General features: G+C 37.5%; 4 protein-coding genes and 2 pseudogenes across 15 annotated transcripts in view; 2 read left to right on the top strand and 4 right to left on the bottom strand.

Annotated features, from left to right (window-relative positions):
* nod1 (nucleotide-binding oligomerization domain containing 1) overlaps window positions 1-7,890 on the top strand; it is a 16,864-nt gene extending 8,974 nt beyond the window's left edge. For both annotated transcript variants that reach the window (XM_088084984.1, XM_088084985.1), the window contains 5 exons: window positions 3,245-3,328; window positions 3,417-3,500; window positions 3,589-3,672; window positions 3,783-3,866; window positions 4,855-7,890. In XM_088084984.1, the coding sequence (XP_087941110.1) occupies window positions 3,245-3,328; window positions 3,417-3,500; window positions 3,589-3,672; window positions 3,783-3,866; window positions 4,855-4,927 (409 nt within the window). In that variant the 3' untranslated portion in view covers window positions 4,928-7,890. The remainder of the gene's footprint in view (window positions 1-3,244; window positions 3,329-3,416; window positions 3,501-3,588; window positions 3,673-3,782; window positions 3,867-4,854) is intronic.
* Window positions 7,891-40,636: 32,746 nt separating this feature from the next.
* LOC121946276 (stonustoxin subunit beta-like) lies at window positions 40,637-46,181 on the bottom strand (annotated as a pseudogene). The gene is made up of 3 exons (XR_015778078.1): window positions 44,311-46,181; window positions 42,574-42,620; window positions 40,637-42,434 (listed from the first exon to the last, which is right to left on the bottom strand). The product of XR_015778078.1 is annotated as a stonustoxin subunit beta-like (transcript).
* Window positions 46,182-46,363: 182 nt separating this feature from the next.
* On the bottom strand, window positions 46,364-49,866 carry LOC148188188 (protein NLRC3-like; annotated as a pseudogene). Its single transcript, XR_015778046.1, has 3 exons — window positions 49,734-49,866; window positions 47,053-48,818; window positions 46,364-46,959 (listed from the first exon to the last, which is right to left on the bottom strand). The product of XR_015778046.1 is annotated as a protein NLRC3-like (transcript).
* A 9,801-nt stretch (window positions 49,867-59,667) lies between these two features.
* mrap2a (melanocortin 2 receptor accessory protein 2a) lies at window positions 59,668-67,395 on the top strand. The gene is made up of 3 exons (XM_088084894.1): window positions 59,668-59,902; window positions 61,848-61,947; window positions 65,739-67,395. The coding sequence occupies exons 1-3, from the start codon at window positions 59,692-59,694 to the stop codon at window positions 66,082-66,084; spliced, it is 657 nt and encodes a 218-aa protein (XP_087941020.1). The 5' UTR covers window positions 59,668-59,691; the 3' UTR covers window positions 66,085-67,395.
* Window positions 67,396-68,022: 627 nt separating this feature from the next.
* Window positions 68,023-100,500, bottom strand: cep162 (centrosomal protein 162). 9 transcript variants are annotated; one of them, XM_088084976.1, is made up of 31 exons: window positions 100,385-100,500; window positions 98,982-99,083; window positions 96,882-97,011; window positions 93,340-93,399; window positions 91,816-92,100; window positions 89,856-89,999; window positions 88,746-88,923; window positions 87,939-88,015; window positions 87,789-87,859; window positions 87,357-87,387; window positions 86,877-86,951; window positions 85,848-86,051; window positions 85,542-85,623; window positions 84,557-84,830; window positions 83,873-84,104; window positions 82,243-82,409; window positions 80,952-81,086; window positions 80,002-80,133; window positions 79,316-79,428; window positions 79,012-79,111; window positions 78,792-78,918; window positions 76,002-76,165; window positions 74,602-74,706; window positions 73,840-74,076; window positions 72,892-73,086; window positions 72,388-72,706; window positions 71,635-71,767; window positions 70,986-71,127; window positions 70,801-70,899; window positions 69,970-70,104; window positions 68,023-68,843 (listed from the first exon to the last, which is right to left on the bottom strand). In XM_088084976.1, exons 2-31 carry the CDS (start codon window positions 99,039-99,041, stop codon window positions 68,631-68,633), a joined length of 4,419 nt encoding a protein of 1,472 aa, XP_087941102.1. In that variant the 5' UTR covers window positions 99,042-99,083; window positions 100,385-100,500; the 3' UTR covers window positions 68,023-68,630. The 9 variants fall into 9 exon arrangements, with proteins under 9 accessions (XP_087941102.1, XP_087941105.1, XP_087941104.1 ...); XM_088084979.1 differs by having other exon boundaries at window positions 82,243-82,406; XM_088084978.1 differs by having other exon boundaries at window positions 93,340-93,396.
* An 18,684-nt stretch (window positions 100,501-119,184) lies between these two features.
* LOC121946270 (uncharacterized) lies at window positions 119,185-120,697 on the bottom strand. The gene is made up of 2 exons (XM_042490771.2): window positions 120,538-120,697; window positions 119,185-120,019 (listed from the first exon to the last, which is right to left on the bottom strand). Exon 2 carries the CDS (start codon window positions 120,006-120,008, stop codon window positions 119,475-119,477), a length of 534 nt encoding a protein of 177 aa, XP_042346705.1. The 5' UTR covers window positions 120,009-120,019; window positions 120,538-120,697; the 3' UTR covers window positions 119,185-119,474.
* Between the last annotated feature and the right edge of the window lie 23,482 nt (window positions 120,698-144,179).

The following is a 144,179-nucleotide window of genomic DNA, read 5'->3' as shown; positions in this document are numbered from 1 at the left end:
TCCCTCCCTCTTTTTTCTTTTTCGATTGCCAAAGGATGAACCAGGAGTTTAATATATACTGATACTTATGTTTCCTACTGTCCGAATGTCTCTCTAGCTGAATGAGTCGGGACTTGCTAATTGGGGAGTTGTCCACTGGCTAGTTTGTTTTAGTTTCATTTTATTTGGACTTTGGCGAGAATGCGGCCACATTTTAGGGCCCCACCACTGACACGACGTGGGATTTTCCTTTACAAGGGCTTTGACTTTACAAACACCCACCTCTACCTTGGAAACAACCATTCTTTGCTGTTTTGGTAATGCTCTACTAAAAACTGTTCTTTTTTTATCATTGTTCTGTGTTTGTTCTCTGGGAGAGATACTCTTAATGTACATGTCTGATGCCACCAGTGATATAGGAGGAGATTTGATTTGTGTCAATCAATATATAAAGTTATGAACAGGCAGGTACTTAACGTCATTTCATTCAGTGTGAAAGGGATTTCAAACCCAGTTAAGCGAAGTCAAATACTGTCAAAGATGAAAGGGAAAATGCTTAGATTTTATTCCTGCAAGAGACACACCTCACTCCATCAGAACATAAAAAACTTAAGAGAATGGGATTTTCAAGGGCATATTATTCATCCTATAAACCAGGCCGTAGGAGAGGTGTAGCAATTTTAATAACCCAAAACTTTACTGCTACATCATTGCATAGAAAAAATTAATGTTCTAATTACAGAACTGGGCATATTAGATCTCTGGAGAGACTTTTACCCATCAGGTCGGGATTATACTTTTTACTTATGTCCCCATGACACTTATTCAAGAATAGATTATTTTTTTTGTCGTTTTATTTTGTGGGATCGCTTTAAAATCCAGAGATGTGATATTGGAAATATTAATTTATCTAACCATGCGCCTCTCTCTTGCACTGTATATATTAATGACAACCTGGGTAGAACATTGTGGAGACTAAATACAAGTATTCTCAACAACCCACGTTTTAAGACTCAATTGAAAAGGGAAATTAAAACATTTTTAGAAGAGAATGATAAGAAAGAGATTGATTCAGCTATAGTATGGGATACCCTGAAAGGGGTTATCAGGGGGAAAATTATATTGTATTGTGCCCATCAAAAAACGGATAAACAATCAAGACTAACAGACCTTAACAAAGATTTAAAAGATCTTGAGTCACAGCATAAAATGGAACAAAAACCAGATCTACTGACAAAAATGAAGAAAATTAGGAATGAAATAAATATGTTATATTCACAAGAAACTGAGAAAAATATTATATTTACAAAGCAGAAATACTACAAATCAGGCTCAAAATTAATAAAACTTTTAGCCAGAAAGCTGCAAAAACAAAAGGCGGAAAACACAATATACAAAATAAGTGACCCAGAATCTAAAACTACAAAGTGTAAACAAGATGAAATACAAAGAATATTTAAAAAGTACTACAAGCTTTTGTATACGCAACCCCACTTAGATGGGGAGCAACAAATAAATGAGTTCCTTACTACTCTCAACTTACCTGTCTTATCTGAGGACAAAAATCAAACATTAACAGCAGTAATAACTGAGGCAGAGATAAAAAGTGCCATCTCCAGATTGAAAGTGAATAAATCACCTGGCCCAGACGGCTTTTCTACTGAGTGGTATAAGGTTTTTCAATTTGAGTTAATACCAACCCTACTTCAGGCTTGCAATACAACCTTAAATGATGCTAAATGCCCCCATCATGGAGTGAGGCAGTGATCTCAGTTATCCCTAAAGAGGGAAAAGACAAATTAGAATGCAGATTGCACAGGCCAGTTTCAGTGCTGAATGTTGACTACAAACGTCATATATAAGATGACATATATAGATGGAACCCCATTTCCGTCCTTGGTCTTAGCCACAGAATTCACTCTGTAAAAATAACCGTCCTTCCACAACATCTCTTTATTTCAAGCACTTCCTGTAGATGTTCCCTCAAAACAATTTAATGAATTGAATAAAATATTTTCTAGATTTACTTGGCAGGAAAAAAACACCGGGTGAAGGAAGGAGGAATGGCCCTCCCTCATTTTAGGAATTATTCATATGTAGCCCAGATTTAACCTTTGATTAACAAATGTACTCCAACATTTCAAGCTAGGTGGAAAGACAGTGAACTATCTATAATGAATGATCCTCCAGTCCATGCTGTATTGGCTCACCAAAGTCTGGGAAGATATATTGATAATTTGCAAAACCTGTGGATGAAAGCTCAATTACAAATCTGGAATATGATAAAAGGAGAATAGAAAGCTTATGATCCTGGGTTCAAGCCTAATAAAATGGATCATAGGTTTAAGGCTTGGATCCCAAAGGGAATAACAACATTTTATTCCCAGAATACAGAAAAAGGGCGATGAAAAGACTTTGAAAAACTGAGAAATGAAAATCATCTTGAAAAATCAGATTTTTATAGATACCTCCAGATACACAGTGGTTTTGAACATAACATTAAAAATAAGACAGACTTTGATGATCCAGATTTTGTGGAATGCATGGATAGATGACCTTTTTATGTTTTATGTTACCATATTCTTATTATTTTTATTATTATTGTTATTTATTTATTTATTTTTTTACTTTATTTTTTAACTGCACTGACAAATCTCCTCATGAAATATCTTATCAAGCTTTTATATGTACACATGATCTCTCCCAAATTTCAATTCCCCAAAGGAAATTGAACTGTCTATATTAATGTATGTTCTGTACCATAAAATGCTGTCCAAAAGAATTTCAAAAAAGAATAATAATCCGAACATGTCGATTGCAAAACCAAGCACTTTGAGTGGACATAAATTGACAGGTGAACATGTCCCGAGGGGTTACTTTGCAGCTTTTTCACTGTTGCTGTCTGCAGCGCTCTCACTCAATACAAGAATTGTTGTTTCAAGTAGTCATTTACACACAAAAACAATTTTAAAAAAAGTTTGATCAATATCTATCACTAACATGAAACGTGACATCTTATCTTAGAAAAATAAAATGTAATGATTAAACTCAGAGTTGATGAAGAGTACTTCCATTAAGATTCTCTAAATGTTTTTGGCTAGTTTGAAAAGAGTTGTTTGACTTGTTTAATCCTGGTGGACGTGTGCGTGCAGTTTAAAAATGTGAAAGTAAACAATGAAAAAAGGTCTTATTAATTTTCTCATTGAGGACACTGCAGGCTTAAGTAAGGAAACTCACATGATGGTTTTGATATTTTTGCTTGCAGAATGTGGGGGAACAGCATCGGAGATGAGGGAGCACAAGCGTTTGCGGAAGCTCTGAGGCACCACCCACAGCTTACAAACCTCAGGTGTGAAGAGCTGCGTACGAAGACGATAAAAACCTACAAATTTAAACTCATTGATTACATTTCAGTTCACTGTGTTTCTGTGTTCCAGTCTCTCAGCCAATGGCATTACATCTGAAGGTGGGAAGTGTCTGGCAGAGGCGCTGAAAGAGAACAGCGTCCTCAGGATATTCTGGTAGGCAGGTTGCTCAGTTTGAGCTACATGATTTTCACAGTTTTAACAGCTGCTCTCTGAACAAAGGTCCGTGTCTGTGCTGTTGTAGGTTGGTGCAGAATGAGTTAACTGATGATGCAGCTCCACATTTGGCTGAGCTGGTCCAAGCGAACACAGGTTTACTCCATCTCTGGTAAAGAAAACACATACGCACGAGCGCACTCTTTTAAGTCGCACGATGACACAGTGGACGAGGACGTGGCCACACATTGATCGTCCCCTGTTTTGTGTATTTGTCCGCAGGTTAATCAGCAACCAGTTCACTGTGGAGGGGATCAGAAAGTTTGCTGAGGCTCTAACTCACAACACAAAGCTCCAAGAGATATGGTGAGGATAAAATACAATTCACATTTCTTTTTCTTGAGTTGCTGTTTTGTAGCCTTCTATCTGTGGTAACACAAAATGTTAATCCTTTATCAAAATTATAGATGATTTTAGGCGGAAACAAGGACAGAAAATAACAGAAATAAAAGAAAATAATTCTACCAAGTAGTCACAGTTAAGGTGAGACTATAGGTGAGTTTCCATCTATGTTTGCATATCATCCTTTTTAAAAAACATTTTATTAAGTTTTCATCACAAAAAAGAAAATACATCAAGGATTTATTGACCCCCTATGTGCCTGGGCGCTCTCTCAGATCTGTGGATGCTGCTCTGCTCGTTGTTCCCCAATCTCGGCTTGTGACAAAAGGTGATCGTGCCTTTGCTGTCGGAGCCCCCAAACTGTGGACCTCATTGCCAATTGAGATCAGACTCTCTACTTCTTTAACTTCTTTTAAATGCCTTCTTAAGACTTTCTTTTATAGGAAAGCATTTATGAAGGAATAATATGTGACAGATTTTTTATTGTTTTATTGCTACCTTGTTTTTGCAATATGTGTTATGCGATACAATAACACCTTTTGCAGCACCTGCTGCATCATGCCCAAGGAAGTCAGTTCCTACTGACATGCATGCAGCCACAGCATCATGTGACCTATAGAAGCCAAAAAAGTGTTTTCCATTGCAGTTTTGTGAAATAACACTTTATTTTTTGTTGCCTTTAATACCACCTCATGTAAGCATGAACTTTTTTTTCAATAAATGGGATTTTTTTTTCAAAATTGACATCCATTAGGTGTAATTTTAATTTGCGAAATTTGAGCGTTAATGGAAACCCGCCTACAGTTAATCAAACATTAGTTATATAGTGTAGTGGTTGTAATTAGGGTGACAAACCCTTCAGCAGCATCAGAGCCATTTCCATGTGTCTCAATGCATGAGTGTGTTTTAGATGTGAGTAAATGTCTGATGGTGTCTCATCATGTCCCTGCAGTGTGAAAGGAAACAAGCTCTCTGAGGAGGAAGAGAAACAGTTTGTGGAAGAGAAGCGGCTGCGGTTCCACTGACTGGGCACTCACGTGAGACGTGCATGCACTGAGGTATGTCGGTATGGCAGAAAACATATAGTGTGTGTTCACTGTATGCATGCAGTGTGTTAGCAAAATGATTTGCTACAGTATTTTCTGCAGAGATTTCACTCGTGTGTACCTCTGTGGCTGTGGACACCAAGTCTGACTGTAAATTAATGTAAATACTTTAAATTCATCAGTTATTGTTGAAGAAACCATTTTTGCACTGAGGAAACTGTTTCATGTGGGAGATGTTGACAGTTGACATGACATCACAAAAAAAAGGAAGTGGCAGCACTGATGAATAAAATGAAAACAAGCTTACTTCCTTCTTCATGAACCTTTACTTGACTTAAGATGTATATTTTCATTTTTACGCACATATAAACAATATCTTTCTCATATTTATTATGTGACTGTTACTGAAGGTGCTGTTAGTTCTCCACACAGCTGATGGCACATGTTAAGGTTTACTTCAGTGTAGGGATGCATGATAATATTGGCACGTCATCGGTATCCGTAGATACTGCCTTAAAAATAAAAAATGTCTGAATCGGCCAACATGCTGATTTCTGCCGATATCACTAACCAATATATTTGTTTTTATTGACAAGTTAAGCACGTACAATACCTCAACCCTCAGTTGAAGTATTTGTCTTATTTTGCGTAATGAATGAATATTACATACAGTGAAAAAGCATTGTATTTAATGTCTCCATCTGCTGGTGGGCCATCATGATAAGAGTATGCATAATATGATAATAATTCCATTACTGAAGAGACTTGATTATTACTAAAATTAGATGGGAAACAGCAGATGAATTGATATCTGTATGAGTTATCGGCCAAATGAGTTGTCATTTATTGGTATATCGAATATCGCAAAAAAAAAAATCCAATATTGTGCATCCCTAGGTCATTGTGAAAAATGTTTACTGTTTTTGTGGTAGAGATATACAGAGGCACTTTGGGAACTGGATTCTAGTAAGAATGTATTCAGTTGCATGACATCAGTTATGAATTTCTGCTGGTGATGAAAAGACTGATGGCCTCTGCTGACTGAGGACCAAACATGGAGCTTAACTCAGTAAAAAAGGCTACGCAATTCTTAAACTTATTCTCTCTGATCTTTTTCCCCCAACAGACCTTTTTCAGAGCAGACATTTTAACTTAGCAGGAAAAGTGCAGATAGAACTCATAAAATGAATTGTGGCTGTGTTCCAGTAATCTACTATATGACACTGAACTAGCTTGAACAGTAGCATTTCCCTGAAGCGGACACACCTAAATGGCAGGCAGCCAGTATTTAGATGGCAAATTACACCTGCACTGTCTCTGCTATATTTCAAAATGTCTTCTGTAAAGAAGGCCAACTATCCTGCCCGATATCAGTCCGATATATGAGGCGAGACCTTCCTAGTTAACATCGTCCAAAGGCACCATTCCTCTCACACAGAACCTAATCATTAGTCATCAGTCACCTTTTAAAGGGGCAATCAAACAGCTTAGTTTTACAGTTTCATATAGTAACACCGTCACACTGGATGCAGAAGCAAAGTGCAATGTTTTTCCACATTCACTTCCTTTAAGTTAACCATATTGAGCTGTTTACACTGGATGTTCTGGCTCGCAATCTGCAGCTATAGTTTCAACCGTCTTTTTTTCCACAAGCAATGACCGAATCTGCCAAGAAAACACGCTCACCAATACTGATACAGTTCCATTTATCTATTTATTTTTTCAAAGATTTGGTTTTAATTAACAGCTGCTGAAATTAGCGGTAGCAGTTTCAATAATATATCATATTTCCATATGTGCTTTTGAAAATAAAAGAAAAGAGGCAAAAACAAAACAAAAAAACACTACTTATAGGGATACTAATACTTAACAAATATTAAGGGACATTTGGAGGTGTGTAAACTCATGAATTGTTCAGAAATGGTCAGAGTTGGGAAAGAAAATCAAGAATTTGAACAGCATCACGCAATTTAAAAACAAAATAAAAACAAACAAACAAAAAAGTTTTATTGAATTGCATTGCTGACAGCCCTATAGTTTATTAGGGCTGCTCGATTATGGCAAAAATGATAATCACGATTATTTTCATTGATATTGAAATCATGATTATTTAACAATTATTTAACATGATTACTCATTGGCCTTTAAAAACATAATGCAGTTATTGAACATTAACTCTGGTGTTTATTTTTACACTGGATGTCCTTTAACTTTTAATACAAGTGAACTGAAAAACAATGAAAGCTTTGTGGTGCTGCCATCACCGTGTAACACATCTTGCACATTACTGTAGTTTGTTCACATTCACATAATAATAAAACCTAACCCAACTAATATAATTTAACACATAACAGTTACTGTGTCAATAACAGCAAAATATAAAAGATTGACTTCCTAACCGATGCAGAGAGATGCACTTCCAGTGTTAATAATAATGAAAATCAAAGTATCAGAGGCTGGATTATACTTATTCATAGTTCCTAATATAGGTCAAGCTACAAAAAAACAAAAACAAATCCTGGATACTACATTTGCCATAATGCATTAGAGTATAGAGTCTCCTTGCCTGGTAAATGTCAACATTCTTACAGACATAAACACGTAAATCTCATGAAGTGCCCCCTCATTTAACCAGCCTGTGACGGTAACTGGAGCACCACCACAATCATTAGCAGTCATTTATCCCAAAATCTTTTTTTCAGTGAAATAAAGTGAATACAAATAGTAAACCTTTTCACTGAACTAAGGTCCATGTTTGACAAATTTGTATTTGGAAAAATAAGTAAAACACATCAGCATTTGAATGGTTGTTTTTAATAGACAAGAATGAAAACACTTGATGTTCTTTCAAATTATTCATATTGGTCATCCCTATATGCAAATGGGTTTATTTAGGTATATTTAAATCTTTTTCAATAAACATGATGTGCTTCACGTTGCTACATTTGTATTGAATTTTTATTGAATTCATAATATTATTCTCTCGATTTATACACAGATCATGCCACTATTTGAATAGTGTCCAATTTTTTAATGCAGCATGCAAAAATTCGAACCACTTGAAATGGACAAAGTAGAACTCTTAACCTTTATATATACCTATACTCTTTACCAATATATTTAGTGCAGCAGATAACCGCAATAATTGTGCACATTTTGAGTAAAGCATGACATTAACATCTAACATGGTTAGGCCATACCTATTCCTTGCCACCTGATGTTCAGACACATTTAATTTTAGAACCAAACAATATAGAACAACAATTGAGATGCCATTTCCAACTAAATTGGGGGTGTCTGTTCATTGGTAACACTTTTGAGATCACCAGAATTCACGAAAAATTGTTCGGTCGTCTGTGGTCAACCATTATAAAGGCCCTGCAGTAAGAACAAAGAGAATAAAGAGCAAACAATATTAATAGAATATAATTTTAATATTTATATTTAATATATATATATATTAAACATATTTTATATTTAATATAATATAATTTTGGACGACACACAGTATGACGTTTTTTTTCCATTTTTGACGACATACTGTAGTATGACTATTCTGCCATCTTGGATGGCATATCATACTGTGACGTTTTATGCCATTTTGGACGACAAATTTTAGCATGAATTTTTCAATTCATTTTAGATGACGTACTATGCTGTGACACTTTTATGACATTTTGGATGACATACTATACTATGGCGTATTTGTGCTATTTTGGATGACATACTATAGTATGATGTTTTCATGGTGATTTGGACGACATACTATAGTATCAAGATTTTATGCCATTTTGGATGACATATTATAGTATGACTTTTTTCCATTTTGGACAACATAGTTTTCTTTGACTTTTTCATGCTATTTTGAATGACATATTATACAATGGCGTTTTTATGCCATTTTGGATGACATACTATACTATGGTGTTTATATGCCATTTTGGACGACACACTATACCAAGTTTTTATGCCATTTTGGATTACGTACTATACTATCACATTTTTATACCGTTTTGAACAACATACTATTCCATGACATTTACATGCCATATTGGAGGACATATGATATGTATGTTGAATGACATACTTTAGCATGACGTGTTCATGCCATTTTGGATGACATTATATTGCATAACATTTTCATGCCATTTTGGACCACATACTACACTATGATGTTCTCATGCCACTTTGGACGACTTACTATAGTATGGCATTTTTTTGCCACTTTGGACGACATACTACACTAAGACGTTTTTCATTCAATTTTGGACGACATACTATAGTATGGCCTTTTTTGCCATCTTAGAAAACATACCATAGTCAACATTATAGTATGAAGTTTTTTTTCTGATTAGGATGATATGCTATGACATGATGTTGCTGACCAATATGGCACAGATACTATGAGTTTATACTATGAGTTTTGATGCCATTTTGGACGTAATACTATAATAAGGCATTTCTATGTCATTTTTAACTATACACTATAGTGTGGTGTTTTTATCCCATTTTGGATGACATGCTATAGTATGACGATTTTATGCCATTCTGGACAACATACTTTAGTGTGGCGTTTCCATGCCATTTTGGACGACACATCATACTTTGACTTTTTCATACTATTTTGAACAACATTCTATACTATGACTTTTTTTCTGCCATTTTTTTTGACGACATATTGTGCTATGACCTTTTCTTGCCATTTTGGACTACATATCGTAGTATCGATATTTTATGCCATTTTGGACGATATATTATAGTATGAAGGGTTTTTTCCATTTTGGACAGCATACTATTCTATGACATTTCATTTCCGTTTTGGAAGACATGCTAAACTATGATGTTTTTATTCCATTTTGGATGAAATACTATACTATGACTTTTTATGCCATTTTTGACGACATACTATACTACGGCGTTTTTATGCCATTTTGGACGACACACAATAGTGCCAAACTTTTATGCCATTTTGGACAACATACTAAGGTTGTATGAGGTTTTTTTTACTGTGATGTTTTTATGTCATTTTGGACAACATACTATACTATGATGTTCTCATTCCACTTCGGACAACATACTATAGTATGTTTTTTTTTTTTTATGGCCATCTTGGAAGACATACTAAAGTATGGCATATTTATGCCATTTTTGATGACACACTATAAAATGTTTTTATGACATTTTAGATGACATTCTATACTATGGGATTTTTCTGCCATTTCGGAGGACATACTATAGTTTTGTGTTTTTATGCAATTTTGGACAACAAACTATACTATGATGTTTTTGTGCCATGTTGGATGATATAGTACTAGCACTACCATTTTTGAAGACAGTATACTATGACATTTTAATGCCAATTTGCACAACATACTATACTATGATGTTTTTATGCATTTACAAATGTCGTTTTTAGGCCAGTTTTGACGACATACTATAGTTTGACATTTATATGCCACTTTCGAAACATATTATAGATACATACATACATGTTTTCAATGCCATTTTGGATGACATACTATAATATGAATTTTTCATGACATTTTCGATAACATACTATACTATGAGGTTTTTATGCTATTTGGACGACGTACTAGCAACGTTTTTATGCTATGTTGAATGACATACTACAGTATGACGTTTCTTTGCCATTTTGGTCAACATACTGTACTATGACGTTTTCATGCCATTTTGGATGACATACTATACTATGAGGTTTTTATGCCAATTTTAATGACATACTATAGAATGACGTTTTTATGCCATTTTGGACAACATACTTAAGTATGATGTTTTTATGCCATTTTTGACGACATACTATAGTATAGTGTTTTTATGCCATTTTGGACAACATACTATACATACTGACGTTAATATGCCATATTGGCCGACATACTGTAGTATGATATTTTCATGCAATTTATAATGACATAGTATACTATGACTTTTTCATGCAATTTTGGAAAACAACCAATACTATGAGGTTTTTGTGCCATTTTGATGGATATACTATAGTCAAGTGTTTCATGTCATTTTGGACGACATGCTATAGTATGGAGTTTTTATTGAATTTTAGACAACACACTGTCATATGGCTTTTTTATACCATTTTGGACAACATACATAATGCATGAAGCATTTGTGCCATTTTGGGCGACGTACTATGATATGATGTTTCCATACCATTTTGGATGACATACTAATGTATGACTTTTTTATGCCGCCTTGGAAAAAATAATATAGTATGAAGTTTTTATGCCATTTTGGACGACATGCTACAGTATGACAATTTATTGCCATTTTGGATGACATACTATACTATGATGGGTTTTTCTTTTGCCATTTTTAAGGACATATTAAAGTATATAAGTATGTAAAAAGTAAATAGCGTTTTAATGCCATTTTGGACAACATACTTTAGTGTGAAATTATATGCCACTTTAGAAGACATACAATGGTATGACGTTTTCATGCCATTTTGGACGACATATCATAGTGTACTGTTCTTATAACATTTTGGAGGACATACTTAGTATAGCTTTTTTATGCCATTTTGGATGACATAATATAGTAGAATGTTTTTATGCCAATTTGGACAGCATACTGTCGTATGACTCTTTTATGCCATTTTGGAGGACATACTACACTCTGATGTTTCTATGTCCTTGAGCGACATACTATATATGACATTATTATGCCATTTTGACTGACATACAATAGTATGAGGTTTACATGCCATTTTGTGCAACATACTATACTATGATTTTTTTATGCAATTTTGGACAACATACTACAGTATGACATTTTTATTCAATTTTGAAGGCATACTAATGTATAACATTTTTATGCCATTTTGGACTACATACTAGTACAGCGTTTTTATGCTATTTTGGACAACATACTACAGTATAAAATTTTTATGCCAGTTTGGACAACATGCTATAGTATGTTTCATTCTATAGTATGTCGTCCAAAATGACACAAAAACATCAAAGAGCCAAAAACATATTAATTTAACATATTGAAAAATGGTCAAAAATGTCAAAAAAGTCAAATTTTAATGTCAATTTCAATTTCAATGTCATTAAAATGGCAGAAAATGACTACTATAGCATGTAGAGAGGCGTCAGAGTATACAAAGTGGGGAAAAATAATTAAAAAAAGCCAAAAACATCATAATTTAGCATGTTGAAAAAATAACTGAAAACGCCATTGAATAGTACGTTGAAAACGTCAAACTTTGAAATGTCATAAAAATGACTGAAAACAACATATTATACCTTGTACAGATGTGTCATAGTATACAAAGTGGAAAAACAGCCAGAAAAAGCCAAAAAAGTAATATTTAGCATATCAAAACAATCACAACAAACGCCATAGTATGGTATGTCGAGAAATTTTGACACGTTATAACAATTGCTGAAAACGATATATTAAAGCTTGTAGAGATGTGTGAAAGTGGAAAAAAAGCCAAACAAGGCCAAAAACATCATAGTTTAGCATGTCAAAAAAATGACTAAAAATGCCATAGTATAGTATGTTGAAAACGTCAAATTTTGACATGCCATAAAATGTCTGAAAACAACATATTATAGCATGTAGAGATGCGTCAAAGTATACAAAGTGGAGAAAAGACCAAAAAAGTCATGATTTATCATGTTGAAAAAATGACCGAAAATGCCATAGTATGTAATGTCGAAAAAATAACCGAAAATGCCATAGTATAGTATGCTGACATAGACATGTTATAAAATGGTTGAAAATGACATATTATAGCTTTTAGAGAAAGGTCATAATATACAAAGTGGAAAAGGCCAAAAAAGTTCTAATTTAGCTTATTGAAAAAATGACCGAAAATGCCATGTCAAATACGATAATGCCATAGTATAGTATGTCAAATATGTCAAATTTTGACATGTCATAAAAATGGCTGATAAGGACATTTAATAGCTTGTAGATGTGTGTTTTAGTATACAAAGTGAAAAAAAAGCCAAGAAAGGCCAGAAACATCATAATTTAGCATGTCAACAAAATGGACGATAATGCCATAGTATAGTATGTCAAATATGTCAAATTTTGACATGTCATAAAAATGGCTGATAAGGACATTTAATACTTTGTAGAGGCACATTTTAGTATACAAAGTGAAAAAAAGGCCAAGAAAGGCCAGAAAAATCATAATTTAGCACGTCAACAAAATGGATGATAATGCCTTAGTATAGTATCTCAAAAACATCAGATTTTGACATGTCATAAAAAAGGTTGATAAGGACATTTATTAGCTTGTAGAGGCGTGTTTTAGTATACAAAGTAAAAAAAAGGCCAAAAAAGGCCAGAAACATCATAATTTAGTATGTCAACAAAATGGATGATAATGCCATAGTATAGTATGTCAAAAACATCAGATTTTGACATGTCATAAAAATGGCTGATAAGGACATTTAATAGCTTGTAGATGCGTGTTTTAGTATACAAAGTGAAAAAAAAGCCAAGAAAGGCCAGAAACATCATAATTTAGCATGTCAACAAAATGGACGATAATGCCATAGTATAGTATGTCAAATATGTCAAATTTTGACATGTCATAAAAATGGCTGATAAGGACATTTAATACTTTGTAGAGGCACATTTTAGTATACAAAGTGAAAAAAAGGCCAAGAAAGGCCAGAAAAATCATAATTTAGCACGTCAACAAAATGGATGATAATGCCTTAGTATAGTATCTCAAAAACATCAGATTTTGACATGTCATAAAAATGGCTGATAAGGACATTTATTAGCTTGTAGAGGCGTCTTTTAGTATACAAAGTAAAAAAAAGGCCAAAAAAGGCCAGAAACATCATAATTTAGTATGTCAACAAAATGGACGATAATGCCATACTATAGTATGTCAAAAATGTCAAATTTTGACATGTCATAAAAATGTCTGAAAATAACATAATATAGCATGTAGAGATGCGTCATACTATACAAAGTGGAAAAAAAGGCCAAAAATGTCACGATTTAGCATGTCCAAGAAATGACAGAAAACGCCATAGTACAGTATTTTGAACACATCAAATTTTGACATGTCATTACAATGTCTGATAAGGACATTTAATAGATTGTAGAGGCGCGTTTTAGTATACAAAGTGAAAAAACGGCTAAAAAAGGCCAGAAACATCATGATTTAGCATGTCAACAAAATGGATGATAATGCCTTAGTATAGTATCTCAAAAACATCAGATTTTGACATGTCATAAAAAAGGTTGATAAGGACATTTATTAGCTTGTAGATGCGTGTTTTAGTATACAAAGTGGAAAAAAGGCCAAAAATGTCACAATTTAACATGTCAAAAAAATTACCAAAAACGCCATAGTATGGTATGTCAAAAATGTCAAATTTTGAAATGTCATGAAAATGTTTGAAAACTCCATAGTATAGTATGTCGAAAAAAATCAAATTTTGACATGTCATAAAAATGGCTGATAAGGACATTTAATAGCTTGTAGATGTGTGTTTTAGTATACAAAGTAAAAAAAAAGGCCAAGAAAGGCCAGAAACATCATAATTTAGCATGTCAACAAAATGGACGATAATGCCATAGTATAGTATGTCAAATATGTCAAATTTTGACATGTCATAAAAATGGCTGATAAGGACATTTAATAGCTTGTAGATGCGTGTTTTAGTATACAAAGTGGAAAAAAAAGCCAAGAAAGGCCAGAAACATCATAATTTAGCATGTCAAAAAAATGACCAAAAACGCCATAGTATAGTATGTCGAAAAAAATCAAATTTTGATATGTCATAAAAATGGCTGATAAGGACATTTAATAGCTTGTAGATGCGTGTTTTAGTATACAAAGTGAAAAAAAAGCCAAGAAAGGCCAGAAACATCATAATTTAGCATGTCAACAAAATGGACGATAATGCCATACTATAGTATGTCAAATATGTCAAATTTTGACATGTCATAAAAATGGCTGATAAGGACATTTAATAGCTTGTAGATGCGTGTTTTAGTATACAAAGTGAAAAAAAAGCCAAGAAAGGCCAGAAACATCAAAATTTAGCATGTCAAAAAAATTACCAAAAAAGCCATAGTATAGTGTGTCGAAAAAAATCAAATTTTGACATGTCATAAAAATGGCTGATAAGGACATTTAATACTTTGTAGAGGCACATTTTAGTATACAAAGTGAAAAAAAAGGCCAAGAAAGGCCAGAAACATCATAATTTAGCATGTCAACAAAATGGACGATAATGCCATAGTATAGTATGTCAAAAATGTCAAATTTTGACATGTCATAAAAATGGCTGATAAGGACATTTATTAGCTTGTAGAGGCACATTTTAGTATACAAAGTGAAAAAAAGGCCAAGAAAGGCCAGAAAAATCATAATTTAGCACGTCAACAAAATGGATGATAATGCCTTAGTATAGTATCTCAAAAACATCAGATTTTGACATGTCATAAAAAAGGTTGATAAGGACATTTATTAGCTTGTAGAGGCGTGTTTTAGTATACAAAGTAAAAAAAAGGCCAAAAAAGGCCAGAAACATCATAATTTAGTATGTCAACAAAATGGACGATAATGCCATAGTATAGTATCTCAAAAACATCAGATTTTGACATGTCATAAAAATGGCTGATAAGGACATTTAATAGCTTGTAGATGCGTGTTTTAGTATACAAAGTGAAAAAAAAGCCAAGAAAGGCCAGAAACATCATAATTTAGCATGTCAAAAAAATGACCAAAAACGCCATAGTATAGTATGTCGAAAAAAATCAAATTTTGATATGTCATAAAAATGGCTGATAAGGACATTTAATAGCTTGTAGATGTGTGTTTTAGTATACAAAGTGAAAAAAAAGCCAAGAAAGGCCAGCAACATCATAATTTAGCATGTCAACAAAATGGACGATAATGCCATAGTATAGTATGTCAAATATGTCAAATTTTGACATGTCATAAAAATGGCTGATAAGGACATTTAATAGCTTGTAGATGCGTGTTTTAGTATACAAAGTGAAAAAAAAAGCCAAGAAAGGCCAGAAACATCAAAATTTAGCATGTCAAAAAAATTACCAAAAACGCCATAGTATAGTATGTCGAAAAAAATCAAATTTTGACATGTCATAAAAATGGCTGATAAGGACATTTAATACTTTGTAGAGGCACATTTTAGTATACAAAGTGAAAAAAAGGCCAAGAAAGGCCAGAAAAATCATAATTTAGCACGTCAACAAAATGGATGATAATGCCTTAGTATAGTATCTCAAAAACATCAGATTTTGACATGTCATAAAAATGGCTGATAAGGACATTTATTAGCTTGTAGAGGCGTGTTTTAGTATACAAAGTGAAAAAAAAGCCAAGAAAGGCCAGAAAAATCATAATTTAGCACGTCAACAAAATGGACGATAATGCCATAGTATAGTATGTCAAAAATGTCAAATTTTGACATGTCATAAAAATGGCTGATAAGGACATTTATTAGCTTGTAGAGGCGCATTTTAGCATACAAATAAAAAAAAAGGTCAAAAAAGGCCAGAAACATCATAATTTAGCATGTCAACAAAATGGACGATAATGCCATAGTATAGTATGTCAAATATGTCAAATTTTGACATGTCATAAAAATGGCTGATAAGGACATTTAATACTTTGTAGAGGCACATTTTAGTATACAAAGTGAAAAAAAGGCCAAGAAAGGCCAGAAAAATCATAATTTAGCACGTCAACAAAATGGATGATAATGCCTTAGTATAGTATGTCAAAAACATCAGATTTTGACATGTCATAAAAAAGGCTGATAAGGACATTTATTAGCTTGTAGAGGCGTGTTTTAGTATACAAAGTAAAAAAAAAGCCAAAAAAGGCCAGAAACATCATAATTTAGCATGTCAAAAACATTACCAAAAACGCCATATGTCGAAAAAAATCAAATTTTGACATGTCATAAAAATGGCTGATAAGGACATTTAATAGCTTGTAGATGTGTGTTTTAGTATACAAAGTGAAAAAAAAGCCAAGAAAGGCCAGAAACATCAAAATTTAGCATGTCAAAAAAATTACCAAAAACGCCATAGTATAGTATGTCGAAAAAAATCAAATTTTGACATGTCATAAAAATGGCTGATAAGGACATTTATTAGCTTGTAGAGGCGCATTTTAGTATACAAAGTGAAAAAAAGGCCAAGAAAGGCCAGAAAAATCATAATTTAGCATCAACAAAATGGATGATAATGCCATAGTATAGTATGTCAAAAACATCAGATTTTGACATGTCATAAAAATGGCTGATAAGGACATTTAATAGCTTGTAGATGCGTGTTTTAGTATACGAAGTGAAAAAAAAGCCAAGAAAGGCCAGAAACATCAAAATTTAGCATGTCAACAAAATGGACGATAATGCCATAGTATAGTATGTCAAATATGTCAAATTTTGACATGTCATAAAAATGGCTGATAAGGACATTTAATAGCTTGTAGATGTGTGTTTTAGTATACAAAGTGAAAAAAAAGCCAAGAAAGGCCAGAAACATCAAAATTTAGCATGTCAAAAAAATTACCAAAAACGCCATAGTATAGTATGTCGAAAAAAATCAAATTTTGACATGTCATAAAAATGGCTGATAAGGACATTTAATACTTTGTAGAGGCACATTTTAGTATACAAAGTGAAAAAAAGGCCAAGAAAGGCCAGAAAAATCATAATTTAGCACGTCAACAAAATGGATGATAATGCCTTAGTATAGTATCTCAAAAACATCAGATTTTGACATGTCATAAAAAAGGTTGATAAGGACATTTATTAGCTTGTAGAGGCGTGTTTTAGTATACAAAGTGAAAAAAAGCCAAGAAAGGCCAGAAACATCAAAATTTAGCATGTCAACAAAATGGACGATAATGCCATAGTATAGTATGTCAAATATGTCAAATTTTGACATGTCATAAAAATGGCTGATAAGGACATTTAATAGCTTGTAGATGCGTGTTTTAGTATACAAAGTGAAAAAAAGGCCAAGAAAGGCCAGAAAAATCAAAATTTAGCATGTCAAAAAAATTACCAAAAACGCCATAGTATAGTATGTCGAAAAAAATCAAATTTAGACATGTCATAAAAATGGCTGATAAGGACATTTATTAGCTTGTAGAGGCGCATTTTAGTATACAAAGTGAAAAAAAGGCCAAGAAAGGCCAGAAAAATCATAATTTAGCATGTCAACAAAATGGATGATAATGCCTTAGTATAGTATCTCAAAAACATCAGATTTTGACATGTCATAAAAAAGGTTGATAAGGACATTTATTAGCTTGTAGATGCGTGTTTTAGTATACAAAGTGAAAAAAAAAGCCAAGAAAGGCCAGAAACATCAAAATTTAGCATGTCAAAAAAATTACCAAAAACGCCATAGTATAGTATGTCGAAAAAAATCAAATTTTGACATGTCATAAAAATGGCTGAAAAGGACATTTAATACTTTGTAGAGGCACATTTTAGTATACAAAGTGAAAAAAAAGGCCAAGAAAGGCCAGAAACATCATAATTTAGCACGTCAACAAAATGGACGATAATGCCATAGTATAGTATGTCAAAAATGTCAAATTTTGACATGTCATAAAAATGGCTGATAAGGACATTTATTAGCTTGTAGAGGCGCATTTTAGCATACAAATAAAAAAAAAGGTCAAAAAAGGCCAGAAACATCATAATTTAGCATGTCAACAAAATGGACGATAATGCCATAGTATAGTATGTCAAATATGTCAAATTTTGACATGTCATAAAAATGGCTGATAAGGACATTTAATACTTTGTAGAGGCACATTTTAGTATACAAAGTGAAAAAAAGGCCAAGAAAGGCCAGAAAAATCATAATTTAGCACGTCAACAAAATGGATGATAATGCCTTAGTATAGTATGTCAAAAACATCAGATTTTGACATGTCATAAAAAAGGCTGATAAGGACATTTATTAGCTTGTAGAGGCGTGTTTTAGTATACAAAGTAAAAAAAAAGCCAAAAAAGGCCAGAAACATCATAATTTAGTATGTCAACAAAATAAAACATTACCAAAAAGTATAGTATGTCAAAAAAATCAAATTTTGACATGTCATAAAAATGGCTGATAAGGACATTTAATAGCTTGTAGATGTGTGTTTTAGTATACAAAGTGAAAAAAAAGCCAAGAAAGGCCAGAAACATCAAAATTTAGCATGTCAAAAAAATTACCAAAAACGCCATAGTATAGTATGTCGAAAAAAATCAAATTTTGACATGTCATAAAAATGGCTGATAAGGACATTTATTAGCTTGTAGAGGCGCATTTTAGTATACAAAGTGAAAAAAAGGCCAAGAAAGGCCAGAAAAATCATAATTTAGCACGTCAACAAAATGGACGATAATGCCATAGTATAGTATGTCAAAAACATCAGATTTTGACATGTCATAAAAATGGCTGATAAGAACATTTAATAGCTTGTAGATGTGTGTTTTAGTATACAAAGTGAAAAAAAAGCCAAGAAAGGCCAGCAACATCATAATTTAGCATGTCAACAAAATGGACGATAATGCCATAGTATAGTATGTCAAATATGTCAAATTTTGACATGTCATAAAAATGGCTGATAAGGACATTTAATAGCTTGTAGATGTGTGTTTTAGTATACAAAGTGAAAAAAAAGCCAAGAAAGGCCAGAAACATCAAAATTTAGCATGTCAAAAAAATTACCAAAAACGCCATAGTATAGTATGTCGAAAAAAATCAAATTTTGACATGTCATAAAAATGGCTGATAAGGACATTTAATACTTTGTAGAGGCACATTTTAGTATACAAAGTGAAAAAAAGGCCAAGAAAGGCCAGAAAAATCATAATTTAGCACGTCAACAAAATGGATGATAATGCCATAGTATAGTATGTCAAATATGTCAAATTTTGACATGTCATAAAAATGGCTGATAAGGACATTTAATACTTTGTAGAGGCACATTTTAGTATACAAAGTGAAAAAAAGGCCAAGAAAGGCCAGAAAAATCATAATTTAGCACGTCAACAAAATGGATGATAATGCCTTAGTATAGTATGTCAAAAACATCAGATTTTGACATGTCATAAAAAAGGCTGATAAGGACATTTATTAGCTTGTAGAGGCGTGTTTTAGTATACAAAGTAAAAAAAAAGCCAAAAAAGGCCAGAAACATCATAATTTAGCATGTCAAAACATTACCAAAAAGCCATAGTATAGTATGTCGAAAAAAATCAAATTTTGACATGTCATAAAAATGGCTGATAAGGACATTTAATAGCTTGTAGATGTGTGTTTTAGTATACAAAGTGAAAAAAAAGCCAAGAAAGGCCAGAAACATCAAAATTTAGCATGTCAAAAAAATTACCAAAAACGCCATAGTATAGTATGTCGAAAAAAATCAAATTTTGACATGTCATAAAAATGGCTGATAAGGACATTTATTAGCTTGTAGAGGCGCATTTTAGTATACAAAGTGAAAAAAAGGCCAAGAAAGGCCAGAAAAATCATAATTTAGCACGTCAACAAAATGGACGATAATGCCATAGTATAGTATGTCAAAAACATCAGATTTTGACATGTCATAAAAATGGCTGATAAGAACATTTAATAGCTTGTAGATGTGTGTTTTAGTATACAAAGTGAAAAAAAAGCCAAGAAAGGCCAGCAACATCATAATTTAGCATGTCAACAAAATGGACGATAATGCCATAGTATAGTATGTCAAATATGTCAAATTTTGACATGTCATAAAAATGGCTGATAAGGACATTTAATAGCTTGTAGATGTGTGTTTTAGTATACAAAGTGAAAAAAAAGCCAAGAAAGGCCAGAAACATCAAAATTTAGCATGTCAAAAAAATTACCAAAAACGCCATAGTATAGTATGTCGAAAAAAATCAAATTTTGACATGTCATAAAAATGGCTGATAAGGACATTTAATACTTTGTAGAGGCACATTTTAGTATACAAAGTGAAAAAAAGGCCAAGAAAGGCCAGAAAAATCATAATTTAGCACGTCAACAAAATGGATGATAATGCCTTAGTATAGTATCTCAAAAACATCAGATTTTGACATGTCATAAAAAAGGTTGATAAGGACATTTATTAGCTTGTAGAGGCGTGTTTTAGTATACAAAGTGAAAAAAAAGCCAAGAAAGGCCAGAAACATCAAAATTTAGCATGTCAACAAAATGGACGATAATGCCATAGTATAGTATGTCAAATATGTCAAATTTTGACATGTCATAAAAATGGCTGATAAGGACATTTAATAGCTTGTAGATGCGTGTTTTAGTATACAAAGTGAAAAAAAGGCCAAGAAAGGCCAGAAAAATCAAAATTTAGCATGTCAAAAAAATTACCAAAAACGCCATAGTATAGTATGTCGAAAAAAATCAAATTTAGACATGTCATAAAAATGGCTGATAAGGACATTTATTAGCTTGTAGAGGCGCATTTTAGTATACAAAGTGAAAAAAAGGCCAAGAAAGGCCAGAAACATCATGATTTAGCATGTCAACAAAATGGATGATAATGCCTTAGTATAGTATCTCAAAAACATCAGATTTTGACATGTCATAAAAAAGGTTGATAAGGACATTTATTAGCTTGTAGATGCGTGTTTTAGTATACAAAGTGAAAAAAAAAGCCAAGAAAGGCCAGAAACATCAAAATTTAGCATGTCAAAAAAATTACCAAAAACGCCATAGTATAGTATGTCGAAAAAAATCAAATTTTGACATGTCATAAAAATGGCTGAAAAGGACATTTAATACTTTGTAGAGGCACATTTTAGTATACAAAGTGAAAAAAAAGGCCAAGAAAGGCCAGAAACATCATAATTTAGCACGTCAACAAAATGGACGATAATGCCATAGTATAGTATGTCAAAAATGTCAAATTTTGACATGTCATAAAAATGGCTGATAAGGACATTTATTAGCTTGTAGAGGCGCATTTTAGCATACAAATTAAAAAAAAGGTCAAAAAGGCCAGAAACATCATAATTTAGCATGTCAACAAAATGGACGATAATGCCATAGTATAGTATGTCAAATATGTCAAATTTTGACATGTCATAAAAATGGCTGATAAGGACATTTAATACTTTGTAGAGGCACATTTTAGTATACAAAGTGAAAAAAAAGGCCAAGAAAGGCCAGAAACATCATAAATAAGCACGACAACAAAATGGATGATAATGCCTTAGTATAGTATGTCAAAAACATCAGATTTTGACATGTCATAAAAAAGGCTGATAAGGACATTTATTAGCTTGTAGAGGCGTGTTTTAGTATACAAAGTAAAAAAAAGGCCAAAAAAGGCCAGAAACATCATAATTTAGTATGTCAACAAAATGGACGATAATGCCATAGTATAGTATGTCAAAAACATCAGATTTTGACATGTCATAAAAATGGCTGATAAGAACATTTAATAGCTTGTAGATGTGTGTTTTAGTATACAAAGTGAAAAAAAAAAGCCAAGAAAGGCCAGAAACATCAAAATTTAGCATGTCAAAAAAATTACCAAAAACGCCATAGTATAGTATGTCGAAAAAAATCAAATTTTGACATGTCATAATAATGGCTGATAAGGACATTTATTAGCTTGTAGAGGCGCATTTTAGTATACAAAGTGAAAAAAAAGGCCAAGAAAGGCCAGAAAAATCATAATTTAGCACGTCAACAAAATGGATGATAATGCCTTAGTATAGTATGTCAAAAACATCAGATTTTGACATGTCATAAAAATGGCTGATAAGGACATTTAATAGCTTGTAGATGTGTGTTTTAGTATACAAAGTGAAAAAAAAGCCAAGAAAGGCAAGAAACATCATAATTTAGCATGTCAACAAAATGGACGATAATGCCATAGTATAGTATGTCAAATATGTTAAATTTTGACATGTCATAAAAATGGCTGATAAGGACATTTAATAGCTTGTAGATGTGTGTTTTAGTATACAAAGTAAAAAAAAGGCCAAAAAAGGCCAGAAAAATCATAATTTAGCACGTCAACAAAATGGATGATAATGCCATAGTATAGTATGTCAAAAATATCAAATTTTGACATGTCATAAAAATGGCTGATAAGGACATTTATTAGCTTGTAGAGGCGCATTTTAGCATACAAATAAAAAAAAAGGTCAAAAAAGGCCAGAAACATCATAATTTAGCACGTCAACAAAATGGACGATAATGCCATAGTATCGTATGTCAAAAATGTCAAATTTTGACATGTCATAAAAATGGCTGATAAGGACATTTATTAGCTTGTAGAGGCGCATTTTAGCATACAAATTAAAAAAAAGGTCAAAAAAGGCCAGAAACATCAAAATTTAGCATGTCAACAAAATGGACGATAATGCCATAGTATAGTATGTCAAATATGTCAAATTTTGACATGTCATAAAAATGGCTGATAAGGACATTTAATAGCTTGTAGATGCGTGTTTTAGTATACAAAGTGAAAAAAAAGCCAAGAAAGGCCAGAAACATCAAAATTTAGCATGTCAAAAAAATTACCAAAAACGCCATAGTATAGTATGTCGAAAAAAATCAAATTTTGACATGTCATAAAAATGGCTGATAAGGACATTTATTAGCTTGTAGAGGCGCATTTTAGTATACAAAGTGAAAAAACGGCTAAAAAAGGCCAGAAACATCATGATTTAGCACGTCAACAAAATGGATGATAATGCCTTAGTATAGTATCTCAAAAACATCAGATTTTGACATGTCATAAAAAAGGTTGATAAGGACATTTATTAGCTTGTAGATGCGTGTTTTAGTACACAAAGTAAAAAAAAGGCCAAAAAAGGCCAGAAACATCATAATTTAGTATGTCAACAAAATGGACGATAATGCCATAGTATAGTATGTCAAAAACATCAGATTTTGACATGTCATAAAAATGGCTGATAAGGACATTTAATACTTTGTAGAGGCACATTTTAGTATACAAAGTGAAAAAAAAGGCCAAGAAAGGCCAGAAACATCATAATTTAGCACGTCAACAAAATGGACGATAATGCCATAGTATAGTATGTCAAAAATGTCAAATTTTGACATGTCATAAAAATGGCTGATAAGGACATTTATTAGCTTGTAGAGGCGCATTTTAGCATACAAATAAAAAAAAAGGTCAAAAAAGGCCAGAAACATCATAATTTAGCATGTCAACAAAATGGACGATAATGCCATAGTATAGTATGTCAAATATGTCAAATTTTGACATGTCATAAAAATGGCTGATAAGGACATTTAATAGCTTGTAGATGCGTGTTTTAGTATACAAAGTGAAAAAAAAGCCAAGAAAGGCCAGAAACATCAAAATTTAGCATGTCAAAAAAATTACCAAAAACGCCATAGTATAGTATGTCGAAAAAAATCAAATTTTGACATGTCATAATAATGGCTGATAAGGACATTTATTAGCTTGTAGAGGCGCATTTTAGTATACAAAGTGAAAAAAAGGCCAAGAAAGGCCAGAAAAATCATAATTTAGCACGTCAACAAAATGGATGATAATGCCTTAGTATAGTATGTCAAAAACATCAGATTTTGAAATGTCATAAAAATGGCTGATAAGGACATTTAATAGCTTGTAGATGTGTGTTTTAGTATACAAAGTGAAAAAAAAGCCAAGAAAGGCCAGAAACATCATAATTTAGCATGTCAACAAAATGGACGATAATGCCATAGTATAGTATGTCAAATATGTCAAATTTTGACATGTCATAAAAATGGCTGATAAGGACATTTAATACTTTGTAGAGGCACATTTTAGTATACAAAGTGAAAAAAAGGCCAAGAAAGGCCAGAAAAATCATAATTTAGCACGTCAACAAAATGGATGATAATGCCTTAGTATAGTATCTCAAAAACATCAGTTTTTGACATGTCATAAAAAAGGTTGATAAGGACATTTATTAGCTTGTAGAGGCGTGTTTTAGTATACAAAGTAAAAAAAAGGCCAAGAAAGGCCAGAAACATCATAATTTAGCACGTCAACAAAATGGACGATAATGCCATAGTATAGTATGTCAAATATGTCAAATTTTGACATGTCATAAAAATGGCTGATAAGGACATTTAATACTTTGTAGAGGCACATTTTAGTATACAAAGTGAAAAAAAGGCCAAGAAAGGCCAGAAAAATCATAATTTAGCATGTCAACAAAATGGACGATAATGCCATAGTATAGTATGTCAAAAACATCAGATTTTGACATGTCATAAAAATGGCTGATAAGGACATTTAATACTTTGTAGAGGCACATTTTAGCATACAAAGTAAAAAAAAGGCCAAGAAAGGCCAGAAACATCATAATTTAGCACGTCAACAAAATGGACGATAATGCCATAGTATAGTATGTCAAAAATGTCAAATTTTGACATGTCATAAAAATGGCTGATAAGGACATTTAATAGCTTGTAGATGCGTGTTTTAGTATACAAAGTAAAAAAAAGGCCAAAAAAGGCCAGAAACATCATAATTTAGTATGTCAACAAAATGGACGATAATGCCATAGTATAGTATGTCAAAAACATCAGATTTTGACATGTCATAAAAATGGCTGATAAGGACATTTAATACTTTGTAGAGGCACATTTTAGTATACAAAGTGAAAAAAAAGGCCAAGAAAGGCCAGAAACATCAAAATTTAGCATGTCAAAAAAATTACCAAAAACGCCATAGTATAGTATGTCGAAAAAAATCAAATTTTGACATGTCATAATAATGGCTGATAAGGACATTTATTAGCTTGTAGAGGCGCATTTTAGTATACAAAGTGAAAAAAAGGCCAAGAAAGGCCAGAAAAATCATAATTTAGCACGTCAACAAAATGGATGATAATGCCTTAGTATAGTATCTCAAAAACATCAGATTTTGAAATGTCATAAAAATGGCTGATAAGGACATTTAATAGCTTGTAGATGTGTGTTTTAGTATACAAAGTGAAAAAAAAGCCAAGAAAGGCCAGAAACATCATAATTTAGCATGTCAAAAAATTACCAAAACGCCATAGTATAGTATGTCGAAAAAAATCAAATTTTGACATGTCATAAAAATGGCTGATAAGGACATTTAATAGCTTGTAGATGTGTGTTTTAGTATACAAAGTGAAAAAAAAGCCAAAAAAGGCCAGAAACATCATAATTTAGCATGTCAACAAAATGGACGATAATGCCATAGTATAGTATGTCAAAAATGTCAAATTTTGACATGTCATAAAAATGGCTGATAAGGACATTTATTAGCTTGTAGAGGCGCATTTTAGCATACAAATAAAAAAAAAGGTCAAAAAAGGCCAGAAACATCATAATTTAGCATGTCAACAAAATGGACGATAATGCCATAGTATAGTATGTCAAAAACATCAGATTTTGACATGTCATAAAAATGGCTGATAAGGACATTTAATAGCTTGTAGATGCGTGTTTTAGTATACAAAGTGAAAAAAAAGCCAAGAAAGGCCAGAAACATCAAAATTTAGCATGTCAAAAAAATTACCAAAAACGCCATAGTATAGTATGTCGAAAAAAATCAAATTTTGACATGTCATAAAAATGGCTGATAAGGACATTTATTAGCTTGTAGAGGCGCATTTTAGTATACAAAGTGAAAAAAAGGCCAAGAAAGGCCAGAAAAATCATAATTTAGCACGTCAACAAAATGGATGATAATGCCTTAGTATAGTATCTCAAAAACATCAGATTTTGAAATGTCATAAAAATGGCTGATAAGGACATTTAATAGCTTGTAGATGTGTGTTTTAGTATACAAAGTGAAAAAAAAGCCAAGAAAGGCCAGAAACATCATAATTTAGCATGTCAAAAAATTACCAAAATAATGCCATAGTATAGTATGTCGAAAAAAATCAAATTTTGACATGTCATAAAAATGGCTGATAAGGACATTTAATAGCTTGTAGATGTGTGTTTTAGTATACAAAGTGAAAAAAAAGCCAAGAAAGGCCAGAAACATCATAATTTAGCATGTCAACAAAATGGACGATAATGCCATAGTATAGTATGTCAAATATGTCAAATTTTGACATGTCATAAAAATGGCTGATAAGGACATTTATTAGCTTGTAGAGGCGCATTTTAGCATGCAAATAAAAAAAAAGGTCAAAAAAGGCCAGAAACATCATAATTTAGCATGTCAACAAAATGGACGATAATGCCATAGTATAGTATGTCAAAAACATCAGATTTTGACATGTCATAAAAATGGCTGATAAGGACATTTAATAGCTTGTAGATGTGTGTTTTAGTATACAAAGTGAAAAAAAAGCCAAGAAAGGCCAGAAACATCATAATTTAGCATGTCAAAAACATTACCAAAAACGCCATAATATAGTATGTCGAAAAAAATCAAATTTTGACATGTCATAAAAATGGCTGATAAGGACATTTAATAGCTTGTAGAGGCACATTTTAGTATACAAAGTGAAAAAAAAGGCCAAGAAAGGCCAGAAACATCATAATTTAGTATGTCAACAAAATGGACGATAATGCCATACTATAGTATGTCAAAAATGTCAAATTTTGACATGTCATAAAAATCTGATAAGGACATTTAATTAGCATGTAGAGCGCATTTAGTATACAAAGTGAAAAAAAGGCCAAGAAAGGCCAGAAAATCATAATTTAGCATGTCAACAAAATGGACAGATAATGCCATAGTACAGTATTTTGAAAACATCAAATTTTGACATGTCATTACAATGTCTGATAAGAACATTTAATAGATTGTAGAGGCGCGTTTTAGTATACAAAGTGAAAAAACGGCTAAAAAAGGCCAGAAACATCATGATTTAGCACGTCAACAAAATGGATGATAATGCCATAGTATAGTATGTCAAAAATGTCAAATTTTGACATGTCATAAAAATGGCTGATAAGGACATTTAACAGCTTGTAGAGGCGCATTTTAGTATACAAAGTGAAAAAAAGGCCAAGAAAGGCCAGAAAAATCATAATTTAGCACGTCAACAAAATGGATGATAATGCCTTAGTATAGTATCTCAAAAACATCAGATTTTGAAATGTCATAAAAATGGCTGATAAGAACATTTAATAGCTTGTAGATGTGTGTTTTAGTATACAAAGTGAAAAAAAAGCCAAGAAAGGCCAGAAACATCATAATTTAGCATGTCAAAAACATTACCAAAAACGCCATAGTATAGTATGTCGAAAAAAATCAAATTTTGACATGTCATAAAAATGGCTGATAAGGACATTTAATAGCTTGTAGATGTGTGTTTTAGTATACAAAGTGAAAAAAAAGCCAAGAAAGGCCAGAAACATCATAATTTAGCATGTCAACAAAATGGACGATAATGCCATAGTATAGTATGTCAAATATGTCAAATTTTGACATGTCATAAAAATGGCTGATAAGGACATTTATTAGCTTGTAGAGGCGCATTTTAGCATGCAAATAAAAAAAAAGGTCAAAAAAGGCCAGAAACATCATAATTTAGCATGTCAACAAAATGGACGATAATGCCATAGTATAGTATGTCAAAAACATCAGATTTTGACATGTCATAAAAATGGCTGATAAGGACATTTAATAGCTTGTAGATGTGTGTTTTAGTATACAAAGTGAAAAAAAAGCCAAGAAAGGCCAGAAACATCATAATTTAGCATGTCAAAAAATTACAGAAAACGCCATAGTATAGTATGTCAAAATAAATCAAATTTTGACATGTCATAAAAATGGCTGATAAGGACATTTAATAGCTTGTAGAGGCACATTTTAGCATACAAAGTAAAAAAAAGGCCAAAAAAGGCCAGAAACATCATAATTTAGCATGTCAACAAAATGGACGATAATGCCATAGTATAGTATGTCAAAAATGTCAAATTTTGACATGTCATAAAAATGTCTGAAAACAACATAATATAGCATGTAGAGATGCGTCATACTATACAAAGTGGAAAAAAAGGCCAAAAATGTCACGATTTAGCATGTCCAAGAAATGACAGAAAACGCCATAGTACAGTATTTTGAAAACATCAAATTTTGACATGTCATTACAATGTCTGATAAGAACATTTAATAGATTGTAGAGGCGCGTTTTAGTATACAAAGTGAAAAAACGGCTAAAAAAGGCCAGAAACATCATGATTTAGCACGTCAACAAAATGGATGATAATGCCATAGTATCGTATGTCAAAAATGTCAAATTTTGACATGTCATAAAAATGGCTGATAAGGACATTTAACAGCTTGTAGAGGCGCATTTTAGCATACAAAGTAAAAAAAGGTCAAAAAAGGCCAGAAACATCATAATTTAGCATGACAACAAAATGGACGATAATGCCATAGTATAGTATGTCAAAAACATCAGATTTTGACATGTCATAAAAATGGCTGATAAGGACATTTAATAGCTTGTAGATGCGTGTTTTAGTATACAAAGTGAAAAAAAAAGCCAAGAAAGGCCAGAAACATCAAAATTTAGCATGTCAAAAAAATTACCAAAAACGCCATAGTATAGTATGTCGAAAAAAATCAAATTTTGACATGTCATAAAAATGGCTGATAAGGACATTTAACAGCTTGTAGAGGTGCATTTTAGCATACAAAGTAAAAAAAGGTCAAAAAAGGCCAGAAACATCATAATTTAGCATGTCAACAAAATGGACGATAATGCCATAGTATAGTATGTCGAAAAAAATCAAATTTTGACATGTCATAATAATGGCTGATAAGGACATTTATTAGCTTGTAGAGGCGCATTTTAGTATACAAAGTGAAAAAAAAGCCAAGAAAGGCCAGAAACATCATAATTTAGCATGTCAAAAACATTACCAAAAACGCCATAGTATAGTATGTCGAAAAAAATCAAATTTTGACATGTCATAAAAATGGCTGATAAGGACATTTAATAGCTTGTAGATGTGTGTTTTAGTATACAAAGTGAAAAAAAAGCCAAGAAAGGCCAGAAACATCATAATTTAGCATGTCAACAAAATGGACGATAATGCCATAGTATAGTATGTCAAATATGTCAAATTTTGACATGTCATAAAAATGGCTGATAAGGACATTTAATAGCTTGTAGATGCGTGTTTTAGTATACAAAGTGAAAAAAAAGGCCAAGAAAGGCCAGAAACATCATAATTTAGCACGTCAACAAAATGGACGATAATGCCATAGTATAGTATGTCAAAAATGTCAAATTTTGACATGTCATAAAAATGGCTGATAAGGACATTTATTAGCTTGTAGAGGCGCATTTTAGCATACAAATAAAAAAAAAGGTCAAAGAAGGCCAGAAACATCATAATTTAGCATGTCAACAAAATGGACGATAATGCCATAGTATAGTATGTCAAATATGTCAAATTTTGACATGTCATAAAAATGGCTGATAAGGACATTTAATACTTTGTAGAGGCACATTTTAGTATACAAAGTGAAAAAAAGGCCAAGAAAGGCCAGAAAAATCATAATTTAGCACGTCAACAAAATGGATGATAATGCCTTAGTATAGTATCTCAAAAACATCAGATTTTGACATGTCATAAAAATGGCTGATAAGGACATTTAATAGCTTGTAGATGTGTGTTTTAGTATACAAAGTAAAAAAAAGGCCAAAAAAGGCCAGAAACATCATAATTTAGCATGTCAACAAAATGGACGATAATGCCATAGTATAGTATGTCAAATATGTCAAATTTTGACATGTCATAAAAATGGCTGATAAGGACATTTAATAGCTTGTAGATGCGTGTTTTAGTATACAAAGTGAAAAAAAAAAGCCAAGAAAGGCCAGAAACATCAAAATTTAGCATGTCAAAAAAATTACCAAAAACGCCATAGTATAGTATGTCGAAAAAAATCAAATTTTGACATGTCATAAAAATGGCTGATAAGGACATTTATTAGCTTGTAGAGGCGCATTTTAGTATACAAAGTGAAAAAAAGGCCAAGAAAGGCCAGAAAAATCATAATTTAGCATGTCAACAAAATGGATGATAATGCCATAGTATAGTATCTCAAAAACATCAGATTTTGACATGTCATAAAAAAGGTTGATAAGGACATTTATTAGCTTGTAGAGGCGTGTTTTAGTATACAAAGTAAAAAAAAGGCCAAAAAAGGCCAGAAACATCATAATTTAGTATGTCAACAAAATGGACGATAATGCCATAGTATAGTATGTCAAAAACATCAGATTTTGACATGTCATAAAAATGGCTGATAAGGACATTTAATACTTTGTAGAGGCACATTTTAGTATACAAAGTGAAAAAAAGGCCAAGAAAGGCCAGAAACATCATGATTTAGCACATCAACAAAATGGACGATAATGCCATAGTATAGGATGTCAAAAATGACAAATTTTGACATGTCATAAAAATGGCTGATAAGGACATTTATTAGCTTGTAGAGGCGCATTTTAGCATACAAATAAAAAAAAAGGTCAAAAAAGGCCAGAAACATCATAATTTAGCATGTCAACAAAATGGACGATAATGCCATAGTATAGTATGTCAAAAACATCAGATTTTGACATGTCATAAAAATGGCTGATAAGGACATTTAATAGCTTGTAGATGCGTGTTTTAGTATACAAAGTGAAAAAAAAGCCAAGAAAGGCCAGAAACATCAAAATTTAGCATGTCAAAAAAATTACCAAAAACGCCATAGTATAGTATGTCGAAAAAAATCAAATTTTGACATGTCATAATAATGGCTGATAAGGACATTTATTAGCTTGTAGAGGCGCATTTTAGTATACAAAGTGAAAAAAAAGGCCAAGAAAGGCCAGAAAAATCATAATTTAGCACGTCAACAAAATGGATGATAATGCCTTAGTATAGTATGTCAAAAACATCAGATTTTGACATGTCATAAAAATGGCTGATAAGGACATTTAATAGCTTGTAGATGTGTGTTTTAGTATACAAAGTGAAAAAAAAGCCAAGAAAGGCCAGAAACATCATAATTTAGCATGTCAACAAAATGGACGATAATGCCATACTATAGTATGTCAAATATGTCAAATTTTGACATGTCATAAAAATGGCTGATAAGGACATTTAATAGCTTGTAGATGCGTGTTTTAGTATACAAAGTGAAAAAAAAGGCCAAGAAAGGCCAGAAACATCATAATTTAGCACGTCAACAAAATGGACGATAATGCCATAGTATAGTATGTCAAAAACGTCAAATTTTGACATGTCATAAAAATGGCTGATAAGGACATTTATTAGCTTGTAGAGGCGCATTTTAGCATACAAAGTAAAAAAAGGTCAAAAAAGGCCAGAAACATCATAATTTAGCATGACAACAAAATGGACGATAATGCCATAGTATAGTATGTGAAATATGTCAAATTTTGACATGTCATAAAAATGGCTGATAAGGACATTTATTAGCTTGTAGAGGCGCATTTTAGCATACAAATTAAAAAAAGGTCAAAAAAGGCCAGAAACATCAAAATTTAGCATGTCAACAAAATGGACGATAATGCCATAGTATAGTATGTCAAATATGTCAAATTTTGACATGTCATAAAAATGGCTGATAAGGACATTTAATAGCTTGTAGATGCGTGTTTTAGTATACAAAGTGAAAAAAAAAGCCAAGAAAGGCCAGAAACATCAAAATTTAGCATGTCAAAAAAATTACCAAAAACGCCATAGTATAGTATGTCGAAAAAAATCAAATTTTGACATGTCATAAAAATGGCTGATAAGGACATTTATTAGCTTGTAGAGGCGCATTTTAGTATACAAAGTGAAAAAAAGGCCAAGAAAGGCCAGAAAAATCATAATTTAGCATGTCAACAAAATGGATGATAATGCCTTAGTATAGTATCTCAAAAACATCAGATTTTGACATGTCATAAAAAAGGTTGATAAGGACATTTATTAGCTTGTAGAGGCGTGTTTTAGTATACAAAGTGAAAAAAAAGCCAAGAAAGGCCAGAAACATCATAATTTAGTATGTCAACAAAATGGACGATAATGCCATAGTATAGTATGTCAAAAACATCAGATTTTGACATGTCATAAAAATGGCTGATAAGGACATTTAATACTTTGTAGAGGCACATTTTAGTATACAAAGTGAAAAAAAAGGCCAAGAAAGGCCAGAAACATCATAATTTAGCACGTCAACAAAATGGACGATAATGCCATAGTATAGTATGTCAAAAATGTCAAATTTTGACATGTCATAAAAATGGCTGATAAGGACATTTATTAGCTTGTAGAGGCGCATTTTAGCATACAAATAAAAAAAAAGGTCAAAAAAGGCCAGAAACATCTTAATTTAGCATGTCAACAAAATGGACGATAATGCCATAGTATAGTATGTCAAATATGTCAAATTTTGACATGTCATAAAAATGGCTGATAAGGACATTTAATAGCTTGTAGATGCGTGTTTTAGTATACAAAGTGAAAAAAAAGCCAAGAAAGGCCAGAAACATCAAAATTTAGCATGTCAAAAAAATTACCAAAAACGCCATAGTATAGTATGTCAAAAAATCAAATTTTGACATGTCATAATAATGGCTGATAAGGACATTTATTAGCTTGTAGAGGCGCATTTTAGTATACAAAGTGAAAAAAAGGCCAAGAAAGGCCAGAAAAATCATAATTTAGCACGTCAACAAAATGGATGATAATGCCTTAGTATAGTATCTCAAAAACATCAGATTTTGAAATGTCATAAAAATGGCTGATAAGGACATTTAATAGCTTGTAGATGTGTGTTTTAGTATACAAAGTGAAAAAAAAGCCAAGAAAGGCCAGAAACATCATAATTTAGCATGTCAACAAAATGGACGATAATGCCATAGTATAGTATGTCAAATATGTCAAATTTTGACATGTCATAAAAATGGCTGATAAGGACATTTAATACTTTGTAGAGGCACATTTTAGTATACAAAGTGAAAAAAAGGCCAAGAAAGGCCAGAAAAATCATAATTTAGCACGTCAACAAAATGGATGATAATGCCTTAGTATAGTATCTCAAAAACATCAGATTTTGACATGTCATAAAAAAGGTTGATAAGGACATTTATTAGCTTGTAGAGGCGTGTTTTAGTATACAAAGTGAAAAAAAAGCCAAGAAAGGCCAGAAACATCATAATTTAGCATGTCAACAAAATGGACGATAATGCCATAGTATAGTATGTCAAATATGTCAAATTTTGACATGTCATAAAAATGGCTGATAAGGACATTTAATACTTTGTAGAGGCACATTTTAGTATACAAAGTGAAAAAAAGGCCAAGAAAGGCCAGAAAAATCATAATTTAGCATGTCAACAAAATGGACGATAATGCCATAGTATAGTATGTCAAAAACATCAGATTTTGACATGTCATAAAAATGGCTGATAAGGACATTTAATACTTTGTAGAGGCACATTTTAGTATACAAAGTGAAAAAAAAGGCCAAGAAAGGCCAGAAACATCATAATTTAGCACGTCAACAAAATGGACGATAATGCCATAGTATAGTATGTCAAAAATGTCAAATTTTGACATGTCATAAAAATGGCTGATAAGGACATTTATTAGCTTGTAGAGGCGCATTTTAGCATACAAATAAAAAAAAAGGTCAAAAAAGGCCAGAAACATCATAATTTAGCATGTCAACAAAATGGACGATAATGCCATAGTATAGTATGTCAAATATGTCAAATTTTGACATGTCATAAAAATGGCTGATAAGGACATTTAATACTTTGTAGAGGCACATTTTAGTATACAAAGTGAAAAAAAAGGCCAAGAAAGGCCAGAAACATCATAATTTAGCACGTCAACAAAATAGACGATAATGCCATAGTATAGTATGTCAAAAATATCAAATTTTGACATGTCATAAAAATGGCTGATAAGGACATTTAATAGCTTTTAGAGGCGTATTTTAGTAGACAAAGTGTAAAAAAGGGCAAGAATGGCCAGAAACATTATAATTTAGCATGTCAACAAAATGGATGATAATGCCATAGTATAGTATGTCAAAAACATCAGATTTTGACATGTCATAAAAATGGCTGATAAGGACATTTAATAGCTTGTAGATGTGTGTTTTAGTATACAAAGTGAAAAAAAAGCCAAGAAAGGCCAGAAACATCATAATTTAGCATGTCAAAAACATTACCAAAAACGCCATAGTATAGTATGTCGAAAAAAATCAAATTTTGACATGTCATAAAAATGGCTGATAAGGACATTTAATAGCTTGTAGATGTGTGTTTTAGTATACAAAGTGAAAAAAAAGCCAAGAAAGGCCAGAAACATCATAATTTAGCATGTCAACAAAATGGACGATAATGCCATAGTATAGTATGTCAAAAATGTCAAATTTTGACATGTCATAAAAATGGCTGATAAGGACATTTATTAGCTTGTAGAGGCGCATTTTAGCATACAAATAAAAAAAAAGGTCAAAAAAGGCCAGAAACATCATAATTTAGCATGTCAACAAAATGGACGATAATGCCATAGTATAGTATGTCAAAAACATCAGATTTTGACATGTCATAAAAATGGCTGATAAGGACATTTAATAGCTTGTAGATGCGTGTTTTAGTATACAAAGTGAAAAAAAGCCAAGAAAGGCCAGAAACATCAAAATTTAGCATGTCAACAAAATGGATGATAACGCCAAAGTATAGTATTTCGAAAAAAATCAAATTTTGACATGTCATAAAAATGGCTGATAAGGACATTTATTAGCTTGTAGAGGCGCATTTTAGTATACAAAGTGAAAAAAAGGCCAAGAAAGGCCAGAAAAATCATAATTTAGCACGTCAACAAAATGGATGATAATGCCTTAGTATAGTATCTCAAAAACATCAGATTTTGACATGTCATAAAAATGGCTGATAAGGACATTTAATAGCTTGTAGATGCGTGTTTTAGTATACAAAGTGAAAAAAAAGCCAAGAAAGGCCAGAAACATCATAATTTAGCATGTCAAAAACATTACCAAAAACGCCATAGTATAGTATGTCGAAAAAAATCAAATTTTGACATGTCATAAAAATGGCTGATAAGGACATTTAATAGCTTGTAGAGGCACATTTTAGCATACAAAGTAAAAAAAAGGCCAAAAAAGGCCAGAAACATCATAATTTAGCATGTCAACAAAATGGACGATAATGCCATAGTATAGTATGTCAAAAATGTCAAATTTTGACATGTCATAAAAATGTCTGAAAACAACATAATATAGCATGTAGAGATGCGTCATACTATACAAAGTGGAAAAAAGGCCAAGAAAGGCCAAAACATCATGATTTAGCATGTCCAAGAAATGACAGAAAACGCCATAGTACAGTATTTTGAAAACATCAAATTTTGACATGTCATTACAATGTCTGATAAGAACATTTAATAGATTGTAGAGGCGCGTTTTAGTATACAAAGTGAAAAAACGGCTAAAAAAGGCCAGAAACATCATGATTTAGCACGTCAACAAAATGGATGATAATGCCATAGTATAGTATGTCAAAAATGTCAAATTTTGACATGTCATAAAAATGGCTGATAAGGACATTTAATAGCTTGTAGAGGCGCATTTTAGCATACAAAGTAAAAAAAGGTCAAAAAAGGCCAGAAACATCATAATTTAGCATGACAACAAAATGGACGATAATGCCATAGTATAGTATGTCAAAAACATCAGATTTTGACATGTCATAAAAAAGGTTGATAAGGACATTTATTAGCTTGTAGAGGCGCATTTTAGTATACAAAGTGGAAAAAAGGCCAAAAATGTCACAATTTAACATGTCAAAAAAATTACCAAAAACACCATGGTGTAGTATGTGAAAAATGTCAAATTTTGAAATGTCATGAAAATGTTTGAAAACTCAATAGTATAGTATGTCTAAAAAAAATCAGATTTTGACATGTCATAAAAATGGCTGATAAGGACATTTAATAGCTTGTAGAGGCGCATTTTAGTATACAAAGTGAAAAAAAGGCCAAAAAAGGCCAGAAACATCATAATTTAGCATGTCAACAAAATGGACGATAATGCCATAGTATAGTATGTCAAAAATGTCAAATTGTGACATGTCATAAAACTGTCTGAAAACAACATATAGCTTGTAAAGATGTGTCATAGTATACAAAGTGGAAAAAAGCCCAAAAACGTCATAATTTAGCATGTCAAAAAATTACCAAAAACACCATGGTGTAGTATGTGAAAAATGTCAAATTTTGAAATGTCATGAAAATGTTTGAAAACTCCATAGTATAGTATGTCGAAAAAAATCAAATTTTGACATGTCATAAAAATGGCTGATAAGGACATTTAATAGCTTGTAGAGGCGCGTTTTAGTATACAAAGTGGGAAAAAAAGGCCAAAAATGTCACAATTTAGCATGTCAAAAAAATTACCAAAATCGCCATAGTATAGTATGTCTAAAATGTCAGATTTTGAAATGTCATGAAAATGTTTGAAAACTCCATATTATAGTTTGTCAAAAAAAATCAAATTTTGACATCTCATAAAAATGGCTGATAAGGACATTTAATAGCTTGTAGATGCGTGTTTTAGTATACAAAGTGAAAAAAAAGCCAAGAAAGGCCAGAAACATCATAATTTAGCATGTCAACAAAATGGACGATAATGCCATAGTATAGTATGTCAAATATGTCAAATTTTGACATGTCATAAAAATGTCTGTACACTATGACGCATCTTTACAAGCTATAATATGTTGTTTTCAAAGTGGAAAAAATCCCACAAACGTCATAATTTAGCATGTCAAAAAATTACAGAAAACGCCATAGTATAGTATGTCAAAAATGTCACATTTTTACATGTCATAAAAATGTCTGAAAACAACATATTATAGATTGTATAGATGCATCATAGTATACAAAGTAGAAAAAAAAGCCCCAAAACGTCATAATTTAGCATGTCAAAAAAATTACAAAAAACGCCATAGTATAGTATGTCGAAAAAAATCTAATTTTGACATGTCATAAAAATGGCTGATAAGGACATTTAATACTTTTTAGAGGCGTGTTTTAGTATACAAAGTGAAAAAAAGGACACAAAATGCCAGCAACATCATAATTTAGCATGTCAACAAAATGGACGATAATGCTCTAGTATAGTATTTCGAAAATATCACATTTTGACATGTCATAAAAATGTCTGAAAACAACATATTATAGCTTGTAGGGATGCATCATAGTATACAAAGTGGAAAAAAGGAAAAAAAAAATCATAATTTAGCATGTCGACAAAATGACTGAAAACACCATAGTAAAGTATGTCAAAAAACATCAAATCTTGACAATTCATAAAAATGGCTGATAAGGACATTTAATAGCTCATAGAGGCGCATTTTAGTATACATAGTGGAAAAAAAGGCCAAAAATATCACCATTTAAAAGACCAAAGGCCAAAAATGTCACCATTTGGCATGTCCAAAAAATGACAGAAAACGCCATAGTAAGTTGAAGCAAAGCCGATGGGTCTTTCTTTTCCATTAATGATCTGTATCAAGACAGCACCAAAACCCACATCACTAGAGTCACATTGCACCTGAAAGCCAAGGTTCGGTCTAGCTGGGCCAACACTGGTGGTGCCTGCAACAAATCCCTCAGCTGTTCAAAGGCGGTTTGACATTGCGACGACCACAACTATGGCCTCCCTTTCTTCTTGAGGTTATTGAGTGGAGCCACAATGTCGGCCAGCCTGGGGACGAACTTGTGGTACCAGCTCATCATGGCCAGGAATCTCTGGAGACTTTTCAGATCTGCCGGAGCAGGTAGGCAGCAATAGCCCCGACTTTTTCTGGATCCACCAGAGACCTCATGACCGAGGAAGGTAAGTCATGGCATTTCTTTTTCATTGAGGGTTAGATGGGCCTGGTGTAGTTTTTGAAACACCGCCTCAAAGTCACACAGATGTTGCTCTTGAGTCCTGGAGAAGACAATGATGTCACTGATGTCGACAAACATATTTTGCCCTTTAACTCCATCAGAACACATCCCATCAGCTGCTGGAAGGTGGCGCCAGCAAACCAGCAAGCAAGCCAGCCCTATCTTCAGTGTGCCTGAGAGCTCAAATGTCACTCAGTGGTGTGAGGGTGAGAAAGTTCTCGTACTGGTGGATGAAATCAGTGGCATCTGTAGAACTCCTTGACTTATGGAACTGGGGAAACTCCATTGTAACGGGTGGCTGTGGCCGCCTGGAAAGTCGTAAGTGTGGTATCACCATCAGATGCATAATGGCTGAAAGATGCTTGCTGTCCAGGGGTGGAAAAACTGGGGAGCTTCCAAAAGGTCTGATTTTTGTCTTAGGCCTTTTTTAAATTCATCTCCCCACAGTCACTCCACAGCAGGCATACCAACACACTTTCGTAGAAGACCTGCAGCCTTGCTTCAATACACTTTTTTGCCTCCCAAGCCACCAACAGGATTGTTGCCCAGAGACCTTCTTGCCAGTTCAACATGCTGTCACCTGCTTCTTTAAGCCTATTTTCCAAGCCTCCATTCTCAACTGTAACTCCTGTAACTGTTCCGTAGATGTGCCCACCACATTACCTTCATCATCATCTGACTGCTGTTTATCCCCCTCCTGTTGCTCTGGGTACATATGTTCCAGCAGGCTGGTTATCCCCCTGCTGCCACTTTGATCATGTCTGGTGGTGAAATGATCAAATCAATCTGCAACAATTCACCTTAAAGATAAAACAAAAAAAACAACATTCAAGGTAAAGAGGAACATATACGACTGAAAAGGTTACAGGTGTACAGTATCTGACCCGTGGTAATTAGTTGCTCCAAATGAAACTGAATAATTAGCTATATCTCCAAAGCTAACCAGAAAAAATCAGTTTTCAATGTCTAAACATGTATCAAGATTTTAGGTCATCTTGTGACTAAAGTCATCTTATACTGAATGAATCAAATTAAATCTCACCTGCTGAGAGGCAGTGATAACAGGAAACCATGGTGTTTGCTGCTGCTGAAATTCCAGGGAAGAGACTTCAGGATCCTGTCCAATTACTTGCCAAAAACTTTTTAACCAGATGAAGTTCTGATGACCAAAACATTGTTCACCTGATAAAGGTTTTTTGTAAGGGTTAGGGTAGTGGACAGTGTGCTGGAATTCTATGATTCGATACAGTCCAACTTCTATGCACTGTAAAAAAACGACAATCAGGTTGAACAGCGGGGAACTGTTAAAAATGACAACCAAGGTGACTACCAGGGTACACAATGTAAAAAATGACAGCCTATAATTAATAAAAACCTAAGTGGCTATGAGTTTACACACTGTAAAAAAAAGGAGAAAACTGAGGGGGCTGCCAGGGTATAAACTGTAACAAAAAGCGTATACACTGTACAAAATGACAACTGAGATGACTAACAGGGCATACCTTGTAAAAAAAACAACAACAATGTGACAACCTGGGTATACACTTAAAATATGACCAAGGAATGCACTATAAAAATTGACAACCAGAAAATTCAGAATGTAAATGATCACCAGGGTTTACACTGTGATAAACAAAAACCAAGGCAAATACCACAATGAAAAAAAAGCAAGACAACTCTATAATCTTTAAACTGTATGCTTTATCCCTGAGCTGAATAATCTCAGTGACTAATAACTGAGAAAGACAGCAAAAACAGTGACAGTGACATTGTGATTTTATTGTGACATGAGACAAATGTAAACAGCATTTCCATAATTTAAAGATCATAGCTTCAGTTATTAAAGGACTGGAAGTGGAGGAAGTTTAAAGTTTAAATGAGGAATCTTTTCAATCAATCTGAATTATTTTGTACAAAGTTCATTAATTTATGACAACAATCTGAAAGATTTCTGTTGCCGTGATCCTGTACCTACTGCAATGTAAGGGCGGGTGATATAGCCTTAACATAATATGACATGATTTCAGGGTGAATTGTGGTGCAATAACAATATTCTTAATAATATGACAAAAATCCTGAAAAGTATTATTAATTGCAATAACATACATTAGCAACAAAATAAGTGATATGGCTACATATGTCAGTATCAATGGAACAGTTTGCCTTCAAATATTCAGTAAAAATTAAACAAAAACTGTCTTAAATTTCCTAAGTTTGCAAACAACAGTTAGTCAGAGCGAAATTCCGATTCTGTATAAAATATAATAGTACAATAAAATAAAATCATTCAAACATCTTAACAGTTGTCAAATACAAAAAATGTACCCTTGAATCTTTAAATAGTATGTCAGCGGGCAATCGCCCCCCCCAAATTATTGAGTTGTTGTCTTCAGTCTAGACTTTAAGCTCTGCCATTTCTCTGATGCTTGTCCACTGTAACTTGTCCCTCAGTGTTGATCATCAGACCCTCCTGTGCACACACAGACCTGCATTTTTTCTGACAGGCTGTTATATAATGTCTATGTGACTACTGCACATACACAAATATATATTATTTTGGTTATATGTATAGTTTCTTTTAGGACAGGCTAATGAAGCAGATTCCCGCGTGCACACGTGGACAGCAGAGAGGGAGAGAAAGAGACGCTATGCTGCTGGCAAAAAATGTTGTGACACATTTACTGCCTGTCATTCTGAGACATGTCTAGGGAGTAGCCTGGGTGGCAAAGGCCATCCCTGAAATCTGATTGGCCACCCTGGGTGCCATCCCATTATGACTGACTCTTTGTCCAGTCAGTTTGAACTGTTTGGTGATTAAACTGGGTTTTTGTTTATAGGTGCAATTTAGTCTTAAACCTGAGAGGCAGTAATGAGCCAAAGTAGGATGTCTAACTTGACTATTTTTTTATACAAATAAAAGGTTTGTTCACACAGGCGTATTTGTTGCAAAAGCACACCGCTATAGCAGTGAGAGGATTACTCTCAAAAAGGAGGAGACTGTCAGACCTACAGAGAACACAGAGACACTGAGGAACCAGACCAGAACCCAAGCCCAACACCAAAGCCAGGATAAAGAGGTTCAGTGAATGTGGTGTTGAAGGTGTGGAGGTGGATCAGTGTGTCAGAGGAGACTCTGAAGAAGGACAGAGTGCCAGCAGGATAGCCAACATACACTGCAACTCTGTTAGAGACGGAAGAGGAGGAGGACGTGGAGAAGGAGGAGGATATGGTTGTTCCTCTGTTATTGTGAGAAACAGAGTAACCACCTCCACCAGAGCAATGCAGACTCCAGGACACATTATTCAATCCAAACATACAGTCAGCTTTGTCTCCTCTTCTGCAGATTCCTCTGTAACTCACTGACACTTTGACGCATGCTCCCAGTAGCAGCAACCAGTCAGACCAGTTCTACACAGCAGCTGAGGACACTCATCAAATCTGTCTGGGTGATCGTGATAAGGCTGTACCTTGTCTACATGCGTCATCTTCCTGTTCTTGTCAGACAGTTTGATGTGTCTGTGTACTGTGTTTGGGTCGATAGTGAGTGCACAGGAATCTGATGGAGAGAAAACGATAAAAAACAGTTGCAGTTATTGATCTGCCATCACTTTGATGATGGCATTGGAGATTTGCATGAACAATGTCACAGTTTGAAGATGCTTTGTTATCATGAATCAATTTGAAAACACACTTACACTTCCTCAGGCCTGGTCTCAACCATCGGACTCCACCAGGCTCCACCCTGATAAGAGAAAGAGGATCAGAGCAGCACTTCCTATGTCAACATCATAGACTGTAACTAAAGATGGAAAACATAACAGCTCTCCGAATGTGTAACTTTTCAATATGGATCGCCCCTTGGTGTCTGACTGCAGTATAAAGCCCACCCCCCCACTTTGAGTTTTTAGTTTGTCCTATGTCCACTCACCAAAGTTCAAGCCAAATAAAATTTTCCCTAAGATGTTTTCTGTCACTAAAGGTAGTTCTCATTACCCTGGTGTTTGTTCAAGTGTTTGTTTTCATGATCAGTTGAGTTTTAATGAGTTACTCAATTCTACAAAAGGGGGAGTTTCTGCTATGATTGACAGTTGAGACAACCAATCTGTGTGCTCACATTCAATAGAGCTGCTTGCAACTGGTCGGACAGGTGTTTTGGCCGGAACTCCCCCATCGCGGATATCAACAGTGTGCAGAATCCGGCTCTAAATGACATCACCATCATAATATGGCAACGCCCGTATCTTGGACATTTTAACTTCACTTGTCCATCTTTATATACAGTCTATGGTCAGCATGCAGACAGAAATGACATGACTCTCATACACATACCAGAAGGTTGAGAAATACTCTTGAATGTGGCATTTCAAAAGTCCTGCCCTGTCCTGTCCTGAAGTTGTCAGGTTCAAAATTCAGTTTCAACTCAATATAACTACTTTGGAGTCAGTGGAACAACAAAAATGTCAGTAATTCTCCATCATAAGACTCTGACTTATTAATGATTCCTGAACTGCAGTTACTATTTGTTTATACAGAGCAGGCAGAACTGACTGACTAAAATGATTTCATTTGTCTTAAATTTTACTTTCAGTCAATAAATACTCCTCACAAGTCATTCTACTTTTGTTATAGTATCATATAATGGCTAATAACCTTTTAAAGTGCTGTCACTTCACCTAAAGCTCAGAAAGTCTTGTTATAGAGCATTGTTGATGTTAATAGGACATCATTCTATATCTGTTATGACACATAGGAGTAGTAATTATGGTAGTTACAATGTACTGTGTAACTCGAGACTTAGGATCTTCTTTCAAACACTGTTATCACTTTGGCATGTATTATGAATGCTGAACTTAGGACATTTTATGTGCACCACTTCTAATAATTCATAACCTTTGCTATCACTTGACATTCATTATTATTAATATTAGTAAAAATGAATGTGGACATATCATCAGTACTGGCCTATATATGCTTTAAATTGAAATATTAGAATTGGCCAATGTTGATTTCTGCCAATATGACACCTTTTGTTATTTATTTAAAGTGAACAATTTAGTAAATGATACAGCACAGCACAGGTATCAAAACAACACATCTGAAAGAAATATGATACAAATACATATAAATGATATAAATTAAACTGACAGATAGACAGAAGATAAAATAAATAAGTAAATAAATTAAATGCATACATCAGGGATAAACTGTAGTTTAAAAAATCTGGTCGGATCTACACAAATCACGCAAATTAACTATTTTGGATTCAAATCTTTTTATATCAAAATGAAAGACAGTTCCGTGTACATGCAGAGATCTATCCAAACTGCATCAACCATTAACAACAGTCAATTATCATTTTTGTTTCTGGAGATGTTCACCCCAGAGACTATCAACAGAAATATATCCTTACTATGTTCAACCAGTGTTCATACCTGAGAATGTCGAGTCTACAGTGAGGATTTTTCAATCTAGCAGTCAACTGCTTCACTCCTGAGTCTCCTGGATGATTGTAGCTGAGGTCCAGCTCCCACAGGTGGGAGGGGTTGGAGCTCAGAGCTGAGGCCAGAGAAGCACAGCCTTCCCCTGTGATTACACAGCCTGACAGACTGCAAACACACAAAACAATACACATGGCAGATTATCTGAGTGACTAAAGTGATTCACACTAAGAATAGTTCTGTACTTTTAGTATACATAGGGGGCCAGAATGCATACAGCAGCATCAAAATAGAACTTGTTTCTTAAAAAAAAGTCAAAGAAATGTCCTAAAATCCTAAAAAATGTCCTGAAATCCTGGAAACATCATATAACGCTAGAAACGTCATAAAGTCCTAGAAACATCCCAGTATCCAATACATTTCCTAAAATTCTAGAAATGTTCTAAAATCCTATAATGCACCAGAGAAACTAGGATACAGTAATAAAAACCAGAGGTTAGAGAGTTAAAAAGGGTGGAATAGGGAGACCTGAATAGGCTGGCAAAACTATGCCCAAGAGTGAATTAGGTTACTGCTCCTTTGTGTTGAGAAGGTGAATAAACGATGGTCTCGTCGTGGTGGGGGAGTGCGTCGTGCACTTTTGTACAACTGTGATTCAGAAAATGCCCGGTCAAATGGCAAAGCGGGAGTTAATCTCATTCAAAACGGCTACTCCAAGAGGTTTTCATTTTACCCAGAAGAAATACCACAGTACCCTTTCAGTAATTCACTGGAGACATTTACATTAAGGATGTAAGGCACTTGATAGGATCAGTGTGCCTGCACTGTATAAGAAAATGGCTCAAACTAAATGCATGAAGGAGAAAAAGAACTGAGAATAAAGAAACAAATGCATTGTGATATGTATGTTATTGTGCTTTTTCACGCTCGCCTTTGTAACATTATGGGTGGCAGTCATCTGGCAGATAGCATAAATTCAATGGGAGATATAGAAACACAGGGAATAAGGACACATTTTTAGCTGAAATGGACTTACATAACATAAGAGGGTTAGGAGTTTTGGCAGGACAAAGCTGGTTAACATAAAGCTTTCACAAATCACAAAGTGGATTAATTCAAGACAAGTCCAAGTTGATTTTCCAAACCAATGAGTACCATTATTGCAGAGAATATTGACTGCTTAGGTAATAGCACCACTTCCATCTCTGCCACCTAACTGTGGCGTACTGGTGGATTTTGCTATTGAGGGGAAGAATATGCAGTTGGTTAACCCCTGACTGTGAAATAGAATAGTTCCAAGGATAGTTAGGTGGGGAATAGGAAAGTGGGGAGACACTGTTAGGCCTCATGAGGAGGACAAAGAAGAAAAGCTAGAGATAAAATGGGTCCAAAGCAAAAAAACGAACTGCAAGTAAAAATATTTGAGCTGATTCAATCTAGAGAATCAAGCAAGAGGCTCAAATATTCAGATTGAATCCATGCTCCCAACTCTATTGCTCCCTTTTTTTAAATCCTTTTTCCTTTCACTCCCAGTAGCTGTTTAAACTACTGTGTGTTGTTGGGGATGTAGATAGACTAATAGATAGGTATAGCAATTGTTTCTTGTTTCATCAGTGGATGACTGCTCTACCTCCTGATCCACAGTCTCCCCAACCCAGATACTAATTTAGAGCAAATCTTTAAAATGTATCTGCGGTATATAATAACTGCAAAAACAACAAAACATGATGAAATATTATCAGGAAAAGTAGTTCCGTGAGTCCAGAAACTAATGCCCAAGTTAAGTTAAAGGTCCTTGGACAAATCACTTTTGCAGACAAAATACAAGTTAGCTGTTTATCCAACAATGTAAATCAGATGGCTATTACTTTAATGGGTTAATAAATCCTGACCTGAGAGTTTCCTGAGTACAGTGTGGATTCCCCAATCCAGTGGACAGAAGCTTCACTCCTGAATCCCGCAGGTTGTTGTTCCTCAGGTCCAGCTCTCTCAGACTAGTGCTGGAGCTCAGAGCTGAGGACAGAATGTCACAGCTTCTCTCTGTGAATGCACAGCAGCTCAGTCTGAAGAGGAAATAATGAACAGGGCAAATAAAGTGAGAAGAAGATGAGTTTGGACTTAATATGTAAACTCTCCTCAGAATGTTAAAATAACTGCTGCTTTACTTGTTGGAAATGTATCAGCTAATCTTGACTGAATCAATAATAAACAGTATCAAAATCACATGACATTCAGACAAGTTTTAGGTTCAAAATCTCTGCCAGAGTTTAATTTGTACTCTACATGCAAATCAGGAATTAGAACAAAATACATTAGAAAACGTTCTGCTCTGTGAATTTTAAAATACCAACATTGGAGGGCCTTTTTAATTTTAATGGAGCTCAAGGTTTGGTGTAAAATCTTAAACAATTAACCAAATCTTCAACAAAATCTAAAAAAAAAAAAACAAGGCAAACTGTAACTTCATGCAACCTGAGAGTTTCCAATTTGAAATTTGGACTTGTCAGTCCAGCTGACAGCAGCTTCACCCCTGAATCCCGCAGGTTGTTGTTACTCAGGTCAAGCTCTATCAGATTACAGGACTTGCTGAGAACTGAGGACAGAGCTTCACAGCTTCTCTCTGAGAGGTAACAGCCAGTCAGTCTGGAAAGACAATAATAAGGAAGTCATAAGTTATTTATTTTTCTTCTCCCCTGTTGAAGCAGCAGTACATATTGATGAATAAATCCCACTTACAGGGCTTTGTTGGAGGCTCTGACCACTGGCAGCAGCTGCAGAAAAGCCTTCTCTGAAGCAGAGTATTTCTTGAGGTCAAACACATCCAGATCTTTTTCTGATGACAGTAAGATGAAGACCAGAGCTGACCACTGAGCGGGAGTGAGATGTTCTGAGAAGAGACTTCCTGAATTCAAGTACCGTTGGATATTCTCCACGAGAGAATGATCGTTCAGCTCATTCAGACAGTGGAACAGATTGATGCTTTTCCCCGGAGATGGAGTCTGTTCAGTCTTTGTTTTAATGTACATGACCGTTGCCACATTGGATTTCGAGCCATCTTCTGTCTGTGGTTGCAGTCCCTGTAGGTGTTTCTGATTGGTCTGCAGTGAAAGACCCAGGAGAAAATGAAGGAACAAGTCCAGGTGTCCATTTGGACTCTAAGGCCTTGTCCACAGCACTCTTATAGAAGGTTGTCACACAAAATGTATTTTTTTGTGTGAGCAGATTGACACCACAGTTGATGAATGTCAGATTGACATGAAGAGCAGCCAGAAACTCCTGAACACTCAGATGGATGAAGCAGAACACCTTTTCTTGGTACAGTCCTCTCTCCTCTTTAAAGATCTGTGTGAACACTCCTGAGTACACTGAGGCTGTTTTGATGTCGATGCCACACTCTGTCAGGTCCGATTCATAGAAGATCAGGTTTCCTTTCTGCAGCTGCTCAAAAGCCAGTTTTCCCAGAGACTCAATCATCTTCCTGCTCTCCGGACTCCAGTGTGGGTCTGTCTTAGCTCCTCCATCATACTTGATGTCCTTCATTTGGTCTGAACCACTAGGAAGTGAAGACACGTCAGTCAGGGTCTTGGGCAGCTCTCTTCCCTCTCTGGTCTTCAACATGTCCTCCAGAACTGTAGCAGTGATCCAGCAGAAGACTGGGATGTGGCACATAATGTGGACGCTTCGTGATGTCTTGATGTGGGAGATAATTCTGTCTGCCTGCTTCTTATTTCTGAATCTCTTCTGGAAGTACAGCTCCTTCTGTGGGCCAGTTAACCCCCTGACCTCTGTCACCATGTCAACACACTCAGGAGGGATCTGATTGGCTGCTGCAGGTCATGTGGTGATCCAGAGGCGGGCAGAGGGAAGCAGCTCCCCTCTGATGAGGTTTGTCAGAAGCACATCCACTGAGGTGGACTCTGTAACGTCAGTCAGTGTCCTGTTGTTGCGGAAGTCCAGAGGAAGTCAACACTCATCCAGACCGTCAAAGATGAACATGACCGGGAACTCTTCAAACCTGCAGATTCCTGCTTCTCTGATTTCAGCAAAGAAGTGGTGAACAAGTTCCACCAAGCTGTACTTTTTGTCTTTCAGCACATTCAGCTCTCTGAAAGTGAATGGAAATGTGAACTGGATGTCCTGGTTGGCTTTGCCTTCAGCCCAGTCCAGAGTGAACTTCTGTGTTAAGACTGTTTTCCCAATGCCAGCCACTCCTTTTGTCATCACTGTTCTGATTGGTTCTTCTCTTCCAGGTAAGGCTTTAAAGATATCTTCTTGTCTGATTGTTTTTTCTGGTCTGTCTGTTCTCCTGTATGCTGTTTCAATCTGTCTGACCTCATGTTCATTGTTGACTTCTGCAGTCCCTCCCTCTGTGATGTAGAGCTCTGTGTAGATGTGATTCAGAAGAGTTGGGTTTCCTGCTTTAGCAGTCCCTTTAAACACACACTGGAACTTCTTCTTCAGGTAAGATTTGAGTTTACTTTGACAAAATACAGCAAGAGTTCCTGAATAAACAGACAACAAATAATAATAGTGAGTGATTTCTGAAGCACATGTTATGAAAGTTTAATCCCTCTAAAGCTGTGCTCGCACACAGTCAGACAGACGACAAATTGGATATTATTTTGGTGGAGCAAGACAGTAAAATTAGGTAAGACCAGCAGATAATACTGGTAACAGTTGACGGCATTGCTATCTTAAGTAAAATTATTTAAACTTTTTGCTATCATACCTGACATATTTTCAAATGGATGTTACATAGCTCTTTCACACATGGAGAAAACTTGGGCAATCTGGACAATTTCTGGACATTATTTTCTATTATTTCTGTGTCCTTTCCCCTTTTTTCCCTGTGTACCAACAGCTGAGCCATCAAGTCAGCAATATGTCAAGCTCCTAAAGTTCATGGACAACACCACCGCCATTGGACTCATCTCTGATGGGCATAAGTCTGTCTACAGGTGGCAGAAAGAACAACCTAGAGCTGGATGACATATTTTACAATGTAGCCAATAGCACCACCTTGTGGCCAATAGTTAAACACCACTGTACTACTTTTTTTTTAAAGTAATATTACATGGCAACAATATCAGTGAAGTTGTACTGATTAGGATGCTGAACAAATCTGCAGCATTTTATACATTTGAACCTGTAGGTGGTGCTACAAGATTTGAAAACCCTTGTTGTGGCAGAAGCCTGCAGCTGGGAGTAGCAGTATTTTTGGTTTGACAATACTTGCTTTTATTTTTATTTTTTCTTATTTTGTCCTTGTTATGCATCAATAAGGCAAATCCCTTGTATGTGAAAACCTGCTTTGCATTAAAGCAGAATTCTTGTTCTGTTATTTTTGTCAATCTTTTGAGACATCAGTAAATGTCCAATTTATCCATCATGTTAAAGCTTTAGAGAAATCCTCTTACTGCTGTGCAGACAGTGATCCAGCTCCTCCTGCTCCATTGTCCTCAAGAAGTGCAGTGTGATCTTCAGAAAAGCTTCTCTGCTGTTCCTTGTCTGCTCTTTGACTTCATCGTTCAACACCTCCTCATCTTCCATCACTCACTCTTCATAATAGTGATAAGTTTCTCCTCCCACAGCTGGAACAAATACATTTACACGAATAAAACACTTGGCCTCATGCAACAACATTCTTGTAAATTTCTCTGATATTTTTCTTAATTTTCTGATAAGACAGAAATAAATACAAGAAGTCAACTCCAGATGCACCAAATGCTCTAAACCACCCAAATTTGCTCTTTGTGTGCACAATGCTGAATCCCACTTGATCATATAAGTCACCTATTCGTGCAGGTAATGCCTGCTAAACACTATAGGAGGGCAGGTCAACATTCAAAAAGGCTGTAAGATGAAGAACGTCAAGTGATACAAGTGCTCTAACCACTTGTAAAATGTTCTCTTACCCAAGAGACAAGCAAATATGGTGGTAGTGAATCCCAAATATCAATGACTTCTAACAAAAGAAGAACAAATCCTGGATATAAACAAACATAAAAGAACATTTGATGATTTATCTTTTCTTGCATGAGGCCCAATAAAGCTAAAACCATGTAGCCAAACAGCACATCCATGTTAGATGGACTGACAACTACTGGTCTAAAAAGTGCAGCAGGAAGATGATTGTGAACAGAAAAGATGTGAAAGTAGTTGTTGTATATGTACAGACCATGAATATTGAGTCCAGGGGAGAGTGATGCTTCTGGGCAGACTGAGCAATGGGACCTTCTGAGCTCTCTTGATCACAGGGGTCACATGGTGCGATGAAAAGGATGAATGAATGAATGAAAACTGAGTAATTTTAGTTAATGCCACAGATTCATGCAAGTTCATATCAGAGGGGGGATTATTCTGTAGTCTTTCCTGAGAATTAAAACAACAATTACATTATAAAAATGCTGTTGCAATTTACATATTATTTTGTTATTTTTATTCTTAAAAGTCATCAGAATGCAGGAAACAAAGTCCCTACAACTCTTTTTTTCTTTTTTCTTTTTTTTTGAGGAAAAACCCCAAAGTCCTTCTTTGGTTTTGAAATCCTCCCTATTTTTCAGGTCTCAAGGTTGGCAAGTCCAGGGGGTTGTCTTGTAAAAGATACCATCAGAAGACTCTACCGATCTGTTGGAAGCGTTCAGTGTTCACGTGGGCAACAGTGGAGAAAACTGGAGGGGGGTCAACTGGGAGGGACGGTCTCCCTGATCTGAACCTGAGTGGTGTTATGTTACTGGACTTCTGTGCTAGTCGTGGACTGGCCATGACAAAACATGTTTGAGCATAGGATCGTTGTAGTGTACTCGGTACCAAAACACCTCAGGCCAAAGATCAATTATCAACTTTGAGGTTGTATTAACAGATCTCAGTTGAAGAAAGGGGCAGTGCTGTCAACTGATCACCTGACGGGGGAGGCAGCCAGACAGACCTTATAAATGCAAACACGTAACGAGGGCGAACTGGGAATGCCTGGCTGAAGCCCCTGTCTGCAAGGCTTCAACTCTCATTTCTAGAAGACTTGTTTGTGCATTCTCAGGGAGGTTGAGGACTTGGAATCTGAGTGAGCTGTGCTCAAAGCCTAAACTGTGGAGGTGGCTGCTAAAAATTGTAATTTCGTTGTTTAAACTTTAATAAATCTATAAATAAATCTACCTACAACCTTCTAAAAGTTCTGGTCAGAGGGTCGTCAGTGCCTGTCGTAGTGGGGCTGTGGCTTTGACATCCGCCAAAGCAAAAACCCAGGTATATGAGGAGTTCGGAGAGGCTATAGAGCAGGACTTCCGGTTGGCCTCAAGGAAGCTCTGGCAAACTGCAAGACTTAGGTTGAGTTCAGCAGTGCAGATGAACTGCAGACCCACACTGGGGATATTGTTGAGCAGTGGAAAAAGCTATTTGAGGAACTCCTGAACATGACCAACCTGTCATCTGTGGAGAGTTCAAAGACTCAGAGAAGCCTCACCTATGTCCCTGTTAGACGGTCTGAGGTAGTCAAAAAGCTCCTCAGCAGCAAATGGTAAAAGGACTGCACTTGAATAGTGCTTTTCTAGTCTTTTCGACCACTCAAAGCACTTCCACAGGACATGTCACATTCACCCATTCACACACACATTCAAACAGTGTTGGAAGAAGCTGCCGTACAAGGTACCACCTACTAGATAGTAACCTTTCATACGCATGCACACTCAGATGCCAAATCGGTTCAGTATCTTGCCCAAGGATACTACGACATGTTGCCCGGAGGAACCAGGGATTGAATTGTTGACCTTCCAATTAGAAGACAATACACTCTACTTCTGACCCACACGTCAAGGTGCCAGGTGTGGATGACATTCACCGTAACACGCTTATGGTTCTGGACATATTATTGGGCTGGGATCATGAAGTTTGTCCATCCATTCTACATATATTTTTTGAAGTTTATGACTGTGTCCCTCAGAGAGTCCTGTGGGGGTGACTGCCGGAGTGTGGAACACTTCGGCCAATACAAGGAGCCATGCGATACATTATAAAACCAAAGTGAGAGTCGTGTGAGTATAAAATGGGAATATTGGACAAAGCCAGGATGAAAAGTCCATAGAATATTTGACCAAATGAGGTCTAAATCTGAAGACTGGTTTTACTGGACAGCATTAAAATGTGAAAATAAAAATGAAAGTGAAGAAGAGCCGTGCTGAAAATAATCATATACAGTGGACACACAAAAAAATGCTCTTCTAAAGATTGCCATAGAATTATTATGTATCAAGATATTTTTTCCAGTTTTTTTTTATGAATGCCATTATTAACTTAAGTACTTACCATACATAACAAATATTCTTTTCTTTTTTTTAGAAAAACATTGAATCTGATCAGTTTTTATTTTTTGTGCAAAGTTGTTTGTAAATAAATTGCTCCACCAGTGGATTACTATGTATCAATATATTTTTTCCAATTTTTGTCTTATGAATGCCATTATTAAGTTCAGTCCTCACCACAGATAACAAATATTCATTAATTTTCATAATTTTAACTCTTTAACACATGAACAAGATTATTATGAGAACATTTTAAGAATCCCTATTAGAACAGCAATTTAAAATGTGTTTAAGCATCTGTAGCTGCACACACCTATGCACGCACACACGCACACACGCACGCACGCACACACACACATTAATTTCTAAACACACACATGCACACCACACTATGACATCCTAATCACTAAATGAAAAAAAAAATAGAATAAATAAAAATAGAAATCAAATTGCAATGGCAGTGTATTAAAAAAATGCATTTTGAATGGGAGTCAATTGCACAATACAAAGCCGAAGGGACACACGTTCCTCTATTTAGTTTAAAAGGCATTTTAAAGACTTGAAGAAAAAAAATCATGATAAATCATGATAAAAATACACAACTTGGCCAAATTTTATGCCATCATGCCAAGTTACGCAAAAATAAAATTCAAAAAACACAAAAAAATGTCCATGGACCCAGTAGGGTTAAAATATATCTGGATCATTAACAGCTGATAATATAATCTAGGAATATTATAATATTATCAGTGGCTCACCTCTTTGTAGCAGAGAGCTGTTGTCTTTTAAAATCTATGAGATGACCATTCGACCAGTCACTCTTCATGGACACACAGCTGGGTTCAGGTTCTTTCAGCTTCTTCCTAAAAGAGACATATTAAAAGCAGATAAATATAGAATATATTCTGCTCAATGAAAGGTTCCCAAGAGCACAGTGGCCTCCTTGATCCTTAAATTGAATAATTTTGGAACAACTCCCTCGAGCTGGCTGTCAGGCCAAACTAAGCAACCAAGGACAAGACCCTTCACAGTAGATCTGGGTGATATGGCCAGAAATATTATCACAATATGAAAACATTTCATATCAGTTGATATTGATACTTATCACAATACATGTCAAATAATGATTTCTTTCGAGTTTAAGGCTGACTCAGTTGGTCTTTATTGACAAAACATGAAAAACATACGGCAGAACATTTCACAAATCTAAGGTAGATTAAAACAACCATATCAAAAATACTGTAAGTTAGACAACAACTAGAACTAGACTTTCCAACCAACTGGAATTACTGACTGAAAAGTTGGCATCATTAGCATATGAATTTTTGACCTCCAAAATCGAATCAGTTCATTCTTGAGTCCAAGTGGACATTTGTGGCAGTTTTGAAGAAATTCCCTCCAGGGCGTTTTGAGATATCATGTTCACCAGATTGAGACAGATGGAGGGTCACAGTGACCTTGACCTTTCACCTCCAAACTCTAATCACTTCATCCATGAGTACGTAAGTGTACGTAAGTGGACGTTTGTGCCAAATTTGAGTAAAATTCACTAAATGCATTCTTGAAATATCACATTTACAAAAAAAAGGCAGACAAGAGCAGAGTGACCTTGACCTTTGACCTCCAAAATCTAATCAGTTCATCAGTGAGTCAAAGTCAACATTTGTGCCAAAAAAAACCAAACAAAACAAAACAAAACAACAAAAAACCTCAGCAGCATGTCAAACCCTTTGAACAGACAATTCAAAATTTTTTTGTAAGTATTTTAGCTCAAAATGTAAACAAAAGAAATAGACTAAATCTCAACTGTGGTCAGTTCTTTTTAAACACTATTATTTCCTGCCGTTTCTCAGTCCAAACAATAACAAATGATGGACTTTGATGACATCTTGAGCTAGCGTGGAATCAGTTATTGACAATAAAAGTCTATCTGATGTGACTCATGCTAACATCTGTTAGCCTCAGTCGAAATTACTCTTCCATCCTAAATCAAAAAATTGTGTAGAGACCACATTCAACAGTAGAGCTGAAGGCTGGTTTTGCTGGGCAGATTTCTTAAATGGGAGAATATAAATGTACACGCAGGAGAACCGTGCTCAAAATAAACTTCTCTGAGTCAACAACAATTAAAACATGATTCAGTAATATTATAATATTATCAGCAGCTCACCTCTTCCCAGCAGAAGGTTGTTGTCTTTTAAAATTAATGAGACGACCATTTGACCAGTCACTCTTCAGGGATACACAGCTAGGTCCAGGTCCAGGTCCAGGTTCAGGTCCATGAGAGTCTGCTGTGTGCTGCTGCTCTGGGCTTCAAAACACAAACACACACACACACACACACACACACGCACACGCACACACACACACACACACACACACACACACACACACACACACACACACACACACACACACACACACACACACACACACACACACAAAGAAGTTTGAGTGCTGAGCTGTGACTTAGAGAAGAGTCATGGACAGTTAGAGATCGTCTCTCACCTCTGTGCTTTGGTCTGGCTGTCATGTTCCCCACCCGGAGGACCTCCCTCCTCTCCATCCTCACACGAATTCATACTGCTCAGCTCACACACACTTTCATTGGGAGAAGAAACACAAATCATTCATCTGCACATCAGCTCAAATCCTCCTTCACATCATTTCTTCTGTCAAAAGTTCAGCTGATGTTATATTCTCTTTCATATCAGTGTCAGCTGAATGAAGCCAGACAGCAGTGAGAGGAAGGCAAACCTTGATATGAGTTAACAATTAGTGAAATAAAAAAAAGCTGTCTTTTGTTCAAAAAAAAGTCTTTTAAGACTGTTTATTATCATTACATTTATTTTACTGATAGGTGGTTACTGTTCAGATTCTCCATCCACTGGAATGGATAGAAGAAAAAAAACACATAATAGGCTAAAGTATCCTTGTCAAAAATAAACTGTTTGTGATTTATGAGTACATTTAGAGTTGAAATCCACCATTACGACATACACACTGTATTTTTTTTTTGTCTTTGGAACATGATTTGGTTCAGAATGAGTTAAATATGCACTTTTCGCATACATTCCCAGAATGGAAATCTGAATTAAAATAAACTTCAATGTGTATTTTTAGATGCTGTCTTCCCACAAGAATAAATGAAGATATGTTATTAAAGCAAAACAGCGAGTGATGTACAATATCAGCACATCATCTGCAGATATTGGCTTTAATATGTATGTATGTACGTGTGTGTATATATATGGATACTGTATATTTACATTTGTTGGAGTGGAGAGGCATATTGGATCCCTAAAAAAGCCCACAATCTGAAAATATAAGTGTAATTTAAAAACTCTGGAAAACCTTTGAAACCTGAGTAAAGAGTGGCACCACCTGAGTGGTGTGATTTCTTTTAAAAACATAGGTAGGAATTATTTAAAAAATTGCTAGAAATGAGTAGATTTGGAAAATTATTTCTATAAAGTGAGGGAAAAATGTCCAGAGCAAATATACAAAAGCTAGGGAAAAACTGTACTCCTAATTGTCATAATTCCATATTGAAAAAGTATGTTACAGAATCATTGTAATTTCTAAGCACATTTTTCAAGTCTTGCTTTTTTCCCCTCAGTCTTTTTCATTTAAGGTGTTTTGTCCCCACAAAATTGCATGCCATTTTCTTGTTATTTTTATGATTTTTTTTTTTGTTATTCTTCTATTGTTGTTGCCTTTCCCCCGTGTTTTTTTAAAGGAAGCTGATTTGCTCAGGTTTCAAAGGGTTCACATAATAATATTTACTGACTTTTTATAAAAACTGCTTTTAAAATCAAATCCACACAACTCACTCGAATAATAATTTCCCCTTTAATTGGAACCAGTCGACACTTTCTTCTCCAAGAAACCCTCAGGAAACCTTGCGAAAATTTTAAATATCTACTGAAATCTTGTATCTGGCAAATGCAGATGACGTGGCTGACGGCTGTAGGAGGAGCGCCAGCCAGTGACGCAGTTCTGTATTTATCAAGTGGAGTTGAATATATACACTGTATACATAATTGAATGAATAATGTCAACATCATACACAGCAAGTTCCCTGCATTCATTTTTTTAGAAAGTGAGGTTAAAATTTAAATAAAAATGAATATTCAAAAATAGCTGCCTGAGGTTTTACGAAGTAAAAGTTCCTCCAATACTGACACTTTCTTTGAACTTTTTAATTAATTAATTTTAGCAGCGAACAACCAACATCACTCTCAATCATAAATATCAAATATTTTATACTATATGCTAAGTAGAATATTGTATTTTTATTGTCACACCCTGAGATATGTCAATGAAAATCAGCAACACTGATTTTTATACATTATTATTTTTTGTGGAGTGTGAAATACTCACACGCATACGACTGCATGCAAAATGCACTTTTCAAAATCAAGCTTAAACCAATAATATTCATTAATATTATTTTCTACTTTATTTTTTTAAAACATTAGTCCTTATAATAAATATAATTTTTTTACTATGTTTTTAATTTTTTAAAAAAAGAAGAATTATTTTCAATATACTAAATGCTATGTAGATTTTTATATTTATAGCACAGTTTTGTTATTTTTTAATTATCACAACCTGGACTATGTCAGTGCTGTGCACCCACTGGAAATAGCATGTATTTTCTCCATATTTCTCTAAATATGGTAAAAACAAAAAAGGAAAAAAAAGACATCAGGTGAAAAACAAATTCAGGTGAAAAAAATGAAATTACAAATTCCAAGGTAAAAAACATGTTTTTATACTTTGAATGGTTTTCAATGACACTTTTTTTTGCACTTCACAATATCGATGTAACAATTTTGTAAACAGTGTATTTCAGACTAATTGTGGGAACTGAGCTGGAAATTCCAAGATTAAACAAAAATACACATTCAAAATATATGCCACATGCATGAACACAGCCAAAATGATCAAAAAATGAATAATGAAAAGCACATACATTGGGCCAAACAGTCCCTAAGGCCCATATTTCTATTTTTGGTCATGTAAATTCTGCTTCTACACACTAAGTTGTTGTAAGTGTGAGCATGACTGTTAAAATGACTGAGTTGTGCTCGTAGTGTGTGACTGTCAGCACTGTGCTACAGGCTGCTGTGACCATCATAACTCATCTCATTGTGCGCTGCATGGCTACAGGGCTGAGCTCAGAATCAGTCCTATTGTTCAGTGGAGTGCAGGAGGGTGTGGATTTATGTAAGTACTCTTAAATTGATGCTTCAGGTTTTTTGGGTTGTAAGGTGTACTTATTCATTATTAGTGTATTACCTATAGTAGCTCAGAGTTGGCATGCCCTCAGTTTGGTGAAGCAGACTCCGAGTCCGACACGAAAGCTGATCAATATCAGTTTGAGTGTATGCTATACTGGGAGTATTGTCACTGCTTTAGCTTTCCTTCAGACAGTCTGAGGAAAGCTCAGACAACATCCTGAGGATGTTTTGGTGATGATGAGTGGTGACAGATCACAGAATGTTCTTTTATAAAAGCATATCAGCTGAAGAGGTGCCTTAGGAAGACATTATTACCATCCGGCACCTATTTTGGATTTAAGGTGGCTTGCTGAACTCAGATTCTTAAATTTTAGCTATTTGACACATAAAGGTAAACAGAGATTATTTTTAATTTGCACACACACAAAGCAAGCACAATAACTTAAATGTTACATTTTTTAAAGGTGAATGTAATTTTATAATGTAATTATGCTGTAGGTTACTCTAATTAAATGTGCATTTATTTCTACACAAGACTGACCTTATGTCCACAAAAAGGGACAAATTATAAAACATTAATGAATAGCATTTTTTAGAAAAAGAAAATCAATTACCTCAATTATTTAAATAATGTAAATAACAATAAAAAAATTATAAAAACATTTTTCAAATGGGTCTCAGGAGATTATAGACAATGCTACCCTACGTTTAAGAAAAACATTCAGGGAACTAAAAGAAAACTTACCGCTGCAAACATAACTAAAACACTGCATTGTTTGCATTGTACCATTCTCAAAACGTTTTTAGAACCAAAAATTGCTTGCTGGGATAACAGCTTCATTCTCCTGTTGGAATTCATGGTCTGGCATTAAGGTAAAGCAGTGAAAATACTCTCAGTATATTGTACACATAAACTGATACTGATTCTTTTTTTTCTTAGGTAGGACATTTTTTAGTTGGCTAAAATACATTTTGTTGCTGACGTCCATCCACAGCAGTAAAGTTTGCTTCCATGTTGGACTTCAGTCTGCTACCCCAAACTTGGGGCGTGCCAGCTGACATTTTCTGTATGTCACACATTGACTATGTGTAAGTACTTTAAACAACCCCACTTCAAATAAAATCCAAACTATCCCTTTAAATTGTGTGTGTTGCCACCATGTTTAAAAGTGCAATGACTATGCTGATGTCACACACAGCTGTGGGACTGCAGGGTTGTGAATCAGTGACATTATGTGTCATGTAAACATCTTGTTGCAGGTGAGCTAACACACCAAGAGGCATAGTAAAAGGTCAGATACAAATACCTGAGAATATGGATACACGAGAAGGTGAAAGGATGAAAAAGACAACTGTCATGAGCTCTTGTCCGGTATCACGGAGGCGTCCTTCAGCGGTTCCCAAACTGCAGCTGGTCATGAGATGATAACTGTGGTGGGAAAAATAAACTGTTTTTTTATTAAAGGGGCTCAACAGTGATTTTACACATGAACTTGAATTTAATCGTAATGAGGAGAACTAACCGAAAACATCGTCTTCTTCTCCTTCTCCTTCTTCTTTTTGCATTTCTGTAAACTTTCCAAGTAATCATGGCTATAAGCAATCATAATGTGTGACCACCGTATAGCCAATCATGAGGGAAATCTAAGACTACCACCAGCTAAACACCAGCCATTTCCCTCTCTTCTCTAAAAGCTGTGAGTTTTGCATAAAGGGAGGGAGGGAAGAGGTCCACAGAGGGAGAGAGTGAGCAGCAATTGGAGCTGACGGTGTGTGTGTGTTGTTTCGAGGCTCCAAGCAAATGTGTGCCATTACGCACTGAGATGATGTGAGATATGAGTCAGATGTTTCAAGGATTCCCACAGCCTCGAACGAAACAGTCGGCAGCCCAGTCTGCTTCCCAGCTTTTTTTTTCTCTTTTTGAGATGTCTGGCACTGATGGTCCAAACAGCACCAGTGTGCCTCCAGGCCCAGACTACGAATGGAGATATGAATACTATGACGATGAGGAGCCGCTATTGTTTGAAGGACTACAGGCACACCGCTGTAAGTACCTGTTTGTTTGTACCTTACTGTAAAACTACAGTAAAGTTAGTCAAAGTGACCTGTGTCATCTCTCTGTGTAGCAACATCACCTGTGGAATTTTAGCAGCGAAGAAATGAAGAGGTCTTGAGCAAAGGGAGCATCGTACCCTTTGTGGAACACGTCCTGTGCAGTGTTGATGTTATATTAGTTAATACTTTATGTTTCAGCCTACAATTTAAAGTGTATTTCCTGATTTTAACTATCAAACCTAAGTCATACAATCCTAGTAATGTCCTAATATCCTAGAAATGTCCGAAAATCTGAGAAACATCCTTAAGTCCTAAAATCCATCAGTCTAAAATCCAAGAAATATTATACAGTCCTAGAAATGTCCTAAAATCCTAGAAACATTGCAAAGTCCTAGAACTGTCCTTAAATCCTAGAAATGTCCTAAAATCTTTGAAATACTCAACTAAATATCCATATATCGCTTTTAAACGGTAAAAGTGAGTAGATGTTTTGGAAATTGGTCTCATCACGAGATCTTCATCAGCATCTGAAGTTTGCTAGTTGTCATGGAATTGGAAACATTTTTTTTTTTTTTTATAAGATCTCGATAAGGACTTCTCATTCCACTTGTTTCATAAACAGTCCATTTGTGTACGGAGCCTGGGGTCCAGGATGAACTTAGTACGACTCTTCTATTATTATACTGTTAAGGTTCAACCACTAAAGTCAGTGAGGGATCCAGCACACAATGCGTCCCCTTGAAAGCACATGTCAGATGATAAAATATGAAAGACATGTTCCAGAATACAAGTTTTTCATAGGCCTGAAATACACCTGAAATTTAACACAGTTTCACATGTAATATGGCCTCTGAAAAATGTTCTGAGTGACATGTTTAGTCATGACCCTATCCACTACTTAACATGTCAGCAGTGCTTTGTCTTACTTTTGTGGCAGTCCATCCTTTCATCCAACATTTTTGTCCAGAGCAAAACTTCAGAACCCACACTGTGCTGTGGAATTAGCTTTGCACATTCATTGTCATTAAATATGTGTAATTTTAAGCTTCAATAAAATAAAAACTGGTGAGTTGCGAAAAAGTCATCTCCATACAGTTGTTGTCATTAATGTTGAAATTAGCTATTGAGACCAGACTGTAAACATGTTTATTTCTTCTGTAAAGTTGGGCATTTTAACATGGGGGTCTATAGGGATTGACTCTGTTTTGGAGCCAGTTTCAAGTGTTTCAAGTTGGCACTCCGACAGACATGGGTGGTGGGGATAATGCTACAAACCTGTAAACAGACGCAATGGCAGTAAAAAAAGGGGGAAAATAACCTTTTTCTCGCCATATTTTCACATTAACTATTTTGATCAAATGAGACTCTGATTTTTGGAACCAACTAGAAAACTAACAAGACTAACTAAGATGGGTTTGGTGAGTTTTATTTTGGTGTGGTTTACAATGCCCTAAAAAGCACTATACCGCACACTAATAGCATTATTTACCATATAAATCAGTGAAAATTCAGGAAGGTATTAAAAATAAAGTACCAACCGAGCCTCAGTGACACTTGTTAAATTGAAGGATAGGCCTACTGTGCAGATCCCCATGAAATGTACCAAGCACATTTATGCTCCCCAGAGGATGAACCCTACTTATTTTATTACATGTTCTCTCCCGTTATGTGGTATTTCACTTCCTATGGCGTCACTATCCAGTGAAAACATGCCTTTTGTGCGGGATCTGAGCTGTTTGATTACCTCTTAATGTAATAAAGCTTGAGGTTATTACACAATTTCATTTCATATTTGTACACCCTCCCTCTCAAACCCTGTATCACGATTACCAGGGTTATGAGTTTCATAATGAGGTTGTGTTGTCTGAGCGGATTTATTACCCATGTCACCATGTGTCATATCCTCTATCTTTTTTTGTTTCTTTTAATTTTGTAGACTCTATAGTGATCGGCTTCTGGGTCGGCCTGGCTGTCTTTGTCATCTTCATGTTTTTCCTGCTCACGCTTCTGAGCAAGACCGGAGCTCCTCATCCTCAGTGAGTCACTGCAACTAGCACTGCTGTTAGATTAGAAGTGTTACCAAAACACCTAAGTACAGTGGAGTAAAAATGGTCATTCACATAAAACGACAGAAACTTTCAAATAATGATTCAAAGAATATAAATCCAGAACAGCATCATTGTAAGTTATTGATTCTATTTTTCAGATTTTATGAGCTGTCAAGGATTGAGGGCAGGAACAAACGTTCGGTGTGCAGTGGATGTACTAATACTGTCACGCTCAAAGGACATGAATGGTATGTTTACAGTTAACATTTGCTAACTGAGATTTCTCTCTACAAGTTCTTTTTTTAAAGACTTTTCACAGTCAGCACAAAAGATAAACTAAACTGTGGATCCCTTTATATTCCTCTAACTCAAACTGACCACATCTTTCATAATGCATGACTTGTTCTTGCTCAAACTCAACCCCTACAAAAACTCGGAGTATTTACACTTAATTTTGCACACGTTTACATACAATTGTCATAACTGTTAAATACCAAGCTGCAATTTCCAAGGCAAAAGAAAATGAAGCTGATGCTTGAGTGCCAAAAACTGCAGTTCCTTTAATGACCACTTGAGGTTGGCTCCAAAAGAGAGTCAATTCTCATAAACCGCCAACTTAAAAATGCTAAATGTAACAGCAGAAAGAGCATGTTAAAAGCCTGGTTAAAATAAAAAAAAGAAAAGTTTTGGTCTCTATAGCTAATTTTTGACAACTGTTCGGGGATGAATTTATGTTTTTTCAATAACTGACCCGTTTACAAGCTGTCTCCAAGGACTGGCTACAGTCTGTGAATAAGCACCACCCCTCTCTCCTCCACAGCGCCACCCTCTCACCCAAATATGGTCACTTCTGGTTAAAAATAAATAAATAAATAAATGGTGATAGCCGCAATGTCAAACTCGAGGCTTCAAAATGGAAGTCCACAAACCAGTGGGCGACATCACAATTGATAGTTTTATTGCACACGTCTTTTTTAGTGTACGTCCTTTGTACTGAAAAACTTAATATATTTTGAGATTGGTGCATATGTTGCCTGTTTTGGCAGTCTCTTTTATTATTGGTCACTCATCAGTCTCTTAAGGTGCTGCTAAGGATGATATTCACAAGGTGTTTTCATCATTATACACGATAAAATCCTCCATTGTCTGATCTCTAAGTAGCACTGCGGTATTTCTATAGCTGTCGCTCTCCTACAACTGTGTAAAGAAAATATGTATAGTTTTGCATTGCATTAGTGGAATTACTGTAGTTCTTTTTGTACACTTGGATTTACTTCATACAACAATGGCGGAACAAATCTTGCAATTTGACCATTTCAGCTGCGATACAATAATCTGTAACATCAAACAAAAGTGGGTCAGGATGTAAAGTAGGGCCCCATTAGCTCCTTCCCTTCCTCCAAACCATCTACATCTAACGCCCTCGATTGGACCAAACCCATCTTCGCCTTTATTGTGATGTCTGCTGCTGTTTGGTTCTATAAATGTCTGAAATATCAGCGTGTATGGGCAACTGAGGCTTATTAGGAGCTCCAGGAATGAGAGTCAATATGTACTGTCTGCTGGATGGTGATGAAAAAATAAAGCCACTAGAGGAGGAAGGATACTGTTTACTGAGCCAACAGTGACTGCATGTGGGGCTGAGACAGGCTTTGTTTGCAGGCATCACTTACTGTTCAGAGTCCTTTATAAAAAGTCAAGGGATGTCCACTATTATACAAGATACAGTTTGAATTTAAATATCAGTTCAGATCAATTCTAAATTGCCTGTCAATGAAAGAAGAGAAGAGCAACACACTCTCTAATACAATCTTTTTCATTTTGAGGAGGATAAGTGGTGTAAATCAAGTTCAATCAAGTTTCTTTATGGGACCAATCCATAGACTGTATAAAATAATGGATCTAGCTATTGTGATCCCAACTATTGGCGTTTGGACTTCCATATTTAATCCTTGAAATCGGCATTTTGGCCGTTACCATCTTGGATTTTTGAAGCCAGAAATGATCATATTTGGGCAAGAGGGTGAAGGAGGTGTGCCAGGCGTTGAGGCAAAGTTTTGAATTTGTCCAAACAGTTACATCTGTGACATAAAGTCTTGTGGCCAAAAAAGACTCTCTGACCGGTCAAAGAGACCTCTGTCCATTCAGTCCAATAACATTTGGAAAGTTTATAATTTCTGTACAGCTGAATTACTGTATCCTCATTCAAGATAGCGGAAGTAGCTGATTCGGCCATCTGAAGTCTCTTGTGCGCCTGCTGTACGGGCCACACAGAGGAAGGGGATTTTTTTAGTTTCATGCACCACTGAGCAACTTGACAGGGAAGAATGGGGCCCTGCCTGCAAACTGTATCCAGTACTCTTTATAGATCCATGGATGGATCTGACTGAGAGCGCGAGGTGATACCTTGCTAACAGCTTGTCAATAGCCGCATTAACACTATCTGTTCAAGGTGGGAATATCATGCTGTTATACTGCTCACCGTTCTGTATATAACATTCGATCATGGCAACGGCGGACAGCGTGGTCTCGCCTCTAAGCCATGAACGGAGGTAGTCACAGCCCTAAAACAAAGTTTAGGTAAAACATAAAGCCAGAAAGACATGATCATGGGCATTTTGATGACATATTAATCTGTGCGACCCACTGCGGGAGATTTGAAAAGCAGCTGTTAGCATAGTGGCTAAAAAAACAGGAAGAGCAGAGGCCACAGATGTCCGCAAACCTCTGTACCCTCTGAGCTCCGTACCCTCTGAGTATAAGACAAGATCAGCTGTCATATAACAGAGACAGTAAATGATTGTGTTTGACAAGTTATGCCTTCGTTATTGTTTAGAAAACACTGCTGACGCACATATTATACATCACGCTAGAGGCGGATGCTTGTGTGTTTAACATTATTATTGTTATGCTTTTTTTGATTGCAGAATCCCATGATGCAGTGTTTCACACACTGGAGCAGAATGATGCTGCCCGTGGTGTGGTTCAGTGCAAACATGCATGGGGGGTATAAAGGGGAAACTTTATTGTGAACCTATAGCACCATCTCTGCGTCTTAAAGTGTCTTTAAAGCAGCCAATTCCTTTATAATGTAAAACTTTAAGCTTCAGTTAAATGTAAACAGTTGAATTATGTACAAATTCACTTCCCGTACAGAACGAGGAAATTAGTTATATAGACAAGGCTATAAACACGTTTATTTGACTCAATCAATCACCAGCCTCAAGTGGCCATTTGAGGAACTGCAGTTTTTGGCACTTACACATTAGCTTCAGTTTTCAGCCCTGGAGGTTGCTGCTTGTTCTACTCCCAACTGATTGCTTTCCCTATGATTTTTTTGCTATTTCTATATTATATATAGTCAAAAGACCATTATTACAATGGGGATGTTTATTACTTGTCTTTTGTGTTTTTTGTTTTGTTGGCTTGGAGCGTGGCTTCAGGATTATCTATGTCTGTCTCTCAGTCTGATGGTTTATCACTCTGCCTGCTGAAGCCAAGAATAACTCTATGAGAGCAGTGACAGCTTAACAATGAACAAAAACTCATGAAAAAGCTCCATAAAGCTGAGGGGAGCTGCAGGTATAGCTGATAACTCTCTGTGGGGTCATAACTACGAGCAATACCAGTTCTCACATTTCATTGACTACATTATCATTAAAAATATAATTGTAGACACTCAAGTGATTTTGCTTTTTTTTCACTCCTCTGCAGGGTAATGAATGCTCAAGTGAAAATGTGCTGCATCCTCTCTCTCTGTCTTTTTCTTTTCATACAAGCAGCAGTGGACAGCCCTGTGAGAGGTGGCCTCGTACAATTGGCTACGAGGACCCCAGTCCCAACAACAGAGACCCCTCTCCCTACCCTGGTGGTCTGGACTCGTCCTGCTCTCTCTTGGGGTCTTATGTATCCAAACAGGGTGAGGTGAGCAAGAAGTCCAGCAGCAGTGAGGAGGTGGGGGAAGCTACGCTCCTGCAGGAGTTAATAGTGACAGATAACAGGGCTGCGAAAGAAGCCATCCTGCTGGCCCACTTTAATATTGCTAACTGTGTGAACTCTGAGCAAAGCTCGACTGTGAAGGAGGACGACCTGCTGCTGGGGGCGGCGTCACCGCAGCCTCAGTAATTTCTCCTCGGCCTGCAGAGCTGAGACTCACATAATCATCAAATGTGATAACTCGGGTAATATCGAAAGATGATGCCGGTTTGATTTTCACAAAATGTTGACTGGAGATGTTTTTACACTTCTGTACATTCAAAATATTCACTGACTGCTCCCAAATTAGACTCACAAACTTAACCAGGGTGTCCTTGCTCACAAGATGAACCTTACTTTACATCTTATGTGTGGACAGTATATCTTTATTGGTGTGAAATCAGCTGCTGCCTTTTGTTGGACTGAAAAGCTGCAGCCTCCCATCATGATAGCTGAGAACAAGCAGCAACCTTCAAGGATGAAAAACCAATAAGGTGCCAAAAACTGCAGTTCCTCAAATGGCCACTTGAGGCTGGCTCCAAGAGTGAGTCAATCCCCACTGACCCCCATGGTAAAATGCCCAACTTTACCGCAGAAATAAATATGTTCACAGCCTGATACAAATGACAGTTTCGGGTCTCTAAAGCTACCGTAAAATTTCAAATGAAAGCCTAATCCCAACTGAAGACCCAGTCCCTTTTACTAGCCCGGTGCGGCGACACATTGTGACAAATAAAGGCCCATCTCAATTAGAGGCCCGGTCTGGTTGCAGTGCAGTGTGTTGTTGACTACCTATTGGACTTAACTTTAGTTAGCTGCTTAAGTCACGCATACAGAAAAAAAAAAAGACATGACTACATGTAGACTATTTGTTAAGACAAGCTGATGAAAAATGCCCAGTGGACTATATTCATTATTATCATAGAGACATGTTTAAAAATATTTTAGACTTATTACAATTTTTAAAATTATAAAGGCGGAGCTGCTAGATGGCAGAACACGCAAATTGGTCCCTGCATTCGTCCATTCATTTACATATTACATTTCTTGCCTACTCTCCACCCTAAAATTCATTTATCTGTTTACCCAAATATTCAGTCCAATAACATTTGGAAAGTTTATAATTTCTGTACAGCTGAATTACTGTATCCTCATTCAAGATAGCGGAAGTAGCTGATTCGGCCATCTGAAGTCTCTTGTGCGCCTGCTGTACGGGCCACACAGAGGAAGGGGATTTTTTTAGTTTCATGCACCACTGAGCAACTTGACAGGGAAGAATGGGGCCCTGCCTGCAAACTGTATCCAGTACTCTTTATAGATCCATGGATGGATCTGACTGAGAGCGCGAGGTGATACCTTGCTAACAGCTTGTCAATAGCCGCATTAACACTACCTGTTCAAGGTGGGAATATCATGCTGTTATACTGCTCACCGTTCTGTATATAACATTCGATCATGGCAACGGCGGACAGCGTGGTCTCGCCTCTGAGCCATGAACGGAGGCCCTAAAACAAAGTTTAGGTAAAACATAAAGCCAGAAAGACATGATCATGGGCATTTTGATGACATATTAATCTGTGCGACCCACTGCGGGAGATTTGAAAAGCAGCTGTTAGCATAGTGGCTAAAAAAACAGGAAGAGCAGAGGCCACAGATGTCCGCAAACCTCTGTACCCTCTGAGCTCCGTACCCTCTGAGTATAAGACAAGATCAGCTGTCATCATGGAGACATGTAAAAATATTTTAGACTTATTACAATTTTTAAAATTATAAAGGCGGAGCTGCTAGATGGCAGAACACGCAAATTGGTCCCTGCATTCGTCCATTCATTTACATATTACATTTCTTGCCTACTCTCCACCCTAAAATTCATTTATCTGTTTACCCAAATATTCTATTTTAATGGTGTCACTTTTCTATCATTTTGCAGATGGCAAACCTCAACTTAGCATTTTGACTTCTTAGCATCTGAAAGAACACTGCAAAGGCTCTGGAACAGTATTGGAATAATATATCTTGACCACCAAGATTAGGATGAAAAAGATTAGATCTGGACTGGGCTTATAACAGAATGCAATTATAACAGTGTTGACCTGAATATGTTTTTATTTTCACTACTATAAGTTAGAACAATTTAAATTAAAAAATAGAAACTAGCTACAAAATATATAGACACTATATGAAACAGGTAGAGTGTGTGTAGAAAGACATTCTGTGTGTTTTGTCTTTAAATGTTTATGTCTCTGCGAATGGTCATTTCTGTTTGTATGTGTATTACTGATATTGCAGCAGCAGCTGCTGATGTAGAACAGGAAGCATAATCTCAAGGTGGGTTTCCATTGACTTAAATTGGGCAAACTGAAATTGCAGATAGATAGATAGATAGATAGATAAATAAGTCTAATGGAAACACAATTCAATTAGTTAATTTAGAAAATACACAGAGGAAAAGTCACATGACATCACTCAGTGGAAACACAGTCATCTCACAATTGTGTTTTATCGACATTTCAAAAATACTGCTTAAGTTCTGTGTAAATCTGTAATGGAAACCCGCCTTCTGATATGTGAGACACTGATGAACTCATTCTGATGCTGACACTCTGATTGTTGCTGCTGTTGTCTTTCTTTGGCATAAACACACAATTATCTGCATTACCTTCAATTACAGTCATCAGTCAAACCCTGTGAGTGCTTTAAGTCCTCTGGGTGAGAGGAGCTGAGATTGAGGGGTCAGGAGCAGGGAGGACCACTCCCTGTCTTTGCAGATGTCTCAGGATGTCTAGGATGGAGTCCAGCTCCAGACGGAAAGCCTCCAACTCTCTGCTCTTGTCCTGAGCCAGACGTTTCCACATTTCTGCCTCTGACTGCTGATCAGCCTTCAGGGCCTGCTGCGATCCACAAATCACCTGCGAGGGGAGGGACAGGCAGTTACTGAGCTCAGCGTGTCCAGTTCAGAAAAATTCTCCAGTGACTTTAAATGTGTTGGCTAGTTGGGGTGACATGCATGAGCCACTTCAGGAAACACTGTACATCTCTGATACTGTAAACCTCAATTTGTAGTAATTTTCGAAGATGTCTATAATTTTAATCCCACGCGAATCATCCATGTCCATAATTTGTAAAGTAAAAAAACAGGGCAAATTACTGACCATATTTCCAGAAACACAGAGTTCATGGAATAAAATTAGTCATGTGTAAATTAGCATCTCAGTGATTTGCTGCTGCTTTGGGTTGACAGATTTTTTTTGTTTGTTTTCCTCTGCCAAGTGAACACCTCAGTCGGACTTTAAATGGCGCTCTGCGCATGCTCCTAGTCGCAGCGCTGGCCTCCCTCAGTGGTTAGGGATAGGGAGCGTTTGTTTGCGTCATTTATGAAGGGTGAAGGGGTGCTGCAAAATGGGTCAGGAGTAAAAAAAATCAACTGAAAAAGGCAGAATTTTCTATTTATTTTAAATAAAAAGTTACACCCCACCACTCCCCTCCTCTGATAAAAGCACAGGCCCACAACACTGGCACTGAAGCTAAGTGATGTCCTGCTGTTGTAAGTAAATTTGAGTAAAATACACACATCGCTTATCCTGTGCAAATGCGCCACATGAAACACAGGCATGTTCTACATTACACGAGGTCCACAGGTAATACTGGTCCAGTGGGAAAAGGGCTAAATTCAGCAGTGAATCAGCATGCTCGTGATAACTGACGGTGTGGCGCAGACAGAGAGTGGGAGCAGCAACCAACCTGTCCTGAAGGATGCACTCAGCTGGTCTAGAGTCAGTCTTGGATGCTCTCTTCTTGATTAATGCTGCCGAAATCCTACTCCGGATGAAACTTCTTTTATATTTTACAATTCTGGCGTTCAAGTGTCGCCACAGCTCCAGGTTATGATAGGTCATTACATTTCTATGGTGGAGAAGGCCTCCGTGTAACTCTAGTGAAGAACAGCTTAAACAGTCTCTGTCTGTGGACAGTGAAGGTCTGGGGCCCGGGGCCAACAAAACAATATAGAAAGAGTGAATTGTGCCATCATTGTACCTGCTGCAGCTCTTTCTCTCTGTGTTGGTGTCTGAGCTCCATGCTGAAGATCTTCTTCTCCAGGCCACACAGGAGTTTCACCTCTGGGCTCTGTGTGTCTTTAGCTTCCTTCAGCTCCTTCAGCAGTCGCGTCAGCTGAACACAAATCAGTGACAGACAAGTGACAAACTTATTATCTCGCTTAAAACAGAAAGTGATAATCCAGATTTATCTTGATAAATCTATCTATCTGTCTTTCTCTCAGTCTGACTGTCTCTCTCTCGCAATTAATATAAATGCTTCTGTCATTTAACAGGATTCTTACAGTTCAAGGCAAATTCAATTGAATACTTTTTTAGATTTTTTTAATGCCATTTGAACATAAACTGAAAAAAAGTACCAACCTTTTTTACAGAGCTAAGAACAATTTTGCCTAAACAATTTTTTGCAACATAAAACATTACATTTTTGATCAAGTAAAAAAGTCATATCTGGTTAGAACTGGGAAATACCTATAGAATCAATACCTTATTGGTGATTTTATTACTGATTTCACGTGCTTCACTCTGTGTATGGGATTATTCCGCTGCTTTAATTCCCATCATCCTCTTCTTAGACCCATTTGAGTCTATGAAGAGGAGTTCAGTAAATTATTCGAAAAGAATGTTACAAAAGTTTGTAACATCTTACTTCCAATGTCTTTGTATTTTTATGACTTTTGAAAGACTGATTTAAGACATTTTAGTTTGGCCTTATCTTTATATGAATGAATTCAATGCCTCTTAATACCTTTATGGATCTGCAGGGACCTGCTTTAAAAGATGAGGACAATCTTCAGAATTGAATGCCTACCTGCGTCTGCAGAGCGTCCTCTCTGGTCCTGGATATTTGCAGTGCCGCTTTAGTACCCTGCAGCTCTTTGAGCTGGTCTTGCAAATGTTTCACCATGATCTGCAGGTAGAGGTGAAGGTTAAATCAACAGGATAACTTGCAGCACTTCCTGTTGACATAAGAGTCTTAGGTTAGTGAGCCAGTACCTCCTGAGTGTTGAGCTTATTGGACAGTTCAGCAACCTTTGAGGATGAGTGTTCCAGGGCATGGGTGGCCCGCAGCTGGTCTAACACCCTGAGGTTCTCTGCTTTCATGGAGGACAGCTGCTCTGCAGAGTGCTCCTTCAGCCTAAAAGAGCACATTCAACTCAGCTGTGATCACATTCATGTTCTGCAAAATATGTGTTGACATATGATAATGTGTTCACACCACAGACTGTATATAAAGATGGACAACATGACAGCTCCCCCAAAATATAACTTTTCAGTTCGCCTCCTGGTGTCTGTCTACAGTATAGGTCATAAGGCCTGCTCCTCTGTATCCAGGATATTTTGACCTCACTTAGCATAGCGTGGGTAAGTGGGGACGTGTCGTCCATCTTTATATAAAGTCTATGGTTCACACTCATACCTGAGGAAAAGGTAACGCCTGCACACTTACTCCATGCCACACATTTATTTCACACAGCGTTTCGATCCTGCTTGGATCTTCGTCAGGTCCGTAATGTTTTCTGAAATTAACTTGTGTGGCATGGAGTAAGCGTGCAGGCGTTACCTTTCATTCACATGTACAGTGTTTTTTGATAGCCTTGCACCTACGTGATGTGTGTGTAACTACCCTCTTTCACACTGATACCTGCACAGCTCCTCCCTGGCTTGTTGAGCATCAGCTCTTAATGCATGTCGCTCCTGCTCACTGTGCAGCTCCAGCAGCTCCAGGCGCTCCTTCAGAGCCTCGTTCTCCTGCACAACCTCGGAGATATGACTGCCTGTCAAACAGATGGCAGTGTAATCAAACAGATTGCTCAAATGCTCGCTTATGCCTTCAGTACATGGCTAGAACGTGTGCTGACTATCACTGAATAAACTGAAGACATATTTTAGGGAAATTTCTTATTATATTAAATTCATAACAATATCAACAAAGAGAGAAACGGTGGCTCACCGGTTGTTAGGAAAAAATAGACAGTGAAAATGGCGTTTTGATAATTACATGGACTCTATACCACCTTTTACCTCAGTTCAAAAGTCTCCCTCTGCCACAGAGTTGAGGTAATACAAACACATCTGTTTTAGTCAAACTTTCCTGCTCCTGTTTCAAAATAAAATCCCTCTGACAACATTTCTGTTCCCATTAGTTGTTGACACAAGGCATTTTATTTTGAAACATTTGCAGAACCGTGTTCTTCACAATACAGGAGCTTCCACAACTTCATAAATGAGTGGAATATGTGCTTATAAATGTGGAAATAGAGAACTCAAAGCAGCAGGCAGCCCTGCAGAAGAGTCACAGCCACGACGCTGCCAGTGTGAACACCACGAGCATGCAACACGCTGCAGTTCCGCAATGTTGCGAAAGTCACCTGGAACAAATGGTCCTCATCCATACCTGTAAAGACAGTGGGCTGGTAAGTCTTCTCATAGTGAGCAGCTGGGAAAGTTTCCTCTCCTGCACATGTCTCTATTGCAGGAGCAGAGCAGAGTGTCTTTGTGGGGCCTGGCTGTCGTTTGTTCTCAGTAGTGGGGGTTTCTGGTCGTGGGTTGGGGACAGACAACATGTTCCTCCTCTCCTTCTGCAGTCTCTCCACAGTGCGGGACAGCTCCTGGATGGTCCGTGTCTTGGAGTTGAGGTCTTGGTTCAACCGCTCTAACCGGGCACCAAACGCTGCCTCGGCTTGACGCTGGTGCCGGCCTGGACTCGGCTGAGCCTGTAGCGGCAAGTTAGATTCTTTATTTATCCTTGGTGTTGTCTTATCACATAATATGTCAAATATCCCAGTTTCAGTGAGTTGTGTTTCAGTGACACATGTCTAAATAGCGGCCTGTGTTAGCATGCTGGAGCTAACAGCGAGGCTAAAGCTAAGCTAACGCCCTGTGTGGCTCCTGTGCTGACCTTGTGTTTGAGCTGCTGCTGCAGAGACTCAATCTGGTCCTGGAGAGACTTTTCTTTCTCCTGATGGGTTTCCTTCACACGCTGAAGCTCCTCCTCCAGAGATCGAACCTGTGGCATCCATGGCTCTGTCCCTGCTGCAGAGTTTGCTGTCTCCAGCTGCTGCTCCAGCTCTGAGATCTGCTGCTCATAGCGGAGCTGGACAGTGCACACAGACACACGTGATAAAATGTCACATCTTCTGTTTTCTCTTTGTTCATTTTCATGATTCTATTTGAAAGCATATTCTTTTTACAGTCTGATTTTGATGCAGTTAATCACAATGTGTATGTTTTTGGAGTACACTAAACAACAGTACAAAACAGTACAGATTGATTAAGCTGGTTGTCATTACAGATGTGCACAAAACTTACGCAATATTTTCAAAATGTCGATAAAACACAATAGTGAGATGACTGCATTCCCACTGAGTGATGTTCTGCGACTTCTCCTCTGGTGATAACATTCTAAGAAGCATGGTGATGGATGTTCAAATAACTAGCAGCTTTATTTCTATTGCAGCCACCACACTAGTAGTCATTATCTGTAATCCAAGGCGACGCAAGCCTGTTATAGGAGCAATAAAGCAGCTTTCAATCATGCCAATACCTCCTTGAACTGTGGTCAAACTGTCAACCGAGACAGACATTAACAATAATAACAGATTTTTCAGCCATTTACAGAATTCTTAAGAATAATTCTTAACTGATAAAAACAGGCTGTGTGATTAAACAGTAACTCAGTCACTGAACATAGCTAACATGTTCGCAGTGTAAAAAGTGCTGCTGCAGTAATAATAGTAATGACATATTCATCTGGAAACATCATTTGAATAGTTGTCAAAGAGGAGTTACTACATCATACAGCAGTGAGTGCAGTACTGACTAACAGCTGTGTAGACTGTAGTTGTACCTTGATCCTATGGAACTGTTGCTCCATGGCCCGCAGGCTGCGTTTGGCCTCCTCATCGTGACCCTCCAGCTCGGCCTCCAGGCGCTGAATCCTGCGCTCCAGCAGTGTGTTGATCCTGCTGGGCGGGGACGTCTTGGCAGACGCATCCTCTGGGCTGCCAGCTGTGGCTGCAGCGTAGATCAGAGCAGGCAGGGAGTTTGGGTTTTTACGTCTGAGTATCTGCTCCAGCTCCTTGACCTGGTGGAGAGAGGACTCTGAAATCATGAAGAGACATAAGGAGTAGGAGTCGACAGATTATCAGCCTGGCCCACTATTGAGGCTGATATTTGGCATTTTGCTTATTACCTCTATCACCATTTTATTTTAATCATTGGCGATAAAAGTAACCAATTAAAAAGTGCAAAGAAAGTGTCAGCATGGGAGGTACTTTTACTTAGCTCTCTGAGGTTTTACAATTCTTATTTATTCATTTTTAAAATTTATTTTCACTTAACATTTGATTAAAAATCTGCAAAAGTCATTAAAACAAACTTTTGCATTAGATTTTGTCATATTCAGAATTCTAAATATTGACAGAAAGATTTTCTTGTTTTTTTCTGTGAATGCATATCGATTCCACATATCAGTTATCGGTTTCATTAACTACTAATAATCGGTACTGTTATCAGCCCTGAAAAACCAATATCTGTCAACCCCTAAAGTGGTGAGTGAGTGAGTGAGGCAGTGTAATGAGTTGAATTAATTAGTTTGTGTGTGTGAAACCTGTCGCTCCAGGTCCTGCATCCTCTTGTAGTCGGCTGTTTTCTCTCTGGCCTTTCTCTGCTGCTCACTGCTTCTTCTGCCCACATCGCTTTTCAGTTTTTCGACCTGAAAAGGAGACAAGCTGTCAGTTCTAACACAGAAATCAGCATTAAACTGGTAAACTGTAACTGGCTTTCAACAAACTTTCCATCTCACATCTTAGCTGCGAACCCCTTAACTATCCAGCATCGTTACAGCTAAAGACTTAACACTTAAAATGTGTATGATGTTTTTTGAAACATTTTTGGGAGATTTTTAAAATAAGTTTATCCTTTGGGTACTCCACAGCCCCGATATACAAAGTAACACCACACTCCCTCCAATCTGGGTCATATCCACCTATTAATACATACGTATATGACTAGAATTACCGCCCCACAGCTGCAGGCCTCTGTGCACCCATCTCTTACAGTTTACATCCATGTCTGAAAACACGGATACACAAATCTTCCCCCAGCAGCACAAAAGTTTCAAGGAGGGCAACCAAGATATCCTATTAGACATTTGTGTGAATTTTTCTTATAATTGGAAAATGCATTCTTGAGATATGGCCCAAAAAAGGTTTTGTGAGGTCACAGTGACCTTGACCTCTGACCTCTGACCACCAAGTTTTAATCAGTTCATTTTTGAGTCAAACTGGATGTTTTGTCAAATTTGAACAAATTCCCTCAAGGTGTTCTTAAGATACTGCATTTGCAAGAAAGGAATGAAATCAAGGTCACAGTGACCTTGACTTTTGACTGCCGAAACCTCATCAGTTCATCCTTGAGTCAAAGTGGACGTTTGTGCTAAATTTTAAGAAATTCTTGAGGTATTGTGTTCATTGTGTTTTGTCAATGCCACTCAAAACGAAATTTAAGACTGATTTCACTATAACCAAAACTGGTGGGAAAAATGAAAAAAAGACAAAAAAAAAGACCTGACACAATAACTTAAGGTTAGGGAGATTTTTCGCCCAAACATTCAGTTTTATATAAAACCTGACTTTTGGGTGACAGCAATGCAAGTTTTCTTTTTTTTTTTTTAAAGTTACCTTTATTATTCTATGAGATAGCATTCCAATCAGAAAAAAAGATTACTAAAATCAAACCTTTTATGTCTTTGCACTTCTAAAACGAAAAGAAGTTCAGACATTTTAAGACCATTTAAGGCCTTATTTTTAGATTGATTCATTAAACGCCTTTTAAGACTTTTTAAGGATTGGCAGGGACCCTGGGAGGGGGGGTGGCTCCCAAATAAAGTGATCTTTAGAAAAACATAAATGCACTGAATTAATGTAATTCAAAGGAAAGAACCGCAGATGAGGAGGACTTTGTATCAGTATGTGTATTCTGCAGGTAGTGAAGGTGAGTGCGCCTCACCTGCTCTTTGAGTTGCTGTATCTCAGCTGTAGCAGCCTTCAGTCTGCCAGCGTCTCTGTCCAGCAGCTCCTGGTTCTCAGCGAACCACTGCAGCTTCTTCTTCAGGGCAGCCACTTCCTCTCTGTGCCTGTCCTCCAATACACGCTGCTCAAATGTCTTATCACCTGACACACATAGAATGATTAATCTTTAGGGACTGTTTGGCCCAATTTCCGTGCTTTTCGTTCTTCATTTTTTGCTAATTTTAGCTGTGTTCATGCATGTGGCATAAATTTTGGCAAGATTGTGTGTTTTTGTTTGATCTCAGAATTTCCAGCTCTGCTCCCCCATTAAGTCTAAAATACACTGTGGACACAAGATTGTTACATTCAGACTGTTAAGTGTCAAAAATGCACCACTGAAACCCATTTAAACTGATATTGTTGATCTCACAGCCATCAAAGTATAAAAACATGCATTGTGTTATTTCTGGGTGTCACTCTGGGTTTTTGCTTTGGAATCTGTCATCACATGCTATTTCCACTAGGTGCAATTTTAACAATCAATGTTGCTGCAAATCATTGACATATCCCAGGCTATGTAACTATAGATGCTGGTTAAAAAATGAACTCAATGAAAGTAGAAAATCATATTAATCGCTAATATTTTTAAAGCAGGATTTTGGGAAGCGCATTTTGTGTGCAGAGCAATACGAGTGTGAGTATTTGATACTGCACAAAAAAAATCTATATGTAAAAATCAATGTTGCTGCTAAATATTGACATATCCCAGGCTGTGTTTAAAAAAACCCAACTACTTAGAATGTGGTATATTGAAAAAATAATCATCTAAAAACACAGTCGCATCATGACAAAAAACCAGGCATTTAAAGGGCCACAATTCTGTCATATTCTGTCAGTAAAAGCAAAGATCAGTTTATGCTGACCTCATATGTTTATATATATATATATATATATATATATATATATATATATATATATATATATATATATATATATATATATATATATATATATATATATATATATATAGTCGTCCTCAAAATTATTCATACCCTTGCTAATTCTTGTGATTTTTTCATTTAGTGATGAAATGAATGCATGTTTTCAAATTTGTGTATCAGTTATATGTGACCAACAACTGAAAGAATGACAACAATACAAAATTCAAAAAAATATTTATTTATGGGCTATTTTATTAATGGAGTCCCAAAAAATGCCATGTTCAAAATTATTCATACCCCTGACAATATTTCAACAAAAATGTGCCAAATGTGGTAATTTTTGTCCAGTAGTTACTTCAAGATGTCACAATGGAATAAAAGCCTTTATTTAACATCGTTGGCCAAATGTTAAAGCGAAAAAAGACATCTTTCCAGAAGAGTATAAATAGGGGAAAAGTGTTCAGGTCATTCTCAATTTCTGGTCATCATGGTCAAGAAGAAGGAGCTCAGCGAGGACCTACGTCAGCGTCTTGTTCGTACCCACAGTGAAGGAAAGGGTTACAAGGCCATTTCCAAGCAGTATGATGTCCCTGTTTCAACCGTCCAGAGCATCATCAACAAGAACAAGAGGTTCAACACTGTTAAAAACCTCAGTGGGCGTGGCCGGAAGCGTAAGGTGTCCCCCAAACTTGCTAGGAAAATCTGCCGAGAGGTCAACACCAACCCACAGACCACAACCAAGGCCCTAATTGAAAGCTTGACCAGGCAGGGACAAAGGTGTCACGGTCCACCATCGAGCGAGTCTTGCACAGAGGAGGTCTCCATGGACGTAAACCTCGGAAGACGCAGCTGCTCAGTAAGAAACATCTGGTAGCTCACCTGGCCTTTGGTTGAGGTCATCTGAAGCAAGATTCCAGCTTTTGGTCAACCATCCTGTGGTCTGATGAGACAAAGTTGGAGTTATTTGGCTATATGGATGCTCAATATGTCTGGAGGAAGAAAGGACCAAAGAACACTGTGCCCACTGTCAAGTATGGTGGTGGAAGCATAATGCTATGGGGATGTTTCTCCTCCAGTGGCACAGGGAATCTCGTCAAGGTCCAAGGTATCATGAAAAAGGAGGATTACATCAGGATACTTGATGAAAATGTGAAGGAATCTGCTGTGAAACTCCAGCTTGGCCACAACTGGACGTACCAGCAAGACAATGATCCTAAACACACTGCCAAGGTAGTGAAGAAATGGTTCAAGGACAATGATGTCAATGTCCTGGAATGGCCAAGTCAAAGTCCTCACCTGAATCCCATTGAGAACTTGTGGCATCACTTGAAGACCAGAGTGATGGCGAGGAAACCAACCAACCTGACCCAGCTTGAGGCATTCGCCAAGGAAGAGTGGGCCAACATCACACAGGAGACATGCAGGAAGCTTGTGGACACGTACAAGAATCGTCTAGAAGTAGTAATAAAGAATAAAGGCTATGCCATTGACTATTAAATAAAGACAATGGACTAGGGTATGAATAATTTTGAACATGGCATTTTTGGGACTCCATTAATAAAATAGCCCATAAATAAATATTTTTTTGAATTTTGTATTGTTGTCATTCTTTCAATTGTTGGTCACATATAACTGATACACAAATTTGAAAACATGCATTCATTTCATCACTAAATGAAAAAATCACAAGAATTAGCAAGGGTATGAATAATTTTGAGGACAACTGTATATGCATAAACAATATAAAAGTCTTGTGTAGCTACGGAGCTCCCTCTAATTGTTAAAAATTCAAGTTTCAATGGTCAGTTAAAATCCCACGAGCAGCACAGTTGCGAGTCCAGTGTTACCTGAGGCAGACAGGGCCTGAGCTTTAGCTAGGTCCCTCTCTTTTCTCATCAGCTGCAGGTCCACGTCCAGAGCCTGCTTCTCCTGCTTCAGTCTGTGAACGTCCTCAGTCAGCTGGGCCTCGTTCCTCTGCACACACAGACACATCTCTTTGGTAACTGAGGGGGCGGAAACAACTTCAGTCAGCACAAAGAAACTGTTTTAATGATTACGGTACTTCACCTGAAATATATTTATCTGAGCTAACAAGTCTGTAATGCGTTGAGTGTGATCCATTAAGCAGACATTTCCCACAGGCCTTGAAGTTTTATTCAGCTGCTCCCTGAGGAAGATGAACAATGACAGAAGACAAACAACAGTTTGCAACACATTTTCTGAAATAAATGGATAAATAAAATATTTTAAAAGGTAATGCAGTGAAGTTTCAAAAGCAGGCCAACATTGATTTTCAATGAGCATTCATTACTGGAAGACATGCACAAGCAAAAGTGCAGTCACAAATTAGTCACAGCTTTACTGAACCCACCTTGTGAAAGTCAGCTCGTTCAGCAGCCTCTGGTTTTCATTAAACATGGCCTCCTCGTTGGCTTTACTCTTTGCCTGCTGAGCCTTCATCTGCAAATACAGCTTCTCATTCTCCTGCAAAATATCACCAGCTTTACTGACATTTTAACAAAAGAGGAAAAAGAAGAAAAACAAGAAGAGAAGAGAAAACTACTCTCATGCAACTTAGACATGAGTGATGATTTTTCGTAGCAGCCCTCTCTTTCATATTAAGAATTACTGAATTAAGACGGCAGAAGTAGAAGTGTTAAGACCTTTAGGTACAGGTCGAACCTGCAGACTTCATGCTAATTCCCCAGACTCACATACGAGTGATGACTGATGCAGCAATAAGGACATGATCTCTGGTCAGTTTCCAATTGCTTACTGAGTCTGATTGTATGTCCATCTGAAGCAAAAGTTCTTAGAGCTGGGAGCATATCCTGTCTTGGTGAAAATAATTTTTTTCCTGCATCCTGGGACCCTGACAAAGTCAGTACATCTCTCTAAACCCCAAATTTCTTTCAAAATGCTGAGCTTGAAATGACTATAGATATCCAAAAACAGATTTGATTACATGAACATCAGGAGAAAAAACATGCAGATATAGGAATATAAATTAACGGTGAAAACAATAATGTTAAAAGAGAAGTGTTCAGGGAAACAAACCTGCTGGTAACCCTTTATGAGCATCTCCTGCTCTTTTATGTCTTTGTCCATCTGCTGGAGCTTTTCCTCTGTAGCAGAGTCAGAGGCCTCGACTCGTCTCGTCTTCTGACTGGCTTCCTCTGCACTTCGCAGCTGAGGACAGAAAAACACACACAGCTCTTATTTTAACTTATTGAAGTATCAATTTTTCTGCTAGAAATGTATTTTTGCTGGTCTTTTTATTATTTGTAGTTGCAGTAGTTTGTAGTTGATTGAAAAATAAATAAATACAGATCTCCTGACCTTTTTTGTAACTAATTATTAATCCTTGAATATCAGCTAGGAGCTGCAAATCTAAAACAACAGTGCACAAACTAAGCCTTCAATAAGCTTACATTAAAATCACAAGTTAAGTTGAGATTTGAGAGAAGAGTGTTTTAGAACTGCTTTGACAGTAAAGTTTTTCCAGAGGCATGGTGCACCTGGAAAACAGCTGAAAAAAGGTACAAATGGACCATTTCTAGACACAGCACAGCACTGCTGACTCACTCTGTCGTGTAATTTAATCAGACAACTGTCTGTAATGTTGTATAACCAATTTTACTGATAGATTGGCAGGGCTCTTGTTATGACTGCGAGTGGCTTTTCTCATTAGCCAACCTTTAAGATGTACATTTTTTATGTACCTGTTGGACAGTTATGTAATGAATTTACATAAACGAGTGGAAGGCTAGGAGGTTTTTTTTTGTACATTACATTTGTACATTATCACAGCCTAACTAACATGGTCACACAGAACCCCAGCCCTGAGCTGAATTCTAAACTTAAACGTGTTGCTCTCTCTGTTGTAACTTCTCTCTGTTGTCACCCATATGAATGTAAGTAGTAGGTGCGTGCAATCACAGTGACTACAAGGCATGGAAAACATGTTTAGTTTTGAAAGGTCCGGTGTTGTGAGTGTGTTTGTGCACCTTGCTTTGCAGCAGGTAGTTCTGCTGTCGGAGTGAGTTGAGTTCCTCAGCGCCTTCCTTCATCCTCTGCAGCTCCCGCTCTCTCTGAGCAAGCTGGACTCTCAGCTCCTCAACCACAGCGCTGTCCTCCTCCCTCTGCAAGTCACCCATCAACACAGACATCACATGCATCATGAACATAGAAGGTCAAACCTAATGTAACAGACCTTACAAAGGAAAACTGGTCAAAGATATAAAGTATGACATGCTGTTAACATGCACAGAGAGTCACACTTCTGACTCATATTTTGCCCGTTCCAGTGCCTGAACAGGGGATTAAGGATTAATCCTGAGGATTAATACAGCAACACTGACACATCATTCAATGGAATCCCATCTGTAAACTGACCTTTCCTAAAACTTCTTCTTTCCAATACCTTAAAAACAACACATAACAAAAGGTCTGTCAAGAGTTAGAGTCTTCACAGCATATCAGAGTGATATGCAAACAACTAAAAATCTAATATCACTCACATTTGTCGAAATAAAGGTGTAATACTACTGACCCTTCTATAGTGGAACTTTGTACCAAATGTGAGGAAATTACTTTGAGTGTTCTTGAAATATTGCGTTCACAAGAATGGGAAGGATGCTTTGCAACAGTAACAATGACTTTTGACCACCAGATTAGATTATCATTGACTCAAAGTGGACATTTCTGTCATATATGAGGAGAGTCCCTCAAGACAGTCTTGAGATATTGGGTTCAAGAGAATGAGACAGACGGAGTAACAGTAACATTTAAACATCATATCAGTTCATTGTTGAAATTTAAAAAGAATCCTCCAAGGTGATCTTGAGATATTGCGTTCACAAGAATGAGAAGAATGCATGGTAACAGAAACAGTGACTTTTGACTTCCAAGTCCTAATCAGTTTATTGTTGACTCAGAGTGTCGTTTGTGCCAAATCTGAAGAAATTCCTATAAGGCGTTCATGAGATATCACGTTTACGAGAATGTGAAAGACGGAGTAACAGTGACTTTGAACACCAAGTTCTGATAGCTTCATTGTTGACTCAAAGTGGACAGTAGTGCCAAATTTGAAGAAATTTCCTCAAGATGTTCTTGAGATATTGCTTCAAGAAAATGGGAAGGATGTATGTATGCATGGACAAATCAAAAACATAATCCATGGCTGTCACCAGCATGGAGGCAAAAAAGAAAAAAATCCCTGCCAGCTGCCGGAGCATTTTATCATGTGTTTCACATACAAACACCAAAAGGTCAGCTGGAGATGAAGTACTTTCCTACCTTGTTATTTGGAAGATGATGTGTCAGTCTGGTTTCTTGAGATGCTCTGACTTCCTGTGCGTCTGTAGCCTCCTGGTGACTGTTGGTGCCGATCTGCTGTTGGAGGACAGCCACTAAAGACTGAACAGATGCCACCAGCTCACTGCTCACCCTCAGACCTGCCTCTGCTAATCAGACAAATAAAAAAGTTTCAGTACTTTTCTATCACACACACAGTCTTATGAAATACACAGCTCAAAACTAGGGCTGTCAGCGTTAACACATTAAATGAAATTAAGGTCCGTACATAACGTGTTTTTTTTTTTTTTTTATGCGTTAGTTGCCGGCCGACATTCCTGTCTTTAAGAGGCTGCCCCAAGCTGTTTTACAGCTACAGTGATGATACCGCAACTACACGTGGTATCATATAACTAGAAAACTTAAGAAATCCAGTGGTACCACCACACATTAGCTTCTCAGTCAGAAGTTTAAATAATGCTCCACACTTAGGTTAAATTTCGGCGATGAAAAAAACGGCATGGTCATTTCTCAGGGGTCCCTTGACCTCTGACCTCCAGATATTTGAATGAAAATGGGTTAATTTCATGCTAATCCCATGCAGTTGTATTCTGTCATTTGATTCCTAATCAAGACAATCTGGTAAGAATTGCTTCACCTTGTTAATATGGATTTCAAAATTCAAAATAATGGAATTGAAAACATGCAATGAAAAAATGCCATTAATCGCAATCAACTTTGAAATTTCTATTAATCGCAATTTGAAAAAATAATTATCTGACAGCCCTAATCAAAATATGACACACTGATTCCACACCTCCATACCATGCTACTGCACTATAGAGAACCGATAACATAAGGAGGATTGGAAACATTGCATACACTGTAAAATCTGACAAGTTGATCTTCAAAAAATATAGGAAACATTTCCTTGAAAAGGGAAAGTGAATGTCACTATAAATCTCAATTTATGTTAAATTTACTTCACATTTGGCTGTATTTACTGTATTTTACTTCATCTAAAGTTGTTGCAACTTAAAAATGACAAGTGCAATGAACCTTGTTCTTTCTAAGTGTCTGCAACTTCAGTAAACTAAGTTAGTCTGACTTAACTTGATCATGACAAAGAAGATTTTGCTAATGAGGAATTTAGATCTGTGAGTTCTGTTTTGTTAACATATATAAGAAAATACCAATATGACAGACTAGTTTGCAACTGGCAGAGCACAGATATATAGCACAGCAAACTTGGTTTACTGAAGTTGCTAAAACTAAGAAAGATTGATTTAATTTAACTTGTAAGGTTAGGTCAGGTTTAGGTTGAACAACTTCACAATATAATGTAAATATAACTAGATTTTAAGTAAATTTAACAATAAGATATAAAGTAAACATAAATTTAGATTAATTGTTATATTTACCTATATCTGTCAAGGTAATTGGTTCCTTCGATTTTTTTCAAGTAAAATCAATTTGTTAGATTTAAAAACAAAGAAATAAATGTATCTACTTTCTGAAGCATCTGTTTCATGGTACAGTTCATATCAGTATCAACAGAGAGACAAAGTCTCATCTTAAATAATCTTGGCAGTTGAATGACTTAATATTTTTTTGTGTGAGTGCCATTAATAACCTGTGTAGTCGTCTTTTTCTTGGCTCTCCGTGAACTTGGCTCTTTCTCGTGGCTGCTGCAGTGGACGGGGGACAGAAGGCTGGGTTTTGGCCGGAGCAGCAGCTCTGCTGAGCCCTGACGACCTGGAGGTCCCTGCTGCCCCCCCCATTGTTCTCCTGCCTCTCACAGGAGCTGCAGTGGGTTTCCTCACTGAAGATGTTGAGGAATGAGAAATCGTGGAGCCACGGGAGGCCTGAGAAAATAAATACCAACAATCTATGATGGTTACATGTAATAAAAACATAAGAACAGTATTATGCTCTTGAGATTGCGGTATAGGTATTGTCTTGTTTATAAAAGCTGCCCACTCACTTGTCATTTTTGCAAATATACAATAAAATATTATCTAATTCTGAAATGTGCTGAACGCTTTGGGTTTTCAGGCAGGATCCTTATATTATTAGGATAACCTTTAACTGCTTACGCACTGAACCATTATCCTATGCCAATAAACAAAATTACTTTTTAAAAATATAATCTGTAAACTTGCCTAAAAAGTTGTTTCTGGGGTAGCTGTTAAATCAATTCTAAAATTAGTCTTTTTTAAATATATTTACCAATACAGAATATGCAGGTGTATGTTTCAATATGATAAGGATATATTGCCCAGCCCCACACAACAGCTTAGCTTAAAGTTTTCCTCACCTGATGTTTCTTTACTTTGCCAGCCTGAGAGGATGTGTAAGAAGAATGTTTGTTTTGATCCTGCATCAGCCTCTCTACTTCCTGTCTGATGCTCCATGTCAGGTTGAGGGCGTCTGAGGAGCTGGACGGGTGATTGGACAATCCCCTGGCTTTCTTTGTCCCTGCAGTGGGTTCAGCCTTTTCTGGTTGCTGCAGTGGAGACTCTGGAGGAGTCACATCTGGGAAAGTCGATTGCATAAAGCGGGATGATTTTTCTTGGTTAAGTCCAGCAGCACTGCAATGTGAAAATGTAAAGGGAAAACCACATTAAATTTAATAAAAAATGTTGTAATGTTTTGATTGCTGTGAACTAATTCCAGGTTTGGAGATTAAAGGAAAGCTCAAATGTATTTGATACTGGCTGACATTGCACACAAAATGTGCCTGCTCTGGCTGTTACACAGACAGGGATGCAGGGATGGATTAAGTGGAGGTGAAATAGTCCATCATAAATAAGGAAAATATTTAATATATTTTCTAAAATGTGAACACCACAGAGCTTCTTTCTGATTTTCTACAATGAGACAGATGCTGTTTGCATTTACACACAAGTAGAAATGTAACTTCATTGATTATTGTAGAAGCTCAAAGTTTAGTTCTGTTTCCTCTGTCCTCTGTTATGACTACAGATTTTAGTTTTGCTGCTTCAATGTCTCCATTTGCTGCAGTGAGATCACTGTTTTAACTGCATTACTCTCGGCAGAAAAAAAAACATTTCTCTAACTTGCTGAATCCACCATTTAAATAGCATTGTGCCAGACTCTGATTGGTTGAATTTGTTTTAATACACATCAGTGATTAATTAAGGGACTAAATACAACCCCATTGCTCCTTGTGCTTTGCTTTGCACCCAGATTATGTGCCATTTAACTACTACGTGCCCTAAATGCACTTGCACCATGCATTTTGGCAATGCGCTGTAGATCATTTAAATAGAGTCTCTAACCTGACAGGCTGGAGGCTGAAGCCTCTGATGTGGTCCGTCTCTGGCCTGATGGGTTTCATCAACTCTTCAGCAGTGGGTAGCTCTAAATACACAAAAAAATAATTATTCCACATGTTTCAGTCCTGTAATAAGCACACAGCATTTACAAGTGACTAGTGACTTTAGGAGGTGAAAGGCCTGCCTGAATGTATCACTAATACATTTACCAGAGTATTATTCCCCCTGTTAGACCACTGAATTATATGAGCAAACAGAGTTAGTCCATCATTCCCAAAAAAAGCAGTTTACAGTGTGTTGCTGCCTGACCTGACTCATTGGTAGAAGCAGGCTGAAGAGACTGTCTGGCATGCTGAGGAGAGGATGGAGACACAGCTCTGTTGACCCTCCCCCTCCCTTCCACAGATGAAGAACGGTTATTACGGTCATCTGACTCTTCCACAACATGGATCTGTCTGTAGGCCTCATGGAGAGCCTCCATCTCTGAGCCGCCACTCTGCACATATGATTGGCCTCGACACAAAACAAATTGAGTATACTATAAGTCAAAAATATTGCAGGATGAAATTTAAATGAACTTGTGGGGAAACAGCAATGAAGTCCTTCTTGGATTTGCGTGACAGTGAAAAATTGAAACCTCCATGATTTATTGACAGAAATCAAATACGGCCAAAATAATAGTTCGACGTTTGCGGAAAAAAACGCAAAATTGTAGCCAGCATTCTGATGAAGGCCTAAGCGAGACTGACACATCTGTGGAAAGCCCCTTGTGTATAAAAAAATTAATACTCTAACTCGGGAAGCAAGACTAAAGCCTCTTTTTTAAAGCTTTTAGTTTTTTAAGTTACATTATACCACTAATTTGTAACAGCAAATATGCTTTAAGAAAAACAAAATGCAAGATGGGTTACATATGATGGATTTACATTTTAAATAAATAGCAATTAAATAAAAATTAAGGGGAGAGTGCTTACTTTTTCTATTTTCTATTTATTTTATTTATCGTTTACTTTTTTTTTTCCCACCACCCAACCTGGCTGATTAGCACATATTTTCAGCGCAAACACAGCCAAACCCATTGGACTCTCTGGTACCTATCAGGCTTGGGCTGAGATTGAGAATTCTAGCTAAAATTAGCACATTCAAATGGGTGTTGTATTTTATATTCCATAAGCTGATTGGGGCCGGAGCGAATAAAAAATGGTGACTATGGCAGAGTCATTTGACCTGGGTGTGAATGCCGACTGTAACCTTTCTCACTGTATTAAAAAGCCAGAAGTTAGCGGGTCTTAGTGGGGTTTTTGTGCAGTGGGAAAGGGACTTCTGTGTTTGTGTTACCTTTGTCCAGAGACCCTGCTGTGTCCTTTCTTCTGTCTTCCCCTCCGGTGTCATCCAGAGAATCATGGAGAGAAACTGAGAAATAATTTAAGTTAGACTGACCACGTTTAACAAATATTCCGCCATATAGTTAGCTATATGTCATTATTAACTCCTTCAGAAAAGTCTACCAGTAGAGAACTGCCAGTACTGTACCATTTGCTGATGCAGTAAGCAGTCCATCATCTGAACTAAAACTAATGTGACATTTGAATAAGGTTGCACACACATAAACATTGTTGGTGGTGAGGTCATCATTAGCATTAAAATTGTTTTCTCTGTAGTGATATATTATTTAATAGTATAAGATCTCTGTAGGGCTTGTTTGTCTCAAACTTCTGAGTCTGTCAAACTCCATCTCATATCCTCTTTTATATCTGAAATATTTCATTCTTCCAAACAACCACCCATGATCTCAGTGAAATATGCATTTTCTCTTACCTTTGGCAAGAATTGGAGACATTTTGGACTTCTGAAAAATAGATAATATCATGAACTTCATAATATCATGAAGCAAAATATCACTTTGGATTATTTCAGAATAAACGATAACAGCAGGGAGCTTTAGTGATGTCATCATAAGTTGTAAATACTTATGCACACAAATGATCCTGTTTGCACAAGATCCATGCAAGTATAAGAACTAGTGTGCACATGTGATAATAAAGGGGTTCTGCCACATATATGGCCATCGGTCACATGACTGCAGTTCCATACTTCAGTCACTTGATGACAATGAGCCTGTCATTAGATTTAGTTGAAAGCTCTAAAAAAACAGTGGACCTTGAGTTGAAATTGTTTTGCTTTATTTGGTTTATCCTTGCTTATCAAGGAACACTCTGAGTTTAATTATTATAGATTTCAACAACAAACCTCTTCCAGTGGCTCTTTACCATTTTCTTCTTCTTCAAAATCCTCACTGTAATGTGGAGACTCTGTAAAGGCTGAGAGAGAAAAGACCTGACTGAGACGCACAGAAACGCAGAGGTAAACCAAAGAGAGAAAGAGTTTTATGGCTCTTACTTGGAGACTCTCGGACAGTCTCTGCGACTCTGGCCATCCTTTGATCATCACTCTGCTGCACTGCCTCCTCAGCTTTCCTGCAGGGAGAAATATTCATGCTCATTACTAAACAGTTACAACCTTCACCTTCAAGGGCAGAGCAGCATGGGATGCAATCACACGCCCTGTGACTGCTGTATCTGGAGAAGGGCGCAGTATGGATGGGGTTAAAAGGAAGTGGTTTGATTTGAAATCTGACACAAAAAATTAAATAAAATAAATAAAAATAAAAAACTGCAAAATTCAGACAAAAGATGCAGAGCACTGGAGGGGACAGCAGGCAAAGAACAGTCTGAGCTGGACCAGCACATCAGGACCATCATCAGACAGTATTATTATGTGTGCCATCAGCTGAACATCTGCACACAGACCCTGGCCCAGAGTCGGCGCCTTCATTATTATAATATTGCAAAATTATTACTCTAAATTAAATAATTGAATGTTATACTAATGTAGAACGGAAGAAAACACAATAACTGCTTATTTTGCTCAAACATGTGAGGACTTAAATGTGCGTAAGAGTGCTCTTCAGTGTGCGTAGATTCTGTTCTTACCTAAGAACAATTCCCAAATAACAAAACACCGGTGAACGTCAGAATCTTCATAAAAAGTGCCTAAGTGAGCTTTGAGGAGAAATTTCTCCTAAAGAATGGTTAGTGGATGAGGCCCATCGAGTGTTGTGGAACATGCTGATAACTGATGTGTTCAGACTGCTTCTATATTTTAGTGCTTAGTGGCTGTAACAGTACAGCATGACAGATAACAAACCTGAGGTTTGTGCCGATGGTAGAACTTGTAGAGTCCAGCTCTCTGTTCAGCTTGGCGTAATCTATGGTTGATAAAGCCCCAGCCTCGAGTTGGGCAAAGAACCTGGCTTTCTCCTCTTCTTCCTCTATGGTGTCCAAGCCAATACTGGTCAGGTTCTCAGCTGGTGCCATTGTTGAGTCTGCACACACATATAAAGAGAGCACACAAAGAAAAGACAACTGTGATAATTCTCAACTGAAAAACAAAAATATGTGTTAAGACAAAGGAGTAGAAGGTTTTACATCCCATATTTGGTTTATAGCTTGTTCAGACAGGAGGTGGAACTCCAAATAGAGGGAGTTAAATGCTGAATATTTCAACTGACTTGCTATCTGGAATACCTAACAAACTCAACAAAAACAAACAACTAGCACCAATGCCTATCAAAATTCACAAACAAATAAATAAATAAACAAGGTTGCATAAGGTTTCAATGCGGTGTGTTCAATGTCTGTTCAGTAAAATTACTATTAGGCAAAGGTAAATAAAATGTCTTCATGATGTGTTCAAATGTAACATCAAGAAAAATAAAATTTCGTTTTTGGCAAGAAACTTGAACAACACAGTTTTTTGGGTGAGAAATTTGTTTTCCTGGTAATATGAAATGATAGTAGAGATGGAATTAGTTTAACGTCCTTTCATGACCTCTAATAATCTTACAATACATAATTAAAAAACTACTAATGGCAACATTTTTCAAAATAAATATTTAAATCAAAATATTAAAACTTAAAAAACATGTTGCCTCATCTTTCCACCAAATAATAGAAAAGTCTCAACAGTGGTATCTACGAAGACTCGGATCATTTAGGAGTCTCAATAAAATTTGTGATCTCCATCCCTGTTCAGGGTAAGATTGCTATTGGTAGATGACCATTATAAAAGGGCTTTTTGCTCCTTGAGATCTGTCTGACTCCCTGATGAAGTTGCCGAAACGCGTCAGAGTGTGTTTTTAAGATCCAACATGACCATGAAAATAAGGAGCATTTTAAAGAGAGTGCTTTAAAGTTCTTTTGATTTTGTAAACAAATATTGTCTGAAAAAGTGTTTTGCCCCATGTGTCTGTCTCACCCTGTTCAATGCGGTCTCTACTGAGAACAGCTGCGTCCAGACCGTCTTTCTCGAAACCAGTGTCTCCTGAATCCTCATCCTCCTCCCGAATGGACTGAGACTTCCTCAAAGACTTCCTGAATGTCTTCCCAGATGCCAGAAGCCCTGCAGAAAAGGGTCATAGAAAATCACAAGTCACCCTTATTTTTAACAACAACAAACTGTAAACACAAAGACTACTATGCAGTGGATTCAAAACCTGACACAATCAACTAAATACTCGCAGCATCACAACTTTAAAGAGGCAGCATTTATCTCATTGTGGCTGTATTGAGATTGATTAATATTTAACCTTCAGTCTGTTTTAATATCACACACTAATATCACTCTGCACACATAATGCACTTTTCAAAATGAAGCTTTAAAAATATCATACATTAATGCTATTTTCTGCTTTCATTAAGTTCATTTTTCAAACATCAGTCCTCATCATAAATATCAAATACTCATCAGTTTTCAGAATTTTAACCATTGAAATGCCAGGCTTTTGGCACGATGCCACTATTTTTTTTGTGAAAAAATATACTACATGCAAAGTAGCTTTTATTTTTTGATAATCACAGCCTGGGATATGTCAGTGATTTGCAGCAACTTTTATTGGGACAGTGCACCTCGTGGAAATAGCATGTATTTCCTACATATGCCAAACATGGAAAAATGACATCAGGTGGAACGTCAATGGTGCATTTTTTGCACTTAACAGTATGAATGTAACAATTTAGTGTACAGTTTATTTTAGACTTATTGTAAGATTTGAGCTGGAAATCAAAGATTCAACAAAAATACACAACCTTGCAAAAATAGCCATATGCATGAACACAGCAAAAATGATCAAAAAACTAAGAATAAAACTAGTGTAAAGTATGCCAAACAGACCCTAAGAGTTGAATGTGTGCTCATGCTGCTGTATCCTGATCACATCCATACAAAGATTTCCAAAAACTTATCTTCTATTGTATATAGAATTGGTAACGAATATCAGCTGCATGTGGGCACTAAATGTGATAATAAATATGTTTGTTGCCTGATAATGGTCTATATAACCAAAAGCAGTGTGAATAATTCCAACATTATCTAAGAATGATGGTTTTCTTCTCCCTTCTGGACACACTTCCTCCCACTTCACTGCAGCCATAACTTACTTGACTATTGTCTCTGCCTTCCCAGCTTGAGACTTTATTTAGTCCTTGGTAAAGCACGTGCTAAATGGGGAAAATGTCACAATGTGCCCTCATTAGATGTAGCAACCCTTTGTTATGTTAGGTAATATATTAGACCCTTACAGGACACACAGTGCTACTACTCATGTACCCATACTGCCACCCACTGTCTATTGCTATGAGTGCATTCTTCCACTGTTTTTTCAATAAGTGAACTCATATAATTTATGTTTTTCAGTTTACAGAGGCTCACATATTTAACATTAAAGTTTGTTTTAAGTGTAAAATTATCTATGCTTCCCTGAAAAAGAAAAACATGAAATACATGATGTCACCACTACCTGTTCAGTTCATATGAAATGTTAAGGTTCCATTCTTGCCATTCTTTGAATAATCTATAATCAAATATAAGTTCAAGGGAAATTAAATGGATCACCAGTTTATATGAATGCTCTGATGCAAGCAGGGTTACAGAAAAACCTCATGCAGGCAGTAAATAAAAATGACAGAACCAATTAGCTCCCATGTAATAGATACAGTATATCTAACATATCAGTTAGCAAACATACAAGACTATTAGTCTTCAAGACTTTGTGGCAGACAGAAACCACTACTTTAAAACATACAAAACATCAACTAAAAGCTTAACAGAGACAATGACAACACTTAGAGAACTATTGGTGCTAGTGATGTCTATCTCTCTACACCTGAGGGACTAATGCAACACTACCACAGGGTTTGAGGGTTTAAGTTGAAGTTACCATCTTCACTGTCCCCCTCAGAATGACTATCAGAGCTGGCTGGTGAGGTGTCATCAGAGTGTGTCTCATCAGGGCTTCTGTCTCCTGACACACACTGTTGGTTTTCACAAGTTGGACTGCTCAGACTGTCAGAGTGCGAGTCATCTGAAGGACTTCGGTGTCTTTCCACAGTTTGGGAAACCTCAGAGACTCTATCTTTATGGGCCTTGTCCAACTGAGGTGGTTTATCGAGAACTTTGCAGCGAGGTTTGGGGACCGGCTTATAAAGGGGCTCCGCACTGACAACTTTAGACAGCAAGAAGAAAAACGGTGTAAGTCATATTGGTGAACTCTCCAGTCAAATTTGGAATTGCTATTTGAATGCGACTAAACTGCACAAGAGTTTATTTTTTTAATTTCCACACAATAACTATCATTCATTTAAATCTCCTGAAATAGACAGTGCTTTTACAATGCTGCGTTGCACATTGGAAAGTAGTCAATATTTATCAGTTTCACAGAGGGCATATCCAAACTAGATATGCTGCCACATGGTTGTATGCCTTGGCGCACCGGTCAAGTTGAAATTTAAGTTTATATCCGTGTCCATAAAAACATGGATGCTTCACTCACATCTTTCCCGCAGCAGCACAGAGGTTCTCTTCAATCACAATTTCAAGTTGGGCACCCAAGAATCTCGAGTTATGGCTCAAAACATGTTTCAGGATGTCACTGTGACCATGACATTTGACATTAAACCATCAGATTCTAATCAATTCATTCATCCTTAGGTCCAACTTTAGATATTGCGTTCACAAAAATGAGACGGATACAGGCTCACACTGACCTTGACCTTTGAGCACCAAATTTTTAATTAGCTCATCAATTAGCCCTAGTGAATGTTTGTATCAAATTTGAAGAAATTCTCTCAAGGTGTTCTTGAGATATCACTTTCACAAGAATGAGATGAATGCCAGGTCAGGGTGACCTTGACCTTTAATCACCAAAATGTAATAACCTATCCTATCCTTGAGTATAGTCAAATGTTGGCGCCAAATTTGGAAAAAGTCCCTCAAGATTTTCTTGAGACATTGCATTGAGTCAGACAAGGTCACAGGGACCTTGACCTTTGACCAACAAAATCTAATCAGCTCTTCCTTGAGTCCAAATGAATATTTGGGTCCAATCTGAAAATAAATCTCTCGTGGCATTCTTGAGATTTTGTGTTCACATGTGCTGGACATATTGACGGACAGACAACACGAAAACATAATGCCTCCAGCCAAGGCTATCACTGGCGCGAAGACATAAAAAAATTCTGAAAAAAAATCTGTCTCACTGTTGATTTCACTTCGAACAGCAGGATTACTGCTGCCACCGTGATGGCATATAGCCAATCTGGGTCAGTCAGGAGCAATGGGCAAAGAGGTTGCTTTTTTATACATAGTGTTTCAACAATGAAATAAGCTCAATGTGGACATATTCTGAAAGAACTTGAAGCTCTCTATTGTCTGTCCATAGAACTTTTTCTCAACTTGCTCTCACCATTGTTGTTCTCAGGCTGAGACTTTTTGGCTTTGATAAATCTGCTTTTGGCCGTCTCTGCTAAAGAAAGAGGATACACAGAGAGGAACAGTCTTTCAAGAGAGGAAAACGTTAGCAAACAGAGAGCTGTGAAATGTACACATATTTTCTGCAAATTTGCACGTTTTGCAGAGAATTTGATGTTCATAGAAGCAGTGAGTGAGATTTGTTGACTGGAACTTACGACATAAATAACTATTACAATATCTCACATAAAGCAACACTTCCCAAAAACTAGTTAAGAATCACATGTCTCATATCCACTGTAAGGTTAAGCTAAACTCAACTCACATCTGGTATCAGGTACCTCTGCTTATTTCATTTTCCACAGCAGATAGTATGCTGTAACATTGGCTGGATTGGATTTTTAAAAGCAGTAAATCAATACAGTTTTTTCTGGGCCCAATCGATACTGATTCTTAGCAGTTAATGAGACGGATAACCGATATTTGGAACCAATATGCATTTACAATGAAAATAAAATCTTTCTGTCCATATTTATAATTTGGAATATAACAAACCCCAACACAAAACTTTGCTCAAAAACCTTTATTTATTTATTTTACTTATTATTAGTATCATATCTATTTATCTATAGGTTTTATCCTGCCTCTGGTGTTTCCTCAATTATGGTAGCATTTCCTCAGTTCCTGGTTTTAATGAAAACTCTTATTTTAGTGCTTTAATTAATTAAAAAGTCTCGCTTTTTTACCCACGTTTCTGTGTACTTTGTGTGTGTGTGTGTGTGTGTGTGTCTAAATAAATACAAATAAAGCATTATATTTCCCTCATGTAGACTGTTTTGAGATGGTCTCGCACCTATGTGATGGGTGTATAACTACCCTCTTTCAACCTGGTTTTGTGGGCTGCCATTTTTAAAAATTCTGAGTAAATAAGTTGAGTAAATAAAAAAACAAATGGCAGACTGTACTGATGGCAGCTTGGCTTGTTAAAAACAATTTTGGGTTTGTGTGGGATGTCCCATGTTGTGGCAGTTCATTCTAACAAGTCCGTGGTCTGCAGTGTTTTAACTTCACCCTCTAGTATCAATGCAGCTCGCTTTTAACCTCTACTGAGGTTAAAAAAAAAAAGCAGCAGGTATCACGCACCGTCCACAACTTCTGCCAACAGAGAACCAAACATGAACAGCTCCAGATGAGTCAAGTCATACCATGCAGTGGAAATGAGACTTAACTGAACCTTAAATAACATATTTAGTCAAATAACTCTGCACGCTCAGCACACCAGCATGCTGGATGTGTGTGCTTCCCAGCTCAGTGAACATCAAAGAGGTAAGTTCGAGGAGAGAAAGTTCGTATCCAGCGAGGCAGACAGACAGGACAGTGTGATGAGAGAAGCAGAAAGAAATGAAAGAGTCAAACAGCATTTTAAAGCCATCGTGAAGTGCGTCCTGTTGGAATAAGATAAAGAGGAGAGGCATAAGGCAAGGAGACATCAGTCAAAAGCGTAAAGTAGAAGAACCCAAGTTAAACAGAGAGAGGCTCTTTAATTTAATGAATGGTGTGGCGAGGAGAGGATACATAAAATATTCTTTGGTTTCGATTGAAAATATGAGTAGAGTTCTAACCAGCCAGAATTACTTATAACAAGACTAAGGCTCCTTAGTGGCTATTAGAGGCTTTATTTAAAACCATAACCCAAATATTACTCAGTCAGTCCAAACTGTAGTACTTTTTTGTTTTTGACTGAAGTGAATGGAGTTGTAACTAACAGTTCCTGTCATTACTGATTGATCTGCAGATTATTTCACTGCTTAGTTACTTATTTTGGTCTACAAAACAACAGAAAATAGTGGAAAAAATGTGCATAACAATTTTCTAATGCTCATAATGATGTCCTCTGATGGTTTGTTTTGTTCAACCGACAGACCACATCCCGAATGAAGTCTATTGACTAGCAAAGAATAGAAAGCAGTACATTAGTCGACACATTAATCAACTAATGCCTTCAGCTGCAACAAAAGCATCAACAAAAGCCTCTGTCAGCACCTAAACAGTTATCAACAAATTTCTCAGAGCAAACAACCAAATGGTGCAGACAGTTATTCCAATCCTCTGTGAATAAGGCAGAAAATTAGACTTGTGCTCTCCTCAGTTCCAAACAATGCTAACTGTAAAGTACAGCAGCAAACATACAGGACAGTGTCATGATAAATGTAAAGTGTCGTAGTGTTTGTCATGACACTGCGTTTCCTGAAATAGCCTGAAAATCCAAGAAACTTTTCCTTCAGCTTCATCCTCAGTCTGTTTCTTCATCTTTCTTACCATTCACCAACAGTAAATATGGAGTGATTTCCACATGCTTGGGGAAAGTAACGTTACATCTTAACTCTTAGCTGTAACTTATTTGGATGGTGTCACCCATTTTTAACAAGTTAGGCCCGTTTCACACAGCGCATGTCAGGAGTGCGTGACGGCAGCCTCATTGAGAGGCAGCGTGTTTCATGGTTGTGGAGTTCACACATGCAGCGTTTTTGCAACCTCGCTGATGCGTCGCTGCCCATAGCTATAAGTCCTGTATTTCCATATTTATAAGCATGAAGTCGTGCAAGCTCCTGCACAGCCGACAAAACGGTCCTGTAAATGTTTCAAAATAAAATGCCTTGTATCAGTAAATGATGGGATTCTATTCAGAGACGCTGTCAGAGGGATTTTGTTTTGAAAGGGAAGCAGGGAAGTTGGAGTAAAACAGCCATCTTTGTATTTCCTCATCTCTGTGTCAGAGAGAGACCTTTAAACTGCAGTAAAAAGTGGTATAGAGTCAATGTAATCATCAAAACATCATTTTCACTATCTATTTCTGCTGACAAATGCGCACAGCACGCGTAAAAAATCAGCGAGCCACCGTTTCTCTAGATGTGCTGCTGCTCAGGCAGCCAGTGTGGATGCTCTAACATGATAACATGAGTGCTGAAATAAAAAACAACACTGCTCACGCGCTGTGTGAGTCCCCCTTTGAGTCCGTGCAAGGTTTTTTATTATGAAAATTGACCGAACGCACCGCTGCTTGACTTCCAAATTTCAGTTTGGAAAGTGGACAATTTACCTTGAACTACTGTACAAGTACTAAATATCAACATAAAGAGAAGCATTAAATGATTGTGTCAATTAAGCAGCACATATCTGACCTGTTCTTATATCCAAACTATGAATAAACTTTAGAAGACTTCACTGTATGTCTGCAAACCAATTTTATCATGTCCCTACAGCAAAAGGAGGATTTATTATGCTGCTCTCTCTCCCCTATGAGCCAGTGACCTCTATTTGGTTTTTCCACCGCAGACTACTTTTATGGCCATTTAATTACTGCCGGCTGATAACTGCGGTTGTAAAATCCTATAACATATGCCCAAATCCTCTCAGTTCGTCCCTGGACTGCAGAGCTTAAACACTGACACATTGTGAACAGCATCGGGCTAACAAAGGCTGACATGTCCAGTGTGGTGAGTGTTATATCATGGAGGATCCTCTCTCCGTTATTACCTCTCCCTGCTCCTCCACCGCTGGGTTCATCATCTTGCCACCACGACACTGTTGGCTTTTGGGCTGATTTCGGGCTGCCACCAGGCTGCTTGTCAGAGGCGCCCAAATCCAGTGAGTCATCTGAAATAGACTGACAGGACATCAGGTTTAAGTCAGAGACATGTCTTCAGGATAGACTGTGTATATAAAACCATGAATCAGATATTTACTCTTCTATCAGGCTAACGGCACGTTAAAATAAGATAAAAAAAATAAAACATCAGTCTGAGATACAATATGTAAAAGGGCTGGTGTGGATTGGACAGATGGACACATGCTTTCACTCAGCGGCCACTGGTGAGAATTCAGGGTCACTCATTCCAGTCGAGGCTCTTTGTGCCTCTCAAATTGTTTAGTTTGGGCCTAGTAACATTTCCAGAATACTGTCAGCATGGCAAACGTCTGAAACAAAAACATCACAGCTGCACATGCAGGGAGAGATAAAAATACAACGTGACTGACAAAAAAGCAGGAAAATATACAGGAAAAAAAACAATTTGCATGATTTATATGGGTCATGTCTTCAGGTAGGAAATCTGGAAAGATCACATCCTTGCAAATTCAGCAAATTAATTAATTAGTGCGTCTTGCCTCCTAAAATCACTGTAATATATTAGTTATTCAACATTCATCCCTTAAACAAACAAACAAAAAAAAACAGTGAAAGACCAAATTTTAAGTTGTAAAGGAAAGTCTCATATCAGATGGGGGGCCTCATATTACAAGATTATGGCGAAACTTCAGTCACAATCAAATATTGTTGTAATTTTAAATCCTCTGGAAACATGGCTTGAAATAGTAAGAATGCACATATTACATCAAAGTTGAGTGTCTTATAAAGTATCTGCAAAAATCTGAGTGAAAATAGATGTTCCAAACTATTAGAAAACAGAGATCAAACCAGCTCATTTTGAGGCATAGCATTTCTCCAGACTGTGTGGGCGTGGAAGATCACGTTTTGATTGACACCTCCTCTGATCCCACCTTTGCAACTTGCTCGTCTCCACGACAACAGCCATGGAGCAAAGCAGAGTCGGCGTGGCACAGCTCTATGTGTTCCAGCCCTCTGACTCTGGCTGCGTTCCTAAATCCAGTCTGACAATCTCAGCTAAAATGAGAGAGCTGTTGTTCAAAGTCACAGAACTTTCTGTTTCTCCATGAATTAAAAAACGGTTAAGCTCATTACACATTAACTCCTTTCGATGCTTTACTGCTCCTTCTCCCCAGACAGAGTGTGCTCTGACACTCCCAGAGTGCATTGCTCAGGATAAACGATTGGTACATTCCAACAGCACTCTGAATTTACCAACGCTCCGGTTTGTGACAGATTGTGCTCCAGCACTCAGATTGACTGTTTCCAAACGCATCCTATTGAAAGGAACATTGAGGGATTTCAGCTCGGCTTGTTAAATTAGTATCAACTGACTTTGAATTGATTGGCTTTATCCATATTAGGTGATATGGCTCGGGGATAACCACACCCAAATCAGCCCAGCTTCAGGAACCTGTGCACAAATTAAAACGATAATATTTCTAATTGGGATTGAGGCTAATGTCTGATCATTTTTATGCTAATAATATGACCCCAAATTACATATTACAAAATTTTTTGGTGATTTGCGTTCCCAGAGGCTTTAAACATGTTGCAATATTCTCAGTACTGCAATAACATATATTGTGTTTTATTACCTTTTTTGAACTGCAATCTATGTCAACCTCTGTATTATCCAATAAGATTAAGTTTATAGTCTGTTCATCTCACTTCAGTTATTTTCATTGCTGCAAACTGCATCTATTGTACCTAAAAAACAATCAATTTCTCATTCTAGTGGGCTGCCAAAAGTTTTATTTTTATCTGTGATATTAATAATTTATGTAATAAAAAAATCTTAACTTAATATTGGCACACACATGTCCATATATATACTGTAGGTGTCTGCAAAGGGACTACAAGCCAGGTTTACAATGAATCACTCTTTCCACACTGTGCGATTCATGCAGCCCTAAATGATCAGTATAATAATCTTTAAACAGTACCACAGCAGCCAGTACATTCATTACCTCCTTCAAGAACAGCTCAAACTGTTCATCTAGCTCCTTCTTGGTCAGTCTGTGAGACATAGTGATCCTGTCCACCCCATCAGCCGATGTGAACGCACACACCTGACATAAAGACATAAAGAGTTCAGGTAAATAAATTGAACCCTTTATGTGTAGAATTATGAAACAAGTGTTATAACATGTTTTAAGCACAAAAATAAGGTTAAATGTTGTATTTACATATATCATTATGTTCAAAATACTGGCAATCAAAGAGACAGATGAACAGATGTTGATGTAAATTATGAATAAAATAGTACTTGCAGTAAAATACAATATACACAAAACTTAACAATTGTAAATCAAATTAAATATGAGCATGAAAGTTCATTATTGATATTGCAAAAATCAGTCCGACCAAAAATATTGTTAAAAGAATACCTTCGCCCCTAAAATGACCATGTATATATCAATAACTCACAGCGTGTATCAGCCAGTTCTGTAATCTTTCAAGTTATAATTTTCTTAGATAACAAACATTTAAAACACCGAGGATCACCTGCTCTGATTACACGTTTAGTTGCACGGGAAGCCCACAATGTTGTGATATCAAAATGGTGCGCGTACGATGCTAGCGAGCACTGTAAACCATTCATAAAAAGGCCACATTTTACGAAAATAAATGGCTGGTTGCTAAAACATCTTACGACGAATTTTTTTTATAATATCCTAAGGATTAATACAGCGAAAGATGGTGCACCATAAGCATTGCCAGGTTCACGAAAAGTGACAAACATATCAAAATGCATTACAGAGAGAACGGGACGTTGTCAAAAGGGCGTCATGGGGACAGCAAAACAATACCACTTCCGGTCAAAACTGTCAAAATAAAGTCGTAACAAGCTCGCCTACAAGTAAGTCCGACATTTAAATTCGGCATATCAACATAATTCTCTTGTCCAAGTTTACGTAAATACGTCAGGTAAGATATGGCTCTAATTAAATACATTTTATTGGCAGATTGCTGTTAAAAATACACGATTTCTTTGTTTTTCATCAATAGAATTATGTATCAATCCACAGTCAACTTCAAGTACTTTGATTAAAACAAACTCATAACACTGAAGTTCATACATTTCATTAAATTTATTTTTTATTTTCACTATTACAGCAGACATTAGTTTTCCCCATTGTGTCAGTTGGGGTCTCAAAAATGACCAACGAGCGCCCTAGTTTTATTTTGAAGAAAAAAATGCATTGCTTTCCGTGTGTCTTCAGAAAGCTTAACAAGCTAACAATGGCTAAGCAGTTTATCTCCTAAGCTAGCTTGCTAGAAAAGTCGGCTAACTTTTTCCACGGAATGCGAAGTCCGTACGACACTTTCAGTAGCGTACATGTATCAGTACCGCACCAACAAAACTCACATAAAAGACCCGACTTCGGCAGTTCTGTCATCTGAACACTTGTTGAAACCTCCCAGTCCGTGGTTTGTTGATTTGAGTGTAAGCCAGTTCCCGCAACAGCTGCCGGGTGACAAAACCATTCTGATTGGCCAGAATGTACTGCGTCATGACAAAATATAACCAATGGAATCACGGGTTTCGTGGCCAAAAGTATGTGGACACTCTGCAGGTAAATCTCTGCTAGTCTGCAAGTAGGCCTATGAGACACATACACACAGAATAAAACGGGCTACTTTTACTTTCTTTAATCAACCACGATTACTGTTCTGATTGTGGACTACATTTATTTAATTGAAATAAATAAAATTGCCACCAACTACCACCAATGGGATCAGCACAAACTTTGGTTTGCTGAGTATGTTTCTTTGTTTTTGGTAAATACACAATGATCTGAGACACTGTGGGTTGCAATACTTTTTTATTCTTTTTTTAAATTTGGTCTTTTTTGGTCTTGGTCTTTTCTTACTTTTAAGTGTTAATGTATGTGTACTTAATACTGTACATGCTAAAACAATTAGTGGATTCTTTTACTTTTGTTACATATCTTTGTACTTTTCCTTTTCAAGATAATATTTTCAAATGCACAAATGGAAACCTGACACATTTTTTGAACTGCAATTGCTTGGTAATATGAGCATCTGTAATAAAAAGAAATCTTTGCAAAGAGAAAAAAAATGAAAGAAAGAAGAGTAGGCAACAGCCAAAGAGCTGATACAACAATTGCCTATTGTCAGGGACAAGAAAACACTGAATCTGTCCAAAATAATAGTCATAATACAGATAATCTTACAAAAACTCACAGTGTCAGGAACACTCATCTCTGATGCAATATTCACAGGAAATAATCTGTTCCAAATTGATCCAAATCACTTGTTTTTGCAGTTATTGCATTCACTTTTTGGGTTAATTGTAGATTTTATCAGTTGTTCTGTATTGTTATGCTATGCATTTAATATAATATGAAATATTCAGAAGATATGTTACTTAGTCAGGTGTCATCAGATTACTCAATGACTGGAAAAAAAAAGGGGTCCCTTCAGGTAATAGGTTGGGACCCACTGATTTAAGTAATATATTAAGCAAATTGCAGAGCATTATCAAGTTCCAGCTTGCGTGTTTTATCTCATTTTCCTACTGAAGAGTCATGCTGAATCAATCATTTAACCAAACAGAAGTATCAGTTATTTTGCAGTACCTCAAAGGCATAGACTGCACGCTGCAGTGGGAGTCCTGTTTTGTCAGCTTGGTGGCAGTATTGAGCTGAGGATCAGTCCATCTCCTCCTGCATCTGTGTGCCTGGAAGGGCAGTCCGTCACCAGAGATCAGTAGTAATCTAATAAACTCTGCCCTGCTCGCTTTTCTCTTTCTTTCAGAGGTCAGGGCGGATCCATATAAACTCTGTTTTCACCTGCTGCCTCTCTATATGGCTCTGTCCCTTCTAACCTTGCACACACACATCCAACACTCACTGTGTGTGCAAGGATACAAGTAGGGAAAGAGACATCATATGAGCTGTTCTGTTTTTGCTGATGTGTCTTATGTGCTCTAAACTTCAGCTGGTCAGTTATCTGGCTGTACATTTTGGGAAAGCAACGAAAGCAATGATATAAAGAACAATAAATACGTTAAAATCATGAGTGTTTGAGGCCAAGAGTCAAATAAGAAGCATTACAGATTAGAAGTATGATATGGCACTCCTAAACTTTAAGGAATATTTTCAGGTAGTACAAATTACATCAAAAGTCTACTCGTGTAGATGATATGTACATGGAAGGGAAATTCAAAGCTTCATAGGAGACAGAGATGCTGCTAAAGATATATTTCAGAAGCTGTCACCAGGTTCATGTTATAACTGTGGTTTGATTTCATGCGAAAGTGTTGACTAGACAAAGAACTCAAACTACTTGAATGGATAGCACACATTTTATCCCAGGTACTCTGACCAAAGGTTCAAACTATGGACCGAGGGACTTTCATGTCAGAGAAAAAAAAACTTAAAAAGTAAATTTGGATGGAAATGGGATAATTAGAAGTTTACAATTCGAAGAAATATAGAATACAATCTACATTACAAAAATCTATTAGAGAGAAGAGGAAATACAACACTAAATGTGAAGCTGAAATGGGGAAAAAGAACTAGGTGTGAACATTACAAAAGATGAATGGTTGCATATTTGGAGAACATAACAGTCAACATCATCCTCATGTACTTGGAGAGAGTACTGTTGGCAGAATGTAATCAGATTCTTTATTACACCCCAGATTAAAAGCAAATATTTGTCTATTGCACAGCTACACTGGAGAAGGTGTGGGGCAGTTAATGAGGACCATAGTCATGCAGTTTGGCTTTGTCGTGAAGTTGTGCATTTTTTAATAAATGTTCAAAAACAATGTTCAACCAAATCCTGGGTTATAATATACTCAGATCATGTGTAGTTTTGTATTTTGGTAATATTATAGAGGGTATATTTACTGAGACCAAGACCAAGACCAAGACCAGAGTGCCGAGACCGAGACCGAGACAAGACCAAGACCAAGGCCAAGACCAAGACCAAGACCAAGACCAAGACCAAGACCAAGACCAAGACCAGAGTGTGCCGAGACCAAGACCAGACCAAGACCAAGACCAGAGACAAAGTTTTACATCCACAGTAACTATGTTGACAAATAAATCTGATGTCTCTACCGGTGTCACTTAAAAAATCCACCGTGTCAAAGACAAGACTGAATCAAAATGCGTTTGATTCCGAGATGAGACCAAAACCCTCTAAAAGTGGTCTTGAGACCGGCCTGCACACCAAGAGTGATCTTGAGTACTACAACACCAATATTTAATGAAAATCATTTTGGCAGCTTGTATTAAATTAAATCTTAAATTAGTCTCTAACATGTTTTTATATTGCATTTTAGGGTTGGATAATGCCATCAGTGTTGGACTGTGCAGCTCTATGATAACAGGTGGACTGATTGAGATGGGTGTGCTGGTCAGCCCTCTCCCTTTTTCATGTGCATCTCTGATGTAAATGCAGCAGTCCTGCACTCTAATGAAGGCTTTGTCCTCTCCTGTCACACTGACTTTGGGATCACCATCTCCGCTGTGAAAACTGGACAGCTAACATCATCCTCCCACCAGCTAACTCCTTACTCTGATTCATATTCATGTGTTCACGCTTCTTATAGAAAAGTAGCTCATAAGGATGCACTTCCATCACAGATAATTGGAGTGAGTGTCAGTGAGGTATAAATGCACCTTCTGCAGCATTCAACCTGCTATTTTTTGATTTAGAGCATTAGAATCCAGAGTGGATGCTGAATGTTTGACCAGCCTGCAGTTTGGTCGACGACGCTTTACCCCAGATACCCCCACAACACTATATTCATTCGATGGCTTTGGATTTGGTTCTCAGGCCTGCCCGTTAGAAGAGGCAGAGTGAAGTGCCAGATGGAGGAAGACCTGTCTGCACCAAAGACTGCATATAAAAATGGACAAAGTGTCCCCACTTATACTTGCTATGCAAAGTGATCCTAAAATATCCCAAAAATGGCTGCTGCTATCCTGCGCTTGTGACATCATGGAGAGCTGGAGTCTGCGCTGCGGCAGTATTTGCGGTGGGAGAGTTTCTGTCGCAAGACCCGTCCGACCAATCGCGAGCTGCTCCATTGAATCTGAGCGTATGGATTGGCTGACACAGCCATCAAACATGGCAGAAAATCCCCTTTTTGTTTAATTGAATGCAGCTGGGAACCTTTTGTTTTGGGGGGTTTTGGCATCTGTGTTAACAGGTTAGAGCAGCCACACTGTCTGTGTGAGCAGCGGCACATCGAGAGAAATGGCGGCTCTCATATTTTTTCCACATGCCTAGCAAAGTTATCAGCAGAAAAAGACAGTGAAAATGGCATATTGATAATTACGCTGACTCTATACCACCTTTTACTGCAGTTTATCTGCCACAGATATGAGGTAATACAGAGATGTTTGTTTTACTCAAACTTCCCTGTTCCCATTTCAAAATAAAAGTCCTCTGACAACGTTTTTGTCGACAGAATCCCATCAGTTTTTGACACAAGGCATTTTACTGTCCAATATTTGCAGGACCGTCTTGTTGACAATGCAAAAGCTGCATAACTTCATAAATGAGGGAAATTTGTGCTAATTTATATGGAAATATATTACTCATAGCAGCCGGCATCCCTGCAGCAGCATCACAGAAACATTGCTGTCAATATGAACACTAAGAGTGTGCAACATGTTCACTGCAAAAATGGCCTGTCAAATTTAAGGCCAAACACCCTAGATTTAAGCATACTTGCACTTAAATGAAGCAAATTTGGCTGCCAGTGCAGTAAGCAAATTTTGCTTGTTAAGATGTCTTAAAACCAGTAAAACTGTGTGCACTAGATAATCCATTTATACTTAAAACAAGACTAACTAGATTTTTTAATCTAAATATAAGATTATTACACTTGGTTAGATCGGCAGTTTTTGCAGTGTTGCAGTTTGGCGAGGTTGCTGTCATGTGTTGCTCATGCTGCCAGCGTCTTTCTGGTGTAACTCATTTAAACTGAACTTTTCCAAACAAACACTTGAACAAACATCAGGGTGATGAGAACTACCTTCAGTGACAAAAAACATCTTTGGGTAAAATGTATTTGCCGTGCACTTTGAGTTTTTGGTCTATGTCCCATTCACTAACACAGAGAGGCGTGCTTTATGACCTATACTGCAGTCAGACACCAAGGGGCGATCCAGATTGAAATATTACACTTTGGGGGATCTGTCACGTTGTCCATTTTTATATACAGTCTATAGTCACTGGTTAACATTTCAACTTTGAACTTTACTTTTCAATCTACTGAAACATCAGCAGGGGAAGGTGATCTATATCCTGTTCCTACATCCCAAAGTTTTGAATAAACATAATGTCTTAGAATATAATAATTAATTTGGGAACACAATCTCGCAACACAACCCAAAGAGTGTGTAGTTTTAAACTGAAATAGCACCATGGCAGTTGAAAACCACTGAAAAGGAGAATGAACAACAACTGTTTGTTTGTCCAAACTCTAACTCCTCACAGCAGACTGAAGTGCTTTTTGAGACATGTTGACCTGTGAAAGAAAATCTGCCGGTGAGGAGTCTCCAGTTGAGGCAATGTCACATCCAATTTTATACACCACTATGGCTAAATACTGCACTACCAAATGCAGTATGGCTCCCAGTAGGCCTAAGTCATACTGTAAGTCATGAGGCAGGACTACATAATAAACATATGCAAACCTGTGAAAACTGATAACAAGTTAGTATTGTTCTACGTTCGATAACACTGTGCTATCACCAAGATGATGCCGAACCACAATGGTGGGTTGGTGGGTCTAAAGCAGAGTCTGATTTGACCCTATTCTCCCACTCTCACACTACAAAGTATTTACACTTTAGATTTCTGCTAGACTTCCGGCATGTACAATCAAGATTCACCACTGTCATCTGCCAACTGCTGGGGCACAGCTCTACTTCTAACTATACAACAAGACATTTCACTTTAAACAATGCAAGGCTCTCTAATTTAAAACAAAACTACAGCATTTTACTTACTATAACTTTACTATCATCACTGAAAGTAAAGCCTGTTTTTTACATTTGTGGAGAAGCTAGCACAGAGGTTTTGCAGAGCTGCAGAGATAGTTTGTGGGGCTTGCAGAGCTGCACCACATCCCTCCTGAAAAATATGACTACACGCAGGCCAGTAAAAATGTTGGCATTTCTGCAAACCACAGATATGTAACATTTGTACTTAAGTATGTAGTATTTACACGGAAATGTTAAGTTTCAAAGACAATGGGGTTAGTATCCAGTTAGGTTTAGGCACAAAAACCACTTTGGTGGTTTGGGAAAGATCATGATAAAAAGTGCTTAAAAACAATGATAATTCAGTAAAAAAAAATAAAAAAAAATTTAAACATATAATTATAAATATAGCTTTAGGGACATTTTCTGTGTCTTTATTTTTTAAATTCTAAAACTAGCAATTTCTTGCAATTTTCAGAACAGCTCTTGCTTATTGCCTTTTTTCTTATGTTTTCAAGGTACAGCAAACCAATGCGCTCAGATTGTGAAGGCTTTGGAGGCATCTAAACACAGCACAAGAAAAGGGACGTCATCCCAGGTTTCAAAGGGTTAAAGCAGGGGTAGATGGAGTGGCGTGTTTCAGTGTTCACATGCTCTTACAAAATGTGTGACTGTGCTGATGGGTACATTATACATGCAGCTGATGTAACTAATGTGAAATGACACTTGTATCATTCTGATATCAGAGAGTGACAAACAATAATGAACAGCTAACAAGTATCTATCTGTGGAGGGGAATGTGCAGAGATGTGTCGCTGTGTTTCAGGTATGAGCCGTTTCATTTTTAGGCACCGATTTTGAAAATAATGATCTTTGAGGCGAGGGATAAAATTAAGATGAATGAAACAATTGAGAGATAAATGGGTGAGGGGAAAAAGTGTCACAGCAGAGAACTAACAATCTGTCCAAAGCTCATCAAGTTGAAGCTCATTCCAGTGATTGATTGGTTCTGTCTGCACTGTTCGCTTTGATGGGAAAAAGCTCAAGTCTGGTGAATCCTCTCCATCACTTTCTTCTTGGGCAAACCACATAATGTCTGCTTAGAGCAAAAAAGATGATTGTAGGGAGGCTCAGCACTTTCCTCTCAGAGACAGATCTCTCTCCTGTGCTGCCTGCTCCTCCTCTGGGCTGGATGTTTGATATGACAGCTTACCCGACGGCCACTGACGAGGATGACATCCCCTCAAATATCCTCATGCGCTATCTCGGCTCTAGTTGTCGTGTTGAGAAGAGATCTTCCCGATGCTGTCACTCACAGTTTTGTGCCGTGCCCACACAGATAAAGCTATGCCAAATAGGTCAAACGTTTATTCAATTTAATCCTCACCAATCTGTGCTGCATGTCGAGAACTCTGTCCCGTTTGTGTGCGTTATCCAAGAAATTACAATTTGGAATTTTATCAAAAAGCAGATCAAATTCTCACTTGCTATCTCTTGCCATTTGTAATTCATATTGGCGCCTGCCAATGCCGTATGGGGAAGGGATTAGCTTGATTTTCCTGAGGGAGACTGGGGTGGTTTAAGACAGTGGAAGTGGTGCCATTCGCCTCTCGTTTCCAGAAAACTGACTCAAAATCAATCATGTGATCACACATTTTACAAGAATCTGTCATTTTCTTTAATTAATCGGAGGGGGTGGGGGGATGGGGGGTGTTGGAAAACACATCTTAGGTTAACCATTTACATTTTCATTTGCCTTTAGGAGTCCAGATTCTTTTGAACAATAATTGACATTGAATAACTGAAGATATATTAACTTTTCTGCATTAAAATGCCTAAAAAGGACAAATATGCAAACAAATTTAGATTGTTTGATGAGTTATGCACTTACATTATCCCAAATGTTTCCAACAATGTTCAAACCAAGCAGCAACCTCTGAGGCTGGAAAACGAAGTCAACACAAAAGTACTAAAAACTGCAGTTCATCTAATGACCACTTGAGGCTGACTCCAAAACGGAGTCAATCCCCACAGACCCAATGTTAAAATGCCCAACTTTACAGCAGAAATAAACATGTTTTCTTATTATTAAGGCTTAAAATTGTGCAGATTTAAGGGCGGGCCTCTTGAGTGATAGGATGACTGCAGGTAGTGTCCTCAGCTCCTCTAACATGTTCTGTTCCTAAGTCATCACATATTGCCACTTTGGTGTGGACTTCTGCGTCTACATATTATGCTCTAGGTATCCTTCCGCTTCCACTGTTGATGTTCTGAGTTGTGACATCAGCAAACACACGTGGTGGGATGACAGCACACAGTTGTGTTTAGACAACAAAAGCACATGGCAACCAATGCCGGGATGTCAACAAGCACACAAGCTGGCACGGATGGTTAGATTTAGGCAAATGAGGCATATGGTAAGGTGTAGAAAAAAACATTACATTCGGACAGGAAGCAACAACATTTTGTTAGATTGTTAGATCCATTCACTACCCCTCCCACCCGCCCTATAAGGACCTTACAGCTTCTTATACCATGTTGTGATTGGTTGCGTTTCATCCTGACGCCGTCAAGCGGTGTATCATGAACACCACAGTTTCCGTCTGGCCACATTCTCAACTAATGCCTCTTGTCCGCAGATCATACTGCTGCAGCAGGCACCGTCCAGCCACCTGTTGGCATATCATAACACTACGACTGGTTCTGTTCTCAGCTGACGTCACCTGGCAGAGTATCATACAGCCACAAAAGGTGGTTTTGGGTGTCAAGATCTTACGCCGAAATCACTGCAAAAGCAGCAGTATTTGAAAACTTCAGAATAAAAATGGGCTTGTTTTCCGATTCTGTCCTCAGATTCTAAGTTAGATCCACCCGTCACTCTTCCACCCTCTTGCCAAATATGGTCACATCTGGCACCAAAAAAAACAAGACTGCAATATCTGGAATGCCAAACTTGAGGCTTCAAAACAACAGTCCACAAACCAATGGTTGATGCCCACGTAGCTATGCCCATTATTTACACAGTCTAAGGTTGAAACCCAGAAAAGGCCATTTTTGTCATCATGCTTGTCAGAGGCGTCATATCCCCTTTGCACATGTGCCAGGGTTGTGGTTGTCTGCTAGATGTTATGTTTACTATAGACTTTTAGATCTTGGTTGTTTTTAATTATATGTTTTAAGAAGCTGAAGGATTTTAGACATCAGATATCTAAATCTTAAGTAATCATAGAAACCATCTGAACAAACATTAGCGCCAGCTTCACTCCAGCCCCAGCCGTGCCCAACATTGTCAGAAAACCACTAAATTTTAAAATGAGACTGCTTTGCTCTGGGTTTTGAAAATCACCGGGTCCATCTGTTTTGGAGAGACGGATCTTAACTTATCAAAGAAAAAAAAGGTGAGCACACATTAGCAAGAGCTTGGCTAGCAGCCCCTCTGCACTGAGCCAAACAGCATTGTAGAAAAATGTATTTTTCACTTGATTATTATGATTTATTGGTTTAAATCACCTGGTTTGTCTGTTTTGGAGAGGGAGAGACCTCTGCAGATAATTCGGCTCCTGAACAAAAAACTCTGAAGGAATCCTGACTGCAAGAGACCGACTGTAATGACGGCATTTCTCCACCTTTTGTTTTGGACCCCATAGGGACAGAAGTTGCTATAAGCTCTACCATGTGTACAATAAGTTTATCAGAGCTTTTTGCTGGGAAAAAAAAGTTGCCTGCCGTGGCTCGAAATGGGGTTGATTGAGGGAATCAAGAGAGCTGAGGCGAACTGCAGAGCTGAGGATAATTCTCTGTGGGTTTGTCACTCAGAGTGACACCTTTCACATCATACATAGCTATTTCATTCATTTTTCATTCATGGTCTTGGTCAAAGCCGTACAGGACAAGTTGGCTTTTTAAATATTTAATCAAAAGCCCAATCTCTGCATGACCTCAACCCAAGCAGTGTTCATGTTTCCTCTAAACATGTTTGGCAAAGAAAATGATCAGTTCAAACAGATTGTGCTGGAGAAAAAAATAGATAAAAATTCAACAGAACAGCCATTACACATACTGTCATTAGTGTTTGTTTCAGATTTTTAAGCACCAAATGTGGTGTTTTGTAACGTCCTGTCTGTACATCTCTGCAAACCATCAATATGTTACATTTGTACATTTCATAAACAGCATATGAACATTTCTAATAAAGCTGATTTTGTAGTCAGAAGGTGGAGGTGATGGTGAACAGCCTGTCACCGAGGCGCTGCTGTAGACCACTGCGAGACCAGTAAACAACCAAACAAGATGCATCTCCAGCAGCTTTTCAGCCATCAAACGTGGGTGTTTTTCAGTGACGCATCATTGCTTTTCCAACGGGGATAGCGCCATAAATACAGGTATTTTAAGCCAAAATATGATGGGTCAAACCAGCATGGGTCACACTAACTTGTAACATCCTGTAAAAATCTTACTTTGTGACATCACTGTTATTGCCTTCATGATTATTCAAGTCAAACTAGTTGCTCTGACCCCACTCTCCCATACACCCTCCCTCCTCCCAGAGGAGAAAACACCCCAGCGATAACCCTGTGCTGTAGAGATTGTGCCTGTGTGTTCTGATTTGTGTGTGTGTATGTGTGTGTGTGTGCATGCACGAGCACGCTCTGGCTCTGAGGATCTACATATGTATGCCGTCCGTGTCATATTTACTACCCGAGTCATATGGAAGGTGTCTGGATTGGTGTTTGAGAATAGTATACCCCACTTAGCTCTGTATTTATATTAAATATTAAATCCAATTTAAATACAAAATTACCATATGAAATATTAACCGACAGTGTAAATATTTAATGCGAGCCCTTTACCATAGGCCTGGTATTCATTACCATGCAGTGCTGGATTTTAATGGGCAATTTCCCTGGAGACTGTGGGTGGGTTTCCTTTGTCCCTCAGAGCAGCAGCAGGGGACGCTGTTGCTCTGCGCTGCTTTGGGGGAAGTCATCCAAAAATAAACGCATTGTAAAGTAAGAGGGGACCAACTGAGAGACATGTTTTGAGAAACGAAAAGATGTTGTTTTTGCTCAGTAAATTACTGTGTTTATATTCTCTCTCGAGTCGTGGGTCTGGAGCTGTTTGCTGAGGGAATAACAAATGAGAGGAGTTGTGTAAGGGGGCATATCAGCTGTGTGATGTGAGTGGCAACTGCCCAGTGTGTTGTCCACTTAAAGCACGCTGGGATAAGCTCAAACCACTGTCAGAAAACACGGTGAGGCTGAAAACATTAATCTGACACTTTCCAGTTTATTTATCTTATGCAAATTTAAATAAAAAGGAATTCCTCTCCTACTCTGCCAACAGGGGTCAGGCTTACCCTACCTTACAGATGCTTTTCAGGTGTTCTTTAAATTACAGTGAGGAGAGAAAAATGCCTGACTATTTCTATTTGTTTCTCTCTATGATTGATCCCTTCTGTACACAGTCTGGACGTCTCTAGTGCTGCCACCACACAGTACAAGGGGATTTCCATTTAAATCCTCACCTCACAGAAGGCACAAATTAGGCTGTGTGTAATGTCCTTCAACTTCAAAGCATCCGCACCTGAATGTGGTACATAAACTGAATTGCTATATATAAACTATATGTACAAATATATGTGTACATGTATGTACAAACTATGTATATATGAACCCCAGTATTTGGAAGGAAAGTTGGTGTCTTACCTGCTGCGTATGCAGCTGCTGTATGTGAATAGAAATTAAAAAAAATAATAACAATAATGTGATGCTTAAGTGAGATATGTTGGTATTATATATGCAAATATAAAAACATTTAAATGAAAAAAGATTTTATAAGAATGCAGAGTATTTATATACATGTTGATTTTAAAATCTTGCATATATAAATTAACATATCTAAAACATATATTGTTGCAAAATGTAAAACCGTATTTAAATCATCATATATGTCTTCAATGTATGAACATTTATAACACATGCTCATGCCTTAGACATATGAGTTATGGAAATATATATACATACATAGCAAAGCCCAATATATGATATTATTTATGTAAATATAAACAATGTTGATATCACACACATATTACTTATATATGTAAAAAATGTTTGATTTATGCAAAAAATATAAAAGCATACTTAATTTTTGTATATATGTTGTTTTTATAATCTTGCATATGTCAATCAAATATACATCTCCAACATATATTGTCACAACACTGTAAAGTATAAACATAACCATATGAAAAACATGTATAAGCATACAAAATATTTATTTACTGTTTTGTAAACATGCATATAAAAATTAAATATAATTTATTAACATATATTGAGGCAACATAATACTGTATAAAAATTCACCATAAAGATTTTTAATATATGTGTTCTATGGGTGTTTCATATATGTTAAACTTAATATATCCAGAAGATGTGTGTATGTGATAATGATATATCACGTAATAGTTAATATATATGGCAACATCACTTTTGATATAGAGGCATATACTGTATGTCATATATCATATATCACTTTTTCCCATGGGAACTGACTGGAAAAAAAGAAAAAAAAAAAGATCCCAATGAAATTTGTCAGTCTGTGAAAGTACCACTTCTTCCTAATTTCTCCAAAACAGCCATAAATTGAAGTTGATGTTTCTAGAGGCAGAAATCTAAAAGATGAAGTGGCGAGATAAACTTAGAGAGAAGACAGAGAAAGCTGTGAGTTAAAGAAATTAGCTTTATAGAGTGGCGGGGAGGAGGTGCAGGGTTAGAGATGCATGAGCACGTAGCTCCTTTGAGGCAAGGCGGAGAGGAACATTAATCACTGGGAGACATCTGTTCATTCTGCCGCTTTACAATTCTGTCAAAGAGCTCGGACTACACCCCCCCACTGCCGACCCACCAAACCATCCACTCAGAGAAAACCTGTCCTCCGTTAAGCATGGACAGGCAGAGTGAAACATCAGAGCCAGCCTCCACTAAGAGCTGCCTTCAATTTGATTTCCATTCAAGCCCATTTAAGATGAACAAAACAAGGGGACAGGGGAAGGAGTGCACTGTGTAAATCAGTGCCATTATCTGCATTCGCCTTGTTTTATGGAGCAAGAGACATGCTGTCGTAGAGGAAACAGCCATGCATGTCCACGTCATAACCCGTCACACACACACACACACACACACACACACACACACACACACACACACACACACACACACACACACACACACACACACACACACACACACACACACACACACACACACACACACACACACACACACACGCGCATTTGTCACTTTTGGGGACATTGCATTGACTTACATTTATTCTTTGGAGGATTACTGTGAGCTTAACTGGAATTAATGCATGTCCCACCCAAACCTTGCTATGACCTCAACATAACATGAATGAAATAACAAAATATTTGAACTTGCGATGACCTCTGTCACAGCAGAAATAAACTGGGGACAATCAGATGTGCTGCATCAAATACAAAACATTCCCTGAAATATGATTAAGAACAAAAAAAAGTGAAATAAACCTAAAATTAAAAAGTAAGAGCAGTATATGTGTTTTAGAAATGGACTATGTGAAAATGAGGTTCCTCAACCATAAAAGATTATGAGATAATAAAAAGTTAAAGTGGGAAACATGCAGGGAAATGATATATGGAGTAACATCTGTGCAAATATTAATATGTACTACTGACTTCAAATGTTGTGTGCTGATATAATATGTGCATTTACTGACACTGAATAGTGTTTTGAATGTGAATATTTGTCTCAGATTTTTAAGGATCCCAATATAAATCCCATTTCTGTAGTGTTTATGGCCAGAACTTGCTCAGCTATCGCCGTTCATTGTGTTTGCATTGTGTAATTATTTCTCCATGCCATCATTATAAATGTACACTGGTGAAACGCAAGAAAGGCTTCCTGCATGGGTTTCAAATTGGATTCAAATGGAATTCATAAGAACAGGTCTTCAATGTCTTTCCAATTTCCAGTGTCAATGACTTTTGAAAAATTTGATTTAATACATATGAATACCAATTAATGCCTTATTGTTATAAAATAACAAATTTAATGTCTTTAAAATGAGAAGTGATGCATGCATAATGCAGAATTTAAAATCCAGTATATGAGCACTCTTCATTTATAATGCCTAGTTGTTGTTAACCGTCTTCTTTAGTGCTCTTTATTAAAATGTAATGTAACAAATTCTGTAAATACAGTTTGTTTGGATGAGTTTTAGTCTGATACGACAAACTCTTGAGGTACCACTACAGCGTGCAAGACAAACGAGCATACAACAAAAACAGCCAAGGTTTCCAAAAGGTTACTTTTTTGTAGCCTGCCTGCTGCTTAGGCTACTTGTACAGTAACCCTTGTGTTGTAACAATATAATTTGGGGTTAGCGTATATTACTATTGTCCTTGAAAGTTTAAAATTAGAGTCAAGGGAAAGACAACTTTACTTAGACAACAGGGTTATTATCCTTATTGTGTGTGTGTGTATGTGTGTGTGGTGGTCTGGAAAAAGAATGGCTGGAAGTATAGAGCATTTTATGCTGAAAAGGCACCAACCTAACACAGTGCTTTAGTAAAAAAATTGTGTCATAATGATGTGATGGTGACATTTTATCAAAGTCCAACTGAAATCACTTTTAGTCATACTATTCTACTTCGTTTCCAAAATAATGTGAACATGATTTTGTAAGTATTGGTTGGTGTTTCTTTATTATTAAAAGACAGACAGGGCTCTTTGGGGAAATCAGAATTGTTCTTTGTCGTCTCGGCCGGCGGAGGTGGCTGCGGGTGTCTGTTTGAGTGACAGCAGCTGGCAGGCTGCCGGGTGCCAGTGTTACACCGGAGAACAGGACACAAAGTAAACAAACTTGGGCTCTATCTACATCGTGGGCAGACAGCGTGTTGTTGGTGGCAGTGAGAGGTGTAGACCATAGCTGGACCACAGTGACATAAACAGGTATGTTTGCATGCTGTTTAATGTGCTGCAGCTGAGCAGCTAATGGCCTGTAAACTGACGTCAGCAGGTCGCTTTTCTCTGGGGAATATTTGCTCGGTGGCTCATTCAACAAGTTGAGGACAAGACCTGTAGATAGTTTGTGTATCCATACATATGGACAGTGTTTAATGGTGATCAGCCCAGTAGATTCTGAGATACTGCATAGAAGCTAGCCATGGGTCTGTTTGAGGCGCAAGAGTGAGGGGTCATGAGGTCACAGAAGGATACACAACCGGGTCTATCCTCTAAACAAACACACTGTGTGCCCAACAGACTTCGACATACGTTGAAGCCTTGGAGCACCTTGGAGCTGCTCTGTCAGTGACATTCCGCATCTACTTTTGACATTTTAAGTCATGGCTGGGCGATTAATCGGATTTTAATTAGGATTATGATTTTGGCCTCCCTCGATTTTCAAAACAAAATAATCGAGATAAATCGTTTATTTGCAGCATAATGTGTCAGACAATGTTGCTCCCGTTTTGTCTTTTATTTTGTAAATCAAGCGCACGCTTTCCTCGTGCTTTGTCCGTCCCACCAAAGTCCAAACAGACGTTTCAGCTCGGGTTGAAAACAGAAAGCCATAGCGCACTGCCTCTCTGGTTGTTTTTTGAGACTTCGCCATCTCATTTTGTTTTCAGACAGTGCGTGTAGCGAGAGAGAGCGCACGAGTGACAACGACAGTGAGAGGAGCAGAGTATGACGTGAAACCAGCCAGCTGATAGTTAAGGTGACAGAGGTTAGTCCCAAAGTTAGCCAGCTAAGTTAGCTTCCCACTAGAAACAGACCAGGCTCCCTTAAGGTGGACTGTTAAGGTGGACCAGCTTTTCTCAGTGTAGTGACACTCTCAGCTGCTTCTAAACAGATAATGGAGAAATGTCTGTCTGCTGAGTCTCTCCTGAGTTAGTGAAACAATCATTGATCCCAATTCAAAATATATTTTGCTGTTATTGACACAGTAACTGTTATGTGTTAAATTATATTAGTTGGGTTAGGTTTTATTATTATGTGAATGTGAACAAACTACAGTAATGTGCAAGATGTGTTACACGGTGATGGCAGCACCACAAAGCTTTCATTGTTTTTCAGTTCACTTGTATTAAAAGTTAAAGGACATCCAGTGTAAAAATAAACACCAGAGTTAATGTTCAATAACTGCATTATGTTTTTAAAGGCCAATGAGTAATATGTTAAATAATCGTTAAATAATCGTGATTTCAATATCAATCAAAACAATTGTGATTAGAATTTTTGCCATAATTGAGCAGCCCTATTTTAGGTATTGTTCCGGTCAGCTGTTTGCGCTCCAGGATGCTGCTACCATCAACAGATGCACATGGTTTAATGATGCAGCACGTACTTATGTTTACACAAAATGAGCACATGGCAACCAATGCAGACCATAACAGATGCTTAGAATTAGGCAAAATACACATATGATAAGGTGTCGACCCCTCACATCCAAATTGGAGGCGAACTCCAGGCATCAAAGTCAGTTGTTCGTGGGACCCATCCCACCGGCCCTCCTGCCTGCCCTATTAGTGTGCTCCTTATATTACTTCCTTAAATTAGTCACTGGCAGCGTTATTACCTGATGCCTTCTTGCGTGTTTCACATGCACATGACCAGTTCTATCTGGCCACATTCTTGAGTGACATTGCCTGTGGGTGTTGCATGTGGATGTGCCTGGAGCCATCCGTCAGTGTATAAAAACAACTTCAACAGTTCTGTCCGGTTGTGCTCTCATCTGACGCCGTCCAGCTGCGTGACAGAGCGGATGTATTTAAGGAGTCTGGAATGAGAATGGACTGTGTGGACCAACATGGCAATCTTAAACCCTACATGCCATCGGGCATTGCAGCCAACCAAAAATCAATATCAATTCAATGGTGTCATTTAAACATTGCAAAAGCAAAGGATTATCGACGTTGGTACAATATCAATTAGCCTTGAATATTTAACCTCAACAAAAATGAGGATTCAGATGGAAATTTCAACACTTAGTCACCTTGCTATTTCATATAATGAAATTTTAAGTATAAGGCAATAATAAATAATCATACTTCTCTTATGTATATCAGATCAAAAGAATAAACAGAAATAGACAGAGCATTGGAGGCCTAATATGGTACAATGAAAGTTGCTCATGAAGCCAAAGTTCCACTGCTGTGTGTAAAATTACCCAGATGACTGGAACTGCTTTAACACTGTGTGGTCAATATGCAAATTTGTGCTGTCCACGCAGACACAGGGACGTCCGGCCATCAGTTGGTGTATAATAATTACGTCCGTTCATGTTCTCACCTGACATCGTCCAGCATCGTTTCATGTGGATACAAAAGGTGGCTCTTGGGATCTTATGCCAAAAAACACTCTGAAAAAGTGAGGATATTTTATGAGTTCAGAATGACAACAGGCTGCACCAGCACAAAATGGAACCAGCTGTATATTTTGGCTTCATTTTTGTGCAGTGGTGGTAGGTGGAGAGACACTGTCCGTCTGTGTACACAATCTGCTTAAGACATGTCTGCGGCCCCGTGGTTTGCACACGTTACACATCGCTGCTATCGGGCACAAATGTTCTATCTCCAAAATAGTTATTTCTTTGTAATTAGAGAAAATGCTGTGTTTTTAAAAGGATCCAGTGGAGATAGGTTTAGTCACAAGCTTTTTAAAATACATTTAATTGGTTGAGAATTGGTAATGACCACTGATCGACCAATTGAATTAATTTGTGATTTAAAAAAAAGAGAAAAAAAAAAAGAAAATACTGAAATATGGAGATACAAGGTTTGGCCCAACAATGACGACATGTAACTCTGACCTGTAAAACCAACCTGTATTTGTCATGTCCACTGATAACCACAGCTGTAGCCACATTAACCAGGACTGAAATCTTGTATGAACACAACAGATCCATGTTGAGTTTGACCATATCAACAGTAAGTTCAGTTAAGGTTTTGAGGCCTCTGTGGGTAGTATAACAAAATCAGACATTGTGCTCCACATCTTTCTGTGCAATGAGAGGACCCTATAAATCTCTCTTATCTGCTAATATTGCTCCTGCTTGTTCACGGGCCCTTTCAGGAGCCCTGTTATATTTTCAGTGGGAGTATCAAATCAAATCTGAATTCAACTTGTGAGCACACAGCGATCCAAATGGTGTCCTCCCATTGGCAACAGAGGGGAGCCGAAGATGAATGAGGCCTTTCTGTGGGTTTTGAGGACTGCAGGCATGAGGGTGCTTTGTCATCATAATATTGAAAGTGAGTTTTGCAAGAGTTTGTGCCTTTTGGCCCTGAAGGTGTGTGCTGCCTTGTTTCACAACTCATTAGAGTCAACATTTTGATTGACTGCCTGCTATTCAAGCTGATATTGGAGTTCATACAAATTTCTAAAGCTCAGTGGAACTTTCATATTTAGAGTTTTTATATTTATGCTGGTACTTTTTGACCTAGACAGTAAGGTCATAGAATTTAAAATCCTCAGAAGGATGTAGCGCTGAACAATAAACTCCTATTTCTTGTCCGTAGCCTCATTAATCATTTTTATTTTCTGCACTTTTCTCATTTAATTCATTAAAACTGCATGCTGTTTCCTCGCCCTGTGATCTGTACAGAGAAAGCAGAGTCATGCCTAACGTCTAAGTCTCTCCACATAATTTGTCTATTTTAGTTTCATTTTTGCTACTCATATACTCAGTTTTGATTGGTCAGGTGGCATTTGATAAGTACGTTATAGCCTAATGAAGAATGAGTTGTGCTGATATCGAAAAAAAAAATCTAAAAATACAGGTAAATACAGTGGCCCTGGGAGCTCAGTGCACTACAAATTGAGAAAGCGCTTGGACAGACAAAAGGAGAGCTTTTGTCTGTTATTGTATGTTATTTATATGTAGCATATCTGCCCACACACACAAAAATCAACAAAAAATGACCACAAAATCAAGGGAAAATGACAAAATAAGCACAATCTCAGCAAGTCTACAGTATCAACCAGTAGGACGCTCCACTTCAGAAATGCTTGCAGACGCTCCCGGTGGGATATAGAGCCGCATGGAGGGCAGCACAAAACAGTGTGGCAGACGTAATGTCATCAACACGCTGGTGGTGGAATCAAGGCAAAAGATAAACAGTCTTTGCACACACTCGATCACACACACGCAAATGTGTCAATCATTAAAAAATATTTTTATTTTCTTGGTCAAAGAAACAAAGCATTCCTTACTGTATACTCTACAAGCAGGCAGGCTGTGCATGATTACTTTTCTAATTCAGACTCAAGAGTTAAATTAGCTCATCAAAGACGTCTGGCACTTTTTTTTTGACTACAAAGAAAAGCAGCAGCCAAATTTGTCAGTCAAGCTTGTTTAAAACACATTTGTAGTTTCATCACATCTTTTCGGAAGAATCACAGAGCTATTAAAGTTGTCACAGAGAGATTTTACATCAGGAGTACATCACATTTCTATGCTAATGTGGGCTGCTGGCTGTCGGAGAGAGGCAAGAAGATTGGGCCCAATTATGTACGTCTCCTTTTCCTCATAATGTGCAGATGCGTAGATTTGGTCAATGTGTTCATTGTTGTTGTTGTATCTCACCAAAACTCTGTCCTTGTTGCTGTCAGGGTCACTACGGTTGTAATACTTCCTGACTTCGTACGGCAGGTCCTCAGCATGACGATAGTGGAGGTTTCCAATGGTGAAGTACGTGTATTGCTTTCTGTCCTTTATCACTGGAAGCAGATGCGCGAAGTTCAGAAACTTGTGAAATCCAAACTCTTCTTTAGTGGGGTCACACAGAGCCAGCATGTTGTTGTCCAGGCAGTCCTGAACGTACCACACCAGCAACTTGAGGCCGTGGCGAGGCGGCGGTTGACCGAAGCCGCTGTCCTGCAGCTGTTGGACTGAGTCTAGAGTTTTCAGAGCTGATGTCAGAACCAGCGAGAGCAACGCCAAATGAAACAAGAGGTGCATCTCTTTGCCATGCGCCATGTTGAGGTTATCTGTGAAAAAAGACGCATCACAACCTGATGAAAGGATTCACTGTACATGGTGTATGCAGTTTTTTTCTGGTTTGTTCCTTGTAGTAATTATTTACCTTTAGTAGCTGCACATGTTGCTGATTTGACGTCGCAAAAGTCAATGTTTGGTCAGTGGTAAGAAACCTTTTTATGAATTCACATGTTGAATATCAAGTTTTGATCACTTGTAAAGTGTAATTTGGCATTAATGTTAACTGCTGTCCATGTAGTGACCTAAGTTAAATACAAAAATATGATACATAATATATAAAAAATAAAATGATATAAAAATACAAATAAACTGGAAACAGCTATCAGCCTCTTTCAAACACAGATGCAACCCATCTTCTGTGTAGCTTATGTTCCCACTTTACGACATCAAAGCACATGAGCACATCAAAGTCATAAGAATGACTTCCAAACTAAGAAACTATGACCTTTTGACATCACATGAATGCAGCATAACTACAGCAAATACAGTGTATCTTTTCACAACTTACCTCTTAGTTTGCAGTTAAAGGATTAAGTTTCTCTGGAACAGTCGCCTCCAAATGTGCCTGTAACTCCAGCTTCAGTCCATACGTTGTGCAGCAGATGAAAGCTGCTGGGTTCTGTGGTAAACTTGTTGCTGTCTTGTGTGCGCAGGATGAAAGCAGCATGCCTGTTTTTTTGACCCGAGGTATCTCATTCTCTATTTGTGCTGAAAGAGGAAGTGCGGTAATTGCTGCACAGCTGCAGAAAGTCAGGTTTATATTTAGCCCATTTAAGCCTCTGCTTGAAATAACCAGGGGAGTTATGGTGATAGTTGCAAGGTATTAAACAACAAGTTACATGTGAAAAGACAGAATATTGGCCATTTTGCATGTTGTTTTCAAACCGTGGCACTGTGCTTGTGACAGAGGGACTACAGCACATCAGGATCTAGAATCAAATAACTTGTGGTCGAGAGTACAAATGGGGAAGTTTTTAACTTCTGCTTCCACTCACACCTGTGAATAACATGATGTCAAATAAAGCTGAACACAGTAGCTCTGCATGAACAAAGATGAGTAGCAAAAGCACATAAGTCAAGTCAGACCAGCGTTCTTGTCTGTTGACAAATGTTCTTTAATGTAAAGTTGAGTCATCTGCTGGTGTGGTCAGAAGTTCATCAGACTTCTGCAGAAATAAACACTTGGAAAAATTCATGTGCAAGACCTGTCCAAGAAAGGGTTTCCAAGTAACTGTAGATCAGACAGGCTTGCAGAGTGGTCAACAACAACACCTTACAAACCTCCACAATGCATGGTGCAGCGCTGCATGTCAAACAAGCAGATTCTTGATATAATTTCCTGCGTAATGACAGGTACACACTAAATTAAGCCAACATGATCTCATCCCAAGTAATCACATGTTGTCACTGGACTTCAGAGTCTACATATTATGCTCCAGGTATCCTTCTGATCCCGGATTTCCACCGGTTGCATGTGCGTTGCGTTACAGCTCGGCTGCGGTTTTGCTGTGTGCTCTGTCATCCGTCAATCCCCGCCGGTTGCATTTTGAGTCCGGCACGGCGCAGCACTGCCGGTCAGCTGGAGTGGTGAGACTGAGGAGTTCCCGCAGTAATTACAGAATCATGCGCACTATATCGGTACAGAAGTAATAACTCCATTCACTCCATGGATTAATTATGGTGATGTCGATCCACTCCCATAACTCCCAACAAGTTGCTCCACGCCATTTCATTTCAATGGTGGTCCTTATAAAAGGATGTGTGGTGTCATAAATCATTTCGTGGTTTTCCACCTCCATAATTAGCTTCTCCTCATCTGCGTTGCCGGTAGTGACCTCCGAAAACCTCTGACCTGCTAATACAGGCCTGGATCCGCTCATATTGATGTTTTGTTGATGTAGTTAAGTGAAATGCGATCAAATGTAAACATAGAGTGTTTTATTCTGAAAAACAACTGGATGTTTTAATGTTGTATCTCTGTCCGATTTCCTGTCTGCTCTGTGTTAAATTCGGCTGAATTTATGCGGAGTGCTCCGGCATCTGGCAAAAATAGGAGGCTTGCATATCTGATCTGCAAGTGTCCGGACTACTGGAACTGAGACGAAGTCGTTCCGCAGCGCAGCGGAGCCAGTGGAAATCACACATAGGCTATAGTGCAATCTATTTGCTCTGTCTGCTGTGATGGAGCGGAGTCAGACTGCACATGGATCTGGTGGAAATTAGTGGTGAGTCTGCTATTTACATTCCAGGTTGCCATTACCATGATAACAAGCATTTGGTGGGATGACACTGCATGTGGTTATGTTTAGGCAACAAAAGCACCTGGCAACCAACAGCGGGACACATGCTGCCTTGATTGGTTGGGATTAGGTGGCAAACTCAAGAATGGTTAGGATTAAGGGGAAGAAGCACACGGTAATATGAAGAAAATGACTGAACATTCAGATGGGAAGCAACCACTGTACTCCTGCATGGAAGTCTAGGGTTTGTTGGACCCGTCCACCGCCCTTGCAATCCTTATATTATGTCGATAACGGCAGCGTTTCAACACAATGCTGTCCTACTATCATGTGGATGTTACAGGTTCTGTCCTGCCTCGTTCTAAAGTAAAACCACCAATTTGATCATCAGGTTTCCGTGGCAGGTGCTGTCCACCCTCGCTGCAGCGTATAACAACACCTTGACCAGTTCTGTCCTACCGTGCTCTCAGCTGATGCAGCAGCGTATCATGCGAACGTTAAAGGTGGCTTTGGGGTTGGGATTGTAAGCCAAGAGTTGTGGTGTTTTTTTTTACGATTTTGTAATGAGAATGGGCTGGCCAAACACAATTACAACATCTGCCCCCACATATTCATTTTCTATTTTTGAAGCTGAACTTTTGTTAGTGTGTCTATATTGTCAGTCAGTCAGTCAGTCATTTTCTGTAACCGCTTGTCCTTGTAAGGGTCGCGGGGGGCTGGAGCCAATCCCAGCTGTCATTGGGCGGAAGGCGGGGTACACCCTGGACAGGTCACCAGACTATCGCAGGGCCGTGTCTATATTGTTGAGTGATAAATTGCACCACAATAGGAGTGTATAGTATACTCTGGGCACAGACGGAGCAGCAGAACACCTGGTGTTACCTAAGCTTTAATGTTATATCTATAAATCCTTAAAAGTGTAAGAGAAACAGCCACACCAGTGCACATTCTGGAGTACAAAAAGACATATGTCATTTTGTATACCATTTAATCTGTAGAAGTCAGTGCAGCAATGCTCTTCCTTCAAACAAGATCTATTATATGGGCTTTGAGGGTTTGTGGTTTGCTGTTGTAAGTCTGGCAGAGCTCATCAGGGTGAGTTTGTACTGAGTCCAAAACCGTGTCCCATTTCAGGGTCTCCTTTGAAAGACACAACATTCAATGGCGTAGATCTGAGGCTAATGGCTGAACCTGCACCTCTTCCCCAAATAAGATGTCATTCCCAGGTCCTCAGTGTGGCCCCACAGAGGCTGTGCTTGTCATTTACAGCAGGGCAGGAGGATGCAGAGCTAGTGACAAAAGAAAAGTGGCACCTGGCTGTGGAGACATGCAGGGGAATCCCATATGTAATAAGAGAATTAAAAGAATTGTGATGCGTTTAATACAGATAAAAAATGTTCAACTTTTGTACAGTAATAACAATCTGAACAGCTTTGTGCTGAGCGACTAAAAAACACACAGCTGCGAGGATCAGCAGAGATAAATAGCCCAATCACATCTTGTGGAGAACTTTGAGTGGTCACCAAAGGCATTCTCCTGGGAAATACATGAGAGTGACGCATCCATCTCTAGATAATCCTCTTTGCCCACAGCCATTACAGTGCGAGTGTAGCACACTTTTCTTTTCCTGTTGTTGTGCTGACAGTTTGCATTCAGTCAACCAGCAGACTGACACTACAGCCACACTTACACATTACTGTTTTTACATGTATAACTATAGATACATTTACGCCTAATGTCCACAATCCTAGGATTTGTGAATTTGCTTCCCCATTTGGTCTTATCAGTCACTACATATCAAGCCAAAACATTGAAGCCAGATCCATATACCTTTTGTGATTTTATCCATCTCTCCAATTGCCATAGCTCCCTAACCAACATGTCCTCATCCCAAGTCGCACTGCTTTGCGGTGGATTTCCATGTCTAGGTATCTTTCTGTGTCTGCGGTTTATGTTCTGGGATGCAGCTACCGTGATGACAACACAAGCACATGGTGGGATGATGTGGCACGTGGTTATGTTTAGACAACACAAGCACATGGCAACCAACACACATATTGGCACATCAAACGTCAAAGCTATTTTATGAATTCATAATGAGAACTGGCTACCCTATTATTTTTTTTAATATATACTTTGTATGACTCCCATTCTGTTAACTGCCACCTTATACTCGTGACACTTTCAGTATCAGTTTACATGTATTTGCTTTTTTTTTTCATTGATAATGTTTGTTAAAACTGGAATGAATACACTTATATTCTTATTTATGATGGGTTGAGACTGCTCCAAAAAGCTTCCATCCATAGATTACATTGTGATAGATTCTTTTGTAAATCTACCCCACATTTATATGATCAAGAATTACAGATTGGGACTTTAAAATACAAACATGGTATTTTCTCTTCTACCTGACAATAACAGCTACTGCAAAACAAGCGCCACTGCTGACATACCTTTGCCACAGCCGGCATTACAAAATGATACCAGTGAAAACAGGTGTAGAGAAATACATGAAACAGTCTGGCTTAAATAGTCCTGTATCTTTACATTTGTGAAATTCAAAAGTCTCATGTTTATTGTTGAGCCACCCTGACATTTGAGAACATACAAATTGTTGGACAAAAATTTTTCAATCCAAAAAACAGCTTTAAAACTATTATCATTACTGTTATTCATTATCATAAAAATGCCACTTTTAGTAGTTTTCTTAGTCTGTTCATATGCATGAACGGTTGTGCAAATCATATATTTTGGGGGTTTGAGATGCCAAAACATGAAATAATATTTGAATGTACTGAGAATGTGTCCAAATAGGATTTTATAACATAAAGTAATATAAGTCATGAATTGATTAAGTTATTTTAAAAGGAAATAAAACTTATAATACCCCCAAAATTAGCGCAAAAAAAGTAAAAAGTAATTTGCCTGAGAATGACGGAAAAAAAAACCAAATATAAAGAAATAACATGAAAAAGGTGCTTAAAATGAACAATTCTGTAAAATATTTTTAAACACATAATTATAATGATTCTAAATAAAGTTTTGGGACATTTTCCCTTAACTTCTTAAAAAAAACAATTCCAAAATTACTAATTTCTTGAAATTTGTGGAACCTTTCTTGACAAGTTGCTAAGTGTCTTTTTTCCCCAAACATTTTCAAAAGAAAGGAAATAGATTCTGAAGATTTAAATACACGTGGAGGTGCCTGAATGCAGTGCAAGAATAAAGATGTCCATCCAGGTTTTAAAGGGTTAAGTGCTAAAGCTGCACATGCGTTTCAAGATGGATTCTCAGATCTAACAGTGAAATCAGGTTAACTCAGTTCCCTTTGTGTTTATGTCAGCGAGTCATTTGAGGCGGCAGAACCACTGAGCAAAATTCAGAGTCATAACGACGTTTGGATAAGCATGTTAGGCCAGGATGAATATATAAGAATGAAAACGAGCGAGATTGACCTTTATGATGAGGGTTATTTAAGGTTCAGATTTTGGGTTTATGGTGACGGATGAGGCCAATAAGAAGCCCTCACCGATGTGTGTTTGTGTGAGAAAGAGAGAGGGAGATTTTCATTGACATTGTCACACTTGGCAGACGTAAGTACATCTGTGCTTTTTGTGCTTCCTCGATGGAGCGGCGACATTGACTGAGTCAGATTGGCAGTAAAACTTCCCCTGTGAGCCAGTCTGACACTTCTATTGAGGAGCTGCCAGGCACCCCAGGGCTCTCTCTATACCTCATCCCTTTACTGCAGTGTCAGCCGGCTCCTCCAGCCACTTCCGAAATTACCCCGCACACTCGATTTACACCGTGTTTTCCCCCCGCAAAATGGACTCCCATTAAATCTGCCGCACGCATCAGCTCCAATAACGATGCCAAAGTGTTTAATATCACTGCACATGATGACACTGCGACGCAGATGTGTTACTACTGTACATCTTTGGAATGGTGTGTCAGTTTATACGTGCGTGTGTGTAGGTTATCTTCAGGTTTCAGAGAGCCAGATTTAGAGCCCTCCTCCTGCAGTTACCTGATACTGGATTTAAGACCACCAACTAAATTTATAGTTTTGATTTTATTCATTTACTCTGCAGGAGAACACGCATTGATCAACATGACTGTAAATGTGCCAGTGTTAGCCAAAAGATTTTTAACTGTTGTCCGCTGGCCAGATGTTCAATTAGCCATTAAAACGACAATAAAACACACAACATATGAAATTACAAGCAGAGAAAGCTAAAACACAAACAACAAATCAGGATGGAGACTTTAGAGGAGTGAGGACATGTCACATGCAGTTAACCTTTTGAAACTTGAGCAAATTGGTTTGAAATCTATTTAAAACATGGGCAGGCAATGAGTAACTTTAAAGAGAACGACCCAAAAATCTGCAAGAAATGAGGAACAAGTACAAGAAAGTTAACCAAAAACTGGTAAAAAAAAAAAAAAAAAAATCAATAAAAGGAAAATACAGACAAAATCAAGAAAATGACCTGGGAAAAAGTCCTTATAAAGTTAAAAAAGTTTAACAGGATTTCAAATATATATATAGATATATATAAATTAATATTATTTGGGATATTTTCCCCTTTTAAAAATATCTAGACCTACTACTTTTTAAAAAAATTGCTGAACATTTCTTGCCAAATTGCTCATTTTCCTTTATTTGCTCAGGGTTAAAAGGTGTAACCCTTTAAAACCTGGATTGACATCACTCTTCTTGCACGGCATTCAGACACCTTTTCCAAGCAGTTGAACCTGTGATTGGTGCAATTCTTTTCCCTGAAAAACTGGGGGGAAGGCAATGAGCAACTAATCAAGAAATGTTAAGAATTATTATTTGAATTATTACTTATTCCCTTCTATTATTTTTTTTGCCGTTTTTTCTTTTGTGTTTTTCTTTTGTTTGTATGATCATTCATTTTCAAGTAATTCTCTTGTGCTTTTTACTAATTCCTGGTAAGTTGCTCATTGCTTCCTTTTCAGGTTTTTCAAAGTAGTGGAGCCTATTTGCCCAGGTTGCAAAGGGTTAAATACTAAGAAAGGTGTCTGAACGCAGCACAAGAAAAGTAATATCAATCAAGTCAAAGGGTTAAACCATTACAACAGAAACCCAGATTACATTGTATAACTTATTTTAGTGAATTATTTTAATTTAAGGCATTTTTTCAGATCACTTCCGTGTTGGTTTGTTTGTTTTGTTTTTTATTTTGTTTTTTTTTCATTGCTAATTTCCAGGAAGCCAGATTAAATTGCATAAGACAGATAAAACCAAAAGGAAAGAAATCAGACATACGCAAACCAAGAAATGAGAACAGAAAAAGGAAGCGAGGATAAGATGGTGGGTCTGGTTTTTAGATTATACACAAAGGACCTGGAGCAGTCACTTTATTGTACATTTTTTTAATGGAAGGATGTTCCAAAACTGTGAAGCTCTTCCTGTGAAAGCTGCTGAGTAAATAAAGAAGATGCTGGAGCAGCTCACAGCTAATGTAAGTCATAAAACAGAAGATGATGCTATAAAACGTTTAAAAAACAGCACAAAGTTCAGCTGTTTTCATTAAGCAGACAGGGTGCTTGATATTCTACTGACCAGCCGTGAATTACTAATGTTGACTCTACGCCAAATTGCTTTCCAAAGGATTTCACTGTCGCAGACACATTTCTAATGTTAACATAAAATCACGAGAGTTAAACCTCACGCCTCAGTGATCTCAACTGTTTGGTGTCAGACGGTCGTAAACTCAGGCTGAGCTTTGTCGTCCTAACATTCCGGCAAAATTAAACTTTTGATTCAAGTTTTTCGTCTTAGCTCATGCAAATATTTAAGGTCAATGACGTGAACGTAGTCAACAACCAAAAGCTGCGCTCTCTCCAGCACCAAATGTGAGAAAATGTGTTTTCAGGGTCTTCAGTACTTAGTCTGACGTGCTAAATGTCCCGAAAACACATTTTCTTTCTATTTCATGTGAGAGATTTATGTATTTGTGTTTCTGTCTGAGCCCTTGGAGTGAGCATGTGTCACTTGGAAAAAGGAGGCATCATGCATTTTTGTGCATGGAGCAAATGCTGATAACCTAAACAATATTTTCATTTTTTCATTGGAAATAACATGTATGCAGATCCTAATTAACAGTTAAACCAAGCACTCATTGTGATCTCTATTCAGAAATGTAAATGTTTTTTTTCAATGTGTGTTTTATTCAGGTATGTACTGTTCTGCTGTTTCTTGTTACTTCACATGGCTTGTGTTCTGTCTCAGGGTTAAAAGATGTAACCCTTTAAAACCTGGATTGACATCACTTTTCTTGTGCTGCCTTCAGAAGCCTTTCACAAGTATTTTATCCCTAAATCCTGGAAAAATTGTTGCGATATTTTTTTCTCGAAAATCTGGGGTAAAGGCAATGAGCTACTATCTCCTAATGTCCTGCAATTTGCCAGAAATCAATCATTTAATAATGTGTTGTTTGTTTTTTAAAGCTAGGGAAATTCTAAAAACCAAATTATGTTTAGAATTACCATAATTTTATATACATTTTTGTGAATTATTATAATTTTTAGACATTTTTTCCTTTTTGTGCCACTAGTTTTCAGATAATTTTCTTAAACTTACTTTACTATTATTATAGTAAAATATTCTTATATTTTAATATATTTTCTATATTCTTATACTACTTTATACTTTTTAATTTCTTTCTAATTTTGGGGTAACTTCTTGGTGGGTTGCTCATTGCCTTCTTTTCATGATTTTCATTAGTCAGTCAGCATATTTGCCCAGTTTTTTCTTTGTTTTTTATAGGCTCATAACTCACCCGAAGAGTGTCGGACAACCTGCCAGACCCAACTGATGCCCATGCCCTAAAAATATATTCCTGTCACCAGACAGTGTCAGCATAGTGTGCGCTCTCCTTCATGATGACACTGCTCTGCTGTCTGTGTGTGTGACGTAGCTGTCCGTCTGCTTTAAAGCTCTCACTGACTGATCTCAGCTCCCTGAAGCACGCACTGCTTTGTACTCAGCTGAGCACACCTCCACTGTTACACATCACCTTCAAACACCGCCGAAAATTCACTGGGATGGCTGCTAGGATCTAGCTGAGCTCCATGAATAACTCGCTACTTTACCAAATGATGCGGCTGTGATTCTCAGAAGGGTGAAAAAATGAAATGAAAGTAATTTGGATGCATCTGGCAAGAAGTGCAGTTACTGTTAGTGTTGACAAGATGATAAAATAAAGTGGATTATGCCAAGAGGTGGTTCGTGTAATGTAGTGATGCCTATTCGAACTAAAACTCTAATGTCAGTTTAATTTATAACAGTCATCCTCCTGTTGGGATACTAAATCCCTGCCGCAAACCCCGATAACAGACAAATTTCCTCACAAGAAGCTGCCACAGCCAATGTGATCTCCAGGGCCGTTGCTGGCCATTGAGGCTCCCTGTGTACCATGTGACCAGGACAGGCGTTTTTCTGCAGAGGGGCACTACAGAGGCACGCACGTCTGCTTTTCCTGGACTTGTGCATTGACGCTGATAGCAACAAGACCGCTTAGATGTTCTTGTATCATTGTTGAACACATGTTTTAATGAGCTAAAGTTCTAAAAAACCGACTGTAGCTGACTGTATATTAACCCATTCTTAACCCAACTTGTCAAATTTTGCCACTTGGTCAGTGCCATTCACGTCTACATATGATGTGCTAGGTATCCTCCTGCATCTGTTCTTGGCGTTCTGGCAGAGTGTTAAATGCATTGTGCCTTTTCAAAGTAAACAGGAAATGTACACTTCATGCTCGTTAGATGCAGAAGAGGCAGTAGATAAGACAGCATCACATTCAGACGGGAAATAAACACTGGACTCCCACATGAAAGTCTGGGGTTTGTTTGATACAGTCACCTCTCCTCCCGCCCATCTTACAGGGACCTTTGTGCTCCTTATTTTACTTTTTTACTGGGAGAGTTTCAACCCAACACCTCCAGCAGCGTTTCATGCAGAGGTGACAGCTTCTTTCCAGCTCGATCTCAAATGATGCTGACCATCTGCATATCATGCTGCCTCCGTCCGGCAGCGTTTTAAATCACTGCAAATGGTTCTGTCCGGCCACGTTCTCAGCTGATACTGCCAAGCAGCATATCTGAAAGGTGGCTTTTGGCATCAGGATCTTTTGCCAAAAACACCGCAAAAGCACAGCAAATATGACAACTTGGAAATAAGAACAGCAGAAGCCAGTGTTAGATGTAACCCACTGGAGTAACACTGACTAAGAGCTCTTTCTTTGCTTCTTTCATTATCTTACAGTTTGACCAAACTACGCTTGTATTACTCTGTTGTTGGTCTTCCTTTTTGTGGCCTGCTGACCCTCTGCTGATTGAGTTACAAAGCTAACCCTTGCTTATTATGAGAAAAAATGTACTGTTTGAACATTCTAAACTTGCCACCATCACTTAAAACAGCCAAAAGTGTAAACTCCACAAACTTTGTGCAATCACTGTTTTCTTTATGGATGCATGTAGTTCACAGGATGCCTGCGGCCACACGTGCACACCTCCATCATCACAGTCTGACCGCCGATGTCAATCCTATTTCATGCAATGTAACTGCACATACACGTCGCCAGCGGGTTCTGCCCTCCGTCTGTCTGGATGATTAGCTGTGCATTAACTAGGTAATTTATGTATGAGGGCACTTATTATGACCTGAGCCTCTTACCACAGATTGTCATGCCACATCTCATTTATTGTGAGAGGCTGCCAGAGTCCCCTTAGAGCAGCCGTTCTATAGGCCAAGCAAACAGAGCTCAAACATGATTGCATCTCTCAAACAAATAAAGCCATAATGAAGAGTGTTAGAAGGAAAAAGTTACGCAGTAGAAACAATAAGTGACATTTGCTCCTGTAACCTCGCTCCATCTGTGCCGAGTAGAAGGCATAATGAAAAATACAATTTCAATTTAAGATCCATTTCTCATTTCACCACGGGTGCTGCGTCAGACGTGAGAAATTAAGTTACGACAACAAAGACATTGTGTTGGACAGAGGCTTTTAGTGATGCAAATATGTCTCCGAGTTGTTCCGAAGAGACATAATGACAAGAATAAAAAACAAAATGTCTCAAAGGCTGTGATAAACCCGATGGATAAATACAAAGAACCACAGGAATAAGTTTACAAAGTGGCAAACTTTGATGTCAAAGAAGGAATATCATATATAAAAAATAAGAACGCAGAGCTATAACTTGTTCTTTTGTTTATCCATAACAATGGCATTCATGAATTTAGAAGGTCAGCACGTCTCTGTAGACAAGATTTCAATGAACTCTGCATCCTCGCTTTCACAAACACTTATCACTCAGTTTTGTCTTGTTCTCGGAACCAGCAATTTGGGAATATTTCTGCTGGGACCAAGCAAATGAAAACAATCATTAGAAAGTGTCCCACGTGTTGGACAACTGTATGCTGTCCGTGTCCTTTTACCATGTGATGCACCTCCTAAATTGACAGTAATATCAATGACTGAAGCACCAAAACTGACAGCATTTGGCTTGTTGTCATCAAAGCCTTTTGCGTTACATGGAAGCAGTTGCTCTTAGAAACAAACATAGAGAAAATCATGACCGTCTCAGCTCCAAGGAGCATTTTAACATCTTTCAGCTCATAGTTTTGGTTTTACGGCTACAGTTTCCCATAAACCTCACTATCATTTTTATTTAAAAAAAACTGATAAACCAGGCATCCACCTCAGAGGCTGAAAAATTAAGTCAATCGCAAATGGCAAAAACTATGGGTCAACAGATTATCGGTCTGGCTGATTATTGGGGCTGATATTTGGCATTTGGCAGATTATCTGTATCTGCATTTTATTAATTTAATTGTCATGGATAAAATTAATTATTTAAAAAGTGCAAAGAATGCGTCAGCATGGAAGGAACTTTTTTAATTTAAAATATCACTTGACTTTATAAAAAAAAAAGCTGCTGGGAACTTTCTGTATATGATATTGAAAGTGTCAGCTTTGATTAAACATTTGATAAAGGTATTTTAACTACGTTTTGTGTTGGAGTTTGGTTAAGTCCAAATTCTATATTTTGACAGAAAGATTGTAAATGTTACTATAAATGCATATCGGTTCCAAATATCGGTTATCGGTCTCGTTAAGTGCTAATTATCAGCCCTGAAAAACCTGCAAAAAAACTGCAATTCATCAAATGACCACTTGAGGCTGACTCCAAAAAAAAAGAGTCAATTGCCGCAAATACGGACAAAAATATGGACCCCATCTTTCTATTAACTTCATACTGGAGAGGCTGTAATGAGGATGTTTTGCTTGTAGTGTGCTCCGTATATCTGGAACAAACTACCAGAAAATATCAGGTCTGCTGAGAGTCTGAGTTCTTTTAAGTCAAGGTTAAAGACTCACCTGTTCACTGCTGCCTTTGACTAAAAGGCTTTTTACTTTTTAAATTTTATATTTTACTTCGAAACTCTGCACTGCAACTCTTATTTCAATATATGTGTTTTTATATTTTTGGGTTTTATCTGTTGTTTTCCCACTTGCTGTTTACATGCTTCTTTTATAATGTTTTAAATGTGTTTCCTTTCCCCCTGTTGTTGTATTTCAATGTTCTGTGTGAAGCACCTTGAATTGCCTTGTTGCTGAAACGTGCTATACAAATAAACTTGCCTTGCCTTGCCTTGCCTTGCATCACGTGCCCTTCAGTGTGTGGTCACATCGTCAGCGTTTGTTGTTGCGGTGCTGCTGAAGAGCTGCCTGCTGTTATAACTACTGTATTTCCACAATAAAAGCACATACTCCACTCATTTATGAAGCTGTGCAAGGTACTGAATTGTCAACAACAGAGTCTGTCCTCACTGCGAACTCATCAAATATGTTCACTCTGTTCATATGAGCATGATGTCAAAAGCCACCTGCTGCATCCCACCAGAACGGGGATGGACAGCGTCGGATGAGAACACGGTTGCAGAACTGGCGGCATCATTATTATACGCCAGACATGGATGGCCAGACAGCACAGGGTGCATCCACATGCAATGTGCATGGGTGGCGTCACTTGAGAACGCAGTCACATGGAACCGGTTGCATGTGCATGAAAAACCAAAGGACAAGGTCACGTAATTACACTGCCAGCAGCGACATCATGAATAAACAACTGACTTTCATGCGGGAGTGTGGAGTTTGCTTCTTGTGTGGATGTTTTTTTTCTTTTACACCTTACCATGTGCCTATTTTGCCTTAACTTAACCATGCATGACTGTGTTGCTTAATCCCAACTCCTGATTGTCCAGGTTTGTCTGCATGTGCTCTTGTGTAAAGATAAGGGCCGTGCTGCATAATCCCACCATGTGCATCTGTTGACAACGTGGTAATGGCTTTTGGGGGCCTTAACAGTTGACACAGAAGGATACCTAAGACGCTATGAGTAGATGCACTGACAGAGCGACACCATGTGATGAGTTGGGATGAAAAAGTGTTGACATTACTGAATCAGTTTGCTAATGTTGTGAATCTTTCTCTGGCTGCAATACAGATAAAAAACCTCTGTTCTGCGGTTAGTGAGAAAACCTTGAGCCTAAAAAAGTCAGTTTATATATGTGTGTGTGTGTGTGTGTGTGTGTGTGTGTGTGTTAATAGGGCTCAGTAAGTGATGGGGAAGTATGTGGCTGGAGGGCTGCCAGCTCTGTCGATTCTGTAGATAAAACCAATGTGAAGAAAATGAGAGCAGGAGCTGATTGGACTGAGCGGGGCCCGGCTATAAAAGGCGAAATGAAGACTAATGGGCATATGATTGGCCGGGGAGATGGGACACAAATGAGAGGCTGGAGGTGGGGGGGTGGTGGCTTGGACAATGACTAATGACAACTCCATCCCACAATCAGGACATCCACCTACTGAGAGGATCATTGGCCTTTGGTCTGGATGGCAGCCGCATGGACCACACTCACTAACACACACACACACACACACACACACACACACACACACACACACGTAAAGCCACGTAAACACACAGCAGATGGACTCAGCATGGAAGAGAGAACAAACACATGCACACCACACTCAGCACTTCAAGAACATCATTTTAATGTGACTTTTTGTCATCACTTAAAGTTATTAATGTTATTATCAGATAAATGAGCTGCCCTCTGCGTCTCTGTCATCACCCACTGATATCTGACTGTCACTCTCAACAATTACATCACCAGCGACTTCATGTCGTCACATCCTTTATTAGTGAATCATTTATCTCAAGTAAAAAAACTGGCAGCCCCACCAACTCCAACAAAGTCAACAATGGCCTCAAATAAACACCCACTGCAGTGATGTGGGCCTTACTGACCCTGGATCTACATCACTTTTCTTGTGCTGCGGCATTGAGATGCATTCACAAGTATTTAAACCTTTGAGCACATTGGTTTGAATGCTTTTGAAAACATGTGGGGGTGAGCAAATAGGCAAAAAAAATGTCTGGCATTTAAGAAAAAAAAGAAAAGAGTTAATTTCCACAAATTTAAAAATTAAAATCAATCAATCAATCAATCAATCAGACATGCTTTATTTATATTGCACTTTTCATTCAAGCAAAACTAATGTGCCAAACAGTCCCTAAGGGCTTATATACATTATCATTATTATACATTTCAGTACATTTAACATCATAAATTGCCTTTGCTACTTCAGTACAGTATAATAATATAGTAATAGTAATATAAGATACTTTACCTTACTCAGTAAGGTGACTACCAAAGTTATTTTCAAGTAAGTAATCTGTACTTTTACTCAAATATGGCTCTCAGGTACTTAATCCACCACTGTATACATAGTATCATGACGCTGCCATGTGTGGTCTGCTGTGTTAGTTAGGTACTTAAAGGTGACTGGGGTCACTGGAGTCCCACTGACAACTTTTGCTGGAAGTCCTCCTAGTTGATTTAATGAGGTTCAAAATGAACTAGAATAACTGCCTCGTGGTTATATGCCTCTAACACAGTGTTAAGTTGCAGTTTACATCCATGTCTGTCCAGACACACATGTAGCATGACAGTAAACAATGATTCAAATATGGATGTTGCTGCAAAGAAACTACAAATTCTAACGTGAATGCTTTGCACACATTTTCTGCAGCACAGAAGATCTCTACAATCAGCACAGTTTCAAGATCAGTGTCACCACGTCAGTATCTGACCAAATGTGTCCCCTTCTGTTCCTGAGTTATGGTGCTGAATCATGGTCAGAAAAGTGCTTTTTGCAGAACATTGTCACATGTCACAGTGAAGTTGACCTTTGACCTTTTGGATATAAAGTGTCACATCATCATTTTATCATTTTATACTTATTTGCATTTTGTTTGACATGTTTTGTGAGGTAATAGTGACCTCTGATCACCAAAATCTAATCAGTCTATCTTTGAGTCCAAGTGGATGTTTTTGCCAAATTTGAAGAAATTTCCTCAAGGCGCTGCTGAGATATCAGACAAACAGACGGACAATCTGAAAACATTAACTCCTCCGCTGCTTTTGTGGAAGCAAAAATATCAGTAACTCCTTGAGAGGTTATCACAAATTCAAACCGTACATGAAAGGAGCTGCATAGAAAGATCATTTTGAGTTTTGTTTGATTCACAGGTGACATGTTTGACTCAAAGTGCAGTAAACAACACAACAACGAGTGCGTGGCAGCACAGGGAGGGAAAAACAATTCATCCTGACGATTACCATTTCAAGGCTTGAACATGATTATACTTATTTTGTTGTCATGTTGCACCGCACAGCACACAATGCAATCTGTCACTGAAGACGCTGAACTGCTCCTGCTTGTTTCCCAGCTTTAAACACACTTCCTGTTTACTAAAAGCAGAGGGTGACGGCATGCAGACAGAAGTCTTTGTGGAGCTGATAGAGATCCTCCGCTCTCAGTCACTTTTTACATTCACCGTTCCGCAGCCCCTCGTTCTCAAAGAGAGAGCCGTCTGAATGTGCAAACCTTGTAATCCTCTCTGATTAATTAGCTGGGCTTTTTCAGCACTTTGGCCTGATAGCAGCAGTGGGAGCTCAGTAATGGCAATGTCATTTTCATGCTGCTTTAAGTGGGACTTTATTATAGGAAATAAAGTGCGGAGCAGAGCTATAAAGTGGCTGAGTGAGGGGAGTGGCATTCTGCTCTTATATTCCTGCTTTACATAGATCAGGCTGTCAACTCCATCAGCTGGACTGACAGTGAACACACACACTTTAACTGCAGTAAATAATAATGTGTGAGTGCTCTGAAGAGGCTAACTGACTACACTGAATGACTTTTAATAGAATGAATGATTTCATGGTCATAATGGCAATACAGCCATTTTCTGCAATTACAGTTCATTTTTGATGTAATTATTAGGTGAAGCTATATACCAGTGATACTTAACTTATGGCCCATGGGCCAAATCTGGCCCTCGACAGGGTGCTGGGTGGCCACGGACCATTTTCTAATTCATTCATTCATTGTTTTTTAACTTTAAGTATACATAAGGTGCCAGAGTGCATAAAACAGTATCAAAATAGAGCCTGTTAAAAAAAAAAAAGGGTCAGTAAGGGATCCCACACACTAACCAAGAGAGGTCCAAGCTGAGCCCCTAATGTCCTGAAATCTTGGAAAAGGCCTAAAATCACAAAAATGTCCTAAAACCCTGGAGATAATCCAAGAAATATCAAAAAATCCTAAAAACATCCCAGAATTGTATTAATATTTGAAAACCTTTCTAAATGCTAGAAACATCTTAAAATGTGATAAACTTCCTAAAATCTTAGAAATGTACAAAAATCTACGACATATCCTAAACCCCAGAAATGTCCTAAAATCTTAGGAATGTCCTGAAATCCTACAAATGTCCTAGATTCTAGAAATGTCCCAAAATCCGCGAAATATCCTAAAATCAGAGTAAATTCAAGAGACGACTTAAAATCCAAGAAACATCCTTAAATCCTAAAAATGTGCTAAAATCCAAGAAACGTCCTAAAATCATAGAAACATCCTAAATTCCTGAAGACGTCCCGAAATCAGATAAACATCTTAAAAGCCTACAAATCACCTTAAATCCTAGAAACGTCACATAGTCAAATATGAAATGTCCTAAAATCCTAGAAACATGTATGAGACTGTTGCGACTTGCCCCTGGCCTCCTGTCAAAAGTGGCCACCAAGCAAAGCTAGTTGAGTGTCCCTGCTCTACACAGATAGGATCTAGACGAGTTTCATTGAGGTTTGTGATGTAATCTCAATGTCAGTGTGCACCGTGTTCTACCAAAGACAACGGACTAAGAAGTCTAACTGCCTCCTAAGCAAAGATAAAATCAGACAGCAGCAAAGAAATATGACAAAATTTTGACAATATGACTTAATTTTGACATTTTGCCAGACCATAAATTGTCAAATTAAGTCTGCACTCAAATGATGGCATGGGATGTGGTCAGTACAAACAATCTAAGGCCATTTACTGAATGAAGTCATTCTTCAGATCTTTATATCATATCCTGGGGCAGTGCTCTTAAGTCAAGTCAATTTTATTTTATTGTTATAGTCCAATATCACAAATCACTAATTTCCCTCAAGGGGCTTTGTGAAGGACAACAGAGACAAGCTGGTAAGAAAGTAACACTTTTCAGATGAACATGGTTTTCAAATACAACTTTATGAGATCAACAACTTTGATGTATTTACTGATGTATGTTGGAGAACAAACTGTGAAAGTCTCTTCAGCTTGGATTAACCACAGACCTTCTAACAGAGGCTTCTAACCAAAAACCCATTCAAAAACCCACAGACTTTGAGATGAGGGAAGTAGAGGTGTTAAAACACGTGTTTTAGGACTTATTACTGGGGTTCTTTATAATCTATGCGTGAGATCGACCCCTCGCTATAACTTCTACTAAATATGGACACTTGAGGCTCCAAAAAACCAAGATGGTGACAAACGAAGGCCTCAGGCTGCAGAGCAGCAGTCCACAAACCAATGTATGACATCCCAGTAGCTACATCCATTATTTCACACAGTCTGCTTTATAATCAGTGCAAAGAAAGGATATCACTGAAGTGTGCGAATTATGTAAATAGAAATACATCGTGTGAATAGAAATGAACTTAAATCGGCTCCTACACATTAATTTCATAATTGTCACAGCTGTGACAGATGTAGTGCTCTACACCCTCAGTACATGCTTAATGGAACCAGTGCAGACAAAAGACACACTGCAGCCACATCTCCCCAGGCAAGGATGAGCTGAATGTCTCCCCAGGTGCAACACATTCCTCATTCTTTTGCTGGGAAATTGGAGGTGCAGGGGTTTGATGAGAGCACAGCCTTATATTTGGAGCTTTGGATGGCGTTTCTTGGCCTGTAGAAATGTTTGCTGTTGCTGGAGGCCTAAAGATCTTAATTAATAGGTGGTTAACGGTGGTCGTGCCGAGCCGTGGCGTAAAGGGCCGCGAGCAGTAGAGCCGTGCTGGCACCGGCGTATTTTCATTGCACCACAGAGCGAAGTAAAGTAGTTTACCTGTGGCTGTTACTGTGTTCCTCCCTGCAATATTTAAAACTATTCCACTGAATAGCGCAGAAAATGTCCATATCTGGTGCATAAGACCTGCTTTTGTTGGTGATTTCGAAACCACTCATTAAGCTCCTCTCACTGACAAACATATTATCTCTTCTTTCCTATTATTTCTACAACTACTTCACAATAAAAGCATCCCATTAGTTTGCCCCTGGAAAGGCTACACTGCATCAAATATGGATTGAAGCAGAGCATTTTGTTAAACAACATGTTGTGAATTTTGGAAATGATACCCCTATCTTTTTTCATTAATTTTGACTTTTGGACTTTACCATTCTTTTGAGTTATTGGAAATGTTTGGCTACAATAAAGGTCAAGTTTGCAGGTGCAGTAATTAAATGTGTATATGAACATATATTTTGTATGCATTGGTGTATGTATTAAGTTTGGGAAAACCGCATGATGAGAAAGCAGAAGCACAAGTTGGCCAGAGGACTCAAAAGGGACTAAAAACGTGTCTGCAGGTCATTAATAGGTTCTACCTACTTGCTGGAGTAGTAAACTAGGTTTCATTACATATAGGATTCTGACTGGTTCTTTTCCAGTTTTTAGTCAGACTGTGTGTTTCCATGGAAACAGGGATCACACTCCACACTTTTATTTTGTTATTAATAATTACTTTTATAATCATTCAGTGATGCTTTCTGACCTCAGTGCAAGCTCCTCGGTCCTAACCGCATCACTGTCATGCTCATATGACATAATAGCACACCCTCTCCTGTAATATTGCTTAATTAGGTCACATTCAGGGAGAAGTATTATAATCTTCCTCTAGCAAATCAAAGATCTGTAAGTGATGAAACATCCTGGCTCAGCTTTAGAGACTCAGTTGGTCTTGCTGTTACACCAAGTTTTGCCAAATAATCTGTGATTTATTAAAAAAGTCAAGACTTAAAGATGCCGTCTCTCTATGCAAACTGAAAACATATCTTTTTTTTTTTTTTTAACCAAACTTTCTCTGTCTAAAGTCTAACGAATGAAGCTTGATGATGAATTATTGGCCTCACATACACATCATCCCCCTCTTCTCCCCATATTCCTGTTTCTCTGCTGCTGACTGTCAATAAAGGTAAAAACACATCAATATCACGAAATGCTGAGTAGTTACTGAAGGTTGCTCTGAGGTCTGGTGATTGTTGCTGGAGATGTGTAACTAATAAATGGACATACCGCTGTGATATTTGAATGTCTTATGTTTAAAGGTTTTGGTTTTGCACAGTACAAGTGACAGAAACTACTCAGTCTCATACTGCTCTGCACACAAAATGCACTTTTTTTTTTTTTACACAATTTATTTTAGACTCACTGTAGCTAGAAATTCCAAGATCAAACAAAAATACACAATGAAAAGCATGTAAAATGTGCCAAACGTTCCCTAAGGGTTAAATGTATGTGCAAGATGCAATAAAAAAAAATCTGTATGGCTTAAAACTGATTTTGAAATGACCTCTATGGAGTTTCCAAGGCACACCTGTAGGGATGCCTGTTGCAACCAAACCAGCTTTTACAGCCACACGAAGCTTATCAGCAGCTTGTTCCCGATAATCTCACCGTCTCAAATTATTGACAAACTGAAACTTCCCAGATCTAAGAGAACCTAGCTCAGATAATGAAAAGACAGAAGCAATAAAAGCACCTTCAGCAGAAGCACAATCTCCAATACCCAGCAGAGCACACAGGCTCTGACTTTAATTTCCAGTGAATGAGGAATCTCCTGCCTCACCCTCACCACAATCAAACAGTAGCTTTCATTTCATGGCTGCAGATAAAATAAAAATAACAACAGCCACTGCAGTCGTCTCCACATGGGTTTGATGACAGGCTACTTATATCTCTTTTATTAGGCCCACACCCTCTGAGATAGGTCAGGAGGGAGCGCATCCTGCCATGTTTTTATTGTGCCGCAGCGTTCAGTGCGGGGCGTGCCTGCAGCAAACTACCCAAAGAGGCACGCGGCTCCACCGACACACACCACAAATGAATATGCCATTATTCCACCTATCCGATGAGAAACGCACAAGCTGCCGACGCTCGGCCAGTCAGCTGGATCTGATGGATTCATCCCCAAAGACGAACGCCGAGCGCAACACAGCAAGATGGAAATGGACCAAGTTGCAGATTGAAATAAGCTTTTACTAGAACGCCGGGAGAATTTAGAAAGCCTTTTTGAGAAGTTATGCTCTTGCTTGTCCATGTTGTAACGTGACCGCACTACAAAGTGAATCTGCAGTCTAATAGGTTTCATATGTCAGTCAATCAATCAGATTGTATCTATATAGCACTTTTCATACGAGTAAAACTGTAACACAAAGTGCTTCATACAATAAACCCAAAGTCCCTCCACACACACACACACACACACACACACACACACACACACACACACACACACAAACACACACAAACACACACACACACACACAGACACACACACACACACACGTACAAAGGCACATCTTTTCCAATGTAAGTAAATGGGGAAAAAGTCTTTCTGTCAAGCAAATTTTAAATACTGGCCAAAAGTTGGATAACACCATCTGGGTCGGTCACATGATGCCCACTAGCCCAGAAAGACTTTTCCCTATTGACCTGCATTAGAAAAGAGATGTCTGTAAATCAGTAAATATTTTTTTGTGAGCGTCACGAAACAACTCATTTCACTTTCAAGATCCCGTCTTATAAATTTTGGAAAGTCTAAAAGACCCATAGGATAGCTCTTTTTAGACTGCCATTCAAGCTAGCGATGCGCTAATCCCAAAGTCGGTCACTCAGGCACACTCAGCTGTGCTTGGCTACCATGAGTCTCTTGTACACATGCTCTATGGGCCAGTAGATCTGGGTATTTTACACATTTCTAAACCTGGAAAAAGAGCTTTTTATGCTTCATGCGCCACTGAGCAGCTCTCATAAGATGAACGAGGCCCCGTCTCAATGGCTGTATTCAGACTTCCCTATAATACATCCACAGCTCGGTGCGGAAGCCAAAATGCGGAAGACCAGGAAAAGCTGACCAATCACAGCAGACTGGGCATTTTCAAAAGGGGGGGGGTGTCTTAAAGTGACGGACACAAGAAAGGAGCCTTTCCAGACAGAGGATAGATTGGATATGTTAGTAGAAATCCAAAATAAAAGTATGAAGCTGAAAATCAGCATAGTAGGTCCCATTTAACATTGCTTGAGTCAATATAGACTGACTTATCAAAGTCTTGCACATTTGTGCATTTCATTTTCACACTTACCCATGTATTCTACATCGGCACACACACACACATACACACTTCTCTTGTTGCACATTCAATTCTCTTAAAGTGGGAAGAGTGGGAGAGAGAAAAAAATTCAGTTCAAATCCATGAATCTATTTTATAAATTTGCATCGGCATGGAAAGACAGAGTGGAGATGAAAGCAGACAGTTTCACAGCCTTTCACTCCATCAAATCCTCGGAGCTTAATGATCTAAGAATTCAATCAAGATTCAGCCACACGTCGTCCTTCAGCAGATCTTTCCACACATTCTCTGCACTTTTCAAACATAAGTCTGACAGACTTTTTTTCCATCCAAAAAGGAAATCCTAACCATTTGTTCTGAGTGGATCCTTGACTTTGAACACAGTGTTATCATAAAAGCAAGCAAAGCAGGGAGCTGGGGGGGTGACAGCGAGAACAAATGGTGAAAATGAATGTTCCTGTGTGCGTCGGCCACGGGATATTAGATTTTTGTCTGTCAAAGGAGCGAAACCACAGTCGTTCCTCTCTATCTGCAGTCTTCAAGGTTAAATAGAGATAAAGCCCGTGAGTGGTGGGAGCCCTGTGCCGGACCACCATGAAGGCCCATCTGTAATGTTGAACATGCTCTGCGCTAAACCTCCTATCAGCATATCTTGTTTCTGCTGCTCCACCGTTTACTGCCGGGGCCCTCCGCATCACATGGCTCGTACACAGGGGTGACCTTCGCTCCGGCTAAGAGGAAATCAAAACGGGCTGGAAACAAGAGGAGGAGAAAAACACGACAAAGAACAACAACAGGAAAATAAGCACTGCAGATGTTAATAAAGCTTCCCGACAGAGCAGCAGGGAGATAAGGTTTGCCAGTGTGAGCGGAGACGGAGGACTGTTCATCAACTCACCAAAACACACTCTGAGAGTGACTCACACAGAGCTCCAAATGTTTATTTGGATTCTAGAAACTGCTTTAAAAATGTCCTTTTTTGGGGGCACTTATAGTATACCCTGTGATCACTGTGCAACAAATTCTTTAACAATATTAAAGGATAAAATAAACAAACGAATGGCATCACTTTTCTTGTGCTGCTTTCAGGTGCCTTGCACAAGTATTTAACTCTTTAAACCCCAAGCAAATTGGTGTGATTTCTGTCTAAAACATGGGGGAAAAAAAGCAATCAGAAACTTGGTACGAAATGAACCATAAATTGCAAGAAATTGCTGGGTTTAAAATGTATTTATTTTTTAACTAGGAAAATGTCTAGGGAAAAAAAGAAAAAAGCTAGGGAAATATATATTTATAATTATAATAAAAGCATATCTAAAATTAATACGGAATAATTAAAATATTTTTAGCACCTTTTACAAGACTTGTTTGCTTTGTTTTGTCTTTTTCTTTTCTTTTTCTAACTTTCAGGTAATTTCACTGAACTTTTTATGAATTTTTGCTAATTTTTGGGTCATTTCCCCTTTCATTGCTTATTGACTTTTTCCTGTGTTTTTGAAAGAAATCAAGCCAATTTGCCAATTTTGTGTTAGATGTGTATCGGGTCAGCCTGTCCAACCAATAAGTGGTCATGAATCCCAAACTTTTCCCATTCCCTGTAATCATAAGGCACTGCTTAAGCTGCCTGCTACCATTTATGATTGAGAGGCAATTAAACAGGACTTGAGTTAAGGAAATAGTTGTGGATTCATGAAGTGGGGCTGTATGAGATCCTCATGTATAGTCTGTGTATTACATACAGTAGGTGGCGACCGGCGCGCTCCCTGTTTGCAGATATGTACCCCACAGCTCAGCATTACCATGCTGTATGTAGGGGTTGATATCAAAACATGTGTTATACACTTTAAAAAAACATCTACCTAAAAAATACAGTATCCGTCTAAGGTCACACAGCAATGGTTCGTGCATGAAACATGAAACAAGTGAAATTACCTTGCTCTTCCTAAGTCTTAGCAACATCAGTAAACCAGGTTAGTGTGACTTAACTTCATTAGGACAAAGAGGATTTTGCCAGTATTGAAGTTAAGAGATCTGCAAATTCTGTTTTGTTAATATGTTTCAGAATATACAAATATAACTG

This window comes from Plectropomus leopardus, chromosome 11, assembly GCF_026936395.1.
Source record: "Plectropomus leopardus strain MGB_pleo_1.0 chromosome 11, ASM2693639v1, whole genome shotgun sequence".
Taxonomy (NCBI): Eukaryota; Metazoa; Chordata; class Actinopteri; order Perciformes; family Serranidae; genus Plectropomus; species Plectropomus leopardus.
This window is presented reverse-complemented; position numbering and strand designations above follow the sequence as displayed.

Coding starts and splice junctions, on each gene's coding strand:
- LOC121946270 (XM_042490771.2), bottom strand. CDS start 120,008: ATGGCGCATGGCAAAGAGATGCACCTCTTGTTTCATTTGGCGTTGCTC.
- mrap2a (XM_088084894.1), top strand. CDS start 59,692: ATGAGTCAGATGTTTCAAGGATTCCCACAGCCTCGAACGAAACAGTCG. Junction 59,903..61,847: donor AGGACTACAGGCACACCGCT/GTAAGTACCTGT, acceptor TTAATTTTGTAG/ACTCTATAGTGATCGGCTTC. Junction 61,948..65,738: donor ACCGGAGCTCCTCATCCTCA/GTGAGTCACTGC, acceptor TTTTCATACAAG/CAGCAGTGGACAGCCCTGTG.
- cep162 (XM_088084975.1), bottom strand. CDS start 99,098: ATGTCTTTATGTCAGGTGTGTGCGTTCACATCGGCTGATGGGGTGGAC. Junction 84,831..85,541: donor TTCAGCCTCCAGCCTGTCAG/GTTAGAGACTCT, acceptor TTCACATTGCAG/TGCTGCTGGACTTAACCAAG. Junction 74,707..76,001: donor TACAGCAACTCAAAGAGCAG/GTGAGGCGCACT, acceptor TCTCCTTTTCAG/GTCGAAAAACTGAAAAGCGA.